At 44.1% G+C, this 108,391-nt stretch overlaps 6 protein-coding genes and 1 long non-coding RNA gene across 16 annotated transcripts; 1 reads left to right on the forward strand and 6 right to left on the reverse strand.

Moving 5' to 3' along the window:
• Positions 1–407: 407 nt before the first annotated feature.
• On the reverse strand, positions 408–105,522 carry HOXB3 (homeobox B3). 9 transcript variants are annotated; one of them, XM_083583323.1, is made up of 6 exons: positions 85,248–88,170; positions 42,301–42,583; positions 22,824–22,874; positions 17,234–17,296; positions 10,298–10,904; positions 408–4,565 (listed from the first exon to the last, which is right to left on the reverse strand). In XM_083583323.1, the coding sequence occupies exons 5-6, from the start codon at positions 10,776–10,778 to the stop codon at positions 3,793–3,795; spliced, it is 1,254 nt and encodes a 417-aa protein (XP_083439449.1). In that variant the 5' UTR covers positions 10,779–10,904; positions 17,234–17,296; positions 22,824–22,874; positions 42,301–42,583; positions 85,248–88,170; the 3' UTR covers positions 408–3,792. The 9 variants fall into 9 exon arrangements, with proteins under 9 accessions (XP_083439449.1, XP_083439446.1, XP_083439448.1 ...); XM_083583320.1 differs by lacking the exon at positions 17,234–17,296; XM_083583322.1 differs by lacking the exons at positions 17,234–17,296; positions 85,248–88,170 and adding an exon at positions 67,164–67,277.
• HOXB4 (homeobox B4) lies at positions 44,689–48,841 on the reverse strand. Its single transcript, XM_083583568.1, has 2 exons — positions 48,244–48,841; positions 44,689–46,454 (listed from the first exon to the last, which is right to left on the reverse strand). The coding sequence occupies exons 1-2, from the start codon at positions 48,662–48,664 to the stop codon at positions 46,114–46,116; spliced, it is 762 nt and encodes a 253-aa protein (XP_083439694.1). The 5' UTR covers positions 48,665–48,841; the 3' UTR covers positions 44,689–46,113.
• On the forward strand, positions 67,485–89,685 carry LOC310748181. Its single transcript, XR_014541168.1, has 4 exons — positions 67,485–67,660; positions 84,686–84,873; positions 88,402–88,589; positions 89,565–89,685. It is a non-coding gene; the product is annotated as an uncharacterized lncRNA (long non-coding RNA).
• On the reverse strand, positions 68,493–74,380 carry HOXB5 (homeobox B5). Its single transcript, XM_083583507.1, has 2 exons — positions 71,134–74,380; positions 68,493–69,725 (listed from the first exon to the last, which is right to left on the reverse strand). Exons 1-2 carry the CDS (start codon positions 71,777–71,779, stop codon positions 69,478–69,480), a joined length of 894 nt encoding a protein of 297 aa, XP_083439633.1. The 5' UTR covers positions 71,780–74,380; the 3' UTR covers positions 68,493–69,477.
• HOXB6 (homeobox B6) lies at positions 74,639–78,687 on the reverse strand. The gene is made up of 2 exons (XM_083583592.1): positions 77,659–78,687; positions 74,639–75,468 (listed from the first exon to the last, which is right to left on the reverse strand). Exons 1-2 carry the CDS (start codon positions 78,077–78,079, stop codon positions 75,209–75,211), a joined length of 681 nt encoding a protein of 226 aa, XP_083439718.1. The 5' UTR covers positions 78,080–78,687; the 3' UTR covers positions 74,639–75,208.
• Positions 88,582–94,904, reverse strand: HOXB7 (homeobox B7). Its single transcript, XM_083583618.1, has 2 exons — positions 94,383–94,904; positions 88,582–89,795 (listed from the first exon to the last, which is right to left on the reverse strand). Exons 1-2 carry the CDS (start codon positions 94,780–94,782, stop codon positions 89,542–89,544), a joined length of 654 nt encoding a protein of 217 aa, XP_083439744.1. The 5' UTR covers positions 94,783–94,904; the 3' UTR covers positions 88,582–89,541.
• Positions 96,915–100,505, reverse strand: HOXB8 (homeobox B8). 2 transcript variants are annotated; one of them, XM_083581582.1, is made up of 3 exons: positions 99,439–100,505; positions 98,074–98,477; positions 96,915–96,962 (listed from the first exon to the last, which is right to left on the reverse strand). In XM_083581582.1, the coding sequence occupies exons 1-2, from the start codon at positions 99,863–99,865 to the stop codon at positions 98,170–98,172; spliced, it is 735 nt and encodes a 244-aa protein (XP_083437708.1). In that variant the 5' UTR covers positions 99,866–100,505; the 3' UTR covers positions 96,915–96,962; positions 98,074–98,169. The 2 variants fall into 2 exon arrangements, with proteins under 2 accessions (XP_083437708.1, XP_083437709.1); XM_083581583.1 differs by having other exon boundaries at positions 98,074–98,474; positions 99,439–100,504.
• Positions 105,523–108,391: the final 2,869 nt, after the last annotated feature.

Here is a 108,391-nt window from a genome sequence, read left to right on the forward strand (position 1 = left end):
GTATCCACAAAAGATGAGGGGTAATTTTAATTGGCGTGAGACTATTTAGAACAAGATTTTCAAAGTGGAAGGGAAAACAGGGGGGGGGGGGAGAGAGACAAGGCGGAGATCGGGGGAGCTGGAGAAGAAATGAACCCCCTAGCGATTAACTTTTTAAGTAAACACAATCATCTAGGAGAAAGTGCTCGGATTTTATAAGCTGTAAAAATAAAGCAGCGACAGTCATAACCTAAGGGAGAAGCGGGAGAGAAGGAAATAGATAAATGTCTTTCTCGTTAATGTCTGAAAAAATTAGAAATGAAACGTGTTGTTCTCTTTTCCACCCCCCTCCCCTATCTGACAGCTCCAAAGCTTTTTTTCTTCTTCTTCTGCCTGTTTTCAAACCCGACCAATGGAACAAGAGCCAATTAAGAACAGAAAGTTTATTCAAGAATTGTTCAACAGACAACCCTTAAGGAAATAAATAAAGTTATCTACTGTAAAGAACAAAGAAAGATGTTTCAAAAAAGAGGAGGAGGGCGTAGTGGTGGAGGAGGAAGAGGAGAAAGGAAGGAAAGGTTTAGCTAGTTCTTCTAACTGAGGACTATACAATTACAGCCTGGCTCGGATTTCATGCCTCCAGTAGAACTAAACACATTATTTTAAGTACGAAGGTAACTACTGGCTTTTCCCTAAATTACAATAACTAAAAAAAGAAAGAGAAAAGGAAAAAAACTGGTTGTACAATGACAAGGAAAAAACACCATATTCCTTTATAACAAGTAAATACTAAAAAAAAAAAGGTACATATTTTTCTTATAAATACATAAATGTTGGGGATAAATAATACAAAACCAACAAAAGGGGAAAAAATAGTTTAAAACTGGCTATAACCAATAAATATATAATATATATATATTTATATATATGAATGTTCACCGGAACACGCGCACACACCCCATTGAAAGACGTCTCCAATGGGTGTCCTTCAAAAAGTTGGTATATATACCCATTAAAATGTAAACTCTAAGTGCAAGAAGGATGCCAGGCCAAAGAGGAAGCGCCAGGAAACACGCCCCCTCCCCGAAGGGCCATTTCCTTCCGCTTCCGTTTGGAGGACATAACAGTTTCTGCTCAAATATACCCTGTTTTCACGTTCAAGAAAAGAGACGCAAAGGAACGCAAGACGCCTTAGAGGTGAGGCTCCCCCGACCCATAGCGAACCCCAAGGAAACGGGGGGAGGCCACCACTTCGCAAGGAAGTAAGGGAGGAAGTAAGGAAGGTCTCTGTTGTTGTTTTTTCTTCATCATGTCGCCCCCTTGTACATTTTGCACAAAAAAACCCTGTTTTCTTTTTTAAGCCCAGTTTTGCTGTATAAATTAGTTTGCAAAAGGGCACCTCGCTTTTCTCTCTCTCCCCCTCCCCCAGCCCTTGACGGAGGTAGCGGGAATCCAAGGAGAGGCGCATAGGTAGCCCTAAAGAATTGGCAAGGGTGGTGTTTTTAGATAATGGGGCTGTAGGGTGGGCGGAGGAAAGGGGTCAAGGGGGAGGAGAGCCAGCTTAGGAGGGAAAATTCAACAGTTTGTATGTGGTGGAGATGAGTAGGGGCTGGAAGACTTCAGGAAGGCCGTTTCCCACTTAACGTCTTAGACTTTTTCTTTTCAAAGAAACCCTTTTACGGTTAGCTGTGGAGTGGGGGGCGGAAGCGACTTCTTTTAAGAAGCATTGGTGTATTCACGATCTACTACGACCACAATTTGCTGTGCATGTTGTATGCTTGCTTTTTTTTTTTTACCCTTAAATAAAAGGAAAGAAATTAAACTATCTGTTTCGTTTGATTCTTCCATTCCTCCCCGCCCCCGCAAAATAAATAAATAAAAATCAGCCCCATTTTTTCTACATTCAAAATATTTGTGTCGAAACCCCAGGAACAAAATCAGTTGAAAATGCAAATTGAGAATGGATGTATTGACTTCAGGAATTGTCCATTTATTTGTCAGGATTTGAAAAGTGTACTCTAAGTGGGGGTTAAATTCATTGGTGAGCGCCCCCCCCCCGCAAGTTCATTGCTGAATGTCAACTGGCCTAGCTGTCTGATATCTATGTATCTAAATGTGTACCTGATTGTCTCTACAACACCTACTTAGTAGTCTAAGATTGTAGATAAATGCATTTTTCTCTCCCCCCATGGGTTTTTATTACAATTTGTGGTGCAATCCTACATACGCCTACTCAGAATTCCCAGTGAATTCAATGAGATTTACTTCCAGGTAAGCATATACTGTATAAGAGAGCAGCCTAAATGGTATTTAGGTCTGGGAAGAGTATTCTTATGGACACAACGCCAAAAAGGAGCAGAAAGTCTGTGAGTTCCATTTCCATGATCTGCAGCAGCATTCCGCCCCCATTGTGTCCATCAACTCCAACGCTTTCAATAAGTGTTATTGCCAAAGCAAGCGCTTTGAGGACTGACATCTGTAGGATAATCTTGAGCAACCTATTTTAATCAGTTTCATCTGTATTAAAGGAAAGGAGCTACATCAATTTATACCAATAAATTATTCTGCTGGCTTTTTTATGGTCTGCCTAGGGCATATACACAAGGCCACACATTTTTCATTGGGAGTAACTGGCAGTGACAACATTTGGTAGCGTCACTCCACCCACCCATGATCCTGAAAGGGGGGGGAGGGGGAGGCGAGTTCTTTGCCACCCGGGTAGTTACACACCAAAGGGTGGTTTCAAGAGGTGGGCTTGGAGCCCTGGTTTTGTGGCATGCAGGGCTCAGTCTTGGGGTTGCTCTGCGGGGGTGTGTGTGTGTGTGAAAGTTTGCTACTGTTGCTTGGCTACAAGCCTTATAAACACACACACAACCATAAATGCTCTAGCTTGGAAGTCTTGCTGGTCTCAGTGGAACGTCTTTCCAACTGAGGATGCTTAAAATGTAGATTTACTGTACTTGGGAGCAGTAAGAGTAATTCCACAGTAAAAGAACTAGGTGGGTGAGCTAAACCACTTCAGACTGCATATGGGGAATTGCATTTTAAAATGCTCCCTCATTTAAGTTAGATACACTCCCTGTATGTAGAAATCTAGCACTTCAGGAATATGTGCTAGTTCTCTGCAGGCAGGGTTTTGTTTTAAACTTTTTTTGGGGAGGCAGGAGCATTTAATAAAAATGATTCACACACCCCCTGCAGTTTGAAAAGCTACTGTCCAGAACCCTGCCACCTCAGTCTGCCCACTGAAGAAAGAAGATTCCTCACTGAGAAACCTCGCTGAGTTCACAACATTCGATTTAAGTGATGGCCATCAGCTGGACTTAATTGAAACTAGGGTCCTTTAAGGCCCAGTCAAGGGATCTGCTTCCCTCCACCCCCCACTTTCCCCCCCTTTTAACACGAGGTCTCACATTCGAAAGTTGCCAAGGACTTTGTGCTGTGTGTGCAGAGTGCATTTTGCCCCACCCCCAGGAAACACAAGCCACTCCTCCTCGCACCCCAGTTCTGAGGATGGGATTGGCCGAAAGGTTCCCAAATCAAATGATGTGGCCGGCAGGCGAGCTGCTTAGCTCCTTGCCCCTTAAAAGCCAATACTCCGCCCCCCATCTACATCGACTCTCGCCTGCTCCTCTTGTGGGGCGTGGGGGACGGGTTCCTAAAGGGTTTCAACACAAATACTTTTTGTTTGTTTGTTCCTTTAAGAGAGAGAACGAGAGCTCACCAACACAACCAACAAACCGATCCAACCCACCCAGCCACGTCCCAGTTGTCTGTTAACTCCCACCCCCCACCCGATCCGGCCCCTCCTCATCACAGATGGGTCAGTTTGGGCGCCTCTTGGATTCTACCCTGAGTCGAAGCGTGGTGGGTGGAAAGGTCTGTGTAAGTCGGGTGGGACTCGCAAGGTCCATGGTGCTGGTTGGAGCCCATTTGGGGGGGGCCCCCGTTGTACTCCATGCTGGCTGGCTGGTGATGCTGGAGGGGGTTCAGCCCGTAAAGCGACGGGGCGGAGTTGGGCATGGAGTCCACGTAGTTCCCGCCCACGTACACGGGGCTGCCTTGCATATTGGGGGGCCCGTATCCGCCTCCCCCATTACCCTGTAAGACGTGCGGGTCGTACTCCGGCGGCGCCGTGTTGGCGTACTTCTGTTGGGTGGGGCAGCTTTTGATGGGGTTTTGGTAGGCAGTGGGCATGGCGTAGGCATTCTGGTGGGGTTTGCTGAAGGAGGGCGGAGACGGGGCGTCGTAGTTCGAGGTCATGGGGTGCAGGGCGCCCAGGAAGCCCGCCGAGGACTGCATGGCTTGCGGGGGGCTCCCCGTCGGGGATGGGCCCCCGGAAGAGGAGCCCAAACCTTTCGACTTCTGATCCTTCTTGTACTTCATTCTCCGGTTCTGGAACCAGATCTTGATCTGCCTCTCGCTGAGGTTCAACAAGTTGGCCATCTCCACCCGTCGGGGCCGGCACAGGTATCGGTTGAAATGGAATTCCTTCTCCAGCTCGACGAGCTGGGCGCTGGTGTAGGCCGTGCGGGCTCTCTTGGAAGCCGAGTTGCCCGGAGGGCTTTTCTCGCCGCTGCAGCTTTCTGGAGAGGAGGTCGGGAAATGAAATCAGAGATAATTACTTACATGCAGAAAATTGAATGCACAGGCCTCTTAATAAATCCTCCAACAGGCGAGAAGACTTGCAGCCTCCCCTCCTCCTTCCATTTCCCCCACTCCATAATCATGTCATTTATTAAGAGTTCTGTTCTCCAAAGCTGCCCCCTCGCTTTATGAAAATTTGATCATGTCATGCAGAAAAGGAATCCGAGGCTATTTATTTGGGAGTCGATTATTTTGAAGCAGACCCTTTCAAAGGAAATTACGCCTGGCAAGTGGGCAGTGTTTGGAAAGCAAAATTAATCAGGCGCTCCTGTACACAGGCCTGCAGTGTCAGTGTCCTTGTTATTCTGCGTGATTTAAACAAGCCCACAAAAGCACATACACCCTTCTACATACGTGTGTAAGGCGCAAATGTCAGTATATGCTTGCCAAAGGGCTTCTCTATCTCTCTTACACACACACACACACACACACACTATGCTCAATCTAGTGGGCAGGACTCTTGTGCAAGCTTTCTTTCACTGCAATGGAGGTCTATGAACTGCCTGCTGGGTTGTGCTCCATGTGTTCCTACAACCAAAACTGAAATTTGGAACCTCTTTCCTACGCCAAACATTGAATAAATAACAGAGTGCCTCTGAGCATGTGCAGAGGGCCTTTTTCCATCACTAACTAAAACCAACATCAGAGATGGGGGGGGGGAGCTTTCAGGGGCAGGATTCATCCTTTTCATACAGACCAGAATCCCAATACATCTCCTTTTTAAAAGGGAAATGCATTCCTGGGAGGGGGGAGTTTTGCATCTGAGTCCAGTGCTGTGGATTGCAGCCTGGCTGCAGGAAGTAAAATCGAGTGTAAATCAGTGGAGCATAGGCCTAGTTCAATGTAGTGGTAGAATCTTGATGTAATGCAACTACATCAGGTTTTGCAACTGCAGACTGCAGTTTGGAGTGCCATTTATGGTTAATTGCCTTCAAGGAAACTCACTACAGTGGTACCTCGGGTTAAGAACTTAATTCGTTCTGGAGGTCCATTCTTAACCTGAAACTGTTCTTAACCTGAGGTATCACTTTAGCTAATGGGGCCTCCCACTGCCGCTGCGCAATTTCTGTTCTCATCCTGAAGCAAAGTTCTTAACCCAAGGTACTATATCTGGGTTAGTGGAATCTATAACCTGAAGCGTCTGTAACCTGAAGCGTCTGTAACCCGAGGTACCACTGTACAGGGAGGGAAATGTGTTGAAGGTTCTAGCCCATTCTGCCCATTACTATGCTAGTTCTTGGCATGCATGAAGATTATGTAAGCAAGCAGTTGCAAAAAAATGTACAAAAATCACACATTTTCTGAAGTAGGGCAGTCCATTTTACTACCTCAGAAGTACCACCTCATTCTACTGCATGTGTACTTTTCAACTTTTTTTTTAGAGAACTGCATATAAGATAAATATACCCAAAGATGTCTGTATCTGTTATTTATATGTGTGTGTGCCTGCACCTCTAAGATATATCTACATGCATGTATTGTGGTTCATTGCTCATTTAGCAACTTAGGTCTATATTGACTACATGATGTTTGTGACATTCACAGGACTATAAATGTGGGGTGCATTATTACTAGAGCAGCCAAGTACAACATTTCCCTGTTGCCTAGAATGGACTCACAGGGGAATGTGGCTCCAGACAGGGAGGACTTCCTGTCATACCTGCTCTGGAGCTTCCTCCCCCTGTGTGTGACCAGGTAGATGGGCGTGACCCTAGCTGACCAGATTAAAGGGCTGGTCACACAACCATCTCTCTCTTGGACTCTTACTTTCTTACTCTTGGACTCTCACTCTCCTGGCTCTTAGCCAGTGCATGACTCAAACGTCACATAGGATGTAGCCCACAAGCAGTAAGTCTGAGATGTAGCTCAGACTTCTTTTTACTGTAACCACAAGATAAAGCCTGGCTTCAGATTACTGCTGTGAACTGGATGTGAGTAAAACTTTATTCTTACTTTTAAAGAAGACTGTGTTGTGTTGTTATTATTTTAAGAGGAAAATAAAGGGGACACATACCACAAACAAGCCAGACTTGACAAGCCAGACTGGATTGCTTAATTAAAGGATTCTAACAAATCATCAACTGGCTTCTAATAAGTTGCACAGGGAATGTGCTCTGCTGTTTACTCACTAGCATGAGTGGGGAGGGATAATATCAAAACAATATATCCTCTCCTACCTTCCTTAACATTCCCACAGTAAAGAATGCCAACCACTTTTTGAACATTGAGAAGAAATGTGGAAATGTAATATTTTAAGGGATATGTTTTATAAATGGCAGAAAGATTCTTCTATCATTTACAGTGGTACCTCGGGTTACAGACGCTTCAGGTTACAGACTCCGCTAACCCAGAAATAGTACCTCGGGTTAGGAACTTTGCTTCAGGATGAGAACAGAAATCGTGCGGCGGCAGCAGGAGGCCCCATTAGCTAAAGTGGTGCTTCAGGTTAAGAACAGTTTCAGGTTAAGAACGGACCTCCAGAACGAATTAAGTTCTTAACCCGAGGTACCACTGTACTCGGAAGGGGAACAGTAGAAGCTGGGAGAAATTCGTGTGTTCATCATCCAGTGATTGCAACATGGTGTATGAAACCATCTTTGTAGATCAGAAGCTGGGATTTCATATAATCTCATCAAAGGTATTTCCTTAAGAAATGCGTTTTCACATTCAGGAGTAAGGCATGCAGTGATGTGTTATCAACTGGTGTGCATGCATGTGGGAATCAGTGAAACTTCGAATGCACTGTGATTTTAAAGAAAGTGGGCTGGATCCACACAAAGTTAGTTGCACATAGAATGCAATCCTAACCTTGCCTGCTCAGAAGAAAACCCTATCAAATTAAATGGGGCTTACTCCCAGGTAAGTGGGGTTAGTATTGCAGTCTTAGTTCTCATTGAAATCAATGGGAGAAGGTACTCACAACTTACCAAGCTCTTATTGATTTCCATGAGAAATGGGGCATTTACTTAGAACTCCTGAGCGCTTGTCTGTTTCCAGGTAAGAGCATTTCACAGTCAGTAACATCACTTATTTGCTTTGGATTGTTCTGTTTATCATTGGCAACTTGTCTAAGGCAGATCAGTTTCAGAATGCTTGATATCTGCTTGTCTCCTTAAATGCTTTTTCCTTCCGCACAGATGATACAGGCAAAGTTCATCAGCCCCAGAGCCACAGTATAAGATTTACTCATGAATAAAAAGAGGTTGTGAGTTTGCAAACTATGTCACAACCAAAACAATATAGCTTCTTTGTAGCCCCAAATTATACTTCAAATTGGCTGCAGCCTTAATTCAGGCACTAATCCAGTTCTGTGCATTTTGTGCAATGGCAACACTTCATTTTATACAAATTGTGCACACAAATTGCATGGTATACACTGCACACATTTCACTACTAGAGCATGTTATGCACAGGAACTTTGCATGGAAAACTGGTTAAGATAGTCCAAGAAAACAAATCCTTTTCACTCAGGAAGAAGAGTCCTGGTGGACTGTGTAGTCCAGCATTCTCTTCTCACAGTTGTGGGATATCTAAAATAAGGCAGTCAAAACCAACGACTTCTGATTGCTAGAAAGGCACACACACAGAGGAAGTTGGATCTCAGAGTCTACAGGAAATTCTCCCTGTGAGAGCCACTCCCACTGTGTCCAGCCAGGTAAAGGGGCACAACCTTCTCTCTCTCTCTCTCTCTGATCTCTGCTATCTGATCTCTTCCCTTTGAGGCTTCATCAGTGACTAGGGAAGTAAGATATGTGCTGAGTCTGAGTCACAGCTCAGACTCCAAGTCTAATCTAAACTATAATATATGTCTGTAGCTACATTTTAAGCCTGCCTCATGACTACTACTGTGAAACTGAGTGAGTAAATCTATCTTTACTTATAAGAAGACTGTTTTGCATGTTTATTGTTTTAAGAAGAAGAAAGGGGGGAAATAACAGGAAATCCAGTCTGCAGTAAAGCATCCTGAATTACTTAAATTAAAAGGCTAAAGCTAGCTTCCTTATTTTTTGCTGACAAAGGGATGTACTCTGCCAAACTCACAAAGGATAATATCTGAGAAATAGATCCTCTTCTATTTTCCATACTCATCCTTACAACAGTGGCCAGTCAGATTCCTGTAGGGAACCCACAAGCAGGACAAATGAATCAATTCCCAAATAAGAGCCATATCCTAAGTTTGCTTAGAAGTAGCTTCCACTGAAGTTACTCACACTTCTTTCCAAGTTGATATCCTTAGAATTCTGACATATATATCCTAAGGATGGCATCCAGAGTCATGCAGCTGTTTTGTCCTATATAAAACCTGCTGTCTTTAATACGCCTTTCATCAAAATATCAAGAGAGACAGAAAAAAAGCCATTTTGCCTTAGTATGGTATAACAGTAGCCTTTAGCACTGCAACAAATCAGTTACTCTCTGGCTGGTATTAGTGAGCATCCATGCTAAGCCAATGAGATATAAAATGGAGTACATCACACTTCTTGGGCTTTGATGAAAACACATTTTGTCAGGGATAAAAACCAGGCACTGAGCCAATGACAGCCAGATTTTGCAAGGGACCGAGAGTAGGAACGAGATGGCAGAGTCCTGAGGTGATGGAACAGACTGCAACACTTCAGCATGCAAGCCAGGGATCAGCCTTTAGGTCAACAACAACAACAACAACTCATTGCAAGGAGAAAAGGAAGGCTAGAACCTTTCTCCTCCACCTGCTTTTAATTTCTGGGCAGTTTTAAAAAAACAAGCACAGAAAACCTTCCAAAATGTTCCTCCCACCTGTAGCCCAAAGTGGCACAACTCTATCTCACCACATCTCCCTGCTGCATATGTAGAATAGCCTTGAGTTCAGCAACTGGCATCCATGTGAGCCAATTTCGTCTGGCATAAAAGCAGAGTGCTTTCAACCACAGCCTGGTTATCACTGTCACTTGGGTCAGAAACTGTGTGTGGTGGTGGCGGTGGAACTAGCCCAGACTGGCTTTAATATCCAGATGACCCTCAAAGCCATGACCTTCTTTGAGAGACTGGAGACCCCATGCAACTTTCTGAGCTATGGACGCATGTAGGCAAAGTAAGTCTCCCTATCCCCTTTCTTTGCACTTTTGTCTTCCTTGCACACTCCAGAAGCCCATTTCTCCTACCATCAACACCTTAATCTACTGCTCCTCCTATTGCCTGCCACCCTCACCCCATCCAGTCTAAGACTTCAGGCCACTCCCCACTTCTACATCAACTTCCTCCTTCCGGTTCAGGGTCTTTAGCAGGCCTAGCACCGCTTTTTGGAGCCACCAAAGTCTTGGTCCTCCTCTAGGTCTTAACCTACCCCTGGCTCTTTATATGCCAAGCAGGGACCCTTGCATAATCCCTGCCTTGGCAGTGGCTCACAGTAACTCATTTGGAGCCTGCCATTATTATTATTGTTATTTTGTGGCTCTTTGTACAGCTGCAATTAGTTGATGTGGACTCCGAGCCCCTCTCCTTCCAATGGGCCTTGCCCTTTAGGTTGCATGCATCAACATATCCTTTCAGCACCCCCACCCCCACCTCCCTCCAGATAGGAAGCTTTGGACACTAGGCTCCTTCCCCGTCCAGCCTGGCCCCACTGCGCCCCTGCACCTGTGCGCGTGTGTGTCTTATGCACATTGGTGGTGGATATTCCAAAAGCAGATACCTGCGCTGGGGGAGCTGTTTTTCTGCTTGGAGTTTTGCCTCGACTCTTTCATCCAGGGGAAAATCTGTTTGGCGAGAGCGGCGTTACTAGAGCCCAGGCTGGCTTTGCTGGGGGCGCTTTTGACCCCCCCAGGCTGGCTGTGGTTATTGCTGCTGCCGCCCCCGTTGCTGCTGCTGCTGCTGCTGTTGCTGTTGGTGGCGGTGATAGGATTGGGGGGTGGCGAGACGGGCGGGGGCGGGTGGTGCTCCTGAGGCAGGCTAGGGCGCATGCAGCTCCCGTTCAGGTCTTTCGTTTTGGCCAGAGGGGAGGCGTTGCCGAGGGACTGGAGGGTGCAGGCCGGCCTCTGGTAGTCGTGGTTCTCCACGTGAGCCGCAGGCTGGAAGGGCTGCGGCGGAGGGCCCTCGTAGCCGAACCCATTGGCTCCCTGGTAGGAGTAGCCCCCGAAGAGCGTGGAGGTGTCGTAGTAGGTTGTTTTCTGCATCGCTGGGGCTCCCCGAGGTTCTCGCGCGCTGCTACCAGGCTCTGGCTGACCCCCTCATGGAAGGACATTGGCACCCCCAAGGTCACGTGGTGAGGAGGCCTTCCCCGGTGTCTTTTGCAAGCTGACCTGAAAGGTTAGAAAGGCACACACAATAATACGGCACGGCCTATGAATCCATCTTGGTCATTGAAAAGCCTCGTGACATGAATAGCTCGGGCTGCTGCGCGCGAGGGGAGCGGAGAGCAGATGCTGCCTGGGCGCTCCTGGGCGCGCCTCTCGGCGAGCCCCTTCTCCCCTGGAGCAGCCTCGCCAACTATTCCAGGACAAAACACAGAGAAGGGGAAAGGGGCTCCTCAGGCCCGCTTAGATCACTAAAACCGACCCCTGAGCAGTATTGTCCTTTTGTTCTTTCCAATTGGGTTGGTATTGTTCAAGAACCATTGCTGAGATAGGGATAGAAATCTTCCAACGGGGGGGGGGGGGAGATATGATTTCTTATAGGCCATTCAATCTAACTCTCTAAGGTGTGCACATAGGTGCCTGCCTGCATACATAACATTGTCAATATCCACACACACACACACACATTCATACAGGAAGAAGTCGACGTTGTTCGCCGCGCACCCTCACTCGTAAGCAATAGAGTCGTGGCTTTCTCCACGCGAATCTCAAGCCCGTCCATTTCCGTGAGCGAAACCTCCAAAAAAGGGGCCCGAGCAGAAATAAAACCCAGCTGGGAAGTAAAAGTCCCATCGGGGCTGACTCCCAGATAAGCAAAGTGCAAGTTAGAGATGTGAAGTCACTTGGTCGATCCATACTGGAAAGATTTCTTCTGTACCGGTGGTATCATTTTTATATTTATCCACACACACAAACACATTGAATGCATGCAGTTATCAAGTTCTTCTAAGCTGAATTCGTATTATAATTTAATATTCTCCTGCTATGATTCCCATCCCAACAAGGAACCTCAGAAAAATAATATAAAGTGTACAAGTATAGACTGGGTAGTAGGATTTTTAAAAAATCACTGTTACCTTAAAATTGATCAGGATCCATGTTTTTAAACCAACATTTTAATGTTAAGCATAAAACTGAACTCAGCTTCTGACATTCCGCCAAATGGTCCACTTGCAGAATAAGGCTAGGCATGTTTACTCGGACGTAAGTCCCAGTGTGCTCAAGGGGGCTTACTCCCAGGAAAGTGTAAATATAGGACTGCCGCGTTAGTGCGCTGAATTTAGAGAGATGTGATGGCTGGGGACGTTGTCAGATTTAGAGACCTGTGCTGAATTCTTTGATGTTGGCGCTTTTGATACTGTTTTCCATGTTGTTTTTGCAACTCTCGTTACAGTTTGGAAACAGGCTATAGAATCCACTCTACCCTGCAAGCCCTTAACAAATCTGGTTCAGTTGCGACTCCCAAGGTGCTAGTCCGGTGTGTGTGTGTATATATATCTATGGCTTCTCATCCTTTCTTTAAACAAAATAAAACACAACCCAGTTTTGCCACCAGGCCATTTGGTTCTCTTGATTTTCTTTCCCTTTAACTTTTATGTTTGGTTTGTCCTCCCTTTATTTAGGGGTGGGAGGGGAAAATTCCTCCCTCAAAAAAGAAAAAAAGGATGTATTCTTCTAAGGAAACATTAATTTTCTCCATGTTGGAAGGGCGCAAAAAGGCTAGAATTATTTAATGGGTCAAATAATAAATCAGTAGAGAAAGCACACACACAGGAAAGGATGAAAAAGAGAGAATCCTGTTTCACTGTATTCTGTATTTCATTTCAAATGCCTTTTTTCCCAGTGAGCTACAATCTATTATACTCCCCTACAGAATGAAAAATAATACTGTAACCCAATATTGGTCAATTCTGACCATAGGAACGCAAACACAACAGGAGCAACCTTCACCCCTGACTTCCCTACATCTATGCATTTCAAAACCTAAATATAATTCAGACCTCATACCCAACCACATGCCCCACCTCCTCCTCCACGAACCTCCTCCTCCTCCTCTTCAGTTTATGCCTGTATAAATTCTGCAGTTTGCAGAACAGCAACTCTAAAAGTCTATGTTGTGATCCTTTCGTATGTTCCATGGATTAGACACAACCGTTGCCTTCTAGAAGCAGGCTGATAAAATATTTGCTATGTATTAACTGGAAAGAATGATAGAGTTGCTGTCTTATTTCAGCTGTTCCGTAGCAGACATAAACACTCGAGTACTCTCATGGCAATAGATTGATTAAAAATAAAGAAGAAACGCAATAATCATTAATTCGATATTAAAAGACTGGGTTCGCTGAAACTGACTAAGCGGTTCAGCCATAACGATAATTTTACTAGGCCTCGCTGGTTTGTTTTGGATTTCTTGGGACCTCTGGAAGGCCTATGAGAAGGTGGAGGCAAATGTCTTCTTCTTTTAAAGGAAGAATTAAACAGTGCATTAAAAATTAATCCCCATTCTACTCTTCTCGAAAAGGAATCCAAAGTGGTCTGAGCGTTCAGTAGCAAAGATTTTTTCGCCCCTTTTGTATCTCATCTTTCAACACGTCCCAAATGTCGGTCATTTATCTTAGTCGGAGACGGGTGGAATCGTAAATGATTTACTCCAAGGAATTGTTGCTGTAGTTGTTGGGATGTGCGTGTGTTTTAAAGAGCACCCCGAAATCTCCAGCGGAATAATAAATAGGAATAGTGCATTGGAAATTAGTCCTCGAAATGGTAACCGCAGAAGTTCCTTCTCTCGCTCTCGCTCTCTCTCGGAAGTTTCGTTTTTATTCCAGAAGAGGAACCTGGATTCTAAATAAAAGCCTCTCTTCTCGGGAACTTTTGCAAGAGAGAGATATATTTATTTTTTGCAAATTGATATTTTTTTTTAAAAAAAAGAGTGAATCCAAGAATCTAGAAGCCCGTTAAAGGGTTTGTGACAAGAGCGAAGGGAAGGCCATGGAGCATGGGAAAATATAGTATTAAAAGCTCCCTTTAACCTCCATGTTGGAAAAAGAATTCTAAAATTCGCAGTCCTACTCTGGTTATGAGAGAGAACCGGAGAGCCTTTTCTCCTTAGGGTGTATTTCTCCATAGTAGGGCGAAGGCAATAAATAATAATAATAATAATAATAATAATAATAATAATAATAATAATAATAATCTGGGGTTCCGGACAACTCTCCAGTTCACAGCAAATTGTTCACTACATTTAGAGCTTACCCCCTTGAAAAATTAAAGGGGGGAAAATCCTCCACCACGTCAAAAGACAGAGAAAGAAAGCGTTCTAGATGAAAAGGCGAAGGAGAAAGGGGGAGGAAAATAGAAGGGGGAGAATAGCAAAAAGAGGGGGGAAAGGGGGGTAGAAAGAAGGGGAGGGAAGGAGGGGGGAGAAGAAGAAGAGAGAGAGGGTGAGAGTGAGAGAGAGAGGAGAGAGAGAGAGACGCTGCGTGGAAGGAAGCTTAAAGCTTGTGAACTCTTCATGAACCGCGATGCGAGTCATACAGCTATAAATCATGGAGACACGGTCTCCGCCATTCACAAACTGATAGCCTATTTCGGTCCACCTTACCTTAGCCTCTGACGAGAGCAGCGCGGCGAGCAGACATAATATATTTTCGCAGCCAGCAAGCAACGCAATCAATAAGCGAGGAGAGCTCCCCCCATTCCTCTCCCGTGCTGGTTTTTTTTTTTTTTTAATGTTCAAGGAATATCTAGAGAGAGAAATCCGGTCATAACGCCAAAAGGAGGGGGGACATCTCTATAGGAGCTTACGGTGAGGGATGCTCGGGTCCTCTCTCTCTCTCTCTCTCTCGCCTCTCTCTCTCTCTCTTTCTCAATCCGTTTGGGGAGGAGTGCGGGGGGGGGAAGGTGAGAAGAGGTAGGAACCACAAGATGCTAGACAGCCTTCCAAAGATGTATAGGGAATCCTTTGATTGTGGCTGCCCTATAGTCTTGGTACGCCCTGTTCACGGTTAACAATGGCCTCTGGCTTAACAGCAGAAGGCAAGAGAGAGGGAGAGAGGGAGAGAGAGGGGGAGAGAGAGAGAGAAAGAGAAAGAGAGAGAGAGACAGGGTACAGAGGAGGGGGAAACAGAAAGAATAGCTGACATGAAATCCTCGACAAGGAATGCTTAGACTGAGATTTAAATGACATAATAATAACATCCAGTTATTATTTTTGTTAAACCGGGCAATTTAAAACAAGAAAGTGCGGGAGGGGGAGGGGTTTGAGGGGGGATTCAGGAGAGAGAGATGTAGAGATTTCGTTTCTGGGGGCGGGGGGAACGGAGGGGTGGTTTTTTCCCCCTTCTCCCTCCTGCTTTGGGAGGGCTTGGGCAACCGCCAAGGTTGCTTCCTGACGGCGTCAGGAGTGGAAAGGAAATATGCAAATAGAGAGGTGGCGGACAGAGGCCTAGCAGGATAGCAAAAGCTGTATTGATTCACGTGCTTCGCAATTAGGTGTCAAGTTATGCTAATAAATCTTTGGAACAGAGGCAGATTTTCTTTCTTTCTTTCTTTCTTTCTTTCTTTCTTTCTTTCTTCTCTCTCTCTCTCTCTCTCTCCCCCCCCCCCAATTTCCTTCAGCAGAGCAAGCGGGGCATAACTCTCTCAGGCCTCCATTATACCCCACCCTGGCCAAAATGGGTTGCATAACCCTCCGATATGACTTAATTATTATGACAAGCATATGCGGGGAGGGGGGAGGGAGACGCGGCAAAAGAAAGCAGCATTTTAAAAACAACAGAACAAACAACAGCTCTTGAGAACACCTCCCTGAAAAGTTTTACAAACCTTCTGGGGGACATGAAAGGGAAAGTTTTAGAAAGTTTTATATACTTAACCTGGTTGAGTGCTATTGGTTCCCTGAATGCTCACGTTGTGTATGCATTACGGGTTACATTCGAGCACGTCAGACTCGGAGCAGACCTGCTGAAATCTTCAATTAGTAAAAGTCCATTGATGTCAATAGGTCTACTCTGAGTATGGCTTAGTCAGATGCCACCCATAATGCAAGCGTTCACACATAGGAAGGAAGAAGAAAGACTGACTGATCTACATTTCCGGCACCTCTCATCGTGTTATGCTCAACATTTGGGATGCAAAGTTTCATTCGGTTTATTGGGATTTACTTGCAAGCGACTGTGATTGGGGCAGGAATGTGATAAGTTCACCTGACACAGGGAAGTTATTTAACATTAGATAGATGATAGATAGATGGATAGATAGATAGATGACGTCTCTTTAAGTCACTCAAGATTTATGACCCCCTTCCCTGCTCATAACACAAGGCGCTTTGCTTGCCAAGACAAAAACGTTTTCGCTCTGCTTTTGCTGCTGACCTGAAAGGGAGCTGCCGCTACAAACTGAGTGTGGGAGGAAGAAGTTGAGGTGTCTGCACATTTTTGGGTGCGTGCGTGCGAGGCAGAGGAGGAAGGGAAAAGGAGATCTATTGTTATTCTCTCCCCCTCCTTCTTTTTGCACCTCTACCTTGAAGGGGGTAATTGCTGAATCAAGGGGAAACTGGCATTCAGAAAGGGAGTGGACTCTGGAATTGGCTCATTCCTTTCCTGGGATGTTCTTAGTGCTCCCCATCTTTGATAATGGTTCTGTTTCGGAAAAACCTTTTCACTTAACTTTTCAGACCTAACTTTGTCTCTCATGCCTAAAATTGCAAGTGACTTTATCCACCCGGACAATGTTACCTTATTCCTGTCCACTTTGGCTTTTTTTATGAGTTATGAAAAGAAATCCTAGATCTGCATGCGATGGTGGGCTATTTTCTGCTTTGGAAGACCATCCTGAGATTGGACGCTCAACTGAACCATGATATTCAAGAAGAACTTCACTGGCAAAACACGTCCTGTGGAATTCTCCGGGTGAAACTTAGAAGTCTGCTGCTGGACAATAAGTAGTGCCTCCACGGATGGTAAACATAACTTTCAGAAGGGGCAAGCACTTTTATTGGCATAAACACTCCCTTTCTTTTCTTTTTCTTTTTAAAAAACGAATTAGTACCATTGTGTGAGTATTTAATACTGTCTTTTTGAATTTCCAGGTCTACTGTCCTTTTAGTCCTTCCAAGACTTAAGGCTGCAATCCCATGCGTATATACCTGGGAGTAAAATCAGTTGAATTCAGTGTGGGTTACATCCGAGAAGTATTGCTCTATATAAGGCTGAAATTAAACGCTAGGGAGTAAGTCCCATTGAACATACCAGGTCGTGTCCTTCTGACTTACATGCTGAGGACTACGATGCATGGAATAGAGGCTCAAAACAAGACCAGGGTAGAAAGCAAATCGATTAACTGCAGAATGTAAAGTATCAAACTTTCTGTTTAAAAAAGAGAGAGAGAGGCCTTGAATAAACCTTAAGGTCTTTCTGAAACTGGTATGGCGTAGGGGCTGCTGGCAGTGCACTTTAGGACCCACAATAGGTCAGTGGTGTTTTCTTAAAACTCACCAGTTCCTAGGCTGCTGGTCCTGAAGGTATAATGGGGAAGTACAATTTGAAAAAGGAGGGGACCTGTTTAAAAGAGAGAACAAGAGAAAGAGAGGGAAAGAGACACATACAGAGAGAGGGGAAAGGGGGGGGGGGCGTGTTGGACCGTTTAGTAAAAGTCTAGAACGTAAAAACAGACAAGTTTGGGACAGGAGGCAAATAAATCACTTTGGGTAAAAAATAGCCTCCTCCGTTCCATAACACCACTGTCCATCTGACGAACTGTGTATCTGACGAAGTGTGCATGCACACGAAAGCTCATTTCAAGAACTAACTTAGTTGGTCTTTAAGGTGCTACTGGAAAGAAAATTTTTTTTGTTTTGACTATGGCAGACCAACACGGCTACCTATCTGTAACCACTGTCCAAACACTCCTACCGAAGATTCGCCAACAGAACCCGGGTCTTTACCACCGTCGTTCGCTCACTTTAAAAGTTGCCAGCTAACGTTTACATGTGTGTGCTGGGAGTCTACCGAAGTTAAAGATGATGCATGGACACAGAAGAGCCATACTTTAGACGCGCAAGCACGCATTTAGGAGGCATTTCGTTCCGAATATTTCCTAGCAGGCTGGACTGAGAGAGGGTTCTCTTGCCCGATTGGGGAGAGGGTGTTGTTAGGAAGAGGCTTTTGATGTTCTCTAACGTTGTTAGGGTACGGTTTCCCGCGGTTGGGGGGTGGGTGGGGAGTTAACGGGTTCATTTTTTCCTGTTGGTGAACTTAATGTCTTTCGATTAAAATAACAGGAATAACCTAACAAGGGAGGAATATCCAGATCCATTTATTTTATTTCTTATATGCTTAGCACGTCGTGGTTTTTAAACTTTGGCAGTATATTCGCGAGGGGCCGGGTCCGAGAGAAGGGAGAAGCAACCCCAGTTCATTTACCTGCAAGTAAGCCTCGCTTATTTTCAACGAGTACGTGTGTACACACAACACACACACACAGGTCCTTCTGAGTCTTTGAGTCTTTGCAATAGGGCATACACGAACCCAACGCATATAAACAGGGGCTATTGCTCTCAAGTTAAAGCCTGCCGGAGATCCCAACTTTAATCCCACCGAGGTCTAGTAAGATTCAGAAGGGTAGTCAGATGGTGTCTGGCATTCTCATGTGTAGGCGAACAAAATGGGTCGAAGGAGAAAGCGAATTCGCCAAACAATTAACCGAGGATTTGTGGAAGGCGAACTACTTTGAGATTTATCACTGAAGCTTGGGTAAGGTTTTGGTTTAGGGGGGGGGACGAGAGGGAGGGAGAGGGAGAGATCATTTAAAAATATTTTCGTTTGGGGAAACATTCCTTGGCTCTAATAACCCGGTTTTCCGTTCTGAATGCTAATATTATTAATCTGCAATAAAAACGTCGGCTAACCACACACCAACACTCCCCGAACGGTATCCCTGCATGTCGCAGAACCTCTGGAATATAAATCACGCCCGGGAGGCCCCAGCTGCCCCCATCTCAATTCTGCGGCCTTTGGCAATAATTCCAGCTTCATTCCGCCTGCTTCTTGTTGTTCCTAGAGGCGCCCGCCCCTATGAACGGCCACCGAGCTGGCACCTGGCCACTTATACACTTGCAATCATCGGTGTGCTATTTCTGGCTCTGAGTTTAAATTATTCGTTCTTTGCATCATAAATAAAGTTGTTGCTTTTTTGTTTGTTTTGTTTCATTGTGAAGTGTTTCTATGTGTGAGAAGTCTAGCAGCTAATAATAATAATAATAATAATATTCTCACGCTTCTAGAACTCAGTGAATAAACCTAGTGGCAGCAAAATGAGGCCAAAGCAAATGAAGGCAGCTTACTAAAACGATTTCTGCTAACCTGCTACTGCTGCCGCAGTTCATTAACTACAGTTTGCACGTTCAGCTGCGAGTCATCCAGTTTTGCCTTAGTATGATGATAAGACAGTGAGTGGCATAAAATGCACGTGTGAAGTGGTCCTGAGCACCTTCAGGGAGATATCATTCCCATCTTTTTAAATCTCGGCTGCTGGCTTTTGGAGGGCAGGGGTAGTGCGCCAGGGAGGTGGGTCACCAAAACAGCCCCATAAGTGGTGTTAGCCGTTGGACAGAGAGCAGAAGCGGAGCAATCCAAGTCTAAAAGACATAAAATCCTACAGGAAAGGGGAAAGTGCCTTCAGGAAGGATGAAACTTCCACCCCACACACCAAAATCCGTCTATTTTAATGGGGTAAAGTTTCTGCCCAGTACCCACTAAAAAGATGGAAAAGCAGCAAAAAGACAGAAACTCTCCCATTCTAGTGTTTGGTGGTGTCTTCTGGTCTTCTTCGTGTATTTTCTTCAACATAAGGTTTTCTATGTGGCCTGATGGCATTACTTAATGCTATTGTTATTTATTGCAGAAATACTGTCTGTCTGTCCATCTGTCCATCTGTCCATCCATCCATCCATTACGTTTTTATCTTCCCTTTCTGCTGTGGAAATCAAGGCTACCAGTAGTGGTAGCACATTATGGAATAGGGGCAAGTAACCTCAGACCTTAGGTGGCCCTCTAGATATCTTTACGTGGCCCTTGGGGCTCTCCCCAGGCCACAGCCATCTCTCCAGCCCTGCCTGCCACCCTCCTCAAGTATTCTTGCCTGGCTGGAATGTATTATGGAACTCTGATAATGGCTCTTGCTTGCCTTGATGGAGGATGAATAAGGATGAGTGAATGTGTGTAGAAATCAGACATCAATACAAAGGTAACATTTGCATTCATTGCTCCACCCACATTTGTCTCTGGCCCCTCCCAGTACTGGCATGTGGCCTCTGGTTGCTCAGAAGCCAGTGAAAGATGTGGACTGAAAAAGCTTCCCCAAAGCTGTTGTAGGACGAGAAATCTTTATATGGGTCCTTTTGTATAGAAATTCTCTACAAACCTTGTTTATTTTATTTAACATCATTGATGCTTCACTGTAGCTATAGTTGTTTTTAATCTATCTATCCATGTAGTCATCTATGGAATGCATATTTGTGCTTATGGCTCTAAAACTTTGTATAAGTCATATAGACATAGAGCTTCCTGATGGAGGGTTGGGTAAAACCTGTTGTTTATGGCCCTACTATTGGGGAAAGGGAGGTAGCTGCCCCAGACAGTTGATTTTGGGTGTCACTAAAGTGCATCAAATTGTTAGTCATGTTATATATTGTTATTGGGTTCCTTTTGTTAGTACTTTCACTGTCTGGGAGTTTTTGTTCTTCCTCTTCTTCTTTTTTACTTCAGCTGCCAAAACACCCTGACCAATCTTGGGCACCTGACGGGGGGAGGTGATTGCGGGAAGTAGTACTATTTGCTGTTATACCTCAGGCGGCAAAATATATTGAGCAAACCCTATTGTTCTGTCATAAGTGCACAGGGAAATGTTCCCCGGAAGCCAGCAGTACTTACTACAATATTTATCTGTGTTTTTTTTTTTTTTTGTTTTTGGGATTTGTATCCTAAGATGTCTTCCCTTGCTACATAGGAGCAGGTTTAAGAGAACTTCAGTTCTAAAGAACTTGGTTTGGGTGCAAGTGCATCTGACTTAACGAAATTCGCATCCAAATAAGTGTGCGATTAACATTCTCCCTCCTCCTCCTCCTTAATCCTCTCATAGCCACACGTGCACGCAAACTCTACCCATGCGCCGACTCAGGATAAAGCAGCATCTCTCTATCCGATTGTTTCCCTTGATGGATTGTAACTCTTTCTCCCCCACGACCTTTGGTTTAGAAGCCTAATAACTCACCGGATTAATGGTCAATCAACGGAAGTAGCTTTAAATTTCCTCCAAAGTATAAAACATAAACAACAACACCAGCCAAAAGGGGGAAGGAAAGAGAGAACCCACCCCCCCCCACAATCCCAGTCTGTTTTGTGCTCCACCCTCTTGGGGGGGGCACTTTGTCTTGTGTAAGTGGTCCCTGGGTCTTGTTCTGCAGTTGGGGCGGCAAGAGAGGGGAGGCGTGGGCGCTTTACTAGTACGGAACAGTCCAGCACACATTTAAAAAGGAGGAAGATCACAGAACCTGAGTAACTCTCCCCAAGCAGAAACGTGCATCTGGATTTCCATGGAAACTACATTTTCAAGGGGATATGCTACCAGGGAACGTGTTTCGTATCAAATGCGAAGGCTTTCTTGTCTAAGCACAGGGACAACCTGACCACAAGCTGATTCTGAATGCTATTTACTGCTAAGGCTGCAATCCTATGCGGTTGCCTGAAAGTAAGAGCCACTGGACACCATAAGACCTTGTCTTTCTTTCGAATTATGAAATAAAGGACTGAACCATACTTTCACGACGTGACCATTTTCAAATTTCTCTTTCTGTGTTTTCTCAAAATACTTAGACCTCGCACCTTACTGTTCCCACCTGATTAACTTCACGCTGGCAAACTTATTAGGTTCTTGCTACCGAGTTTTATTACTTGGATCTATGTGTTCCGGGGGAAAAGGAGAAAAAACCGGGAAGGAGGAAAAGGGGAGAATGGATGGCATTCAAGGAAGCTTTACTTAGAGTAGTCCCATTAAAAGTAATGGGCCTAACTTAGTCATATCCTTTAATTTCCATGGACGTACTCTGAGTAAAACTTAGTTGAGTAGCAACCAATCTTTTTTGCAGCTTCCATACGCGACACCCTGCGGTCCCTCCTTCACCCTCCTCCTCCCCCCCCCATTCAAATTTTCAGCGTTGTTATCTCTTCCTGGCCGGAGATAACCGTGGGAGCAGGCAGAAGCACTTCCTGGTTTACTAGAAAGCTGCTCTGAGCTGGCGTGGAGGAGGCCCAGTTCAACGCCCACGCTCGACCTCTTAATAGCAGCGTCAATTGGGAGAAAACAGCGCTTCCCTGGGAGCCCGTGTAGCGTTTTTGAAAACCTTACTTCCGCATAATTTCTGCAGAAAGTCATTCAGGGCAAATAAAACTTGATTAGCTCCTCAGCAACGCTGCAATTTTAGTCGTGCTTACTAGGAAAGGCCAACTGAATTCAGTAGGACTTACTTCCACGTAAACATATTTAAGGCCTTGGCTATTTTTCCTAGCTGGGAAGTGGATTGTGTGGTGGATGGGGACTAAAGTGAAGACTCCACCCCTCTTCATTGATTTACCGCGCAATCCTATGCATGTTTACTCCGGAGCAAATTCCCACTGATTTCAGTAGTCCAAGGGAAGATTTGGACTAATAGAAGATAGTCTAAGGGAAGATTTGGACTAGGGGAAGATTGCAGCTTCAAGCAAGTGATAAATGTAATGAAGACAGTTTGCTTGCTGGTGGAGCGGGTGGCGTCGTCAATAAGTTTCAGATAATCTCTCTTTTGGCATGAAAATACACTATTCAGAGCCATGCATGCAAAAAGGGAGAGGAAACGGGTGAGAAAACAGATTCCTATCCATGCGCATCACTTCTATCCTTCAGCCTTTGGGGCTTTTTTGGAGGTCAGTGGCCTGGAGAGCAGACCCTGATCTCAGCAGCAGAAAGAGGATTTCACCCCGTTAAAGAAAAGCGGGGGAGCCAAGCTATAATTCTCTCAGTTCACAACTTTTAAATTTAGAATCCACTTACTTCTGTCTGGGAAGGAAGATGACGATTGGATACCACAGAGCGAAATTGCGCCTACAAGAAAGGAGAAAGGAAAATATTTTCAGGCAAGGCGAAGGCTTCCCTTCTGAGGTCGCAGCTAGCTATTCTTATATTGGAAACTTGCCAAATGGCAAAAAAGGCAGGCAAATACCCGAGTTCTAGTCAAACTTTATGGAGCTGGAGTGTCCCCCCCCCCTTTCCTTCACTTCGAGTTCCGTCATAACATCATAAAGTTCGAGAAGGGGGTGGGAGTTGAAATATATAACCACATCAAGCGGAGTCATCTACCATCACTAACTTTGGGCGGGGGAGCAGGAGGAGCGAAAGGAGGGACCCAATCCTCCTTGGCATTTTGGTTCTGCTTCATACACAAGGAGGCTGGCGGTACAGAGTGGCTTACTGTATGGTAGCAGATATTGCTAAGAATCTGCTGTCAGAGACTGCGCAATTTGGGTGTTCTGTGAAGCGCTCAGCACACTATTGGAGCTTGTAATTGCCCAGCAGCCGCGGTACTGGAAGGTGCCATGAATGGTAATAAACAGGTTTACATAATTAATAGGCAGGAAAAGACTGAAAGGGTAGGATGGAATGAGAGAGACAGGCAGGGAGAACAGATAAGCACTCCTCTCCTATACAGTGGTACCTCGGGTTACATACGCTTCAGGTTACACACTCCGCTAACCCAGAAATAGTGCTTCAGGTTCAGAACTTTGCTTCAGGATGAGAACAGAAATCGTGCTCCAGCGGCGCGGCGGCAGCAGGAGGCCCCATTAGCTAAAGTGGTGCTTCAGGTTAAGAACAGTTTCAGGTTAAGAACGGACCTCCAGAACGAATTAAGTACTTAACCTGAGGTACCACTGTACAGGGATAACCTATCGGTCTCTAGCTATTTACTCTAAAAGCATCTCTTTGCATTGAAAGACACCATCTCAAACCCGTTTGAAGGTGGCTATCTGCTCTTTTTATCCCAAAGTAGTTTCTTCCTGCTTGCACCCCCGTCTCTATTTGGGGATGCTAGCCATCTCCATGGAGCTAAGTTGCAGTACAATTAGTGGGACTTGATTCCACGTAGAGGCGTGTAGGATTGGGAATGCCATTCTGTTGCGTTTTCTTCATCCACCCTTAGATATATTAGGTTTCACATATTAACCAGCCGTTTCCTTGTCCCGTTTCCTGCTTTGCTGAAACCCTCCAAGGCTCTTTGATCTATGGCATTCATCAGCATACCTAAAGGCTAATTGGGACTTAGGCATCCATAACAGACGGGCATAGAGCTGAAGCCTAGAGTTAATTTTTAATTGCAAGATGAAGAATTGTGAAAGCGGCCAATGTTTAACAGGCCCTCAAAAGCAGTATTGTGGGGCATGACTTAGAGCTTTGGTTTTAAGTCATTGCTTGGGATGGGGATGTGCTTGCAGATCTACTTGTAAACGCAAGGACTTGACACATTCAAAAATGCGTTTTGGAAATTCTCAATCATTATATTATAAACCATGGGCCAAATAGCCTTCTCTCTCTGGTTCGCTCTCCAATTCCCAAAGAGGTAGGTAGCATGATGAATAGCTGATAGGGAACCAGCATCCTTGCTCTTTCTGAAGACAGACGTTTCCGATCTGGTGGGTTATCGGAGGCAAGTGGTTTGGTATTTGGTGCTGCATTCATTAAAATCTGACCACAGTCTAGATAGATCCTCAATGCTGTAATGGAACCTTGCTGAAGTCCAAGAGGCTCCTTGTGGTTCTTTGGCACGTCGCTACCTAAACTGTCCTAATTAAGATAATTAAAATAACAACAGCAACCCAACATGATTCCCATAGAAGTTGCCCAGAGAATGCCAACTGAGTTTGTTTTCGAACTGGTGGAAAACAACATCTGAATTAAAGAAGCAGCCACTCCATTAATATCAATTTCCTTCAATGAAAACTTTGGTTCTTCATCAAGTTGATGATTTATGATAAAATCGATTAAATTAGGGTCACTTAAGGGCCTTGTGGTTTCCTCTTGGATTTCATCTGTCAACGCATCAAGCAGCTTTTTTTTAATCAAGTTTAGCTGGAGGCTAGTAAGGAAGATGATTCTGGAGCTGAGGAAATTTAATGCAAAGCAATTTTCAGGGAAGGGAGGCGCTCAGAGAGCAGAGTTCTTGCTCTCTTCCAATATGGCATTACTTTGCCGGAGGAAATATTAGACATTGGGGTGGTGTTTTGTTTGTTTTTAATAAAAAATAGTGTGCGTTTATAGCTGGGGTATGGTCCCAGGAACTGAGTTATTAACATCGCCATCCTGAACTCAGAACATATTTGTACTGTCAGCAATAGTGGCTTTATCTATTTCACCCTCCCCCCTTTTATTTTTTATTTTTTGGTGTGTAAGTTTGACTGTAACCTCTGCTTCCCGAAGACTCAGCAGAATGAAAAAGCCCTGGCTTCCTAACATAAGAAGAATTCTTATGTCAGATGTAATTGTAAGGAACAAGGAAAGAAGAAAGGAAGGACCGGTTTGATGGAAGAGTCCCTTCCCTCCTTTGGTCTAAGAGCATTAAAAACATTTTTTAAAAAACAAAAAGAAGTACAGCCATTCAAGTGTAAGAGAAATTTGCCCTTTATTTCTATAGAATGTGGACTGTATTCTTTACTATGAAACTCTGGAAGGAATAAAATAGTCCAAACAGTCCATGTTTACCTGGAAGAAACTGCCTTGAGTTCGGTTGGACTCACTCCTCTGTGCTATAGGGTTGCAATCAGGTAGCCCGATTCTATGCATTGTTTCTCTGAGATAAACCCCATAGTGCAATCTTATACATGTCTACTCAGAAGCAAGTCCCACTGAGTTCAATGGAGGTTACTCCTCTTTAGTGAGTATAGGACTGCAGCCTCATTGTGTTCGGTGGGGTTTGAGTCCAGGTTAAGGGTGCACCCCCAGATTTTGCAAAGGCCAAACAATGTGTGCATTGCTAAATATGACGGCGAGGACAAACAAGCTGGTAAGATGTCTCTGAAAGACTAAGGCGGTCCCCTACAAGGTAAAACCGCAAGCTTTGTTTTACATTGCTGGTTCTGTGGAGACTTAACACTGCTTGCTTCACACTCCGGTAAGATATTTGTTAACTACAACTCACAAACATAAAAGAAACGGGGGGGGGGAGGAGAGAGGGAGAAAAGGGAAGGGATACAGATTTGGTCTTCTAGGAAAAGGCTGGTCGTGACAGGAGCCACCTCAAATAAACACAACTTTCTCAACACCATAAATCACATCTCTCTGTTTAACACCAGGCTTCCCCTCCCTTAAAGAAGCGTTTGTAGTTTTCCCTTTCAAACAACCCAGAGGCGTTAAACCTTTAACAAATGTGGCCTGGGAGGGGCGGCAAGCGCGGAGGGGGGACCTATTTGGTCCAAACATCAGGTTTGGAAGAAGCAACCTGCCTCCCCTTTATTTTATTTGCATTGGACTCCCAGTATCCAACCATTATCAGGAGATCATTAATATTATTTGTTTACTATATCCCAGCCTTTTCTGGTCAAGCTACAGGACTACTTTCTGAGAGTGGCGGTGATGTTTTGGGGAGGGGGGGGGGCTGTGCTTCAAGCTAGAACTCCAGCGGACCAATGGACGCCTTCCCAAGCTTTGTCAGAGCTATTAATTAAATCTCAACGGCCCCCGGAATTTCCTATGCTAGGATCAGACGACGTTGTATAGTGGTTTGGGATTTGTTTTGATCTGTCTTGTAATTTCTTTTATTATTATTATTATCATTATTTTTATGAATCCCTCTTACCTGCAGCGATTCTCAACCAAACGACTTCAGCAGGAAGATCGAAGGCGGCTCACGAGGTTCAGAGGAACTCGAAGGAAGCCAGTTTGGGAGAAGGAGACAGAGAGACAGAGAAGAACTACTTGACTGTAGCTCTGTAGATTTTGCTGCTAAGGTTTGTCTTGAGGCTTTTTTGGGGGGTCGGTTTTTCCACCGCAAGGAAGCTTTGATTTTTTTGATTATTTTTTTGAGGAACGGGGGCGGGGGGCCTCTCTTGGATTCCAACTTGGCGGAAGGAAAAATACAATGGTTTCCGAGACACGGAGGGAGAGCAAAAATAATAATGAAATAAAGATATTCTGCAGCAAGACGAAGACACGGAATACTTTTTCACGGGACAACAATGCTCTCTCCCTCTGCCACCCCCCTCCACCTCCAAAAAGGAGGAGGAAAGCCTCTCTCGTTTCTAAGCGAGGCTGTTTCTCTTTATAAAGACTTTAAAATGTTGCAAGAGGGGGGATCCTACTGACTGACAAGAGGTGCCAGATAGAGAGGGACCAAATGGATTCTGGTTTTAAAAGACCAACAGGAATTGGCTGGTTCTCAACGTCAGGATACGAAATTGATTCCATATGTCCTCCCCCCCCCCCTTCTCTTCCTCAGCAGTCTCTCACGCGGGGAATAAAAAAGGATCGAAAAAGAGCAAAGGCTAACTGAGATCTCTCTCTTTGTTAAAATAAAATAAAAATAAAATAAAAACCAAGAGGGTTCAAATAAAATGTTGTTACTGTTGGCTGTTTTAAATAGCAAATCGCTCCGGGTTTTATGCTTAAACACGGAAAGGTAAGGAGCTGAGAAAAGGTCATTGCGAATGGAAACGGCCTTGCATGACATTTTAACGTGGTCTTTAGCAAAATCTCCGTCTATCCACCCATGCATCTTTCCCCCTGTTCTTAGATCTTTGCCAAACGTGGCGTGCCTTCCTCCAGCTTTAATCCCATCCATTAATCCATTAATCTATTATATTTTTCGTATCCCCCCCCCCCGTTCCTTTTCTACAAGTAACCCAACTCAACCCTTGCTGGTGTCTTCACTTTTCACCCTTTCCATCATCCCTTGTTTTATCGTCTATATCCTAGATGTCTTCCTGTCCCGCTATTATGTGTGAATCTCCCTCCCTTTCTACCTGGCACCACGATCTGGCAATGATTGGCCTGGAATTGCTGGCTTTTGCGCTGAAAGTCGTTTGAGATCGGTAGCCTTTGGGTGGTAGCAGAGCCAGGAACAAAGGAATAAATTCACGTGGAATCTGGAGGCGGCCTCCCCCTCCTCATCCCACGCTATCTACAGTTGCCTGCAGCTGGCGCTGGGTCCTGTCTGGAAACCAAGCGCTCAGGGACACTGGCCTTTTAACAAAGAACGAGCCCTTTTTGGTAAAGCTAGGTCGCTTTAGCCTTCGGTTTTTCCTGTGCTAGGGATTCCCACATCGCGTCCATTTTTGGAACCCATCCGGTGTGAACATGGTCCCTTTTTCATTCATGCCTGGCTGATCTGCCCTTTCAACATGTCTCCCGGAGTTTTCTGACCCCCTGGGAATAGCTAATAGCCGAAGTTTTTATTTATTTATTTATTTATTTAAAAAGAAATGCATCCCCACAATATGACATGAAATAACACTCTCCTTTTATAAAGGGCCAGTTTTACGCTTCAGAACGCCTGCGCGGGTACGCGCTGGGGTTGTGCGCGCACATGTCTATCCAGTTTATGGTCTTGGAAATGCTTATTCGGAAGGGAGTCCCATGTTGTTCAATGGATTGGCTTCGTCCTACGGCATGGGTTAGTATTGCAGCGTTTTAGCAAGCGTTTAAATTTGATAATTCCCAGCCAGACACCAACATTTTCTTACTATTTGCCTTTCTTCAACAAGGAAGCAGAGGGAGGTGAACGAAACCCTGATTCCAAGCGCTTGTGGTCCCTCTGAAAAAGTCTAGCAGTGGACGTATTTCCTCTCTTCCCTTCACCCCGCCTCGTTTTGTTTTCAGTAATCCCTGCTGAAAGTGGACACGTTGCAGAAACTGCATTTTTTTTAACGTCTGTGACATTTTTATCTCCAGAGTTCTCGAAAATAAGATAAACGCCTGCATTATTTTAACCAACTGTCCTTTTTTCTTTTAAATAGCAAATTCGTCGAGGAGACCCACATAACATTACCCGAAAGTAAATTCCATTGATCTCAATTTCCAGCAATCCATTCCCCAAATGATTTCAGTGTGCACCCCAATTCTAATGTCTAGTGGAGGGAAATACAGGGGAAGTTCTCTTGCCAAATCTCATTGAAATGAATGGGAATCTTCATCTCAAGGAGAGGTGCTCAGGAGACCTTCCCAGTGGATTCTACACAGCATATTTTAGCGTTGCAGCCACTGCTCGAACTTGCCACCCCATTCACTGTTTTCTAACACCACAGCACCCCTAAATGCATAATGTAATCCAAAGTACACAAAATCTGTTCTGCTTATAACATGATAAATGTAATGACTCAATTATATTTATATTTATCACGAGAGCATTATATGAGGCAAAGTAATCTGCCCTCCCCTCCAGTACCTGAATCTGACGTTACTTGAAAATGTCTCACTGAAACGATTAGAATTCATTTATTTTCATTTCAGTGGAATTTGCGCAGGAGAACTTCTTGTTGGCTCACGCCCAATGAATTTATGAATGGTACATAGCTGTATACTGTTATATTCTGCCTTACACCGATGTTATTATATTCATTGCGCGGCAGTCTGCTCCACTTAAATGAATGGGGTTCGCTTACATAGAGGGCTGTGTATATTCCAGATGTCAGATCTACTAGTTGGCCTAACTTTAGTCATGAAATTTATGTAGCCCTACTTGGATGTAAGGTCCTTTATGGATAGTAAATCAACACACACTCGACTCCATTGCGCTGAAAATAAAGTAGCCACTGCGCTCCAAAGTTAATCAATCTAGTGGCCCAATCCTAAACAGATTTACTTAGAAGTAAATTTACTTAGAAGTGTTACATCCAGAATATACCCATATAGTTAACTAGCGGGGTATAAATGCATTTAAACTCGGGCTGCCCGGGTTGTTTCATTGAGTTTGGATTTGCTTGCTTAGTCGTCAGGGATACTGATTTGCAGAACGGGAACTTTATCGGTATGCTTTCGCGAGCTAGCGTGACTCTTCCCTTTTCTAGCTCGCGTTAGCAACATCCCCTCGTGGATACAAATAGCGTGAGAGTTTCCGGGGAGCTTTCAGCGTCATGCGTGAACTCCACCCTCCTCTCTTTGTTCCCGCTCGCGCCTTTGGCATTGGAGAACCTGGTCTCTCCGCTATCTATGCTGTAGGGCTTCCTCGTTCTGTTATGTGTGCGTCGGTTTGCTAGGGAGGTAAGAATGGGGTTGTTACACAATGAGCCTCAGGGTTGGCAAATATGGCCTTAAGGGACCCACCGTTCCAATATCCGTTTGACTTGACTTGATTAAAACCTCCAAGAATTAAATTTACGAGAACAGAGCCTTTCGCCTTAAAATTTTATAACCCTTTGTAAAAATGATCACTCGGGATAAACCGATTAGTGGTGCACGGAGACAGAATCTTTGGCAGTTCACAGCAAAGGAACCTTTTGCGTACAGTTTATTGGAGTGCACATTGCATTGGCAATGTATCGGTAATACAACATTCCCTCCACTAGCAGTATAATCCTAGGCATGTCTACTCAGGAGTAAGTCCAGTGGGACTTATTCCCAGGTAAGTGTCTACAGGGTTGAAGCCTTATGCTATTCCAGAGGGGCAGACACGTTAATTGGAACAAAGAGCACCATAGTTATTCTAAGTTAGCATATGTACCACAGCATTTTCGTGGACTGTACTCCACGGAAACTTTTGATATAACCAATGTGCTAGCTCAGGAGTAGGGAACGTCCAGATGTTGCTGGACTACAGCTCCCATCATCTCTGACTATTGGCCACGCTGTCTGGGGCTGATGGGAGTTGTAGTCCCAACAACATCTGGAGGGCCACGGGTTCCCCAGCTCTCTGTTTAGCCTTTAAGGTGTCACAGGATTTTTTTAAATGTTGTTTTCCCCCTTAGGCAGTGAATGCTGGAATTTCTCTCATTGTTCCCCCCAGGTTGTCTGCCAGTTAGACTAGGTGTCATCGGATTACTGATAGCAACCCGATTCTTCTAGAATTCACTAAACCAGGGTGAAGTTACCCACAGAAGTCAATGGCTTAAAAAATAAAGCGGAAGTGGAGTAGCCCTAACTAGCGAATATCTGTCTGTCTGTCTGTCTGTCTCGCTCTTCCTGAGAGCTCCTCCCTGTGGCCTCCAAGGTTCTCCCATCCACACAACAACCCTATGAGGTAGGGAAGCTGAGAGGGAGACCGCTCAGCAGGCTTAAGTGGAGATTTGAACCTGGATCTGCGCTTTTCTCATTCCGCTACTCTAACCACTACACCACACCAGCTGTTAGGGTGAAAACTGGTACTGGCGGGGGGGGGGGTTGGTTAGTTGATATTTCGATTTCAATTGACTGTTGTTGTTTCATTTATAATATATATCCGTAGTGTTGTTCCATGGTTTGGAAGATTGTGGGAGGGAAGGAATGTTGCTGCAACTTACTTTGAGCTTAGGAAAAGAGATACATGCAGAATATAAAGAAAATGAAGGCTCATTCATCAGCTGATTTTAAAAATGGTGGGAACTGCTCATAAGGCTGAGATCCCAAGTACGGTTACTGCACAAAAATGTAATCGGTACCAATGAGAACTGTTTCCAGATAAAACAGATATAGAATTTAGGAAGCTGAGTTGTGGATTGGCAAAATCCAAGAGTGAGTTCGCCTTCATGGGTCCAACTGGAATTTAAAGGCGATGTGGAGCCAGAAATCATATAAAGCAAACTATACTTTTTCTATTCAAAAAACAAAAGATTTTCCCTCTATTAGGACTATTCACTTGGTTGATCAAGAAGGAAGTTCTCCAGTGGACTCAAGACCCATTCAAGAGGTCTCCATTCGTTTTAATGGTGCTCGCTGAGCTTCACGCTGGATTTCACCGCCACAGTTTTCTCTGTGGATAAAGCACTTGTGAGGGGAAATATAAGAAAGGAAACTCCCGTTTTGTGAATAGATTTGAATTCTGACGTGACGATGACAGGAAAAGAAACTTGCAGCTAAGTAGCAGAAGCAATTTCGAAGTGTGTGGGAGGAATAATCAATATATTAGAGAGGGTCTGAAATATTATTTATCTCATTCCTACGTTTATCATCCGCAGCAATATTGCTAATCTTCTGAGATATTGGAGATCAACCGTGTTAATAAAGAAATATGCACAGAACACAAAACGAAAAGTGCAACGATTTTTTTTGCACATTCTGATACAGCTTGTAGAAAAGTACTCCGGCAGCAAAGTTATTATATTACCTCGATCGATGAATAGACCGATAATGAACACAAATGGGGAAATGTGTTATGATTTAATGAAGCTGGGTCTTCAGCAAATACAAAGATCTAGGCTAGGGGGAAACTGATGTGGTCTTCTTTGAGGAAGCGAAGCAACGGAGAGAGTGTAAGGTCGATGTGTAGGGGAGCATCGGAAGGAAACGATACAATGGTAAGAAGGAAAGGAATAGAGAGGGAGAAGGATAGAGAAAGAAGTATACGACTGGTTTGAAGAATCACAACGAAAGAATAGAAAGGTAAAAGGAATGTCCAGACCGCGACTAGTAGTGTTGCTGCGACTGCTGTCGTCGTCCTTATATTATCTCACATTGTGTCAGGCGCTGGACGTTTTCAGCACCTCTCGCACATTCACTTATGACAAACACAGCTGTATCGAGTTTCTAGTTGGCACAGTCCAACGAGAAGCTCTCCAACCCCATTGAAACAAACAAGAGCTACGCCAGAGCCCCCATAGGACTCCTTCAGTGGATCGGGACCCTCTTCATTTGAAAGTAAAGTCCACCGAAATTTAGAAGGCATTCCTTACAAAGCCAAAGAGTTGTATTCAGTGTTCATCCTATTCAGAGTAGAGCCACTGCAATTAGCAGCCAGCGTCGATCTGCTGATTTCAATAGGTCTGCTCTCAGTAGAACTTAGTTGCATATAACTCTATGTGCTTAGGGGTACCCTACTGCTGAAATCATTCCTATTTCCCTGGGGTGCGGAAGCCTTTTTGACACCACCACCATTTATGTTCCTGCGAGGTCCGGACCCAGAGTTCCCCCCCGCAAGGACTTGGGAAGTTTGTGTCCAGAAAGGGTGAGAGGATGGGAGCGATCCTGTTTCCCGCACATTGCTTCCCCATCCCACCTCTCTAATCACACCCACCAACATTCAAGAGCCCCTTTCAGAAGCAAAGAGGAGAGGAGGGCTTGGACGCTGGGGGTTCCCCCCTGCAGAACCCGTATCACGATGGAATCTGGGCCAGGATGATTTAACAGGGGAGAGGGTATTAATAATGCCACGTCCATATGTTTAGGGTACAGTATTATGTGATTTTCTAAAAACAACTAGGATATATTCCCCCCTTTCTTTTCTCCTTCGTGTATCCCTCCCCAACTCACTCCCCCCCTAAATCTTTCTAGTTTCCTTCCTTCCTTTTTTCCTTCCACCCATCCTTCCATCCTTCCATCTTTCCATCTTTCCTTCTATATGAGTTTGGATGGATGAAAACCATCCATCCAAACCCATATATGCAAAGGAAAGGGAAGTGTCTCTTGATTAAAATCTCAAGGAAGGAAGGAAGGAAGGAAGGAAAGAAAGAAAGAAAGAAAGAAAGAAAGAAAGAAAGAAAGAAAAAGGAAGGAAGGAAGGGACTCTTGGCTTTTCCCCTGGGCTCTTCGAAGCCCCCTCCTTGTCGCCATTCATATTTAATGAAAATCACCATGTTGGTCTAATTGCACTACATAAAGGTTTACACTAGCAGACAGGGTAAAATAGCAGCACTCGGGGCGGCGTTAGAAACTCCGCTGGTTAGCAAAGGAGACAGCGGGTCTTCTTCAGCTAAGTATCCTGAGAGGTTTCCATCTTCCCTTGGACTTGCCTGTCAGCTCTGTGCGCTCCCTGCCTATTGCAAGTTGTGCTATTGTTTCTAACTGAGGAATCGCCCAGCCTGACTTTCACCTTCCAGCTCTTTGAAGCGCCTCACTTTCTCGATCCAGCTAGGACTGGGGGACTGCCGATTCCTAGCATGAGCTGGACCTTCCTGCCCCCAACTTCTGAGACCTTTTGTATTTCACACAGGGCAACCCTTGGCGCCCTTCGCCCCGAAGCTCTCCTTGCCTTACACCGCATCTTTAACCTCCAGCGCCTTCCCTTCCTCAACCAGCTGCCAAAGACTACTACGACCGGTTATTTCAAGAGCTGCACCATCCACTAGTGGCGAATTTTGCAGCCCCTGAAATTTCTTGAGGACCTGCGGCTCTGCGCCCCCACCTCCCTCCACCCCGCCTCTTACAACCGAGTGTCACATTGCCTCCAAGCACAAAATAACACACACAAACCTCAATAGGTTAAGTGTAGCACAAAAGAATCAGGACGAAAAGAAGTACATTGCAGCGGACTTTAGAGTTATCACTGCCATTGACTTTGCTTACATGCTAAATAAGACCTTGGCAACTTCAATGAAATGCCGTTTGATATACAAAATTACCAAGCGTTCCCCCCAGGAAATCTGTCTGTCTACTCAGCCAGCCAGCCATCTTCTACTTTCCTACTAAGCCAGTTTATAAAGTGCCTCTGCTACCCATAAAGCCCGCTTTATGATGGGAAACCTGTCCTTATTATGGAATCCACAGTATCACCCATCTCCAACGCTCCAAGAAAGCGAAACAAAATTCAAAAGCAAGCGAAAATCCTTAAATAATAATAGCATTCCTGTTTCAGATAAGTACATAAATAGACTTGCGGTGGGGGTAGAGGGGAGGCCCCCCAAACCAGAGTTCCTGCTGGGTGTCCTATTGTTCTGTCATCATTGGGTATCTACCACAGGTTTGAGAAGTGACGCCTATTGTTCTACTGTAGCCTCAAATGAGAAACTTAAACAAAACAAAACACACAGAGAGCTCCTTTCACTCAACTCGAATCAATCGTCTCAACTGAGTGCGTTTCTTGGTACACTTCAGACACAGGCAAAATTAACATCTCAGTCTGTCTTCCAATGTCCTTCGCTGAAGAGGTGACTACTTTATTCATTCGTTTATTTTTAATCAACATGAACAACACAATACGCCTATCGCCTGGATTTCCCACACGTGAAATATGGCTTTAGGCAATATCCACAGGGAAGTTCTCCGTCGTGTGCTCCGTTAAGGGGAGCTGCGGAAGAGCACGGGCAAGAAAATATCCCGGTGGATTGTGCCCCTCATTCTGGAACAAACACCTCACGAGCCAGTCACCTATACAAGAACTCTCCATATTTCCTACTGCTGCTTGGTTTTTTTTGTTTTGTTTTGCTTTTTAAGGTTCTGGAAGAGAATCTCCCGGTCTCAAAAAACAAAAACAAAAAACCTGCTAGCCGCGACTCTGACGTTTTTCTGGTTCCAGGATTGCTCAAAATTTATACAAATCTCTCCTTAATTGGTAATCACAGATGCTTTAATTTAAGACCCCCAGCTATACAGTTTTCACATTAGGTTTTGATCAATTACAGTAAATCGTCTGAAATAATCAACTCTAGGGAGAGAGGGAGAGAGGGAGAGAGAGAGAGAGAGAGAGAGAGAGAGAGAGAGAGAGTTCTGAAAGATCACACATCATTTTCGTTTGAGAAATGATTTATCTCGGACGGTGCCATAAACAACACAACTCTCTCTCCCAAAGACGCACACACATACAATGGGAGAAGGTCTGTTGCTGCTGCTGGGGCTGACATGTTTATTGTAATAAATCAAGGGGGGGGGGGAGAAAGAGAAGGAGAGAGAGAGAGAGAGAGAGAAACGGTTTGAGGAGAGAAAAAGAGAAAAGTGTGTGTGTGTGTGAATATATATATATATATATATATATATATGGAATGCCTGGATGGGTATAAATATACACACCACCACGGGGTGAAGAGAAATGGGAGAAAATGAAGATGGCTATTTGTCACATTTTACGACAATAACATTAATAACAAACAATAAATTTACATGGACATACAGACTGGGAGGCAAGACGGGATCTCCCGCTACTTACAATAAGTCCAGCCCTCGGCGTGGTTTCTTGCTTCCTGAGAAATGTTTTATTGCAGCCCTCTCTCACTCAGTCTCTCTCTCTCTCTCTCTCTCTCTCTCTCTCTCTCAGATACTCTTGCACACACACTCTCTTCCCCTCTTTCTCTCTCCCCCCCCATAGGCTTATGAGAGAGAGTGTGTGTGTATGTGTATGTGTGTCTGTGCATGAGAGAGAGAGAGCACTTTTTTTTTTAAGGACAGTTGAATTTCACGTCAGACACAAGGAGACCATGTCTGCGATTTTCCTGACGAATACATATCTATTCTGCAACCTCTGCATTAATTATTTAATGAATCACGTGACTTGGGGAGCGTGGGGTAGGGGGTTATCTTTCTCTTTCTCTCTGTTTCCTATGCACAATGAGGGCCGTTGTGACCTTCCGCTGGAACATCAGGACCGTGTGTGCTCATATATATATATATATATATATATATATATATATATATATATACCGTACACACACACACACACACAGAGCACATATGTCGCATCGCACAAGCTCTCATGTTTTACACACACTCAGTCTTGTGCATGCATGTGTACATATTCAGTATATACACACACAAACACACTTAAATGTGTGTGCGGAGCATAACATTATGAAACCACGTGTTACAAACAAATATATATATCCATATGTTTAAGCAGTAGGAGCGATGCATGTACAGATATTATATCGGAGTGGGCAACTTTCTTCCATTCAGATTATTTAGAGAGATTACAGTCATTCTGTAAAATATTGGGTATCCAGGTGGATCCTTCCTGGCTTCCTTGTTCATTTCCCACCCCACCCCCACCCCCGTTCTTCTGGCCCACCCATCCCATCTCCTTAGCCTTTTCAGTCTATTAAATTCTCTTCCTCCGCCTTTCTTTATACATATATGGGACTATAGTAAACATGCTCAGTAGCTTGGGGGTTATTGGCTCTGTTTAGTGCAAAGGGCCCGAGGACCACCACCACAACGATAAGAATCATTGTAATAGAAGCTGTGAGAGAGATTTAGAGTTTAAGATGAGCTGCCGGGATGTTGGTGTTGGTGATGGAAGCGAAGAGCTATAGAGCCTCCTTTAATCTGAAGACGCTGGGTAAGGAAAGCTCTGACTTGCACCAGACAATAAGAAAGCAAAGCATACTAGCACGCGCTTTTGGCTGTGCAAACGTATCCAAACCATCATTTTATTTTTTTAACATGTAGAAGTGGGAAGTAAAAGGTGTGTGCATTTGCAGAAAAGAGTGCTCGCGCGCACTTACTTTTTCAGGTAATAAAAAAACTTCGGCATCCCTCCACTAAACAATAGAACTGATAAGGGCCTGTGAGGCAGCGTCTTAAACAGACGGTAACATCAAATCAAACAATGGCAGTGGTGGGATGGATGGAGGTGGTCGGGCAGGGCTAGGAGCTGAAAGCTTGCCTTTCTCTCAGAGAAAGGGAGAGAGCGAGAGATGCACATATTGATGGCACTTCGACAACTGGGATCTCTTTCCTATTCTGAACGCTTTCGACAAGTATAAACCTCACATCAATTATGCGCAGGAGCAAAACATTTTAGATAGGAATAAATGAGAGATCGACAACATGTAATTCCAGGTCTTTCTGACCGTGGGGTTTGTAGAACAAAAGGATTGTGGTGGGTAGGTTTGTTCAGACCCTAGTAACACATGTAGCGTTAACTGCAATGAAACCGGTGATACGGATGCAAAGCTTTTATTTTTTTAAAAAAGAGAAAAAAGAAGCCAGGTGTATTGTGTGTGTGTGAAAAAATAATAATCAAATCCAAAAATGCAGAATTCTCAGCACGGCTAATGTTTCCCACCCCAAATCGTAATCGCAGTATTCTGGGGTGGAAGCGTAACGGCAGAAAACAAACGCGGTTCGATCCCAAACGCCTTTGCTTACAAGTAAATGCTGCGATCTTCCAGGATAAATCAGTCGGGACCTTTTTGCCAAGCGAATCAATGGGTTTGTTCGATGGGAACATTGCAAGTCATTCTGACTTTCGTTCGAACGTGCTTCCAAAAAAGGGCTCGTTGGTTTTGCTCTAACATAACTCCCCAGCAAATCCCGCTGGTTTTTCAGTTGCATCCCATTCTAAATACTGGGAGGAAATCCCACTGCCATCAGTGGGGCCTGCTATCGTAGAAGAAAGGGGTTTGGAAGAAATCTTAAAATGGTTCGAAGCCAGCGAGGCGATACAAGGGAAAGAAGAGGGGTTGACTGCAAGTGTTCACTGCCGCGAGGAGACCTTGCTAAATAATAATTAAAAAGTTGGGCTTTTTTGGCCCACTTAAACAACTGATTAAAAAAAAATACAGAGGAGCGAAAAATGGAGAGAGAGCCAGAATAAGATTTCGATTTTTTTTAAACCTCGCGGATTTCTCGGAGACATTAAAAGAGAGGCAAAGAGATATTTATAAAAATATATATTTCTTAAGAAGAAGAAAAGTGAGCAGAAAAGAAAACATGTCTATAATCCTTGGGTTGCAAAGGAAACAAAAATCCGTCTGCTTCCCCCTCCTTCCCTCCCCCTTTTTTTTGTTAAAAAAGAACAACTTTGATTTAAAAAGATGTTTCTGTCTTCTATAGTTCAAAGGAAAGGAAGCGCCTCTCCTCGCCCTGGTAGGTGCGAGAAACCGAGCGGGGTTTTTCTTTCTCTCTCTCAAGATAAAATGAACGTTTATATAGTGGGAAAGGCAGATTGATTTACGAATTTAAACACGCCGGTTTTATTGGGGATCATAAATCTGCCAGGGTGCTACCGATCAAACTGAGAAAGCTCCCAAACTCCGCTCCCCTGGCCAGCTAAGATCCACGCCTCTTTCTCTGTCATTGAAAGGGACGTTTCCAAAGGGAAAGGTAGAAGAAGGGTTGTAACACAGATCCGGTTTGTGGGTGGGTGTTTGCGCCCGCGCGCCCGCGTGCGTGCAACTTGTGTGTAGACAAAGGAACACACGGAGAGAAGAAAAGGGAGATAAGGAGATAAAGACAGGGTTTATATGTACATGCACTGATAACAGTGGAAATAATATGAAGAAATAATCATATGCAGAATAAAGAAGAGGGAAAGAGAGAGAGACTCAGAGCATGTGCAGACTGCCTTGGCATCGCCACTAAATAAATAAATCACAATCTCAGCCTATCTTCGACTAGGGAAGGCCTCTTTTTAAAGAAGGATACGTGATAGCCAGTAGGCACAGTTGCTTTCAGACCACACAACTGCAGGTGGCGTTTTCACACGTGCACTGCTGTGCGCGTTTGTTGTTAAATACAAATCTATGTTGCGCCAGTACAAAGAAGATGAGCCATGAGAAAGAAGCAGATACCTACATACATACTGTACATACAGACAAATGCCTTGTATATCTCACAGTAGACCTTCTGCTCCCCTAAGCTCTCCTCATGCAGTTGTCCAACACCAATAGCTCTTCCTTTTACCATCCACCAAAATAATATATTAAAAAAATATATAACTAGTCTGGGATGGGAAGCTCAGGAAATAGCTGCCCGCCTTGCGTTATTAGGATGGAGACTTCATTGCAGTGTTTAGCACCTATACCGTTTTGCATATGGAAACCTGGGACCTCTAGGGTAGGATTTTGCTACAACAGCCACCAACCAGCACCCTTGGTGGTTGAGATTTAAATTACAGCCCAACTGCACAACCAAAAGTAAACATTTTGCAAAGGGTGACAGAGATCTCCTTCTGGTGAGCCCGGACAGACGGGTCCACAAACCACTTAGGGTAGATTGAGGCCCAGTTTGTGCCACTGGCTTCACTTTAAACAGACCTAAATGCCAGTACTCAGGTTTTAAGTGAGCTGGAGATGAAGATGAAATGTCCACATTTGGGGAGAAATATTCAGACTCTGGACTACTTTGCGATTCATGTCCTCACTCAACCTTATAGAAGGCTGCAGGTGGGGTGGTATAAATGGGTCTACTGATATATTTACAACAGGGTAACATGAAGGAAAAGTCCCTCCTGAGCACAAAATTTCATTTTCATGTAAAGTCAGGGTCTTCTCCAAGTTGCTGTAAAGAAAACGTCATCGTAACACTGCATTTTCCTTTTGAAGAAGTCTAGTGGGCCTGAATATTCCACAGTGTATGGTGATCTAAGATCTCTAGAAAATCATTACAAGAAATGCTTGCTATAAGACTTGAAATTTATCAGGGGGAAGGGGAGGGCGGAGAGAGAAGCTTAATACCTAAAGGAAGACAAAAGAAGGTCAAGGCAGCCATTTTAACAGAATAACAGTGCGAGTTTATGCATGTCTTCTCAGAAGCAAGCCACATTGAACTAAATGGGATTTACTCCCAGGTAAGTGGCATGTAGAATTACAGCCTTAAGGTGCTTTCCTCCAGCCCAATAAATAAATTTGTTTATCAAGGAATCCATCAACGACACCTTTTGTAAAGGGCTCCTTGCTTTTTCTTAGAGCCTTTGAACCCATCTACCAGTGAGCGTTTCTAACTGCTATTATGATATTAGCTTGCCTTGAATGAAAGGTAGAAAGAATGTGAGGAAGGGGGTGAAGATGAGAAACAAGATGAAAGGAGGGGTGTCGAATTCATGGCCTGGTCACCCCACCTTTCCATTGCATGCATGCCACACATTTAAAGCACATTTAAATCACATGACTTCCCCCAAAGAATCATGGGAACTGTAGTTTTCCACTCACAAAGTCGCAGTTCCCAGAACCCTTAACAAACGCATAATTATTTGTGCTTTACACAAACGTAGCTCTATGGTGTGCATGCAGGTTCCCTTTTCCAGCAAATCTGGGTGTCACCCTAGAGTCACCGAGCAAATCTAGGCACCAGCGACCCAAAAATTAATCTGAACACCACGTATATCAGCATACTGCTCATTGTTCTTCCAGGGAAGAAGAAGGTGTAAAAGCAGAAAAAGGTGGCTAGGCTCCTACTACCACAACAGCCACCACTGATGAAGACTGTGACAAAAATAATAATAGCCACTGTACTTTGCGACACAGGGATTGCACCTATTTAAAACGAAAACCCAATAGACCAAAAGTATGGAGGACTGCACGGTGACAATGCAATCCTATGCATGCCCACTCAGAAGCAAGTCAAAGGGGACCAACTCTCAGGTTAGGCGTGTATGGGATTGCAGCCTCAAAGCCAATCCATCAAACCGGCCAAAATTTAGGCCATCTCCCATTCATTTAAAGGAGGATTGCGCAGGAGAACTACCTGCTGGACTGTGCGCCCTAAAAAAAGCTAGGGAATAAGCAACAACAAAAAGCCATAGCCTCCGACAATATAACCGGACTGGAGGAGGAGAAAAAAGCCAGGCGCCCACACACACAAAAGGAAAACCGATAGACTAAGAGAGAGAGAAGTTGGTTGGTTCTCTGTGTTGCCCTCGTTTTCACGTTTGCCTCCGGAGTTTGCTTTAGCCCGCCCCTGTTTCCGTGAGAGCAATGCCACCGAGCACAATGTCCAGTCTTGAAAAGGTCAAGGGGTTTTGAGGGGTCATTCTGTAGCTGCAATACCAGGCTAATCGCTTAGAAAACGTGTCCCTTGGATGAACTCCATCCTCACTCCGCAGCTCGCCAAGGGTCAGATCTTAACTCCATTTCTTCTAATATAAACCTTCCCCCCCCACCTTGAAATGCAGATGGATAGATCATGGACGGACGCACAGACAACCTCTTCACTCACACCTCTGCTGGCGAACCTTCAAAAACCCGCGCATGAATACCAAAGGCAATATTTTAAAACCAGAAATTAAGTAGCCACGCCTCCTCTGTATTATCTGCAGTTATGGAATATGTAACATTGCATTATCCTTACAACATCCCCTGGCATAAAGAGTTCTAGGACAACAGCGTAAGGGTTCCCAGCTACTCCAAACCCACGGAGAAATAAAGGCAGGGCGCCCTTTTAGAACAGGCACCTATTTTATTCTAGTACCCAGTCTCTTGCCCCCCCTCACCACAATGTCATTAGAAAATAAACAAGCATTCTTCACAAAATCCCAGCTGTTAAAAACACATTTAAAAAGCAAACCATTCAAATTCCTTTAAAACATCTCTTATTAGCAGTCTTTTCTTTCTTTCTTTCTTTCTTTCTTTCTTTCTTTCTTTCTTTCTTTCTTTCTTTCTTTCCCCGCCTTTATAACTCCGGTTGTTGTTGTTTTTTTTAAACCACAACAACAACCACCAGGAAGGGCTTCCTCTTAAGGCTGCAAACTCATCTAAGGCTGCAGCCCTATGGACACTTACTTGGGAGTAAGACCATTCAATTCAGTGGGATTTACTTCGAGTAAACGTGCTGCATAGAATCGGGCTTCCCAGGGCGCGTTTTTAAGAGCAGAAGGCATTTGATGTTGTCCCCGCCCCCTCCATCCTTAAAAGCGAAGCAATATATAATTTCAAAAGAAGCCGAGCCTTAAAAAACACACACACACAATGTTTATGGTTGTTTTTTTTACCTTTTTAGCTTCCCACATCTTTTCTCCAGGCGGTTAAAGGTGGTGTTCATGTCTGAAGTAGAGTCTTCCATTTTAAAAAAGTAAAAAGTAAAAAAAAAAAAAGAGTTCAACTTGTGTGTGTGTATGTGTGTGTTTGAATATATATATGTATATAGAGGTGTGTGTGTATATATATATCTATATATATTAATATATAGATATATATTTTCTCTTGAAGATATCTTGAAAGATTCAAGGCTCCTGGGTACTCTTTTTTTCCCAACAGAAGGTCTGCGGAGGTTTGCTGTTGAATAACAATAGGAAAAGGATAAGTATTTGAATAAAAGAAATGATTAATGATTTTTTCGGTATAATTCTCGCATTTTTCTCAGCTTCTGTCTGCTTACAATGCTTGTGAACTTTTAGGGCCTATAGAAATCCCCACCCCAAATCCTATTCACCCTCTCCAGCTTTGATTTGGCTCTATAGAAGCTACATTCTTACCAGCATATGCTTTTAAAAGTTTTGTTTGGGGTATATGAGAGAGGGAATGCCTTGAAGTAACCCTGAAAAGCGCAAGAGACATGCCCCCCCCAGCACCACTGAAATCAATGGAAACGTAGCCATTGGGAAAGGGATACTGTCTCCAGCTTCCTAAAATTCAAACCTATTTCCGCGTAAAAATAAATAAAAATCCTGGCATCTATCAGGGAAATACACGTGCAACAACACCCTTCTTTTTTTACTCGCAAGTGTCCCTCAAGTCCTCATTGCCAGGAGGTAGCTTTCGTGCATCATAAGAAACAACAGCAAAATGCCTAGGGGCTTAATTCACATGGTGTCCTCAAGTATCGACCCACTAAGGTCTGCTGTAAGATGAATATGGACCAGAAACCAACCGAAGGTACTAAAAAAATTATTGGCACCAAGTTCTTAGGTGCTGTGTTGCAAGGCCGCTGTTGTCCCAGGACATCCTGCAAGTTTACCCCATTCATTTCAATTTATAGTACTTTCAAGTAGAGAAGCTCAGATCACACCAGTGTTGGCTGCCTTGGATTCATTCTGCAGCAGCCCTATCGTAAAAAAATAATAATCCTGGATTAAGTGAGGAGTGGATTGTGGCCAGTGGTTGCTTGTCCACAACAAACCATTTGCTCTACAACCACTCTCATGGCTTTAAGGAGTTGTTCCACAATAAAAGGGGTTGTGAATACGCGGCGGTGTGAGAATCAATAAGGTTGTTTTTGTCTGTTTATTTCTTGCACTGACTCCCATAGAAAGAGTCTGCCATCTTATGTGGAAGAGGAGGTTATGCACACGCATTAAAATTAAGTTCACAGTGAGCATGGCGGATTGGACCATTGGTATTAACCCCATCGAGATATATGTTCTGATAGTACAATAAAGCAGTAACGTAACACACGATTTGAGTAATGGATAGCAAGTGGCCTAAGGGAAGGTTCCTCCAGTATTTTAACCTTCATGTGGAAATTACTTCCTGCGCACTGCTCAAAGCAAGACCCAGCAGGAGCTTCTCCTGCACACGCTCCACTGAAATGAATACGGCCTCCATTGCAATGGAGCGTTTGCAGGAGAACATCCCGCTGGATTCTGCCCCAAGGTACAAACCGTGTTAAGACCGTATTAGGGACAGGAGTAGGGATTTTAAAAGAGAAAATTACTGTTTTCTTTGCATGGTCTCTAATCCGTCTCCAAACACACACACACACACACACACACACACACACACACACACAAAATTTGTAACTTAGAACTGGAATGCTATTTCGTCCTAAACAGTATTTTCGATACTTTGTATGAGAAAGAAAATGAAAATTAATACAAGAGCTATGGAGCACAAAAGAAGTCATTTGTCTTCTTGATTATCTATTTGCTTGTCAGAGTTTGAGCTATTGCAGCGGCTGGCTCCTTTGTAATATAAAAATACACAGAAAACCTGCAAACACCGAGAAACATCTGTGCAAAAATTATGGTCATTAAATGTATTAAATACCTTGAAGAAGGTAGCTTTTCTCGGGACGGGGGGAGAAAATAAAAAGACAGCGAAGAAACATCTCTTGGAAAACACACTGCTGCTTTATAGTCTCAATATCCAGGTAGAAATTTAACGATCAGACTACTATTTTAGTTTGAACCAGTTTGGAAAGCAAAATGTAACCACATTAATGCATGCTTAGAGGAAATAAATCACCTCATATAAGGCTTAGCTGTAGTTAAGGAGGATATACCCTATGGTCAAACATCTTTTGTTTCCATTAGGGGAATGCAGGCTTGGAAACTGACAACAATAAAAACCTGGTCGAATCGAAAAGGGGTCTGCAAAAGTATCAGAACAAAGGAATAATGTCGCGACTATTTCAGATACCCTGAAAGACACGGACAACCGTATTCACCATAAATGCTTTATTTCGGGGTTGTTGTTGTTTTTCCACCGTGGCTGCTGCTATATACATGTTCTTATGGGTATCACACAAAACAACAAGAGGTAATTATACAGAACGAAAGGAGGGGAGTGTTATATCCCCCCCTCCCTCAAGTTCTCTGGAATCACACCATTTCGGAATGTCATATACAGTACAGGAGAGAGAAGGGTGAGAGAAGAGAATGAGGGGGGACAAGAGAGAGAGAGAGAAGATGGAAAGTGGGGGGGGGAGAGAAAGCGAGAGCAGAGAATACCCATATTCCTTTCCTCACGCCTTACTTCTCTAGGGAATTTCCTGAAAATTCATCTTTATCTTCACATTCATTTTAAAAACTGAAGCGAAGGCAGCGAAGGCGCATCCTTATTTACAAAGGAACACCCCCACCCCACCCGTTCCATTTTCATGGCTGCTGGAACCCAGATGGCCTTATGCTATAATCAACTTTATAGACTGAAATGCACTGCCCTTCTCCGCTTTCCAGGTCTTCCAGGTTAGATAATTAACCTGAAGTACTTCCCTGCCGCCTTTAAATTACATTGCTTCTTCCTCTTTTTTTTATTTTGTGTCCTTCCCCGATTCTCGCCCCCTCCCCGCCGCCGCTTGATGCCCTTCCTTACTTGGAATATTACAATATTTATCATCCAGTAAAGTCCTTAGAGGGCTGTGAGAATTCTCCCCCCCCCTTTCCAATCCCTCTCCTATCTAGAGCTGTGTTAAGCAGATGCCAACAACACTTTTCTGTCGCCTTGTGGGTAAATGGCTGGGTTTAAACTGGGGTTTCTGGCTAGTGGGGTGGGTAGGGTGGAAGAAGCGGGTGTTCGAAAGGGGGGGGGGGAGAGAGAGAGAGAGAGAGAGAGAGAGAGAGAGAGAGAGAGAGAGAGAGAGAGAGAGAGTCCAGTTCTCCTTAGGTGAAACCGGGCCTCATTTATTAAAGACGACTCTAGCTGTCGCGCTAATGGTTGGCATAAGGTCCTTCGTTTGTACGCGAGAGTAAACATGACAAATGGGCCCGAGTTTGGCTTGATTAAGGATGAAAAAGGGATCCATCTTAGCCAAATCTGAAAACCCCATCTCCTATAGAACAGAGGAGCTACCCCCCCAAACACGGCAACCCTGCTTTCCGGCCAAAGAACTAACCCCCCTCCCCCGCAAAAACCCCCAACCCTCTCATCCTTCTTTGTTTCTTCTCCCCTCGTATAAATAGTGGTCCCAGTTCACCCACCCCCTTGTCCCCTCCCCCCATACGCCCCCATGTTTCTCCCTCAGGAACAGGAAAACTACCAGGCCTCCCTCCCTTTCACACATCAGTTCTTAAGCACACAGATCTGCACACACACACACACACGTACGCACGCACACACACTCGTGGGCCGCCACGCTCAAAGGCCAGTTATAGGGTGGTGGTGGTCGGGGTGGCGGTGGGGTTTGGGGTTGGTCCATTGGTTCGGTCCTGGGCACCTCCTCCCGCGCCTTGCGCCGAGAGGCTGGCTGCAGAATTGGAACGGATCTTAGTATTGGGCAACTTGTGGTCTTTTTTCCATTTCATCCTCCTGTTTTGAAACCATATCTTGATCTGGCGCTCGGACAGGCAAAGCGAGTGGGCGATTTCCACCCTCCGCCTCCGGGTGAGGTAGCGGTTGTAGTGGAATTCCTTCTCCAGCTCCAAGACTTGCTGCCTGGTATATGCTGTTCTGGAACGCTTCGGCTCCCCTCCCGCGTAGTTGGGGTTGACTGAATGTAGAAACACAAAAGGAGGAGTGGGGCAGGGGAGAGAGAAAGAGAGCAGGAACAGGGAGGGGAGCAGGGTTGGGGGGGGAGATGGTGGGGAGCGTTACTCTTCTTCTGCCCCTTTAAAACGAAACAGAAACCACGACCTTCTCTTGGAAAAAAAGGCTCCTGGAAGACGCCACAGCCCTTTACAAAACAAGTCCCCCAAACCACAACCCTCCCCCAGCGACGCTCTAAGAGCCTGGATCTTTACCTCCTACTCGGAAAGGAGACCCGTGGGAAGGAAGTCCCACGGAGCTTAACCGTGTTTGCTCCCATCTAAACGATCGTAGGAATGAGTCCCATAGAACTCAGTGGGACTGTAAGTCTCTAATATCTATCCACACAGGAGGGGAGCTCAGCGGGGCTTACCTCTGGGTAAAGAGGCATAGGATTGGACTGCCCGAATGCCAGCCATTCCTGTGGGTGTATCCAGAGTTTACTTTTAGAACTTTGAGGGTTACACAAGGTTGATTCTGATCGCTTGAACGAGTGTCTCCCTGTCTGACCTTTCCTCTCACCCAGTGTCTCCCAATGCACCCCATTCACTGCCTAAATCTTCGCGTCTACCTTCCTGCTTCGCTGCATCTATGTTAAGCCTTACACAGCTCTTTTAAAAAAACACAAAGCAACCACTAATCTATTAAAAGCCAGGCTGTTCTCCTGGTCCAGAGGTCGCCTAAGTCCTCCAAGCTTAAACGGCAGGGTAGAGTAATCCCATTGGAATCATTGTGATTACTCCAGAGGATAGATCACAGTGTTAGGTGAGAAAGGACGAGAGTGATAACGAGACGAGGAGGGGGTTGCATTCAGCTATGAACCCTAACATCACGTAACAGCCCTGCACTTCGTTTTACAGCCTCTGTTACTAGCCTTTGGGTAACTAAATGTGAAGAGACGGAAGGAAGGCCGAATGCATATATGCGTATCAGAACCTTAATAATGCATCAGAGTCTTGAGTGCGAAATAGATCTACAACTTGCTCTGCAGTTCAGTTCAGCCTTAATGCTTGGGTTGAACTAAATACAGTCAAATCGCTGTCGATAAATAGGCATAAATTCAAATACACCGACTTAAGCGTCTTGAGGATCGAGCTAGCGAGCTGCCTAAGGCTCCTGCACGTGTACGAAGGAGTTGCCTGTGCACCTCAAAGTTCTATAAAGTTTGCCCCACATGTAAGACAAACAAACCCCTCGATCGTAAGACAAGCAACCTTCTTTTCCCCCTCTGGGAAGTCATTCCCACTTGAAACCCACGAGACATCCTTCTCTGAAACGTTGCTCTGAAGGGACCATCTTAAAACAAACACCCCCCAACCCCCAGCCTTGGAGAAAGGCAAAGTAGAAGTTTGCTGAAACTCTCTACTTCAATACAATTTAAGCCGACAATGAAAATAAAAGACCCCGTACCTCCTTCAAACTTTTCCTGGGGAACGTTCTCCAGTGGAAGGAAAGGAAGAAAAGAATAAAGGACGGGGTGGGGGGGGGGGAGGAAGGAAGGGAAAGAAGGAAAGAAAGAAACTGGAGGAGGATGTTAACAGGGACTTCAAAGGCAGTTGGCCAAGAAGAGCAATAAAAATTTATGGAGGATGTAATTATAGCGCTCTGCAAACAGGGAGACCATAAATCTCCAAGGGGAATGGTTCTTTTACAACGGGGGCAATAAGCTTTTCTCTCTCTCTCTCTTCTTCTTCCCAACAAGACTTTGAGGTGCAGGTTAGTATAAAGCGAACGGCACTTTAAGGTTCACTTACCCGTGCTAACATGAACCTTCTTCATCCAAGGATAAACTACCGGTTCTTTGCAAGAGGACGGGCTTTGGTTGAGAGAGTTTTGGCTACAGGAAGGCGGTGGGCTTGGCGTGATGGATTCGCAAGTGTGGTTTGATTCGGAGAGATGGTTTTGAAGTCCAGCTGGAGCATGGACACGCTGGCTCCTGGGAGACAGGACCGATGCCGGGTGCCCAGAGCCCTGACATGGAGGATAGGATGGTTGGTTACAGGCGGACCGCGCTGGGTACAACGCCTCGGGTTGAAAAGAGTTCTCCTCTCGCCTCTGGCCGCCGAAATATTCCGGAGAATGACTGGGAAGGTAATCGTGCTGGGAATATTCTTCGCATGGTGGGAATTTGGGGTCCACATAGTTGGAGTTGATCAAGAACGAACTCATGGCCATTAATTTTGGAATTGCAAAAGGGCGCGCGCGCGCCGGCACGCACACTCCCGCTCACTCACACACACGCACACCCCAAAAAATATACTAAAATTTATTCCTATTTCTTTCGGGGCCCCCTCCCCTTCCCCCTTCTCCCTTCCTTCCCCTCCCCTTCTCACTCGTTTTCCTGTTTCGAAGAGCCCTCCTACTTTTGCCGTCAACTGAACAAAGTTAGATGTCCATGTGACCCCAGGAACCAATGGAGAGGTTTGTCTGGGATTCCCGGATAAGGAAATAATCAAGAAGGGGGGAAGGAGGGGGGAGGACGCTTTTAGCCTTTCCGTTGCCAGCACATAGTCAACTTAGAAGCAGGTTGTTTTAAAGTAAATTGAACTTAACTTTACATATAAATGCACTCAGGAACCTAGGTGGGACTCCGCACTGCGGAACAGTTATCCCTTTTTACTTGTTAAATATCAGGATTTACATCATTTCATATCCCGAAGAAATCTATTATCCCATAGCCAAGAAGGCACCACAAAATCCAAGTGCCCCCACCCGGTGCATTGGCTGAATTAAAATCACTGTCGATACTGGCGAGCGTGCATGTGAGAGTGTACACACACGGTTCCCCATGGCAGAGTTTGCCTCGAAGTAAAAAAGCAAAATAACAACACATGCAGTCTGAACAAATAGGAGACTGGGAGGAAAGGAAATATTCTCCTCGGTTTATGATGCATTAATCTTCTAGCTCCTGCCTAAATTTTGGTGATAGAGCCCGGCCGGTGGCAAAGATAGATAGAGCTCGTTTGAGATCGATAGAAACGCCATTAACTAATTCGGGTTACCCATCCCTTTAAAAGACAGGTTCTGGTTTAGACTGGTTCTCCCCCCACCCCGGCCAGGAGGAGAAAATATATTTTAAAAAGCATGGAGACAGAGGACTACAATACGATGGATAAAACAAAATCCAGTTGCATAAATAGCTTTTTAAAGTAGTATTGCAGTAAGGGAACATACCCTGCGTATTCCTATCTATCTCCTAAATGTCCGTTTTCATTAAGACGCAATGTATCCACCCCTTTTGGAAGCCCTCGGGGCAGGGACCTGTCTCTTCTGAGTGCTGAGTGGCGCCTGCGCACAGATGGCACCAAACAGGTAATCTTTAGAGACCTGTTTTGTCTCAGCCCTATTTACAGAAAGGCATGGTTCTAGAACAATTTCTGCAGGCATATGAACACAGAAGGGAAGAACTGTTCTGTTCTCTCCCTGTGAATTTCCTGTTTCGCAGAAGATACCCGATAATTTGAATCAACCTGTCTGGATGCTTAAAAGATGGGGGCGGGGCGGGGGGACCCACTGCCATTAAAACAACACGCCACCAACACGGAATAGTCCTTGAAGGGAAAGTCTTTTAACGATATGCTTCGTCCTTTTTTCCTCCCTTTCTTTTCCTCCTTCTTCGTCTTGAGGGATGCGTTCCGTAGCGTTTGTGTCAACTACATATTCCCCTAGATGCGAATTTGTGACGCAGCTTCTTTTACACAAATTCGGATCTACAGGGTACATACAGAAGACAGAGAGAGAGATTCTCCTTTGAGTTTGGCTAGAAGTCTTCCGCTTTGGCTTACAGCGAAGAGGAAAAGTGGGCGAAATAAAATAAAATAAAAAAAACAAATAATCCGTTTTTCAGGAGGAAGGTATGTCTGGAAATATTTGCTTGCAACACGCGTCGCAAAATCGAGTGGTTGTTAGCCCAACTCTGTCGCGTAATCCACTGTTGCTTCTTCCTCCGCAGAAGGAATACTGTTGCAGAAAGGTAGTCCAGAAAAGTTGGGAGGGAAGGAAGGAAAGAAGGAAAGTCTGTTGGAGGATCTAAGCAGAAACAAAGTCACTCCCAATCCACTTCAGTGAGATTTATCGTTTAATTAGAACTAAAACGACCCTGTTCGCGCGATTTCGTTGTAATAAGGAATAACATTAGGCTTATTCCGATAATTTGGTTGTCTAACACACATTTACCCAGGGGTAAGTCCCACTGAACGCAATGGGGCTTAACTCTGAGTAGGCACGTACATTATTTTACTGGAGGGAGGGAGATCTTAAAACAAATACAAATATAAACAGGAAAACAGGGTGTGGCTCTCTCCCCCCCCCCCAACACACATAGTGCAATTCCATCCCTTTTCACCCTAGGGAAGAGGAATGGGGGAGGATCAAAGGAATTTCATTTCCGAAAAAAGGGGGATATAAAGCAATAAAATATGCAGTTTGTGTAAGTAATGAACCTTTTGCGGCAGGAAGTCGGGAGCAGCGCGGTTTTATGTAGATAGCTGTTAAGGCTGCTGGTCTGGAAAAATGAGACGCGTTGGAATTCGTGTTGCGGTTTTTAAAAAACTAAAAGAAAGGAAGCGGTCCCAATATTATCTTAGTGTAGGAATAGGGAATCCTTCGGGTTACACATAATTCTTCGTCAGGTAGAACAGTTTGTTTATTATTTACTCAGCAGTTGGCACTGGACTACCTATGAGGTGTCTTCACGCTGGATGAAACTGTATCAGAGCAGAGCAATAGATTACTGTATGGCCCTATTAGTGAGGACACTTCGTTTCTCCTATGTATCGAATATACTACCATAGGCAAGAGGTTATTGGTATTACTATTTTAAACCGTTTAGCCGGGGAGCGAAGGAGGAAGAAACGCACGTGCTTCGAGACCAGCCTCCCACATGAGTCAAAAAATAGTTTGGAAAAAGTCAAAGCAGCAACTCAGACATTCTTCTTGTTGTCCCCCTTCCTCCCCCAAACAGCCAAACCCGTGGCACGAAGGCTGCGTTAATTCATGTCTCTACACCCACTGCCTACAACAACAGATGCTGGTTAGATAACAGACAAGGCGTTTGTGTTTTAATTCATAATGCCATATTAAGCCTATACTCCCGAGAGTCCATGCCACTGGAATCCAAATCTCCAACTTCCAGGCAATGGACCGTGCGAGCACACCCTCCAGCACCGAAGGCGTCAGTTTTCCAACACGGGCACCCCGAACCTGAACGTATTTACATGGAAGTAAGAGCTGCTGATTTCAATAGGGCTTGCTTTCAAGTCAGTAACGAGGTTCCCGGGATTCAACCACCCCCACCTCCCATGCATTTCACCAGGTGCACCGTCTAATTCAACTAATAGGTCGCAACCTATTTGTAAAGTGCGCCACCCCGGTCGGGGGGGGGGAAGGGACCCATAACTGCCCCGGTTGTTTTAGTGGGGCTAATATATTGTCGGGCGACAACACAGGAAATTCGGGATCTCAGCTGCAGATTTGTCTACTAAGAACAGAGACAAGTCCGACTTGAAAGCACACCATACTCGGAATAATTTGTTTCAGTGGGAATCATTACCAAATTTAGGACTAAGGGCACTTTTCCAGAGTTGCAGGCCAACTCCAGTGCGCGGAGAGAAAGAGAAAGAACTTTCCTTCCACGAAGCCTACCAGACACAAAGGTATACCAGTTATACACCTTTGAGACATCCGCTCTCCTCTTTCTCCTGACCTTGATCGCTTCCATTTTTCATTTCCCCCGCCCTCTCCTGTTTCATCTGTATTCCATCCAGTCTTGTCTCAAGACATGGGTTTTTCGGGAAAACGAATAGCTAGGCCTACTCTTTTATTTATTTATTTATATATATCTCTAATTTTTTTATTTAAAGCGCCACCTCCACTTTTTAAAAATGCCTTGCGCAAATAGACAAAGGGGGGTTTCATCCTAGTATCACCAGCACCCCTAGCGTCTAGCAGAAATGGTCGATTCTTTCCACCCTCTCCAAAAGTCCCCCCCCCCGCGCACCACGCACACACAGAGGCATGGACAACAGCCTGCTGTCCCCAAATCAAAAGATACACCTCCCCCCCCGACCCTCCCAACCATCCGTGTTTTGTTTTGGTCACTCTCGATTGCTCTAATAAAAACGTCTCAACTTTTCGGAAGTTTGCAAAGACAGATTTAGCTCAGGCGTTCTCTGCATTTCAAAGAGGCAAGTTAATGAAGCCCTAAAACGACAGAGTTTCCAAGCAGATGGGACCCACAATACATTGTTTGCATACTACAATAAAGTTCAAACAGATAGGAAAGGACGACTGGGCAATTGCTTGCCACAGAGGGTGCACACCTTTCGGACACTACTCGGGTGTCCCAGTAATGTGTGTGTCCCGTTCCCCCCATGCCCGCACAACATCAAACTCAAAGCACCTGCCAATATATGCAAATATTATTTTACTACTAAGAAGTGTTATCTTCTGGCTACCTTGGGTATGATCACCGCGTGAATCCGGTTCCTCGCAATGGGGGGGGGGCTTGTGCAGGAGAACTTCCCTCTCCCCTCTATATTACTTTCAGGACCCCCATCTAGGTAACTGCTGAGCCTGCCTCAGCGTTCAAGGCTGCTTTTCTGCACGTCGACCTAGCAGATCAGCTCCAGTTTACTACGGATAGACTTACTTCCGAGGAAATGCGTTAGGGATCGAGCCTCTTTTTTTTTGCAATCACAGCACCCTTCTCTGGATTGAGAGCAAAAAAAGCCTGGAGGTCTTCTCCTTCAACTCCTATACCTCCCCTCCCCACACATTTTCCCCAAGGTACAAAAACTGAAGCGTTTACAACCCCCCTCCCCTTGTTCGCGCAGTTAAAAATAATCATCCCGTGCAAGACAGGATACAAAACGCAGCAGCCTTTCCCAAGCGGTCCAGCCACAACCACAATAAAAAGAACCCGAAACACCAACCGGAAAACTGGATCCTTCCGTCGTATCTCTCCTTCCTCCATGTCAAAGATTATTTTTTTTCCACGATAGGAAATCTCTTCCTTTTCCTTTCCTCCCCCTCCCACTGCGATTGCCTTTTAAAGCCTAAGGAATAGCTGGCTACCAGCTTGCAGGGAGCCGTAGGCCTAACTGAGCGTTTTCGGTTCGGATACCCGCAAGTTTTCGTATTAATCTCCATACTTTGTCAGTCTTTGTTAAACAGCTAGGCGTGTCCCCAGCGCCTCCAACATTTTAATATTTGTTAGACGCGCTGACCTGAGTTTCACCCCACTCCGGGGCTCTCCCTCTTGCATTTTCTATAATACGCTTGCATAGTTCTCTCGGTCATATTGAATTTTACCCAGGTCATTACTTTGGAGGGGTGGGGGAAATGCCACGGCAAGGAATTTTAATGCAGGCTTTCCTCTCTGTAGCGCCTGCGACTTTTTTCAGTCTCTTTGTAAGTTGCTCTTTGGCCAGTAGATGCTTATGCAAAAGAGAAATGTGCGAGGACATATGCGCGCGCGTGTGCAGATAGATAGACAGATCAATTTACGAATATGTGCACGTCACTTGAGCCTGTTTATGCGTGCATCTAGATATGCATTAAATAAACACATGCATAAATTATTGTTCAGCTGCTGTGCCCCCCCCCTTTTTTTGGCTTCGGGACCAAAACTTTTTTCATTCCAAGTTCAAACTTAAACACACTTTCCTCACACATTCATAGGATCTATTCCCTCCCCCCGGAAAAAAAGAAAAGAAACAACGACCACTGAATAAAACACAATACGGAGAAATGATACGGGGATTCCAAGGGGGAGGGAGGGAAAGAAGTACATGTTCCGAAATCTCTGTGCCTTTTCCCATCACGAGCAAAACTGCGGTTGAATGTCACCTACGCTTATGTCATATATTCCCCCTCCCAGTTAAAGTAATTCCGGAAGGAAATTTGTTGGAAAGAAACTCTCTACCTTTGAAGCCACCAGAGGTGTTACCCTAACTCATCAAAGGTCTAGCTTCAAGAATGTAATGGATTGTGAAGGCTTGAGCTTTCCAGGCCCGTAGCTGCCTATTGTTCGATGTATGTATTGTTCACCATCTATTCTACAGGTACACACACACACACACACACACACACACACACACACACACGGTGTGCTGTAGAGCAGGTTACCTGCTGCACTTGACAGAGGCATGCCATGAGAAGTCTATCGAAAAGTCAATTGGCATTAAATTATTTCTATTAATAACTCATTACAGGGATTGTCTTGGGGGGGCGGACTTGTAGAAATAACCTCTCGCTCTCATTTTCGCCACGAACGGGCTTTAAAGCTCGTCCAATAGCAGTTTATCCCCTTGTTCGCTCGGATTCTTTATCCCTGACGGCTCTTCCTATAGAGGGCTGGGCTATGGTGGCAAATTGACTCTTAAACGGTAGGATACACGGGGATCTGTACTGGGAGCAAAGGAAGCGTGTGCTTGTGTGAGCCATGAAAATTCATACCGAGATGATTTTAACCTTCTGAAAACAAACGGAGTTGTTACCCACTCACATTCCCCCTCCCTTATTATTGCACAAACCTGGAGCGGTGATGACTGCGCTTCAGAGATAACTGTAGTAATTAGAGAAGCCTAGAGATGGATCGCCCAAGTTACGCTTAAAATGTAGCCCGTTTATAGTGATCTTTCATAAATACCAAGCAAAAAAAGCCTCAAGAGTTCGTTACAATTAACCTGTGTTGCTTTATGGGAGAGTACGCACGCAAATACACACCTTGAAATGCTAATATTATTATTTTTTGCTTTTGCATTTCAACCAATTTGGGATTAGATATCCGAATGGAGATATATGGAAACCAACCATTTCTATGTGACGCACCTCTCAAGAAGTGCATTTTGGATGTAGAAATACCCTCTTGCTTAGGATCGGGTGTGCCTTTAAACACGCGGACCACAACCCCCTTAAATCTCTTACTCCAAATTAGGGACAACCCAATTTACAACTCAGTAACTCTGCTTAAACCTCCATCCTAACCACTTGGGTTTGGACTCAGTCCGAAACTTACGCCCAAGCAACTAGGGTAAGACAGCAACTTGTCACCCCTGGTTCTAAATATTTACACTTAAAACAATAGTGTCTTCTTGATCTTTAACAGGACTTTATATCCCGGATCCTACAACAGGCTTTGTTGTAAACGAATTTCACTCTTTTCAGTGGGGCTTGCTTTTGATAGTCAACGTGTTTAGGATCTGCGCACAAATAAATTTGCTGGTAGCCAACTACGTGGTTCTGATTCATGGAGGTCCTGCAGTGAATCGCTCCTTTCCACATACATCGTGCAACAAGGCGGGGGGAACTGTTCATATAGAATCGACTGGCGCTAAATTCCATTTAATCCGCTAAATGTTGAACAGGAGAGTTATAAGAAAGGAAGAACAGGAGCTCAGGTGCTTCTGCGGTCTGCGTGTGTGTACTTAGAATGGTTTCATAAATTTTCCTTCCAACTGTACCATTATCCTAACCGCTGAGATCAACCCCTTCATTTGAAATTAAAATGATTTATTTATTTTACTGTCGACTTTAATCCGGCCTGGTTCGTTCTTTATTGTTGCCGAATATATTCTGCACCAGTAATTCGGATGAGGAGCGAATCCCCAAACACACACGCATAAATTCAGAGGAGGTGCATGCCCTAACACTTTTGCAACAGAGTTTTAGAAATTAAATCTGTCAGCCAATCGAATATTCGATTCCTCTCAGCCGTTTGACCGAGCAATGTATTAATGAGCAGAAAACGGTTAATTACCACTGCATTGCTAAGCCTCTGTGAAGACACCGTTAAGACTCTTAACTTCAGTTATCTTCTTAATTTAAGAGGATCCTGAAGCAAGTGGACAATCCCTCCTAAATGTGAGATGATTTGCAATCGACTAAACAAAAGGCGCTTTTTATCAGAAGGAAAAGTAAACGTATTAAATGTTATTAATCAAATTCGGGAATATGGAATAGTCTCTCTTCGAATACTCTGACGTTGAAGGACAGTATATGATTATCTAAAGAAAATGAATATAATAAAGTGAAACAAACCCCAGATTCCAAATGCCTTGACAATAAGCAAGCTCAGAACCCATCAGTATTGTGGGAGATCCAAGGTTAAGATAGTATCCGACAATTTATTTTAAGACAGTGTTAGTACTGCTTTCCAGTTTTAAGAGGCAAAGTCTCTACAGCAATTAATTCCCTAAAAGACAAAGTCATAGTTATTAACCCATTAATCCCTGATAGTTAATCTGTAAAACTTTACAGAACACCCCAACAGGAAGTTGCATAGGAGAACTTCCGGGATGCTTCACATTTCCTATATTCCTAGAGGATTAAGGCTGAAATTTATCCTTCGCAAGACCGAAATGAATGGGCGCTGAGCAAAACCGAGGTAGTTTTTTTTAAAAAAATCAACAGGGTTTGTTTGCATATGGGAAATGGATGCTGGACTCTGCCCTAAATCCCCTACAGCTTGGAGCTTATGATAAAATATTTTAGAAGTATTCTTTGACACATCCTATATTGTTTCCAATTCCTTTGTTTATTATTAATTTTAATGACGTGATACGTATTTTTATAGTTATTTGATTTCAGAAAAGCATACATCTTTACCCTGGGAACAACCCTCCAACTTTGGTTCAGTGATTATTTTCCCCATGGGGATGTGTGGAAGATTACAAAGATTATTTTAATTAAAATATTACGTTATAAATGTTGGCTGTGTAGCAATGATTTATTATGCTTTAATAATAATAATAATAATAATAATAATAATAATAATAACAACAATAATCCACGTTATTGAATTAATATATTATAGCTCTTTAATTTATAGTATACATAGATGATCACAGCAGTTAAAGAGCTTGTAGAGAAAAAGAAACTGTTCAAAAGAACAAACGTGTGTGTTCTAAATCTGCGCCGACTAGAAGGTTGTGATCCAGCAGGAAGCTCTTATGCGCAAACGCCATTGTGGTGAATGAATGAAGGCATTGCCCCGATCCTGCGTAGTGTCCATTCACTCTAATGGCCCTTACCCAGGAAGAACTGCCTGCGGCACTGAGTCCAAACTGTTCAGTACAGTCGTTAGTTAGAAAGAGAGAGAGATCGGCCCAAGGCACCCCCAACATCAAGCTCAAAATACTACCACCTCATCATCCCAGCTAACCTGCCTGCCCCAGCCTCCCAGTTCCCCCTTGTCTCCCTTTCATAGACAGCAGCTCTGTAACATTTTGAGTCGCCTCTCTCTACACTTCCTAACTCTTACCTCGCGATCGTATTCTCTCATCTCTAGCCAGTAAACAAGCAAGGTCTCTTCCCCTCCCCCCCACGCTGCACCATCACCCTTCTCCCTCCCCCTCCCCTCCCCCCTCCCTCTCCTCTTTAGCACTGACATCCAGTCTATCAGCCTCAAACACAAGACCCGGTCTCGCACCGCCTAAACTTTTGACCCTCGCCTTTTTGACCCCTCGGAGCTATAATGGCGTTCTATCCAATCTACCAACGACCATATTCACCTCTCCTAGTCTTCAGAACCTGCGCAGACTTTCTTTCTTTCTTTCTTTCTTTCTTTCTTTCTTTCTTTCTTTCTTTCTTTCTTTCGTTTTCCCCTCATTTCACTCAGCGTTTGCAACCCACCTCCAATCCCTATATCCACCCCCTCCTCCCAAACCACACTTTAAAAGGGTGCTGCGTGCTGGGGGGGTGGGGAGGGAACTGGAAGAAAAGGACAGCTGGCCTCGACGCCTTGAGAACCAGTTTTTCTTTTATTTGCCAATTTGAGGGTTACCCGCTGCAATAGCAGAGCGCCCTGTTTTCGCCGTTTTAGTGCTGGGGAGCTGCACGGTTGCAGAAGGTGGCTCGCGGCTCCCCCCACCCCGCAGTGGGGAGGGCGGGGTTCGCCGTGCATTTGGGCGAAGCTTCCAGGGGGATAAATGAAGACTTCTTCAAAGAGCTCGCCAGAAAGGCTCAGGAAGTGACCCTGGATAGCTGCGGTGGATTGGTCTGAAGCGGGCTCTGCTGGTTATACTGAGTTGTTACAAGCTTTTGAGATTTCCGCCCCCCCCATTCCAATCTCGCCACCCCACCCCCCTCTTTCGCACACCGATATAATACTTCGCAGAGTTTATTTTAAGGGAAGTTTGCCTTTTTTGTGCCTCCATCTGCGGAACAGCAGCAGGACCTTCATTAAACCGTGTTTCAATAAATCCCAAAAGATCAGGTAGTGTTAGTTTGCACCCAAGCCAGGAACAACAACAACCCGAAATAAAAACTTGCGGAGTTGGGGCCCTTTAGAGTCCAGAGCTGAACTGGCTTAGGTTGCAATCCTACGCACTCTTAGTTGCGAGGCATTCCCATTGGGTTTCACTTGGGCTTAGGTTCTGGGAGCGACCACGGAACATGCAAGAACATGCAAGAACTTCATGAGATGCAATATTTTGAGGTGTATTGAGCCACACTCAGGATAAACACTTAAATTACTCAAGTCCACTGATTTTAGTGGGTCTACTCTGAGTATGGCAACCGTGGGGAAGCACCCAAGAGTTGCGTCCTTTTTGTAACGTAATTGCCTCCCCCGATCTAGCAAAGCAGAATGAACATTTCATTCTCAATTGCACTGTTGTTGTTTTAAATAAAGCAGCCCAAGAGAGGAAAGACAGAATCATGGAAGGAAGATCTAAATTCCTTTAAGACGCTCACCCCTCACACATATATATGGATGAATTTGGGGCTGTGAGACGAAGTGATATACTTGGGAAAGAGCATTAAAACTGTTCAGGAGCTGTTGATTTCTTATGAGACACAAATCAAAACTGTCATCTTCAAAGTTAACGTTTATTTCATGTGTGGATGGAACAGAGGGCTATGACCTTTGGATGAAGAATATGCACGTGCTGATCAATTACCCTGTTAACAGATGTTGGTACTATCATGTCATCTGATCAAACCTTCATCCCCCAGAAACCAAGTCGGCAACGTGTTTCTATAGGTCAAATGATTTATTAGGGAGTAATAAATATATAATCTCATATAAACGATACCTCAGTCTTACTTTTTTCTTTTGTCCGTCCATCCAAGCACCAACCAAGCAACACATTTATGTAGCAACGCCAATGCAGTCAAAGCGGTTTACAATGGTAAGGAAAAATAGAGGAGGAGGGAAGAAGAAAACTCAAGCACTAGTTGGTATCATCTCTATCACCTCTATTTGCTTGGGAATAGCTCCCATGAATATTTTGAAGCGTGTTTGAAGCAATCAGGAGAGTGGTGATATTCGTTTCCTCTTCTAACAAGGCGTGTGCGGGTAAAACACCTACGAAAACTTGCTTCTCCACGTCATCTAGCCGGCTATATCGTCTCCCCTTAACACTCCCCCCCCAGCAAAGTATTTTTCACTTCTCACCTTTTCAACAACATCCCAGGCTATCATCGTTGTTCTCCTTTCTACAGACTGGAGGGAGACTAACGCTGAGTGACAGCAGCTTGCCAGGGGCTGCCCAGAAAGCAATGTTTGAGATTAGATCCTGTCCAGGCCATGCCACCCATCCTCTCGACTATGTTCTTGTCTGCATATACTTGGTCAAACCAGAATGGGTGCTCATTCGTTTGTTCTTAATTTCAGTTGTGGCGTGTTTTTGTGTTTTTGCTTTGTTTTAATTTCAACAAACCGAATGTGGTTCCGAATTGTGGAAATTTGGAAGGAGAGCTTACAGAAGGCGTGGAGGGTTGTGAAAGACCACTAAAACATGAGCCTTAAAATGAGACTCTCCCCCCAAGTACTTGAGGAAGAGTCACCCACTGCATTTTGATTTGGGGCGGGCAGGCGGGGGCGGGGTGGGGGAGAAGAAGAGCTGGTTCTCCTATATAGATGCTGCTCTTTACCTCTCTGTCTGCTGACCTGGGAATGATCCCGAGTTCCTATGAATTATTGATGAGCTATAAGGACCGTTTCCCCCCCTTCTTTCAGTATGCAAACCCCATTACACTGTTAAAATGGCGATTTAATCGTTTAGAATAGCTTTGCTTTGCTTCCTGCTCGCGCCCTCTCCCCCCTCCCCTCAAGACAACTCATTTGTGCCCCCTTTTCATTTAATTTTCTTAATTAAAATCCTTTCACAGATTTTAATCCCTCTCCTTTTCTCTTCTGGTAAAGGAGAGAGAGAGAGAGAGAGAGAGAGAGAGAGAGAGAGAGAGAGAGAGAGAAGGACCTTATAGTTAAAAGAGCGAAACTGCTTTTTAAAACCAGTTGTTTTAAACAATCGTAAACCCGCCAGCTTCTATTATTTTTAAATCAAGAAGAATGGGGGCGGTATTTTTTCTTTGGTGTTTTAATCCAGATTACAGTGCTTTTTAAAGGGGGGATGGAACAAACTCAGGACAATTCAGCAACCACTCTTGCACCATGAAATGATGCCTAGTTGGGCAAAGAGAGATATAATAATGAACATTGTGTGGGTGGGAGGGAGTGTAGAAATAGCGAGACAGACAGACACCTATGGCATCCTACAGCCAAAGTTAAGATCATTATGCAGTGCAATCTCATACATGACTCGCACTGTGTTCAGTGGGGCTTACTCACAGGTTGGTATTGATAGGATTACAGTTTAAGTCCCGTTGGTTTTACTGATGGAATGAAGCAGGTGCTTGAATCTCTCCCGTTGAACTAAATGGCATTTTAAAGTGCTCAGGTTGGTGGAATCGAGGTCCTGTTTTATTTTTGCTTCTAGTGCCTGTGGCCGGGTACTTTAAAAAAATAAAAATACAAAAAAAGTCCCCTCCTATATCCGAATTAAAACAGTTTTTAGCAACATAATATGGGCTTAAACTCCTCATTTCTGCCATTAGTACCTCTGGAAGATCCATTCTGTTATTTGACTTGGGTACAGGTAGAAGGCAGAAATCGGGAGCAAACATAAATTCTTATGCGATTATCTGCATCCTTTTTTCTGCCTCTTGCTTTTGGAAGTGTGCAGTCCTAGACACACATCCCTGAGAGTCCCATTGAACTCAACGGGAGCTACTTCTGAATATGTATGGCTAGGGTTGCACTGTAAGAGAAGAGAGACTGTCTCCACCATTGCTATACAGTTTACTAGAAGAAAGGAAAATAACACACACCCGCTATCAAAGTCCTTCTACACATTTTGCTACACATGCCATCATCTTGTAAGATGTGAGTTCAGGGCCCAATTTTGGATAGGAGGTGTATTCCCAGCAGCTGACAGGGGGGAAATAAACCACTTCACTTTGTTCTTAAATATCCATTTGTCTACGGCCCTGATAAACAATAACCTTAGAGTTGGGTATCACCACAGGCATGTGGAAAAGCTTGCAAGTTAAATGTATATATTTAACCAAACATCTGTGCAAAAGCTTGGAATGCCAAAAATTCTGCATGGCATAAGTGCTTGAATCTGCTCTCCTACAACACATTACATGACAATTGCTTCAAAGTAGGGCTGAGGTGCCTGCAAGCCACAAAGCAAATATTTTAGAGACACTTCTCCACTCTATCCAGATGTAAAAGCTTTGTGGCCAGTTTAGTAAATCTATTTCTTTAGCTATCTATATAAATATCTGTGCAGGTTATGCTCATGCATAGTGAGTAGATGGCTATAAGGTCGTGTTTGAGTGAGTGTGTGTGTGTGTGTGTGTGTGTGTGTGTGAAAGGGGGTATTCATACAATGGTTTATACACACACATGCGCCTGCAATGAATAGGGTGGACTGGTTATCATGAGGCCAACAGAGTTCAAGGGGAGTTTATCCATTGACTTCAAAGAACATTGGATCTGACCTTTTGTGGTCAAGAAGTCAACTATTGTCGCCTGACAAACGTACTACTTAGAGAGGTGTATATTGGCTGGTCTGGAGCAGATTGTCTCCTCCTCCCCAACACCCCCCCTTCACAATTTGTGAGGATAGACTGGAAAGATTAATTGGGAAAGATTCGAACAGGATGCATAAAAGGCCCACTTCTGTTTTGGGAAGGTCTGGGATCTTTGGGGGAGGGGCAGGGAGGATGTGTATGTGTGTGCAGTTTATTATGTACAACTGCTAATTACAGTAGCAGACTACTACTACTCTTGAAATTCACCATCACTGTTACAATAACTTTACTAGCAGAGGTGTACAAAAAAGAAAGAAAAGAAAAGCCACAGTCCTAAAAACCCCCGGACACTGTACCTAACCAATATTATTGAAACCAATGTGTCTTAATTTTCACTTCCTCCTGTTTAGAATGGACGATTTTCGACTCCTACTACTACCCACCCCTGAATCTTGTTCAGTAGTAGCAACTTCTCCACTGCGTGATATCATGAAAAGAGAAAAAAATTGCAGGGAGAAACTTCAAAAGACCAAATATAATTCGGATTTGCAGAATTCGTGAAGAGAAATAATAATAATAATAATAATAATAATAATAATAATAATAATAATTATTATTATTATTATTATTAATGCAAACTCCATTGTATAGAATTGTATAGAATATGATATTATCTAGATATGCCGGATATACGACTAGTGTTTCTTGTTTACATTGTATATAATGAAATTTCACTACTGCTAATAATAATAATAATAATAATAATAATAATAATAATAATAATAAACACGATAGGCAATTGGGGGTGAGTAGTATTTTCTGGTGAAACCCTCCTGTATCTAGGAAGAATTGCCTTCCTGTTTACTCTCCCATGAAGACTTTCTCAAGCCGTTGCAGGGAAAAGCAAACAAACTAAGAACAAGGAACAAGAATAGGAAGAAAAAGATAAGAGAGGAATTTCTACTTTTCCTTACTATAAACTCCCACTGGCCATAATAAACACTGGGGTTTGTGGAGAAAGAAAAGCAACTTTGGAAAACACACCAGGAGAAGAAAAGTGAGTTATAGAAGGGAACCTTTGACTTAACTCTGAATGCAGATGAACAGAGAATATGCACAGAAAACCTAAAGAATTTTGCCTCCTCTGTTGGGACAGTTCTAGCTCGCGGAAAGGATTTAACAGGGGGGCGGGGGAGGGAGGTCAGGTTTAGGACTGCGGATCAGTGGCCAGGCTTAACAGATTCTGAGATGTTTCTACTCTCCCTTCTTTAGATGTTTTGGGCAGGACAGAAGCAAGGGAAACACCCACCGGTCACCTTTATGAAGGGGTGGCCTCCCTTGTGCCGTCTTTCTTTCGACGCACGGAATGCCCTTCCCATTAAAATGGAACCGGATGGAATCAGCCCAACAAACACAACGGCCAGGATCAAACGAGGTGCTAGGGATGGGACGCTGGACCTGGTTCTCTTGAGACACCGCAGGTATCATCCTGATAGGATGCCCTTATTGCCTTGGCTGTGTGGGATAGCAGTCCTGCAGCGTAATCCTAGGCACGTTTCCTCGGAAGTATGGCACACTGAGTTGCAAAGAGCATACTCCCCCAACTTACCTAAACCCGCTTACGTATTGAATTTGAGTGCAATAGGACTTTACTCAGGCGTGGTTAAGACTGCAGTGTCAGCCTGCATAGGATCGCAAGCCTTCCTGCCACATATGCCGCAATACGCAAGTGAGAAATGTAGGTATGTAGGTGCATAGGCGTGGGGATTAATCGTACAGGCAGATAAATCACAAACATGCAAAGAGAGAAGTGTGGACTGGATAGGAAGAAAGGGAAGTTCATGGAATGGAGAAACTCACGGATGGGTGGTGGAAATTTCCTTAGCAATAAGGTCCTCTGTTTTCCGACCCTGGAAACCAGAGATCTCCATTCTTCCCATCCATAGGTATTACTCCTTCACTCCGTGCCCATAGTCTGGATTATTGCCCAGTGTCCCAGTGCCAATAAATTGGCCGGAATGGAAAGCAATGTCGTTCATATATGTGTATGAGCGCCCATACCAAACGTCGGCGTCCTTACTGAGACCAGATACAGATTCGATGAGACCGCACTATTTCATAGAGCAGATAAGAGTGCATGACTGGCGCACAGCCTGCGAACCTAAACGGGTAGCATTCCTTTCTCTCTCATTCTGTGGAGATGTATCTGTCTATTTTACAGGTGTGCATGCGTGTGTAAGCTGGCTTGTGGCAGCCCCTAAAGTTTATTTATTTCGTGTTCAAGAGCACGATCCAGTCAAGGTTAAAGTTCCATTTAATTCAATGGAATATATTTAAGCAACTGCCTAACTCTTCAGCTGAATTATATGGGAGTAGGATGTGCTTAAGGATAGGTGGGTCATAACTCCAAAGGGTTTTTTCAGAAGAAGAAAGGTGTACTGTATTATGTACTGAGAGACATTCGGAGTAAGGTTTTAGAGAATATGGTCTTTCCCCATTCAAGCCAGCAAGCCACCATCACCAGGCACATTGCACAACTGCAGTCAAGTGTGTTCTCAGATCCTGCTCTCAGAGATGGGCACAGAGTCAATAGGGGACAGTCTTCAGAAACAGGAGGAAGGATGGTCTAAATGTTGTAGGAAGGGAGAAGCAGCAAAAGTGGTCCCTTTTATCCTGCACCGAAAGACATGTGTCTACCAAATGTTACACAGCCCTAAAGATCCTAGCTTCAAGCAATGGAGGGGGGAGGGAGGAAAGGGGGAATATAACACTTGGGAAATATTCTTTAACCCACAAAACCACCAGAGCTCATCCAGCAGGGATACTTACTTAAAGTCTATTTCAATGAATAGTGTTCTTGCCTAGGCCCCATTCATTTAAATGGAACTTGTGAGAGATAATTCAGGTTGGAAAATGGTACCTTCGCACCAGCTCATTTTTGAAAGCGGGTGCGGAAATATGCAAAAAAAACCACACAACACCCCAAAACCCACAATGCCTACAAATCAGTTAGAAACTGCTCTGCTTATAGAAAAGCAAGGCCTCTTTGAATCTCTGATTTACTAGTAATTTCCATTAAAATGAAGAGGAGCGAGGTAGCATAAAGAAGGACTGGTAGCGAGGTTACAGCAGAGTCAACATCTCATTTAATCGGTCCGAATGAGTTTGTGGTTTGTTAGTTTTTAAACGCCAAGACACAATTTACATTTCAGTTCTGTGCTACTTTATTCGGAGGTAAGCCCACAAAGCACAGTGGGATATACCCCAGATATAAGTGTGCATAGGTTTGCATAGGAGAAGACTGCATATACCATTGAAGGCTATGGAATGCAGCTGTCATTTTGAAGCCCTGAGGCTCCCTCTTATCTAAGTCCAGGACTGAAGATCCTATACAGCCCCTTATTCCTGAACGTAAGAAGCAAGCAAGCTTCAAAACTCAAACAAGGTTTGTCCCACTCCCTCCCTGTGTTTTAAAATATTTCATTTGGCTGATCCAACAACAACAGTAAATAGAAGTTTCTAAAGCTCTTTGGTATAATCGCGTTAAAGTCCAGAGTCAAACAGCTGGATGTTTACGCTTAAAGCATCCTCAAGACAAGAGGATTTTTTACATTCATTGATCAGCATCTGGATTAGGCCCCATCTGGAAAGCCTCTGCTACCTTTATGGTGAACCTTTTCTATTTGGACGGAAGAAACGGGAAGTTTCAAACATTTATGGGGCATGGAGCAGTATCTCTCCCCTCCTCCAAAAAAACTCATTTCCCTTTTCCAAAGGCGCCTTGCTTCGGACAGAGAAGATTCCATAAGTGGGCGAGATGGAAACCTGCCCCATTTAACAAACCGCAGTCTCTTCCACCTTTATATCAGCCAAGCAACTAGCCTGGGCACATTGACTTGGAAGTAAGCCCCACTTGATTCACGGTGCTTACTTCCGGGGGGGGGGAAATATGCATAGCAGAGAGTTGCACAAGACACGGGGACGCACCACATAGGACACTATCCACGGGAAAGTACATGCTCTTTGATCTTCATTTCCACCAGGCTTGCGCAGGAGAACTTCCCAGGCCATGGTTAGCAGCAACATGTGGAAAATTACTAATATACCGAGGAAGCGAAGGAAGATACCTTGTAAAATGGGGTGTGGGGGTTGGGAGGCCAAAGGAAACGTCCCGAACGACAGAAATACTGAAGAATGGGGAGGGGGATTTAAATTGTGAACGTCCAATGTTCTGACGGTAAGTTATTCAGGAATACACACACACACGGTTAAAAAGCAAGAGTGTCTCTCAAAGTCTACATTTTGCTTTCCCAGCGTGCGCACACGCAGGACACACAGACACACGCAGACAGAACAGCCTCTGTTGAAAGCAAGCCGTCTGATTCTGAAATCAATCCTACTGATTCTGATAGGAATCACTTCTAAGTAAGTGTGCTTAAGACCTAGACATCAATACACGCCCAATACCTGAATACACCCGCAAAGTGCTTTACAAGAGCCACCAAGGACCTCAGCGAAGTTGTCATACATAATCCCCTCTCTCCCTCGAGCAAAATCCTTGGAGCACTCCGCAGTGACATCGCCATTCATCGAGATGGAACGCTTCATCTTATTTCCTCTTCTTCTGCTAACCATATGCCTACATACATACATACATACATACATACATACATAACGTGGGCCACTCCAAGGGAGTACTGGGGCCTTAACATTCATTTAGCTAAGACTGTACAGAAGCAAGCTGGAAAGAGAGACGAGAATCCCTTCCCCCCCGCCCCCCCCGCCCAATCTCTAGCAATCTAGCCTTTTAAAAGTCATTTAACCAGATAGTATTTCAAGAGAAACTTACTTTAAGCTTAGCAGTTTCTAAGTCCTCTGGAGTAAACACTGAACCATCAATGCTTCCTATTCCAGCAATGGAGAAGCCTTTATCTAGCCTGGAAAAGTGATCTCCCATTCCTGCCCCTCTCCAAGCCAAAGCAGGCAGTTAAAATGTCACTTAACATTCTGGAGAATGTGAAATATATTGTACATTGTCAACTCCCCAAAACCATAAAACTAACTTTATGGACCTCACGTGACTTTTGAGAGCCAGTGAGGGGTATCTGGCTGAGGTCTGGGCGATTTTTACGATCTAACTTCTAGATAAAACCCTATCCATTTGACATCTTAATGTCACAGCCACTTTTGGTATACTTACTTACTTTGCTATGGGTAAAATATATGTGTGTGTGTGAGAGAGACTCTGTGTATTCAAGGGAAGGCGAGAAAATGGGTTGTTTTGGAAATGACAACTCACATCCCAGTCCTCTCAAAACCACTTAAGAAGTAACCAAAGAGTTTGGGGTAAGTTCACAAGACCGATTTTAATTCGTACAAGAGAGTCAGCGAGAGAGAGCGCGCTGTAAATTATAATTTAAGGAGATCAGCAGCTATTTATTTCCTCTTTTCAACAAACAGAATTTACTGGTAGCGCTTTGGTTTAAGGGAAGGACGAATCCCAGGCTAGTAATAAGGAAAGGTCGGCGCAAAGATGTTGTGTAAATTATGGGTAATGAAAACAATTCTAAAGTTAAGGCAACTGTGCATTTCTGTGTTGAGTTTAAGACTCCCTGCGAGAGAGTGTTTGTACTTGTATGTGAAGGAATATAGTAGTAATAAGAATATAAAACAGCTAATAGCATATTAGCTCTGCAGCTCAGAGGGCATTTGTTTCATGTTATGACCACTTCACTTCCTCTCCCAAATGTTTGGTTTATGGACTTGATGGCTGCTGTTCTCAGCACGGTTACTTGGAAGTAAAGGCCACTGGAATAAATGGGGGGTCTTATTGCCAAGTAAACGTGGTCAGGGTCGGAGCGTATAAGGCAGGAAGCAAAGTTTGAGAACATAACAACTGGCTTGTTTTCTTTCTTTCTTTCTTTTTTCCCTTTGGGTTGTGTGTTTCCTGTTCAGCAACAGCACCGACTGAAACGAGGCGATTTTGTACCCTTCCCTCGTAAGGCTGGGGAACTGTCCTGGTGGAGAACCTGGCAGATGGGCCATACGGGTTGTGAAGACACTTTCTGTGGTGGTGGTGGTTGTTATTTTTTTAAGTTTGTATTTCGCTTAGGAGTAACTTTAGGGCCGAGGTTTTCCATCGCCGTGGTATAAAGAAACACAAAAGATGGTGGGTGTGTTTTTTCTGGTCAGGAGAAACGTTTATTTGACTTCAAGTTAAGGCTACAAACGGATACGAAAAGCTTCTTGGCGAAGATGGGAACAGGCAGCTAACATGACAAATGCCATTTCAGACACACAGAACACTGAATTCACCCTGCACACTAAAACTTCCTATTAGTCACTGCAGAAGTATTTCTAGTATTTACAAACATTTTCAACATACTATGGTTGGTCCAATCGTATACCCTTTTTAAGTGAACTTCACTCACATTTATTTTAAAAAAAAAAAAGTTTCAGAACTGGCCTAGGATCAAAACAAGGCCAGGAAATATGAACCAAATCACAGACTTGACAATTCCAAAGACAGAAAGATACATGAGCTTATATATATAGATATATTGTAATTTTTTTTCTTTTTTTAAAAAAAGTTTGTTGTGGTTGATGTTTTTAATTTTTTTCCCTCTGACATTGAAGTACAGGATAGCCCGACTGGAGAAGAAGGAAAGAAGGAAAGCTGTCCTCCCAAAGCCTAAACTTTTTAAAGGAGCCATCTTTCCTTCTCCGCAGTGGTTTATAAATAAGTTATAACATTTAAAGAGCACGTTAAAAAACAAAAAACAAAAAAACATGCTAGCTTTTTCCAGAAAGCGTCATTTATAGCACAGACACAAACATTTAGAACACCTAAAGCATTAAAGAAGCCTCTGGAAATAACTTTATTTTATTTACTTTAATTTAGAGGGGGGAAATCGTAGCAAAGGACACAGTCCTGGAATAATAGTACCACCGAAGTTGTTTAATAACAATAATTATAATAAATCAACCAACAGCATGCTGAATGGAAAGTGCTTCACTTTACAGTACTCCAAACTTAAAAAAAAAAAAAGACTGGCTGTTGCTTTTTTTTTAGTTTTAGTTTTAAACTTTCTCACTTTCTTTCTTTACTTCTCCCCCCCCCCGCCCCACACTTCTATTTCTTACTATTCCCCCCTTGATATAATTTAAGGCTGGAATGCGCTGCCACCAGACGCTAAACTCATACTTTTGAGTTTGTTATCTTTCTTCCACTTCATTCGCCTGTTTTGGAACCAGATTTTTATCTGTCTTTCGGAGAGACACAAAGCGTGGGCTATTTCTATTCGCCTTCTGCGGGTGAGGTAGCGATTAAAGTGAAACTCCTTCTCCAGTTCCAGGGTCTGGTAGCGAGTGTACGCCGTCCGCGCTCGTTTACCATCCGGTCCAGTCATATCTGGGTAATAATACATGGACAACATTTTGGGTTCTGTTCGGCTTTGTCTTTATTACAACTATGCCAGAGAGATTATTCGACAAGTTTCCTGCTTAGTTGGAAAAGCTCACCCCAGCTTACTTGCAAAAATCACGCCCCAACCACCTTAGCACCTTTCCTTTATTCCCTTCTCCGTGACTTCATTTTGATTCTGTAGCTCCGAACCTGAATTCCACCCATTAATTTTTTTTAAATGTGCCAGTATCACGATGTCCCCACCCCAACCCCTCCTGGGGGGCATCCTTTTCCTTGACCCTATAACAAGTTTAGACATTTCCACAACTCCAGCGTCTGCAGGTTTACTCGGGAGTAAACCCCACTGGCTTCAGTAATGCCTACTTCTAGGGAAGGGGTGGACAGGATGGCAGCCTGACGCTGACGCTCTAAGCCTTAATAGTATCTCCCTGTCTCTTTCTGCTTATACTGTATACCAATATAATCAAAATGGGGAAACCTACACAGGCGAGCAGAGAGGAAGGGAGGCGAGGGACTACCAGTTTGGTCGTACGTTCCCGTGCCTCCCCTTCGCCCTGGAACTGACTTGCCCACCCCCTTGACACTAGCTAGCTACACTTCGCTGGAAGCAACTTCCACACTGAAATCCTTGGGGCTTCCTTTCTCCACCCAAATGCATTTAGCATCGGCGTGTTAAGCGAGTCGATATTCCCTCACCCTTCGAACTCTGCCGCTCAGATCCTCCTTGGCAACGTCCATCCGTTTTTACCGTGGGGGAGGGGAGGGGGAAAGAGTTTGCCATTATCCCACATTGTCACAACAGACACTATAATGTGGGGTGGTGGCGGCGGCAAGAGGAGATGTTTGACAGACCCATCTGTGCCCACAAACAGCACTGTTTTTCTTCTTCCCCACAACCAGTCTACCCGTTCCTTTCCTCCTACCTCTTCAACTCCTGGTATTTTAAAAGCCCATTATGACTGCTGCTGCCACGACTACTCTTATTCTCACGTCTCTGAATATTATAATGTGGTTACTTCTAGCACTAGGTCCTGTCGCCCAGATACCATGCTACGTCTGCGATATTTTATTTTATTTTATTAAGAGGGAAACGTTTTCAGAAAACCTCTCCTAAATCAGACTTTCCCCCCTTTTAAATTAAATTAATTAAAAAATAATAACTAAAGGCACTTTCTGATGGGAAGCAGAAAGGGAAGCCATAAAAAGACACACATAGGCTGTCTTCCCAGGCGATTGTGCTCCATTTCCATCTCCCATCCCCCATTCCCTGTCTGCCCTGCCAATAACATATTTCATATATATTCCTCTATATAAAGAGAGAGAGAGGGAGAGAGAGAGAGAGAGAGAGAAGTAGATAGATAGAAAGATGCAAATTTTAAAAAGGAGCATGTACCATGGCTAATATGAAGTTTTCGCATCCAGGGGAATATCTGTGGGCTCTGTCCTTCTGTGGCTGGCGTGGACGTGGCGATGGGCTCTGCCTGAGCTCTGACGCCGTTGCTGTTGACTTGGGAGCCGCTCTCTTCGGTTCCCGAGGACGCGCTGGTTTCGTCTATCTCTGTGAAACTGGTGGCGTTGGCCGTGCCGACCGAGGCTGCCTGGTCGGCGGGGGAAGACGCGGCTGCTTTGCCTCCATGGCTCTCGCCGTTGCTGCTGCCGCTGCCGCCGCCGCCTCCTCCTCCTCCGCCGTTGTTGTTGTTGTTGTTGCTGGTGCTGCTGGTGCTGCTGGTGCAAGGGAGGGACTCGGGAGAGGACAAGGAGCAGCTCGACGCCTGTCTGAACCTGCTCTCCGGCGCGGCTTGGGCAGGGAAGGCGCGGGAGCTCTCCCCAACCGTTGCAAAGTGGCTGGAGGAGGAGGTTGAACGGCTGATGCTCAGATCCATCCCATTGTAGTTGTATCCACCATAAGAGCCGGCGTGCATGTTGCCTGGATCTCTATAAGATCCGTTCATGGAACTGCCGGTCCCATAATTTAACAGCTGATAGTCTGGGGCATTAGGATAGCGTCCTGAGAACGAGTTTACAAAGTAAGAACTCATTTGGGTTGTATTTTGGAGGGCTTGATTTGTGGGGCTCGTGGTCGTTATAACCCCTGTGCTTGAGGATTTATGATGTATTAATGAATTATAGCGATGCACTGTACTTCGTTTTTGCTATGTATGCGGCCAAATATGGGGGTGGGGTGGGGGGTGCGTTTGGGAATCACGTGCTTTTGTTGACCAGTCGTAAATTCTCACTGATGACCTCAAGAGGCAATTCATGCTCTATGGTTACAAATAATGACGATCCGAGAATCGTTAGGCCCATGTCAATGCGCGGCTTCCAAAAGGGGGAGGAAAGAAGGGGGGAGGAATCAGAAAGCAGAGGTGGCTCCTTGTTGGCGGACTGCGCCACCTACTGGGCAAAGGAAGAGTTAGCCGGCATGGAGGATAAGCTCACCCAGGTTTTTTAAAAAAATAAATAAAAGAAAGAGTAACGCGCTCTGATTCCGTGCTCACCTTTTACAGAAATAAAATTCTTCCATGGCTACACTCCCCAAAAGTGTCCTTTCGGAATCTTTATTTCTCTTTTTAAATCTTGTTATTTCTGAAGGTAACATTTCCCCCTAATACAGCCCCGTTTGCCTCCTTCCACGCTGGTGCGCTTTTGTGTATTAAAACATTGCCATTATTATGACTACTGGTGGTAATTGCTGCTGTGATAATAAATTTTAAACCCAATGCCTTTATTGTGTTGGTGTCAGAAAAGGTGCCGCACCAGAGAGTTCATCCTAATTTAAACTCAAACGCCTGCTCCTCTTTTTCCGTTCCGCCTTTCCCTCCCTGCTTTCTTCCCATTATATGCATGTTTACTCAGAAGTAAGCCCCTCTAGGTTCAGTGGAGCTTGCCTCCAGGTAAGTGTGCATAGCACTGCAGTCTAATCCTACCTGAAGGATACGTGCCTCTCAAAACCAGCACCTACCTGTGCTAATAACTGAGCGCTTTTCACTTATTTGCACTGCACTTGGTTCACATAATCAGGAGTACTGCTGCTGCTATCGTTGTCGCTATTATTATTACATCTCAGTACCTTTGCTGCCTAGATATTAGAAAGGAAAGACTATCCCCTTTAAAAATTAGGGAGTTCTGTCTATTTATTCAGGTGATATCCTGAGTGACATATTTCGCCCATAACATGAACAGTTACAATAGAATGCTGTCCCCACTTAAAAGGGCAATCCTATGCATACCTACACAGAAAGAAGTCCTATTGTATTCAGTAGGGCTTACTCTCAGGTAAGTGGGTGTTGGATTACAGCCTAAAAATTGGAAACCAACGTTAGGTTTGAAGTGAACCCTGCAAAAATAAATAAATAAATAAATAAATAAATGGGCCAGATTTATAAAAGCCTTTGCTTTCTCCAGCATTTCCGAAATGTTTTCCCCCCACTCTTTGTTTTTTCTCTCGAAGAAGGCTCAGGAATTTCGAGAAGTCAGCCTGGAACCCATTGGAAATTATGAGCCCTATTCGAAGTGACATATAATTATAATAATTACGGCCAATGAAAAGACTAGCAATAAGGATAAGTGTCCTGCAGCTGCGAGGCTTCTGCTGGAATTGATTTTTTTAAATGTCTGCCATTAACACCATAATTTGGAGGGGGGGAGGTCTGAGGTGTTGAGGTACCTGTGAATTTGGGGTGGCCAAAGATGTAACATTATAATCCACGATCCTTTATTTTTTGGGGTGGGGGGGTGGGGAAGGAGTTTAAACAAAATAAGGGAACTTGGTTGCAGAATAACAGCAAGTCAGAAAGAGTTGCAGACCGCTTGCTTCCACAGAACGAGAGAGACAATGACAATTAGCGAAAAGCTGCGTTTCAAAGCTTCCCTAAGTAATCCTGGAGCTCTCTGGAAACTGTTCTTTGTCTAACCATGGCAAGCATGTCGCCATGCAATAAAAGAATATAAAGAAATGTTGGAAGGAGGCACTTGGGGGGGGCAGAGAGAGGTGTACGGTTCTATATTATATATATATATATATATATATATATATATATATATATATATATATATATATATATATAAATAATGTTGCTTGAAAGAGATTAGCGGTATTCCAATCATTGGTTAAGTTTCCTGCTGGTATATCCCTTCCAGCTTCGTGCACACAAAAAAGTGCGAACTGCTTGTGGTTCCACCTTTTTAATATAATTTTCGAGTTATATGTAGCTCGTAGTTGTGGGGTGTTTGAGCAGGCGGTGGCGGGGGAACGAGCTGAAAGGAAGTGGGCCAAATATTTGAAGGCGGCTATACAAATGTTAGATATCTTCTAGCAGATGTATGATTGGGGAGGGGGCACAGTTATGCCTGCTCCCTTGATTTATTATATATGCGGTGAGCTTCCCCCCGTCTTCATAACTCTTTTGTGCTGTTAACAATAAAATATATCCATATTAAAGTTAAATGTCAACTCCAAGATATTCTTGGTGAAAAGGTCTTTCATTTAAGATTAGGCTGAGGAGTATTGGAAGTGGGAGGTGTGAGGAGCCGAATCTATCTTTCAGCGCTAACTTCTGTAAAGCTTAAAAAATTGCCTGGCTGTTCAGGTTAGGGGAGAGAACTTCTATCAAACAGCGGGGCTTTTTATTGTTCCCTTTCCCCCCTAACAAGCCCACAGCTTCTGTAGGTAGACCAATTCCTCAGGAAAGAAGTATCTCTGTGTGTGTTTGTGTGTGTCTGTATATGTGAGTGTGGAGAGGGGAGGAGGACGCACACCCTAAAAATAGGAACGTGCCAAGTGTTTTTCTCAACATGTTTGTTTGCTGTTTATTAGAGAACTTCCATCTCCATAACTAACACAAACTACAAACACAACACTGTACAAAAAAATGTAATAAAATAAAACAAACGTAAACACCCCTCCTATTTTTTTTTATTTCACCATATTTTTTTAGGTAGCAATTGTTCCTTTTCAATAGATCTTTTCTTAAAAAAAAAAGCAACAGCAACCCTTAAATGTCAAAGAACCTAGTTTAACTCTTTTCTTTTTTTAAAAAGCAACATATAAGTAAAATCGTGCATGAGACTTTTGTTTTACAAAATGAAGACAATCAACAACCCCAAAAATCTGACACATATATTGCAGCACCTCCATTTAAATACAAGAGTTAGCAAGAATCCTAAGAAGGACACCCTTAAAAAAAAAATCCGTTTGTGGTGCGGGGGCGGGGAAGAGGAAGGGCCAATAGAAAGAATAGGGAAATAAACTGGACTAGAAGCTTGATTATGACACGACAGATTACTGGATGCGAGAGAGGGTGCATGAGGAAGATGGGCCAACACCTCCATACAGTCTCGGGTATTTTACAAAAAAAAATGTGTGTCTCCGCCGTGCCTTTTATTTTTGCCCTTTTGGGAGCCCCTCACAACCGTTGGCATTTTCGCTGTCTTCCTTCTCTCTCCCTCCTTCCTCTGCAACCTTTCTCTCATTCCGTTGTTTTTTCCTCTTCTTCCTCGGCACTCAGCGGAGTGGAGTTGAGTAGCTTGTTTTCCTTTTTCCACTTCATCCTTCGGTTCTGGAACCAGATCTTGATCTGGCGTTCCGTCAGGCAGAGCGCGTGGGCGATTTCGATCCGGCGGCGCCTGGTCAGGTAACGGTTAAAGTGGAATTCTTTCTCCAGCTCCAGGGTCTGGTAACGGGTGTAGGTCTGTCTCCCTCGCCTGCCACTCGGCCCGAAAGAGGAACCTATGACGGGAGGAAAACAAGGGTTGGTTGAAAAGGACGTTGGACATTTCTTCGGAGCTTCAAATATGCATGACAATGGCTACTAGGCTAACCAGTTTGTGTGTGTGTGTTGTGTGTGTGAGAGAGAAGGTGTTCTCTTCACTTCCCCTCTCCTTGTGCCCCCCCCACCGCATCCCAGTCCTCAAATCTCTCCGATCGAAAGGCCCTCTTGTACACATAAACTTCCAGAAGGATAGGAAATTAAAGGAATGAAGATGCATACAAGAAAACAGAAACTCAGTTTGGGTTGCCTTCACTTGATGCTTTCGAAAGGTCTTCCAAAATAACCCTGCACTCCATTTGGGTTGTAGTTTTGTGGGGACATTGCCCCCATGCATAAGCATGATCTCTGGAGAGGCCCAACCCTGCTCCCAAAAGGCTGAGCCTCAAAACTTGCAGCCTGGCCAATCAACATATGCAATCCTTTCAAAAGAAAATAATGATAATAAACACCTCGAAGAAGAGATCTGTGTAACTCGAAAGCTTGCCGTTCCTGTTCTATGGAGCTTAGCTCCTCCAGCAGAAAAGGTCCACCCACCCACCCACCCTTGCGTTTCCCTGCCTTGTGGACTCTAGTGCCCCCACTGAGCGGAGTTCATGGAGGGCTAAGGCTGCGGTCCTATGCATACTGCCTTGGGAGTAAACCCCCGTGGGCTCCGCGATATTTTACTTTTGGAATAATGCTGTTTGGGAGCGGAAGGCGTTACTCTCAGAGCTTGTGGTCCCCCCAAAGCCAACTTAAAAGCTTGGAAGGAAAACCCCACCGAAGAGAAGCAGTAAGACTTTCTGGAAAGTAAATGAGCTCAGGATCGAGGTGCCACTGGGAAGTAATGGCGCATAGAAATCAATGAGACTTAGCTTCCCAGCTAATGTGTTTTTAGGGTCGCAGTGGAAAGGCTTGCAGGATTTTGTCCTGAGAGAGTTGCTAAGGCGTTTGCCTCCCCTTTACGCACTTATTTCCGGACAGAATTCACGGGAGATTATGAATTCCCTTTCTATCCTTACTTCAGTTTCCTTCTGGGGCAGCTCCTTTCTGTTATGTAAAACTTGCAAGGTACTGGGTCCCTCCTCCTCTCTCCCCTTCTCTTCTGTTTTCCCTCCCCACCCCCACCCCGCGTATTTTATCGGTAACTGGAATAGATTCCAGAGTTTCAGCAATAAGGTAAGTTTATTGATTCCTTCCCCCTCCCCCACGCCCAACATCAGCCCACTCCGGAATTTTTGAGATCGACAAGGTATAATACGTGTAAACACAGAGAAGGGAGGAGGAAAGGCTGCTGTTTCCACCTCATTTTCAAGAATGTGTTTTCATGGAAAATCTAGCACCTGGAGGGCCATGGTCGATCACGGAAGAAGGGGTGGGGGTGGGGAAGAGAGAGAGAGAGAGAGAGAGAGAGAGAGAGAGAGAGAGAGAGAGTATGGGAATGAGTGAGTGAGTGAGTGAAAGAGAAACTATCTGCAACTCCTCTCCAGACAGGCATTTCATTATGTGCGAGTTTCATTAAAAATGTAGCTCTCTCCTTTCAAATATTTAAGCCCTTCCGACATTATTCAACTGGCTGGGTTATAGAAATACACTCTCTGGGATATGAATTGGCCAAGGTGTGTGTGAGAGCGGGAGGGGGGGAGATATGAGAAGGGGGCTAAAACCAAGTCCATTAAATTCAATTGGGGGGGGGACTTCAGTGTGATATGGATTGCATCGTGCGTGTGTGCTTGTGTGTGTGTGTGTGTGTGTGTGTGTGTAAGTACACCAGACACGTCTCTAAATCACTCCTCCTGAGTGACAGCTAACATTGCCTTCCACAAGACAGAGCCGGTCAATCAATAATCTCCGTACCTCCCCAGATAACAGAAAGTTGGCTAAAGAAACGAACTCACTGAAGGGAACCTCGTGCAAAGAATATATATGTATACACACGCGCGCGCACACTCACATACACTCAAACCTTCGTTATGGAAGTTATGATCTAAGTAGGATAAAAGTTTGAGGAAAGTTTCTGCTTCCCGCTGTCTGGAAGCTGAGAAGAGAAGGGCAGCGTTTCCTGTTCAGAAAGAGATGAGGTGAAAGGGAACCCTCCCTATCTATCTATCTATCCGTCTGTCTGCCTGGCCATCCTTACAGAGAACAGAGAGAAAAGAGGAACTTACTGTTGCAGGAGTTCATCCTCTGCATCCAGGGGTACACCGGCGTGGAGCACTTCTGGTCTTCGCTCTCCCCGAAAGCGTGTTTGTTCTGGGAGCAATCTGACTTCCGGACTTGCTCCTGGCCGAACGGAACAGGGTCCTCTAAACTCGAAAGAGAACAGGCTGTCTCTTTCTCTCTGTAAAAACCAGATGTCCCGTAATCGCAGGCTGGGCTCCGGTTGTAAGCTCCGTTGGCTTGCTGGTAGTAAGGCGCGCCCGGGTAACCTTTATCCGGGACCCCCCCACCCCCAGTTCCATAAGTGGCAGGGTAGTGCCTTAAAGGGTCCGCATACCCCGTGGAATATAAGGGGAGCTGTCCCAGAAACGGTTCTTGACCCCCGGCTAAGCTCACCGGAAAAGTAGAGTTGACAAAATAAGAACTCATTGGAAATAATAATAATAATAATAATAATAATAATAATAATAATAATAAAGCAGAGGAACAGCGTCTGTTCTTTCCCTTGGTCTTTATGATTTGTTGCGTTTTATAGTCCAAGCGGTTTAGCTATTAGCAGTATATGGGAGATTGGGTTTTAGCTGAAGGGGGATGGCCGCGTGCCAACCAGGGACATAAGGAAAGAGAACCATCTGATCACGCGCTGACCAATAGCAGAAGTCGAAGACTGCGAAATCGCACCCTAGAGGGGTTAGCTTTGCACAGGGGACTCCCCTAGAACAAACCAGCGAAAGGATCTCTGCCACCAACACCATCACTTTTGAACAACAGATACGCGCGCCCCCTCCACCCCCACATAACACAGATAGACACCCTCCCTCTTAACCACATACTAATGATGGGGGGGGGAGAGATAAATCGATTAAAAAATTGGACTTTCCTTTGGCTGTTGTTTTCTTTTTCTTTTAAAGAAGAAAATAACTAAATAAATGCAGGAGGAGGAGGAGGAAGAGGGTGGAAAGACAAGAAGAATAAAACAAATGAGAACTGATTCTATCATTGCTGCTGTCGTGGACACGAGGGAAAAGGAAATAAAAAAAAGGAATTCGTTTCATCTGGAAAAGTTTGGTAATTTCCAGCGTGTTTTGGTTGGGGGAAGAGGTTATTATCCGCCACCACCCCCACCCTTTGGGTTTTTACAGGAATATGGCGGGGAGGGGGAGGGGAGCTATAAATTCATATAGAAGCATATATAGGAAGAAGAGGGACGCTAGATTAAAAAGTTCGACCGATCTTGGTATACTTTTGGAGAGGGTTATAGGGCTGTTCATTATGGAGCGTCTTAAAAAATTAAGAACTTTAAGCCACCTCCTGGGGACGGATGGAGAAAAAATGTTTCGTGTCTCCCTCCATAAAGGATCCTAATGAATTGAATGGCGTGTGTGTGTGTGTGAGAGAGAGAGAGAGTGTCTGTGTGTGTTTACACACTCACACTCGTATTTTGTCACGAGGGTCCTAATCAAACCCTTTACTTTTAAGTTCCTGCGGTACCTTTATATAAAGTCCGGAAGATGAATGGGTGGGAATGGAGCTGAGCTAGAACGATATTCCCGCATATCTCTCAAGAACGGTGCCCTCTTGCGTTTTTGTGGTTAAGGCCGGGTCTTTGGACAGTTTAGAGTTAAGGGCAGCGGTTGGTCTGACGGCCAACAACACTCCTTATTGATCACCAGGCATCGGGGAGAAAAATATTTAAGGCAGCTGGGAATGGTCATCTGCTAGATGGTGCCCGTGTTGTCGATAGAGGTGAGCCGGCAGAAAATATTGTCTGTGTCTACTTTGTGCGTTGGAGTTTTGTTTTTTTCTTTTCAATTCGGCACAGGTTTAACTCAGGGATAAATGAAACTCGCTCAGAATTCGGTGCCCTTCTGATATTGTGTTTTTAAACTAATGAATGAATGGACGAGTGGGCTGGAAGAGTTGCCCAATTGGCTGAAGTTTGGGCATTTCTCTTCATGGCTTCTTCCCACGCTAACCTTTCTGCATGGCGAACCACTAGTTCGTCCTACCTTCAGATGGGTACAGTAATGCCATATAATTTAATCCTAACTCCCCAAGACCACCACTTTGTTTTGTATTATTTTGAATGTGAACAACTGTGTATTTCAAGAAATATTTTTAAATACTTCAACTTCGTGTTTCATAAGGGAACTGTAATTTGCCAGTTTCTCTCATATTCTCTGCCAATTACTGTCATCTCATAACTCCGTCTCCGAGCTGTCCAGCTTCTGGTAACTGCCAGGCACTCCCCCCCCCAAAAAAAAACCACACACCACACACCACAACCATACGTGCTCCCCCCACCACCTTGCACATCCATGCAAACGCAAATAAAACAAACCTCTCCAGTTTATCCCAACTTCTGATTATCCGAATGTAGAGGTCAGCGCTGCAATTTGGACAAATGAAAGTTGTAATCCAATCCACCTATCTATCACTCCTCTATTACAGGAGTAATCTGCTCGCAGGAATTATCCGCCACACATATACTCAATTGCTCTCAGATCAGATTTACATGGCAACGTGATCCCTTCAGAATGGCCAGTGTGAATTTGCTCGGTCGAGGGCTTAGCATTCGTGAAATGGTACCGGATTACGATTTAATTTGTTGGGAGCCTAGGCTGTAATGACAAGGAAGCCCGTGCGGTTTTAACACTCCCTGAGAATGTAAGGAAATAACAGGCAAAGGAAATGGGTGGTGGGTGGGTTTTTTTTGTTTTGTTTTTAAAGCTCTCTCTTACAAACAGATTTCCCCTGTAGGTTCTCCTCCCTCAATTTGTGTACAGAGTGCACCCGAACTGTAAATAGAACCGCTTTATTGGCGTGGAAAAGCAGAGGGGAACGGAGCAGAGCAGGAAAAGTGGACCTAAGCAACCGCCCCCCTCCCCTCTTACTTGAAAAAAAAGAGCACGACCTTTAAAACTCTTGTTTAGAAACATGCATATATCACATGTGAATAAGAATGTATGGATTAAGATGTGAAGTTTGACTACTTGATGGTTAAATAAGTGAGTAAATATGCTACTTGCATTTAACTTTTTATAATATTACTTTGGAAAGTGTTATGATCCGCTGGGTTTGGAGACGAGTACACGGAATCCCATTTATAATATGATGCAAATCTATTTTTTACGCCTCTTTGTGACTCAATAGACTTTCCTCTTACATATCCGTGCAATTCGAATCATCTCTAATGTTCATTTCGCAAAAACTTTATTTTCTCTTTTTTTATATAAAAGGTCATTAATTGAAACTCGTCTCCTGATAATGATTTACTCATCGTTCAAATGCTTCCCTCCCTTGCAAGGAAGGACTGCTCTTCAATTTAACTGATGAACATTAATTTAAGAGCTTTTAATGATTCATTTGTAAAGAATGAATCACTCTCTAAAAATGACTTTTAAAGGGGAAGGTGGCTTGGAACTTATAGTATAACAGGTCTTAAGCGTGTGGAATCAAAAGGAAGTTTGGGGATTTTATGACCGAGAATATTGTTTACAAGTCAACAACTTCGGTCTTCTGTAGTGAAGTGTCTGGATTCTTGAAAGTATTTGGGGTCACAATGGGTAATGGGATAGTGTTTTATTTAACTTTAGCTTGGGTATTTCTAAAAAAAATTAAAAATAGTTGGGTAATAAATATTTGTTCTTGCGTGTGAACCATTCTGCCTGTAAGCAGCAACCCTTACAAAGAGAATGTGCTGTTGTTTACTGTTGTTATTATTGTTATTGTTGTTGTTTGGGCTATGGCACTGTTAGAGTTTTAATCGTGGGTCTGTAGGAAGATTTCTACACTGGGCCTCCAGTTTTCAATGTTACGCTGGGAAAACCATCCGCCAGCCTTCTATAACCCAAATAAACTCTCCTCCGTAGCCTGTTGTCGCTGTACAGACCTAACATGCTTTCTCTTAGCTTGGAAAATCCATCTTGACCAAAGTGTGGCATAACTCAAATGGCAAAGAATAAATAAAGATTAAAGGGGCTTATTTACAACGTGTGTAGCTGGTGCTCTGTAGCTGAGGGAGGGGTGCTCCAGGTTCCTGCTTCCCGCCCCATTTCCTCTCCGCTCATTCCTGCCTCTTCTGCATAGTACCAGCCAACTTTACAAAGCAGAAGGGGGGGAGTGTGTGTGTGTGTGGGGGGGGAGACAGATAAATGAGGTGATTAAAACAACACCCAAATATTTCTCTGGGCAGACACCAGGCCTCGGAATGCCTTGTTGGGAGGCAGAAGTTTAAGCGAAGTTAAAGAAGCCCAGAAATCTGCAACCTAGGCAAACCGAGAAATTCTTCTTAACCAGAAAAGAAAAGGAGGAGTATCTGGCTGTTCTATTTAACGTGGAGGTTGTAATTCAGCAGCATAGAGAAGTGCGAAGCCAGCAGGACTTTTGGGCAGGAGACTTAAATTGGTACCATAAACTGAAGACTGGCCTTTAAACACTAGCACAGATACACACAGGACTGAATAGCCTCCTGCTTTTATTCAGGATCATAAAACTATTCACAGGAGAGAGAGCCTTCCTTTTGTCACATATATAGCCTTACTGCAATTCCATCTAAGTGATGTTTTCCTGCATTGTTGCCATGTATAAGACAATGAACTCTGAAGGCATATATATCTATATATATACTCTCCCGCCTCTCGCTCTTTCCATGCAGGCAGCCATTTGAAACTTAATTTCCAGTCATTTACGTTTAATTTACCTAACTTCCCCTGCAGTGTATAATAATTTTGTTAATGGGATCACATAGGACTAAAAAGGGGGAGGGGGCACCGTCATTGTTTTATCAAAAGAGTTTAGCTAATAATTAACAAAAATGGGAAATGAGTCTTTGGGGTAAAGTTTTTAATGTGTTATTTTAAAAAACAAACAAGCAAACCCACAACCAACCGCACACAAAACGACCGCCATATTGCTTGATTTCCTTGCCCTCCAAAAGTAAAGGTAGTAAAGGAATAATGAGAAAAAGCATTTTTTACAGATTTTTAAACAACAAAGCCAGATAGGAATGTGGAGGTCAGCTGGCTGTATTTGGGGTGGGGTGGGGGCGTCAGGATTAAAGGAATATGGGCACAATCTTCCAGAAAGTTCTCTGGCGCAGAAGCCCAATTTATGCCAACGACGTTTCCGTAGCAGATCCTCTGGGAGGATTGCGTTCTGCGTTAGTAGAAGCAAAGGTAGTTCTAGAATACGACCCCCCAGTTTCTGATAGTGTTAAGTGTGAAGAGAATAATTGTTATTTCTAAACGCACTGTAACATGCGAATATCCTTCATTTTCAGTTTGCAAATATACATATATATATATATATATATATATACACCAGCTTCAGTTCACCACTCGATATTTGATCATGCGAGCAGAAGTAAAGACAAACATAAATAACTTCAAGCAGAGAAATAATCAGAAGCAACTTTGATAGGAATGATCACTTATTTTAAGACGCCGAGAAAAGTACCCGATTTTATCAACTTACCAAAACTCAAGAACTAGTTCCTCGTGTTAAAGAAGGTTCAGTGGGTTTTCTGCACACAGAGACACACAAACCCCTCCATCTCGCAATGTTAATGCTAAAATCCGAAAGCTGTGAAAGTATTTCACACGACTTAAAACACTACAAGAAGCCTAGTCTACTATGATGAGCGAGCTATATACCCGGAGAGATGGATGGGAATTATCTCCAGCTCCGTTTCCAGAATGTGTAAGGCATGTCCAATCCATTACATGACAAAAACATATTAACTGTAGAAAATGAAAATCTTGGTCTACTTAAACTAGTTTTCATGGGAAATTAATCATTGTAAAACATGGAAACAAAAACCGAATCGTTCCTCTGTTGGACGGTAGATGGCAGCAAACAGCATAGAATGAGCAAGCTGAGACGCTGCAAAGCTAACTCCTAAGACAAAATAAAGAGAAATAGCTGCTTTGATTTTGGGGGGGGGGGTTATAGGAAGGGGGAGGGAGGGAGATAAACAACTTGGTGGTGTTTAACCGATAGGAATTCATTAATTAGTGGCTTTATATAAATGGGCACAATCCACCGGGAAGCTCCCCATAACAACGCCCCCCCCCTTGAGAGAGATGAGCAAGAGCTCTAAAGGTAGGAAGCAGAGGCTGAGTTACAAAGGGCAGCTCATCTAATAAGACTAATAAGACCTACTGGGTAAAAATAAAATTAAAAAATTCGAGCCTCAAATATTTAAAGTGGGTAGGAAGGAGGGGCGCAGGAAAGGAGAAAGAGCGTGCAAAATGACGACTGAGCATAGTTACGTATGAAAAATGCAGAACGAATTTTATCCACAACTTTTCAACTTTCTCTATGATTTTCACCCTAGCTGTGATATGCTTCCAACGAAATTATACTCAGAAACAAACAAACAAACAAGAAGGTTAACATGCTAGAAAATGTGCACATTTTTAAAAATAATAATAATTCACAAGCGTTACCTAACTGCACAATACGAAATTTACCAGGAGACCAACCGGTTGTGCATGCAACACTCGTATTTTAAATAGTAATAACCAGGTTTCTTTTTTCTTTCTTTCTTTTAAGCACAAACATGAACACAGTACTGGTAACCACAGTAAAAAGGGTATGAAATATTTCAAAATATCCTGTCTCTCAGTCCCCACCCCAATTTCCAAAACAGGTGTAGCAATTTGTAGTGTATACGATTCTCTCCTTTTATACAACACATTCTCAATTACCTAAACACAGGAAAAACCAGTGTTTAAAACGCCGAAGGAACACACACACAATATATATTAAACACATGTAAACTATTATTTTTAATACTCACATATACCGATTATTAATTTTTTTTAGAAAGACCATATAACAGTGTATCGCAGTCTCCTCTCCTCCTAATCTTTTATTTTATGGGTTTTCGAATCTAACCCCTCTTTATTATAAAATAAAGGCACTGCGTATTAATATTACTATTTTCCGTTATTAATTTTTTAAATTATTATCTTTGTCTTTCCTCTGCCCCCTCCCCGCTCTCCCACCCACCCACCCGCTTCCATTGTGCAGAAAGAGCTCCTTCGCAGAGAAATCGCCTATGTCGACTCCATACACCCTGGAGGGAAGCATCTCGTCGAACTGGCCTCTGTGCAAAAACTTCCTAAATTGAGTGGATGTACTCGATGACAAGCAAGTCTGGTTAGATCGTTCTTCGTGGGGAGAGGAATAGATTTAAAGGAGTAGGGAAATAATTAAGGGTGGGTGGGTTGTTATTTTTCTATTTTTAAGTCTTGACTATGCAGCTACCTTCAGCTATTCTCCTTAGACCTCCAGTCCAGGTGACATAAATATTTCAAATCTTATTTAGCAGCAACTGCACTCCCTCCCCCTCTCCTTCCTTCCTTCCTTCCTTCCTTCCTTCCTTCCTTCCATCTATACCTTACAGAAATGTACATTTATTAATATCTATTTCCCTACTGTGAATTCGTTCTTTCCCTGCGTCCCCATAGCCTTATTTAAGATAGAAAGGGAAAGGCAAAACCGTATGTGCAACCTTTCTCTTTTTTAAAAGGAAGGAATAAAAAAATAATAATAAGTTAAACTCGAATAAAATATAAATACATTCACTTACCTTTTGGCGCCCGTCGTTCTGTGGATTAAGGGAGGAGGAGGAAGAAGAAGAGGTGGAGAGGAGGAGGGAGGGGGACAGGATTGCGTTTGCTTTTAATGTGTAAGCTGACAAATATTGTCCCAACCTGATAGCCGTCCATTGCGACTTCGGAGAGCTTTTCCTTTGCCGAGTCCTTTTGCACAGAAAATGGAGTAACTTCCCTCTTTGAAAAATGGCACAAGCCTCCATCCGGTACTGATTCTCCCTCTCCCTCTCCATCACTAGGCATAGAACAACAACACCAAAAAAAAAATATTTAAAAAAATCACTACGGAAATTTAACACAGAGGATTAGGAAAGGAAGAGGGAGGATCGATAATATTAGCAATCTGAACTCATTCCTAGATGTGTGTGCGTGCGTGCGTGTGTAATGTGTGTGCGTGCGCTTCCCCTTCTCCTCTATTTTTAGCCCTATCGAGCTTATACATGAAAGTAAAAAAAAAAAATGTAAAAAGAGGCGAGAGTCCTACAGAGGACAGTGATCCGACCCAAGGTACAGCGGCCAAAAGAATGGTAGAATAACCACATGGGAAATCATAAAAAGTTCATGTTCACGGTTAGCAGTCCACATGACCAGCTCTGGCCAATCGCAGAACCCAGCCACTCATAAAGTTCTATCACAAAGTTGTAAATTTTCATAAAACAACAAGGAATTTATTGCATTTCTTCATGACTGCTTTAACAGCAGTCTTTTTCTCAGCCGCCATCTTTTCTTTTTTAAAAAAAACCCCAAAGAGAAGAATATGCAAAGATTCTGCGCCCCCCCCCCCACATTCCCGGCAGGGGGTCTTGCACAAGCCTTTATATACGAAAGGTTAAAGGAACCTACTTTTGTAAGACTAAAGAATTGCAAGTGTATTTCAGACCTCAGGCAACATCCTTGAGATTCAGGTTTCTGCGATTGTGTTATTTACCTGTAGTCCTTAATGACGAAGGGGATGGTCCACCTCCGGTTTATTTTTAATGTGGGGTTTTTTGTGTGAGTGGGGGAGGTCGAAATATGTCGCTCTATAGTTCAATCTGGTTGTTGTTTATATTGTTGCTTTCCTCTTAACGCTGTTCGATTTCCCTTGCGGGAATTGCCCAAGAAATTAAAATGTTGATTTTCTTCCCCTCCACACCCCCAGTCGAAGTTTAAAATAATTGAAGGTCCCAGGTAGTATCCGAGAGAGAGAGATGTATGGACATGTACATATACCAGCTTGTATCTATGTGTGTATGCATGCATATATATATGTATATGCATATATGTATATATATATACGTGTAGGGCGTTTCTGTATAGGTGTGTGCGGAAGTATGCATGCTTACGCGCATCTATAGAAAAGGAAGCGAGGAAAAAACAGGCAGGCGTATATGCACAGGCGCACTAGTGCGCTCGGAAACGTCCACTACCGCAGTGGTACATGCCACGAAAACAATAGTACTGGTCCAATGCAGCAAAATCTGGCGAGGTGGGCGGTTCGCCTGTTCTAGAACACGCTTCTCCCGCCGCAAAAGGTGTCGTTTGCAGTAATCTGCATTGCTAGAGAAGCAAATATACATTTCCGCTTTTGTGGGGTACCGACCTTTTTTATTTTAAGGACGGGGGATGCTGCAAATATGACCTGTTTTAAAGGAGACACCCAAACACACGCACGCACACGCACAAACACATACGTTCGTGTGATTGTGCATATATCCCTATATAAACCACCCAGCCATGGCGTAAACATATGCTGATTCTATCTACGCGTGTATTGTGTTTGTCCATATAGTAAATATTGCACGCATATACCTCTATAAACACATATATTATTTATTTGTGTGTATGTTTATCTTTCTGTGTGCGTTTGTTCTATGGATAGGTAGCTAGATATAGGCAGAGAGAGATGATATAATTATATTTCTGCTTCTTCAAACTCTCAGAGCGCCGTTTGGAGCGACATTGGGAAGTATTTTCCCTGGAATATCTTTCTGAAAAAATACGGTTAGCATAGCAGAAACCTTCCTGTTTATTTGAAAAAAAATATTTTTATTTCTGGGGGGGAAATACACTCTTGTGGAAGGATTTTTTTTTATCAAAATAAAACTAAAGCACGCAAACGTGTGCGCGCGTTTGTAAATGGTTTGCAGTTCAATTTTATTGTGTGGGGAAAGGAAGAACGAACGAAGGAAAGAAAACAATTCAAAAAAATTATGTATTTTTTGTCCATTTTATTTTAAATTCTTTGTCGCAACGGGCAGGTGTCTCTTTATATATTATTAACCTATCTATATATTATTATATATATTTCTCATTGTTGGCTGTATTGTTAGCCGTCTTGAGTGTCCTAGGTTGAAAGGCGGGGTATATATATTTTTTAAAAAGGGTGAATACACCCATGTACAACACATCCCTGAGCACTGAAAAATCCCAACTGCTAGATTCTGTGAAAGTGTAACGTGTAAAACAGAAGGACGTGTTGAAAGGGCCCGAAATTGGTTAATATGGTTTTTGCCTTGTTTTTTTCCCTGCGTTTAATTGCTTCCATTTAATTTTATATTTGTTTTGATGTTGAGCGTTACTTGACTCTAATGATGGAAGCGACGTTTTCCCCTAATAAAAAAAGGCCGAATAAGGCGATAAAAACGCAAAACAAGGAAGCACACCCAATGCTACTGAAACGGTGGCTTCGCTTTTTCAAATCGAGGGAGTCTTAGGTTGTTGTTGATGCTGTTATTTCTTCTTTTCCTGCTTCTTTGGAGTCTGGAAAGATCAAAGCGGGAAGGATGGTCCACCGATGTAATCATCAAATAGACGCAGCTCGTCTTACATTCTTAGTCACGGTTCTTTCTCCTAGAACAGGGGTTAATGTTGTATGGCCAACACAGAGTTGTACATGATCACTGCAGAATTAAGATATGTGTGCATATGTGCGTGCGTGTATATGTATATGTATGTGTGTATGTATATGTGTGTGTGTGTATATGTGTGCGTGTATATGTATATATGTGTGTGTGTGTGTGTGTATATGCAAGCACACACATATCTGAATATATACACACATACCGCGCACCTTAAAGGAAATAAGAAAGACGGCATGAATATAGTTTGCAAGTAGAAAGATCTCCCCCCTTTCTTTTACGTTTTAAGATACGCTCACTCAGGCCACAATCCAGCAGGAAGGTCTCCTGCGCAAGTGAAACAAGGAAGGGGCTCTGCATGACAAAGGACTTCTACAAGAACCACGGATTCTGCTCACCGGGAGCAACTGACCCCATCCACCCAGCCCCCCCCCAATGAAGAAAACCCCATTAATGGACACGACTTCAGTCTATTCAGTAAGGTTATTTTCTTTTTTAATGATTCTTTTCCCTCTCTCTACGCATAGTAATCACATAATACGAATAAAAAGGCTTGGTCAACTATTAAATTATTTGCTACCTATCATATACATCAGTTTTACTCAGCACAATATTAATTTTCAGATCCTCTAGTAACGGCAATAAGGAAGTGGTCCATTGTCCAACATGTAAAAATATACACCAACCAAAAAATAAAATAAAAAAATAAACAAGCAAAAGGAAAATATAAGGAAAAATAAAAATACAGCACCAGTAACCAGACGTAGAGGCACAAATCTACGAAGAGGAGAGGGGAGAATAGAAAGGGGGAAATCTCTTAGAATTATGTACAACAGTCGTCTTAATGTTAAGCGTTGTGTTCCCTTCATACGTTTTTCTAAGAAAAAGTGCTAACCACGTCCACATTTTCACTTCATATACCATTTTCTTAATAAAAAAAAAAGTTACATTAGGGAAGGGGGAAAAAGACCCTCCCTTTTCTTTAAACAGGAAGATTTACAAATACTTGGGACTATATGAATACCCACACAGGGGAACAAAACATTATCTATATTTGCTTCTAAAGAGACATTTAATAGGTAGATTTATTATTCATTTTTGTTGTACAAAAAACAAAGCAGAGAAATGTTAATATAGGTAGTTTTCCAAGTGTCGAGAAACAGAATAAATCATTCATATTTTTTTGTTTTTGTTTTCAGTTTTGCTTAGATGTTTTCGTTTCTTGTTTAATGTACAGTCTTTATTGGTTCACTTTTTTTTAATTCCGTTTCTTCCTTTTATTTTTTCTGGACAGTACAGTTCAGTTTTTGCTGAAGCTTCTTCTCACCAACATTTCTCTCTCTCTCACTCACTCACTCGCTCTCTCTCTCTTTTTCTTTCTCTCTTTCACTCTCACTCTCTCCCCCCTCTCCCCCGCCTTCTCCCCCCTTCACTCTTCTTCATCTTCTTCAGCATCTGGTTTTTCTGGGACGTTTGATCCGGGGCCTGCGGGTTTGTTTTCCTTTTTCCACTTCATGCGCCTGTTCTGGAACCAGATTTTGATCTGTCTTTCTGTAAGACATAAAGCGTGGGCTATCTCGATGCGTCGCCTTCTGGTCAAGTAACGGTTGTAGTGGAATTCCTTCTCCAGCTCCAGCGTCTGATACCTGGTGTAGGTCTGGCGTCCCCTCTTCCGGTCAGTCCCTGTGAAACAATAAATGAGAATCTCGTCAGTTCCCTTTCGCTCGCTGCTTCTTTTGTGATTCTCTCTTCTTAATTTGTATTATCCCTACCGGATTCACTGCCCACTTGTACTGGTCAAGTCAACTCGAATTAAATTAAGTCTGCCTTGTTATAACAAGAAGCGTTTGTCTGTCTGTTTGTTTGTTTTAAAATAAAGGTTGGATTTAGAGTTTAACTCAGGAAGGAATGTACTGCATCATAATCCAGAAAAGACTGTCCGCGTTAAATTTGTTCCTAACTCCAATCACCTTGAAGCAAGCCGCTTTAAATTCAACAGGACAAGGTTAGGCTTGCAACCTTAGTCTGTAGGCTGCGATCTCCTATACAGGCTTACCTGGGAGTAAGTCGCACTGCACTCAATGAGGTTGAACTCTGAGTAGACATGCATAGGATTGCGCACAGGATGGCACCTCAAGAACAAGTTATTTTTGCCTGTGCGGACTAGCAAGCGATTCTTCTCGAAATAAAAGGAAGAGTAACGTTATGTGCTATGGATATTGCCAGAATGCCTCCTCCAAAGGCTTTATTGTAGTCTTTTAGATTTGCAGTTCTACATTCTCAAGATATATCAGCAGCGAAGACTGAGCTTGTCCCCTGTTTACTCGGAAGTAAGTCTCACTGAGTGTAATGGGACCTCTCCTCGGGTAAATGATGCCTAGGACTTCAAGCGTAATGGATTTAGGACGTTTGTTATTGCTTCACATTTTGCCCAAGCAAAACCCGATGTTTTTAAATGTCCAGATATATCTCACACACACCTCAAACTCACCCACCATACTTGAGATTTATGCGTGTGGGGAAAGTATTATTATCAAAAGGTGCGTTATTTCCCTTCTCCAAAAGTGTGAGGTTAATTCTTAATCACGCAGCAAATATTGGAATGGGTTTAAATTCCTTGGAAACATCTCCACATCTGGTAAGCTTCTGGAAGCCAGCAATGCTAATGCGCGGGTAATGTTACTTCCTTCCTATTTCAACTTGTGTTTTATTTCTCTCCGAGTGTCTAGAAAAATTGGCCTCCCCTCCATTAGGGAATTCGGAAGCTGGACAAAGTATGTGGACATGGGAACTCCTCAAAGAAAGAGGCGTGCATGTCACCCACCACAACTATTTTACACGGGCCTCCAAAGAATCTGGATTCAAACCAGGAATCAATTTTCCTGTCATTTCTTAGAGTCCGCTTGTGGGTACGATCCCGTAACCGAATCGATACTCCTGCTTTTGAGCAGATAGATTTTTCTGTCCAGGCAAAGGAGGCTACATCATTCATCTGAAACTTTCTGGAGGTTTGAGAAGTGTTTGCTGTTTTACAAAAAAAAGAGGGGGGGGGAGGGAGGGGGCGGCGGGGCGGCGGCGATAGTCTTCTGTTCAAGAAAAGAGTCGTAGAAAAGTCCGCCTGGCTGAAAAGGCGAGGGGGGATAAGATGTCTGTGGAATGTGGGTTGTAAAATCTGTTGAAGGGAGCACCATAAACTTCTCCTGAATAGGGCAACCAAGACACATTCTCTTTTCGCCAACGGAATCGCCCAGATCCAACCCAACAGCAGACAAGAAAGACGGAAGGTTGGGGGGTGGGGGTGGAGAAGAGAGGGAGGCGGGCGGGGGAAGAACCTTCTCTAGCTGGATATAAGGCCGATGTAAGTTCTGGGAACTGGCAAGGAAGCTACCCTTAGCAACGATACCGCGTCGTCTTCTACAGACGGCAATCAGAGCTTCGGAGTTCTTTTCAGCACCTAACGCACACGACACTCTGCCCCCTCCTCCCTGCCCACCCCAACCCTTCACCACTGTGTTTCAAATGAAGGGGGGAGAAAGGAGAGGGTTATTCTAAACCGTGTCTCCCACCACTCCACTCCAGACCCCCGCGCGCACACACAAAAATTGCGCTTTGATATATCATCTGTAAACCACAGTTTATGGATCAGGTAATAAGGGACGAGAAACCAACCTATTAGGCTAGGTCTTTGAGAACTTTGCTTTGATGTGCCTCTTTCCTTCCCATTCATCCTTCCCCCCCCCCCTCCACGTCCGCTTTGCTGCAATCTGCATATAGTCCCGGCCTGGAATGTTTGCTCTCGCCCTCCTAAGAGTACTAAAAAGCTGCGTCGCAGACGATGTGTCTTTAAAGATAACTCCTTTATCACACTATCAGAGGACTTGCCTGGCAAATCGCAGGGGATGTGGACGGGGTGGGCGAGAGGAAGGGTTGGTAGAGTTCCTTCAGTAATTTCCACTACCCAGGGCTCCTAACCTAACTGCCCTACATTTTGCAGCAGATATATTTCTACCTGTTCATCTTCTACCTATTTGTGTGTGTTGCCATGCAATTAAATAATAATAAAGGATTTAGCAACTGGCCACTGGCAAAATACTCTTCATTACCCTGCGTCCTCCCTCACATTGCCCTTTTTTTCTATACTATTAGTCGTACCACAACACCTTTGCTCTCAGCGTGGCCGGAGGAGGGGGAAGTGTTGCGAAGGTTTTCCAGAAGTCTCTCCCCACATTTCCCAGCTACCTATAAGCGCTTGTGGTCAGCCTTGGAGAAAGAGCAAACACGGAACTGGCTAGCAAGAACGCCAGCGGGCACCGGCATCCTGTTAATATCAACGCTGGTAACAAAATGAAAACATTACAATTTGCTCAGTTGCTAGAAGGCCAGCAGAAGTCTTTCCTACACCTGTAATCCCTTTCATATCAGGTGGGGTGGGTGGGTAGCTCAATAGCCCCATCTTCCGATGTTTTACCCCTTCTACCCACCTCCTGCTTTTCCTGGGTAACTTAAGACCCAGAAGTCTACAGGCTTAAGTGATATTTAACACTGCATTTCTCCATTTCTGATTAATTTCCCCTGGAACATCAAGCCTGAAGAAGCGTTCTGTGCAACTCGAAAACCTTCATCCAGCAAAGTTGATTGTGGCTGGTCCTATTAAAATGTTCATTTCTACTGGAGCCGTTGCAGGATTTGGTGTCAATTAGAGCTGGTTGTGGAGGTAGGCATCACCTAAGCCTTAGCAACCAAGAAAACAGGGGGTGTTTATCTGGCCCTTCTGTCGCTCTCGTAATAAGATGGGCATTGGCATCATTCAATAGGCTTATGGGCATCTAATATGAGTAAGCAGGTTTGTGCATCAAACACCATTTTGCGGTGGGTTCACCCCTTCCCCTCTCTGTTTCGTAAGGTGCCTTGGCAAATTTAGAGGGAAAACAAATGTCCCACGTTGGCTTTAAGAATAATGCCAAGAGCAGACAGAGAGAAAGACAGACAGATTGATTACAGGGTTGGTTCTTGTCAATGATTCACACACAATTGGGGTTGGTGGGAAGGGGGGAAGCTAGATGTAACAAGCCCGAGGTATTTGTCCTCCTGCTACAGAAACCTTTGGCGCCCCACCAGAGTCACAAATGTAAACCAGCCACTTACAGTGCAGCCCAGTACACCCCTACCCAGAAGTAAGTCTCCGTGAGTTCAGTAAGACTTACTACCAAGTCAGTTGGGTATATAGGACTGCAGCTTTTTTTCCACGCTTCTGCTCCTAAGTGCCACAAGCAAATTTGAGGAGGGGAGATATACTGTACGCCCCCGCCCCTCCGCTTTCTCCTTTGATCACTCCATTCCCTTCCGATTTCCTCTTCCAGAAGAAGTCATTTAATTCCCCGGGGGCCCCCGCAGGTTCTGATGAAGAGCGAGAGGAAGAGACGGGCGACATGTTTGCTGGCAACTCCAGTTCCGAAGGAATGTCGACTAAGCAGCGGTGCTTGAGCAAATTAAGCGAAACTCTTAATATCGCGGAACGACGACAACAACCGCGCACTCCTCTGTCTTGCCCGGCCCCTACTCGATTCCTGCCTCCCTCCTTGCGTCTTTCTCCTTCTTCTTCCTGGGGTCGTGTCCAACGTCCGTCCTATTCAGGAGAGACCCACTGAAATGAATGGACGTGACGGACACAGACAGGCCCGTTCATTCCAATGGGTCTACTGAAAGTAAGGGCTAACGTTGTATACAGCCCCCCACCCCCCAGCAAAACCAAACGACACCCACCACAACGCCCTGAGCCGTATTCCATGGAAACTTATTCCCAAGTTTCCTTTCTTTGGAACCGTTGAGGAATAAATAAACATATGCATATATGGCGCGGGGGGGGGGGAGAGACTTGAAGGGTGGGTTTCCTTTCCTCTCCCCCCACTTTTTTATTATTATCGTACAGCTCTGTAATCCCAACACACTGCCTTCCTTTGCGTAGAGGAAGCCCGCAGCAGGAGCAGCCGAGCTAATAAATATTTAAGCTGCTTATTTGTTTGTTTGTGTGTGTATGTATGTATGAAAGGGTTGCTTCCTTGAGGGGGTCTCAGAGAGAAAGAGAGAGGATTCATTCCTTTGGAGGCAAGCGTCATAAAAGGAGAGCTCAGCACCATCCTCTTCCCTCCCCCCCCCCCGTCCGCACATCCCCAAACACAACTTCCCCTCCCACCAAAATCATTTATAGCATCTCCCCCCCCCCAGGTTTCCTCGCCCCCTCCCCACCCAACCACCTCAGAGGACTCTCACCTGTGCTTCTCATCCAAGGATATATCCGCAAGTTGTTTTCGTGCCGCAAGTCCGCGTCTCTCTGGTCGCTTTTGTTGCAGTTGGACTTGGACGCGTCTCCCGGACACATCATGGAGAGGTTTTGCTCGAAAGGGGAACAGTGCATGTTGAAAGAGGCGGCTTCCAGCCCGTAGCTGCTGGAATACATGCCGGGGGCTTGGGGGTGCATGCCTCCCCCGTTGGGGTACAGACCAGGCATGGAAGCAGCGAAAGAGGCCGTGGAACTCGAGCCATACCCGTTGCGCTGGGCATTGGAAGCGAATGCGCAAGAAGTTTGCTCAGGAAACACTCCGGAGGGGAAAACCGAATTTGCGGCCTGATATTTAGAAAATAAAGCATTCGCATAATACAATGAACTCATAATCTGGCCGGGTGATTTGTAGGCCGGGACGTTTTAGTGTCGGTTTTACGAGGTACCGTGATATATTACGGAATTAGACTCCAGATTTACACCAAAAAGGACCCCCTTTTTCCTCCCTTGGCCATGTGACTCGGGTCCACGTGATTCGGGCAGAGCCAATCCGCGCCTAGCTTCCTCCCTCCCCTCCAAAGCTCCCTCCCCCCCCATCCTTCACCTCCCAAGCTGTGTCCCCCCCACCCTTGTAATATGGAAAAGGAAGAGAGAAAAAACACAGTATGGAGCACTGGTTGGGATTTATAAAATACGATGCATTATTGATGATAGGATACAAAACCTCCCAAGATAGAAGCGGGAAGGAGACGAAATGTGCACACGAGTCAATAAGCCACCGGTTATATCAGTTGCTCAAGTAAGACTAGCAGGAAAAGCGGGCGCAGTGGTTGTGGACGGGGAGGGGGGGCGGTAGGGTAAGAGAGTACAGAAAAGAAGAATATATGAAGAGACCTGCAAGGTGGGCGGGGGAGGGGGGAAGAGATGGGAAGAGGAGAAGGAGGCAGAAAAATACAGTGGAAAAAGGAGGGAGGGGGTGGGGAGGACCCATTCTGTCGGTAAAAACAGCTAGCGGGAAGTTCTCCCGGGCAAGCTTCAGCGCAATGAATGGGAGTCTGCGTGGGCTGCCTTCATTCCAATGAGGCTAGCATAGGAGACCCCTCTTGCCAGATAGTATACCTTCTTTCTTTCTTCTATAAAGAAGCAGGTAAAAGTAGGAGACGGTCCTTTTTGATCACGAGTAGACTACTTTCCTCCTCCCCTTCCCCAGTCCCTCCCTGCCCCTCTCTCCCACACAAACAAACACACTCTCCCACACATACTTTCACTCTCTCTCGTACAGACACACTCTCTCTGTTTGTCTCTCTCGCGCGCACGCGCGCACATACACGATAAAAAGGCAGACTAGGTATATAGCCCTCCCTATCCCACGACCTCGGGGCGGGTTTCTCTAGATATGCTATACAGTTCCATTGACTGACTCTCTCTCTCTCTCTCTCTCTCTCTCTCTCTCACACACACACACACACAGACAAAAGGACTCACCATCTGACTGCCGCCAACAAATCGGCCCCCCACCGCAGTGATACTTAATATTTCTCTTTTGACCGCCCGCCCCCCCCCAAGCCTGCCTATTTCCCCTTCTAAACGCCGTTCAGTTATGCATGTAATTTATTCCACTGCCACAGGCGTTGGGTCTCGGAGCTGGCTTTGCTTTTTCTGGTGGCGGAGGAAGAGGAGGAGGAGGGGGGAAAGAAGGGGAGGGAGGAGGAAAGATTACAACAGATCTCTATTTAAGCGTGTCAGCTCTTCTGCTGGACTCAATTACAGTGAGAAGGAAAATGTGACCAGCTGGTTACTCTGCTTTCTGCTGGAGAAGCAAGGAAGGCTTCCAAAAGAAAAGGGGGAGGGGGAGGGAGAAATGGAAAGGCACACTTTCCAGTGAAACTTATCAAAGCCTTCTATGACAAATAAGAGTAAAGATGGCCTTGCAGTTAAGAGATTGGCAGAGGTCCTTCTTTTCAAGGTTAAGTTGCAAAAAAAGAGGGGGGGCGAATAGGAAGGTTGTATACATCATGCTTACGCTCATCATGGGAGGGGGCCGAGGGCAGCCAAACTGACAACGTGCCACAGACTCCGAGAGACCCAGAGAGGGGAAGGGGGCGAATCGCCACCATAGGAACAAGGGAGCTGGAATCCAGCGGTGACAGAATACAGTCACACATACACAATCACACACACACAAACACATACTTAGAAGTTTCCTGGCACAGAGAGCCTCCATCAAACCTCCCCATCATCACAGGGCATGAAATACAGGCTTGCAGTACTTTTCAAAAGGACAACCAAGTCTCCCCCTTCGCTTTCCCCCTGCTTCGCAAGCCCTTGCTCCGCTTCAGGTGCAATGTTCTCCAGAAGCCACGAGTTCCTTCGGTGTCTCTCCAAAGGCTTCCTTGGGTGACAGTAGGAATGGCTGGGTCGGTTTTGGGGGGTTTTTACTGGGTTTTTTTTACTTTCTCTCCAAGACGTCCCAGAGGAAATTTTAAGGCAGGGTGAAGAAAAGAACAATGTCACGGGGGAAATTGTGGCTTGTAAACTTTATTGTAACTCCTTTCTTCCGCCGCTTCCAGCTTCGACAATAGAACAAAGTGAAGAGAGAACAACAAAATATAGCATTAGTATCCCCGCCCTCCCCATAAAGTAATTCACGGATACAGTATACATTCTCTTTTTTTTTCCACAGTAAACCTAAGGGGGAAGAAAGAAACCCAAAAAAAACCCAGGGAGAGGGGAAATACTTTTTTTTTACAACTTCTTCCACGGTGTGCATGCTAACTAAAAGGAAAAGGGGAGGGGGGACCTCTCTATTTAATTTTTATTTAATTTTTTCTCCTTTTTTTTAAAGATACACTTAAAAAGACAAACGCAGAAACAAAGCCAAAAACGGGACCCAAAAATAGGAAGGGGGGAAATGAACCACAGGAAAAAAAGAGACGACTACAGCATAAATAGGCAGTTTCATGTTGTCGGGTGTGTGTTTTCAGAGCTACCTCCTGAAGAGTTTAACCACAACAAGAGAGGAGAGAGAGAGGGAGGGAGGAGGGAGGAGGGGGGAGGGAGGGAGAAGAGATGAGAGATGTTGATTTAAAAGTGCACTATGTATCATTTTCACATAATTTCTATATATATTTATATTTATATATATATAATATGAGTGGGCAGGACGGAGCGAAAGAGAGGGGAAAGTTAAAAAAAAGAAAGAAAGGCAGAGAAGAAAGTAAGTCTTCCCAAAGTGCAGTATATCATTTGTACATCGTTTCCACAGCACTGAGAAGTGTGTGTCTCCTAATGAGGGAGCGAAGGAAGGATGGGGAGGCGGGCAGAGAGAGAGAGAGAGAGAGGAAGAGAGAGAGACGGGGGTGAAGGGAAGGAAATCCTTTTCACAGTCATGGTTAACAGAAGCTATTGCATTACACTATTACTAATTCTTAACTGGCAAGAAAACGCAAAAAAGAGCAACAAGGCTAAAAAGACTCCAAGAATCTGTCTTCTTTTTCTTTTTTCTTTTTTTAAATATAGATATAGTTCATTGTGGGTATCAAAGGACAACCAGGAGAAGAGGACGCTCACAGCTATATTGTTTTACAGCAATAAAAGGGGAGTTTCCCCCCCTCCTCCCCTAAGCAGTGTTGAGATTCCCCCCACCCCAGCCCACCCCAGCCCACCCCGACCACCTCTCACATTAGCTGGCATTAATGGAAGGAGGAAAGGTTGGGGCTTTTCCTTTATTTCTTTCTCTTTTTTTTCCTGGGGCTTGCCTGTCCACTCTTCCAGCTCCTACTTCTTGTCCCCCGTCTGTGCTTCTCCGGCCTCCTCCGCGTCCTGCGCCCGTTCCATTTTCTGTTTCTCCAGCTCCTCCTGTTCGCATTTGCTGCTGGGGAACTTATCCTTGTTGTTCTCCTTTTTCCACTTCATCCTCCTGTTCTGAAACCAGATCTTCACCTGCCTCTCGGTTAGTCCCAGAGCGTGCGACACCTCGATCCTCCGCTTGCGGGTCAGGTAAGGATTAAAAAGGAATTCCTTCTCCAGCTCCAGGGTCTGGTAGCGGCTGTACGTCTGCCTGCCTCTCCTCCGTCCGGCGGCTGCTGGGGTGTTGCGAGAGGGAGGTGGGAGGGGGAGAGAGACACAGAGAGAGAAGGAGAGAGGGAGAGAAAAAAGGGAGGTTGAGAGAAGACACATAAAACTGCTTTGGGGGCAGAGAGAGCAGGAGAGAGGAGGGATGCATACACACACACACACTCACACAAAAAGGCAGGGAGGAACTGCCCTTCTCTAACGTTGCAAGGGGGAGGGTGATTATCCGGGGAAGGGTGGAGGGAGACATTGAGGACCACAAATGCGCTCTAGCCGCCCCCCCCCCGCTCTTGCAATACCAGCCTGCTTTCTTGAAAGGAAATATTGCTCCCAACACTCCCCCCTCTCTCCCCCTAACCGGGTCATTTTCTGGCGAACACCCACCCCCCACCCGCGCGCCCCTGAGCAGCATCTTAGTTTACTTGCAAGAACCCTCTTTTGCCAGTTCCTTTATACAGAGAGGGTGTGTGTGTGTGTGTGTGTGTGTGTGTGTGTGTGTGTGTGTGTAAATGCCACCACCGTCTCCTACACCCCACCAGCTCTCCAGAGGGTTAAAAGATAACAACTAAGGGCCCGGGAGGGAGGGAGGAAAGGAAGGAGGGAGGAGGTGAAGGAGAGACACAAAAAGGGGGTCTCGGAGGTTGTAAAAGTACCATAAACTTTAGGGAAGGCTTCTCACACACTGAAATAAAGAGGGGGGGGAGAGAGAAGTCCAGTTCTCCCCATTCAGGAGAAAAAGGCTCCCCTTTCAGGGTAATTAAGCGATAAAGCAATTGAGAGGTGCAAAAGTTTACGCTCATAAAACAGTAAAAAGTAACCGAGGGTTGGGGGCGAGGGGAGGGGAGTTGGAGAGGGAGGAAGATCGTGGAAGAGGTGGGCAAAAAAGGAGGGCTAACTAGTTTTATGGGTTCAGAAAATGCCTCGGCCGTGGCTGGGCGGCGGCGGCGGGCCCTTTCTAGGATGCCTCCTCACCTTGCGGTCTCATCCACGGGAAGAGCTGCGTGGGAGACGGGCTCTGCTCCGAGTTGTCCGCCTCTTCTCCCAGGCCGGCGGAGGCGAGCTTGCAGTCGGGATACTGCACCAGGTCGGACTCCTGAGCGCTGAAGATGCTTTGTCTCTGCAACGGGTCATAGCCGTAGAAGTTGCTGGGGTCCCCGTGGCACGCTACGGCGCAGGGATTCTGTTGGTAAGGGGAGCTGGAGAGAGACGATGCTCCGTGGTAGAACTCCTGGATCTGGGTGGGGTGCTGGAAAGTGCCCCCGGTGCTCGGCCCGTACACCACCGTCGGTCTCCCTCCGAGCTCCTGGGCGAAGCCACAGTCGTAGAAGTTGGGGCGCAAGGAGTCCCCGGTTTTGTACTTGGAGAAGAGGGAGTTGACGAAATAGGAGCTCATTGTCATATAAATAGCTTGTTTTAAATAGGTAAAGAGGCAGGTAACAAGGTGAGGGTCTATCAAAAAGCCACAGGATATTTAGCCACGGAATCAGATGGAAGCGATGAGATGCTAACCCACGAGTCTTTGTGGTTTCCAGGGATACATACAGATATACATAGATTAAAAGAAAGGAAGAAGGGGGGGAAAAATCCCGAGGATTGAATCAAAACTCTTTGCCACAGTACATGGTATCGGATTCCCCTTTTTTATTGTTGTTGCTCTTGTTGTTGTTGTTGATGTTGTTGTTGTTGTGATTGTAATTATTATTATTATTATTCCTTTCTCTCTTTCTCTCTCTCGCTCTGTCTTTCTCTCTCGCTCTTCTCCTTTTTCTTCTTTCCCCCCTCCTTCTTCTTCAGCCCCCCCTAAAAAAAAAATCGGCACTTAAAAAGAGTTCTCGCTTTACATTTCCAAGGAGAGGTGCCAGTTCATAAACAGTTTTCCGTGATTTACTTCGGAGCAAATGAGTTTGTTCATATTTCCCAGTGTCTTTTCTGGATCATTTGCATCTATTACGGAACCGTCATCCTATTGGTTTCCACGTACTCCACACGGACTCTGAACAGCCTGCGAGCAGAAAGGAGAGTGAGACAGAGGAGGAAAGAGAGAGAGAGAGCGAGCGAGGGGGAGAGAGAGAGAGAGAGAGAGAGAGAGGGCGCGCGCAAGAGAGAGCGAGAGAGCGAGGGAGCGAGGGGGGTGGGGTGGGGTAAATATAGAGATTAAATATGCTAAACTATCTACGTTAATGAGATATCTCTCGCCTCACGACAAATCATCTACCTAAGCCCACCCAAAAGATTGATATTTGGGGAGGGTTGGAAAATTAAAGAGAGGCTTCGCTCCCATCGTTAATTTCCATTTTTTAAATTTTTTTTTATTTTATTTTAACGAGGCAGTTTTAGCCTTTGGAAAATGTCAGGGTTGCTTTGGAAAACTGTAAAAAGAGGCCGGATTTAATTGCTACCCGTTTTTTTCTAAAAGCCTCCTATAAATGTAATTGGTATTTTAATACCAAGTTATCAAATCGTACGGCGTCCTGTAGCCTCAACATATTTTAAAACAAACGAGGTAGTCAGATTTAACATTTTAATGATCAATTTCCTTATTATTGATAAAGGTTTAACTATCAGCACGAAAAGAAAGAAATGGCCCATTTGTTTAAAAAAAAAAAACTCCCCCAGAAAAAGAGGGGGCCGTAAACTGTTTAACAAACTATAAAGCGCAATAAAATAAAATAAAAAACAAAAACAAAACAACAACTAAATAAATAAATAAAAACGCGCACACCCGGAGATGTTCTTGCTGGTTATATCGCACTACATAAAAAGCTGTTAAAGGGTTTTTACGAGTTCTTTCCCCTACTGCTATAAAAACCCAGGCTTCGATTGGCGCCTAAACTCCATTATCGCAAGATGTTGGGGTGTCAATACTGAATTAAAATGATTATAGTTTTTCATATATAACATTGACTTTTCGGCTCTCTCTACTATTCCCCCCCCCGCCTCTACCCTCCTGTTCTCCCTCCTCCTCCTCCTCCCTCCCTCCCTTCCTTTCCTTCCACATAGGAGAAGATGCGATGTTGCGTCTCTTATCACCTCCAAAACGCCACATTTATGGGCATTCATAATAGCCCATTCTCAGCACCGTCACCCCACCTCCCACCCCCAGAAAACTTAGAACACCAGGTGCTTTTAACACTGGGAAGAGGTTGTGCGTTGAGAGGTGTGTGGGGTGAGGTTGAACAGGGGGTGGAATATGGGGGGGGGAGTGTATTTCTGTTTTATACTGACGTTTGTTAAAGTTGCTTTCAGCTTTTAACATGCTAACTCGACAATTTCTCTCGATATAAGCACACAGGGGGTAAATTCTAGGAACCCTTTAACGTAGTCAGCAACTATTATGAAGACGTTTCCTCACATCATAAGACATCGGAGCTTCCTCTCGGACCCCCACCTCCGAAAAACCTCTGTCCTAACCATCACCGCCTCTCCAAATAGAAGCATCCCCATAAGCTTCCTCCTTTCCCCCCTCCCGCCACCCCACATGAAGTTCATTTCTATAACACATTTAAGCTGAGATACCCCAATTCTTGGGGTGTTCGAACCTCTCTCCTCTTGCCCTGGGTCCATCTAAATTCTTCCTCCCGCCCACTACCCACGCCATCATCCCAGCAGCCCTATATTGTTTACACCTCAAAGGCGAAAACAGGCACATCTCAGCCCCCCAGAACACCCCCAATAAAGATTCCCGAAACCTAATAGAATCCCTTTAAACTTTAAAAGGTTTGATGTTGAAAACAATATTTAAAGGTGTACCATTCGAAAGAGGTAACTCCGACTATGGTCCTGTATCTAAATTGAGGAAGAAAGAAAGAAAGAAAGAAAGAAAGGGCATTTAAAGCTTATCCAGGCTTATTTGTTTTAAAGTAAAATCTATTTTGCTTTATTTCGTAAAAGAGGAATTTGATCCAAACCTACAATCCCACGCAATTGGAGCGTTAACTGCTTGAGATGCCTTAAATGCAGGCTTTTCTTTATCTCTCTTTTTTAAAGGGATTTTTTTTTTATATTCTCTTTTACTACCCACTAAGCATAACAAATGAGTTTTTAAAGAAAGTTTGATTATAACAACCCATAAATTCACGAAGTAATAGAACAAAATAAGAGCGGGATCTTCCTCCCTTTCCACTATTGTGAACGATTTAATGTTTGAGTTCCTAGGCAAGCCTACTCAGAAGTCAGCACCACTGAGTGCAATGGGGTTTACTCTCAGGTAAGCGCATACGGGATCCCATAGCACAATCCTGTGCATGTTTGCTCAGGAGTAAACCCCACTGTGTCCAGTGGGGATTATTCCCTAGTGAGTGGAGACGGCTGCCCAAAAGTTTCAAACATGTCTCTAAGAAGATTTCGGGAAGAGCGGGTTGATTTCTCCCATCACCATTGCCTGAAGATGAAAACAGTAGGATTTAATGGCATCTTAACAAAAAACTAGCCTCCTTCGTGATAGACAAGTGTGGCATCTTCGTGTATGACTAGTAACCTGTAAATGCATAACTACCAACATGTGAAAAGTCTAGCTATTAGAATTCTCTCTTCTCTCTCTCTCTCTCTCTCTCTCTCTCTCTCTCTCTCTCTCTCTCTCTCCTCTCTCTCTCTCTCTCTCTCTCTCTGTGTGTGTGTGTGTACACACACATAGATACGCATACGCGTATCAAGACGAGAGAGGGATTGGCGAGCCTAGTGCTAAATTGTCTTGGAAGTTAACGCTTTTACCAAGCGCAGTAGAGTTTAGTGCATGATGTCCAACAAAGCGCCGCCAATGGATCTTGAAGCAGTCTCTTGCATTATATCACCGGCATACTGTACGAGGGACCTCTGATGAAAGGAAAATGTTTTTATTATGGTGGGGGAGAAAACCACAAGAGAAAGTGGGAACATAATTTACAAATACCCAGCGGAGGGAAGATTTATTAGCAAACCTTCCCCCAAAATACATCACTTCGTAAACTGTAACTTCTCATTACTTTATAGCTCCATGAGTTGGTGTTTGTTGTTTGCTTGTTTTTAAAAGTGGCTTCCTATTAATTTGCACAAAACTACTTATGGCTAAAGGATTGCAGCTTTTATACAGCGAGGATTTGCTGGAATTCGCCTTTGAGGTGGAATGGGTGATTTGCAAGGGAGGGGTGGCATTTCATTTTCTTGTTCTCCCCCCCCCCGCACCTTTTGGATTTGTACTGTTGTAAAATTAGGCTCTGAGCCCTTTAACAAAACTGTGTATCGAATGTCACCAGTCTCCTGCATTCTTCTTCAAAATACGTCTACAAAAGCTGTAAACTTTCGTTAGAAAGCCTTTATTAAAATGGTTCCGTTCCTAATATTCCGTTTTCTGGTCATGTTATTTCTGTCTAACAAATGAAGTGTTTTATATCCAATAATTCCCCCTTGCATTTTCATCTGAGGCTTTTGGGGAGTGGGGGCAGCGAAACAGATCTGAAAGTATTTTGGGTATTTTTTTAGCGAATAATTTTATGGTGTTTGTGCTCTTAGACCAAGAAAATATTTATAAAGGGTCACGTGAAAGGGTAAATTCATCTCTGTTTTCGGTTCATTTTAAGCACACACCTCTTCTTATTTATATATTTACAAACATACACATACATAGGAATATGTGTGGTCAGGGTTCACAAAATGTCTGGGTGAGCGCATTAAGAAAACAACTGATTGAATAATCCTATAAGGTTTTGGGGGATACTTGCGATTGTCTGAATTGTCTTCGCCATATAATGTACTACAGAGGTTCCCATCAAAGTATAATGGGGTCCTTGTGGAATGAATGGACATTTCCTGCCCTCTCCCAAAATTTGTGATCCATCTGCTTTCTTTCTTGCAAAATACATTTTTTGTTTTGTTTTGGAAACTGTAATATAAGCACCATAACCTTTTAACGGCCCTAAAACAGTGGAGGAGCAAAACAACACCCTCTAAGGTTATATTTATGTGCTCTTAAACGTTTGCTTGCTTCCTTGACCACACACTCACATAGCCTCTTCAGGCCAGGATCCGGTCACCCAGCGCACACATACGGCGTGAAATGGACATGAATGGGAACTGTGCTGGAGCTGTTCCGTAGATCACCAGTCCCTCTTCATTGCAAAGGGGCTTGCGCAGGAGATCTTCCTGCTGCATTCGTGCAGCAAGCTTTTAAAATCTTTGTGGATGTCTCTCTTCCAATGGACTGAACATATAAGAACCATGAACATATAAGAACCTTCTCGAGAAGAAACCTCAAAATCGCCATAATTAACCCTATATTTTATGCTGGAGGATTTATTCACAAAGGTTTTGAGCAGCAATTCCGTTTATTGTTCCTAATGAAATCAAGGTGTTGCGGACTCGAGAGGGAAAGAAATCCAATAAGCTGCTGGCTCGGTGATTTCTAAAAGTGGAGTAACAGCGCCATCTAACGACCATTCCAAGTAAAGCGCTGTTAGAAACGTACAAGCCAATAATAAGGGAAGGTGGGAGATGAAGATTTGGTGTGTGCGCGCGCGTGCTTTTATGGATCTCTTTTTTCTTTTTCTGTCTCTCCCCCTTTGTGTGCGTTTTAAAGTCTTGTTGCACACGATAAATCATTTCTAAAATCATAAGATCCCGTGTTTATTTGTGATTGCGAAGAATAACTCCACCCCACCCAACCCTACCTCAAGCTTTGCTGTAGATACTTCCCAGCCGGTCGTTTTCAGAGCAATAAAAGACAGGGGCTGGGATTTTGCTTTTGGGAAGGGGGAAAAAAATCCACCATTGTTTCAAAACCCGAGACTAAACAATTGAAGTATTCTGCTCTGGATGGGGGAAAGCTCGGGTTGTAAATAGATTAAAAAGAGTGGAGAAAGGCTTTCTAAACCTAGACGTCTCGCCAGAACTTTGGGGTGTGTGTGTATATATATGATGGTGTGTGTTTGTATGTGTTTGTTGTGAGTTTATGATCCAGGATGCTGGCAGCTTGGAAGTGATAAGAAGCGCCACACAAAGGGCGAAGCGATCCAGAACGCTGGATTTTCACAGAATTCACCAGAGGGGGATAAATTACGTAGACTTTTCTTTCTTTCTTTCTTTCTTTCTTTCTTTCTTTCTTTCTTTCTTTCTTTCCCTCTCTCTCTTCCTAAAAACATTATTTTTATTATCATTAAAAAAGTGCCCCCAATTTCTGAGTAAACAAGGCACAAACGTCTGTCTACTTCTTCCATCCCCCTCACCTCCTCTCTCTCTCAAGACATTCTAGTAATTTAGGAGCTTCTGAAAGTTTTCTACTCTTGTTTGCTTTACAGTTGCTTAGTTCCTTAACCTTCAGAAATTTATACCCTATAAAGTTTTATGGCGGTCATATTCTTTTATTGCAGCCCTACCGCGCAGACTTTTCTTCTCTCGCTCTCTTTTTTATGACAAGCCCCGCTCCCACTTCTATTCCACTTAGATCCAGCGATCATTTCCCCCTTCTCTTTCCAGAGCTTGAATTTTTTTTAAAAAATATTTTCCCAAAAATAAAATAAGAAATCATCACCATGATCAAAACAGAGCATTTATTTTTATTTCTGACATCAGCCAACTTTACATTTCAAGGTTCGTGTTATAAGAAAATCGTGGTTGGTTTGTTTCTGGCCTCATCATTTTGATTTTTTTTTTGGTCGTGGGTAATTGAAAAACACTATTAAAAACAGCACATGGATATCCCTTTCCCAGTTGGTAATGGTTCTAATTGAAATATGTAGGACAAGTCACTTTGGGGAAGGATCATTACATGAAAGCTTATTGGCCGTGCGAATGAGTTGTAAGGCAAGATATGTTTATCAGAGCTGCATTATATTTCTTTTTTTCTTTTCTATTTCTTTTCAACTCCAAAGTAAGTTGGGGGATCCTGGATCTACTTCTTCCCAGCCCTGAAAAAGAACCTTCGCCTCACCATCATTGGATTGCATGTAGAAGCCTCTCAAATTGTAATGTGTAAACATAATATTAACTCACTCACATACTTCCCCCCCTTTCCCTCATTCACCCAGCCATCCATCCATTCATTCATCCGTCCGTCCATTCTTTTTCTTGGCTTTAAAAAAGTAATAATAACGACTCTTTTCGCCACAAATGGAAAGACGGAGAACCGCTTTATTTCTGTTTTGCTGAATGGGTTTATAGATGCAACCGATTTCACACGGGAAGAAAACAAAAACGCGCCGAAATTGAATCATTATCAGCTTTTCTTAGTGACGTAAAAAAAAGGGGAGCCACTGACCAAACGAAAACAAAACAATACAAAACTATCTTTATAACACACCCTTAATAGCCAGTAAAGGAAACAAACAAACGAACACAGTTGCAAATATTCTGAAGTTCTAGAAGAAGCAGTATAACACAATGAGATATAGGTGGGGGGGGGGTCTCCGTTCCCTAAAATCGGTTTTTATTTTGAGGCATTAAACAGCTGTGGAAAATACATTTTGAACCGATGGAACAGAAGAAACAACAGAAGGTTTTTCCAAACATTTTCTCTCACTCTTAAGAACAGAGTTTCCTCTAACGAAATCAGCTAGTTTTATTTATTTATTTTTAAATTTTAATTCTGTTTATTAATCCATGCTTTAGCAAAAATGCGGTTTTTAAAAACTTCTCTTGTCTTCACTAATAAGGTCTAGGAATGAGCCTATGGCTAAAATGAGTGAATATGCTAATACATTTATAGAGAAGGCTTTCTTTACAAAATGTGAATGTTAGCGCTGAAAGGGGGTTCAGGGCGATTTTGAAAGATGCTCTCCGCGTCCTGTCGGGTTTCAGATTCACTTAGTGCACCAGCGAGTTAAAAAACCGAAACAGACAAAACCGCAGAATTCTACCCAACCCCAGCTGGCTCAAAATACACTCCAATGATGGAAATACTATCTAAAACAAAACAAAACACCTCCGATTTTATACTTAGTAGGAGGGGGGCGGAATCAGGACGCTTCCTTGGAAATTCCATTAGGGAACTGGTTTTATAAGACAAGGTGAAGTTTGACTAATTTAAGCCACTGGGACCCTCTAAAGTTTAACCTTTATAAAAAGGAATTCGCTTATAGTTTGCCTCGTCGAATATCACTCCTGCAAGCTCCCCACCCTCCAATAACTTATATAGGACGGGAGGATTCTAAGAGAAAGTGATAGGAAACTCCCCCCCCCCAAAAAAACCCCTCTTATTTTAAAAATGCAGATTTTGTTTTCTTTGACGCTGAACTAAAAACCCTAAAAGGATTCTTTCCTTCCCGCCTCAGGAAAAGCCTGCAAACCAGGCCACGCCATGTCGAAAGATCAAAATATGCCTATCAAATCTCTAAAGCACAACTGCTTATCAGCAGGCAAAAATGGTATAAAAGTCCTATATAATATTCTATGAAATTAGATTTCTCTGCTGGGACTGTTTTGTCTCGAAACATTCCGAAAGACAGACATTAATTTCTCCTCTCCCTCCCCACCTAATTTCCCACCCCCTTTGTTTTTCTAGGAAAACTTTTCCACCACATAAAGGTGTCCTTTCTAGAAGTTGTAAATCAGAAGGGGGTGGGGGTTATACGAAGGCTTGAAGCGGGGGGGGGGGGGCGTGTTTCTATATGTATATTTTTCGCCAGCTCTGGAACTAACAGGTACAGACCCCATTTTTATATTCCTAAAAGCCACAGAAAACAAGCGGAACGTTCACAAAATCACAACCACGAACACATTCCCCCCTTCTATGAAAACAAACAAAAGAACGAAAATCCGTACGCGCCGTAAAACCACCTTGTATACTAAAGTTACTCACCTACCTACTTCCCCCTCCCAAGTCCTACCAAAGATGGACAGGAGTCGGGTGGGGATAAAACTATTTTAAACACATGGGGAAACAGAACCCCATGTGGGGCGATTTCAAAGGGAGTGGGGTAGGACCCCAGCAGAGATTTCAGATATGGTCACCCCCTTT

Source organism: Podarcis filfolensis, assembly GCF_964270895.1.
Source record: "Podarcis filfolensis genome assembly, chromosome: 13".
Classification (NCBI taxonomy): Eukaryota; Metazoa; Chordata; class Lepidosauria; order Squamata; family Lacertidae; genus Podarcis; species Podarcis filfolensis.

Coding starts and splice junctions, on each gene's coding strand:
- HOXB5 (XM_083583507.1), bottom strand. CDS start 71,779: ATGAGTTCTTACTTTGTAAACTCGTTCTCAGGACGCTATCCTAATGCC. Junction 69,726..71,133: donor AAAACTTCATATTAGCCATG/GTACATGCTCCT, acceptor ATTATTACCCAG/ATATGACTGGACCGGATGGT.
- HOXB7 (XM_083583618.1), bottom strand. CDS start 94,782: ATGAGTTCATTGTATTATGCGAATGCTTTATTTTCTAAATATCAGGCC. Junction 89,796..94,382: donor TCCTTGGATGAGAAGCACAG/GTGAGAGTCCTC, acceptor ATTGTTTCACAG/GGACTGACCGGAAGAGGGGA.
- HOXB3 (XM_083583328.1), bottom strand. CDS start 10,778: ATGCAGAAAACAACCTACTACGACACCTCCACGCTCTTCGGGGGCTAC. Junction 4,566..10,297: donor AAACAGCTCCCCCAGCGCAG/GTATCTGCTTTT, acceptor CCTCCTCTCCAG/AAAGCTGCAGCGGCGAGAAA.
- HOXB4 (XM_083583568.1), bottom strand. CDS start 48,664: ATGGCCATGAGTTCGTTCTTGATCAACTCCAACTATGTGGACCCCAAA. Junction 46,455..48,243: donor GAAGGTTCATGTTAGCACGG/GTAAGTGAACCT, acceptor TTCTACATTCAG/TCAACCCCAACTACGCGGGA.
- HOXB8 (XM_083581582.1), bottom strand. CDS start 99,865: ATGACAATGAGCTCCTATTTCGTCAACTCCCTCTTCTCCAAGTACAAA. Junction 98,478..99,438: donor CCCGTGGATGAGACCGCAAG/GTGAGGAGGCAT, acceptor GCAACACCCCAG/CAGCCGCCGGACGGAGGAGA.
- HOXB6 (XM_083583592.1), bottom strand. CDS start 78,079: ATGAGTTCTTATTTTGTCAACTCTACTTTTCCGGTGAGCTTAGCCGGG. Junction 75,469..77,658: donor GAGGATGAACTCCTGCAACA/GTAAGTTCCTCT, acceptor CTCCCGTCATAG/GTTCCTCTTTCGGGCCGAGT.